General features: G+C 40.1%; 1 protein-coding gene across 1 annotated transcript; it reads left to right on the top strand.

Moving 5' to 3' along the window:
- The first annotated feature begins 28,908 nt into the window (after positions 1–28,908).
- Positions 28,909–123,187, top strand: GRXCR1 (glutaredoxin and cysteine rich domain containing 1). The gene is made up of 4 exons (XM_070396548.1): positions 28,909–29,304; positions 70,176–70,418; positions 113,502–113,567; positions 123,008–123,187. Exons 1-4 carry the CDS (start codon positions 28,921–28,923, stop codon positions 123,185–123,187), a joined length of 873 nt encoding a protein of 290 aa, XP_070252649.1. The 5' UTR covers positions 28,909–28,920.
- The last annotated feature ends 20,992 nt before the right edge of the window (positions 123,188–144,179 follow it).

The following is a 144,179-nucleotide window of genomic DNA, read 5'->3' as shown; positions in this document are numbered from 1 at the left end:
TTTCCCATGTAGTATTACGTATGTGTATATGTATGGTATGGGTTGAATTGTTTTCCCCCCAAATTCATATGACTTACCTCCAGTAGCTGAGAATGTGACTTTATTTGGAAACAGGGTTATTGCAGATGTAGTTACTTAAGATGAGTCATATTGGTGTTAACCTAATATGACTGATGTGCTTATAAAAAGGGGAAATGTGGACACAGATGTACACTCAGGGAAGCACATCACGTGACGATGAAGGCAGAGAATGGGTGGTTCTTATACAAGTCAAGGACGCTCCAAGATTACTAGTAAGTCACCAGAAGCTAGAGGGGAGGCATGGAACAGACTGTCCTTCACAGCCCCAACCTGCTGACTTCTTGATTTGGACTTCCAGCTTCCAGGATTGTGTGGTAATAAATTTCTGTGGTGTATGCCACCTAGTTTGTGGTACTTTGTTAACACAGCCTTAGCAAAAAAGACAAAGTATAAGCATTTTTTAAAAGCACATAAAGAATATGGTCAATTAAAAATTCAGAAAAATGATCCTGATATTATGTATACTATGCATACACATGGGGGCCAATCAGATATCACCTTTCCAGAAGATGAAAATGTTGGCTACACATTTACATGTGACTGAAGCAGCTGTAAGAAAACTCTACACTATTATACATCCATGAAGAATTAAAAAATAGATTTAGCCTCTTGGAAGTTATCTGAAAATTTCTGATTACAAGTGGAATGTTTGGAAGCAATCTTTACTAAAAGAATTTGAGGCAGTAAAGGAATATGAATCAGAAGTAGGTGGTTAGTGTCTTTTCAAAAATTAGGTCATTTCTGACCTATAAAATGTCCCATGTGGTGTTATCATAAAAAAGAGTCGACTTTAGGGAAGTAGCTAGAATGAAAATTACCTGGACTTTTGACAGATTTTCATGGGAAACTGGGCCTGCTTCCAAGTAGATATCAAACGCAGGCTGGTAAATAGATCAGCTGGTGGATGTCGTCCCATCCATCCGGTGGTGTCTGCCAGAGATGACAGAAAGAGGCCACACCCCTAATTCCTCCCCCAGGGAACAGTGCAGCCATGTCTCTTTCCATCCATAACCAAATCTCCCAGGCAGCACTGAGAGTATGTTGTAGCAAATCTAGGGGACTTGATCCCCAATACAGGGGAAGCATTTCTTATTAATCTAACAGTTTTACTGACAAGTTAATTTTTTTTCCTTCTGAAGTCCCCGCATTTCTGAGTACTTTCTGTGTATACTTTTTTCTACCAGTATGAATGCTTTCTAAGAAACAGCCCATTTCAGAGATGAGAAGCTATTTCAACTTTTCTTATTGCATAGGAAAATCATGATTATATTTTTACTTTACAAAAATGACCATTTCAGTGCAGTCAATAAAGATTTTGAAGTAGGCTAGTATTTACACACAGGACAATCAGGATTATTTTGCTGTAAGTCCAAGAAAGAAATCAAAACTTCTTGTTGTTAACTTGAACTAGGACGTTAAAAAAATCTTTTGAAAAGTTATTTAAGTATTTGTATAAAAATAGCACGTGGTAGCTATCATTTATGAAATGTTTACCATGGGCCAACCCTGAATTAATACCTTACTCACTTATCATTCATGCAAGATTTTTGCAAGGACCAAGTCCTGTATGTGAAAAACTTTGGGCACTTGAAAGTTACTGAGCTGGATGGAGCTCAAATGCAGGGTAGAGTCCCTTGTGCACGGAAACAGATACCACAGGCTGTGTTCACATATTTGAATGTTATTAAGAAAGCCCCAAAGGCTTTTGTCTATTACAATTAAGTAATGATAGCAAACAATGACAATTGGAATGTTCTGCTTCTTTGGGATGTCAACGAGTTTAACGTAGTTATTACTGACATTGAGGCAGGTGGGGTGCTCAGCTCCGTGATACCATAATTATGACTTAATCATTCTGCAGGCATGTTTATTTAGATGTGTTGGGGCAAAACCTCAGGAGCTTCCTGTGTGAAACCTGAAACTGGTCCCTGTACACAGAGGACAAGGAGAAACCAAAGAAAGAGGCAGACAGCTCCAGATTGGGAGGTGGCAGTTTTAATAAGCAAGGGAACTTAGTGTGAGGCTTGTCTTGGGTAGCTGCAAGACAGTAATCTTTGCACTCACACTCCATAACCTTAAAAGTTTAGACACCTTTATGAGGTTCAGTCATGTTTACCATCCAGATGGTCTTAAGTCCACATAATTATTTTGAGACTCATCCAAGTTGTTGCCTATCAGTAGTCCATTCCTTTGCTATTGTTGAGTGGTATTTCATTGTATGGGTGAACTACAATCTCTCTACCCATGGACCTGCTGATGGGTATTTGGCTTGTTTCCAGTTTGGGGCTATTACAAATAATGCTGCTGTAAACATCCACATACCCGTATTTTTATGTACATATGCTTTTATTTCTTTTGGGTAAATACCTAGGATTGGAATGGCTGGATTATACAGTAGATGTGTGTTTAAGAAACTGTCAGTTTTTCAGAGCAGCGGTACCCATTTGTTTCTATCCCTGTGAGCAGCATATGAGAGTTCCAGTTGCTCCATGTCCCCCAAATACTTGGTATGGCCCGTCCTTTTAACTTTAGGCATTCTAGTAGGTGTGTAGTAGTATCACATTATGGTTTAATTTCCCTAATTATGGGTGATGTAGAGTTACTTCCATTAGTAAATCTTTAGCAAAGTGTTTAAATCATTTACTTTTTTAATTGTTTTTTTTCTTATCATGCTCTAATAGTTCTTTACGTATTTGGATAAAAGTCCTTTATCATATATGAGATTTTCAAATATTTTCTCCCAGCCTGTGGTTTGGTCTCTATTGTCCCTTTAATAGATTTTTTTTTGGAGAGCAGAATTTCTTCATTTTGCTGTAGTTCAATTTATTTTTTATTTATGGATTGTGCATATGATATATTATTTAAGAAATCTTGGCCTAACACAAGGCACAGAGATTTTCTCATGTTTCGTTTTAGAAATTTTATAGTTTTAAATTTTACATTTATATCTATGATTCATTTCTGAACTAATATTTGTATTTGGGAAAAAGTATAGATTGAAGTTCATTTTATATATATGAATAGCTTTTTATTAAAAAGAGTATCCACTAAATTATGTTTAAAGCTTTGTGGAAAATCAATTGACTATATGTGTATTGGTCTATTTCTATTCTGTTTCATGGATTAATTTTTTAAAATCTTGGAGCTCATACTGTGTCTTGATTACAGTAGATTTATGATAAATTTTGAAGTAAGGTGGAAGAACTTTCTTCTTCTTTTGTAATGTTACTTTGGCAATTTTAGCTCCTTTGCATTTCCAAATGAATTTTAGAATCATTTTTCAACTTCTAAAAAAAATGCTGCTGGGATTTTTATCGCAACTGATTTGAATTTATACATCCATTTTGGAAAAATTCCACCTTAACAGAATTGTCTTCTAATCCATGAACATATATCTTCATTTAGTTAGACAGCCTTTAATTTCTCTTTTCAGTGTTAGGTCTTGCACATATTTTAACAGATTTATCTGAAAGTAGTTCATATTTTTATGCTACTATAAATTATATTTTTAATTTTAATTCCCAATGGTTGCTAATATATAGACATACTGTTGATTTTTAGACATTGATCTTTTATCCTGAAACTTTGAAAACCCACTTATTAGTCTTAGTAACTACATAGATTTTCTACATAAATAGATCATCAGGACATCTGTGAGTGACTAGATATGTGTATGGGTGGTAAGATAATGAGGGGTTTTTAGGATGGCCATCATGTGTCTGACTTGGATATCATTAATAAAATAAAAATATGTAATAATAATATGTTTTACAAGAATAAATATGATAAGTTTAATGTTGGATATGGTGAATACTAGGTTCTCATGAATATTCAAATGGGAATGTTTAGCAGGCAATCATATCCATGCTTAGGGGAGCTATCAGGGATGAAACTATCAGGTATGAAATACATTTGGGAGTCACATTATAGATGGTGTTCTGCTTTATAGGAATATATAATGTGAAGGAAAAAGAAGAATGTCAATGATAGAATTATGGGCAGCATCATGTGTAATTTAGGATGGAAAGACTTGGAAATTTTCATGGGCTAAAATCAGAGAGAAGAAATTAGTTTAGAGAAAGACTCTTTAATTTCCTTTTCTTTGTGCTTTGTTCAGGATCACGAATATCTGCTTAGATCTATGAGAAAGTATGTTGATTCCTACAGGGGGCATACCTCTGTCTTCAGGGTTCATTAAAATGGATTTATTTCTCAGCCTGACATTGCATTTCTGAAATTGCAAATCTGATTGTGAGTCCACATATATGTCATCATATTTTAAAAAGTTTGTATTAAAATAAGTTTTTTATAGTTATAGAAATAATACACACGCATTGTAGAAAATTATAACACATATAATATAGTAAAATTAAAAAACAAACATCACATTCCTACTCTCTCGAGGGTCACAACCATTAATACCTTAGTACATAGTAATATTGTGCATCCTGTTTTATAAGCTTCTTTTCTTAATCAATGATCCTCATCTTTCCTATTTGGTAAATTTTTATCTCACCTAATACCCAGATCATATGCAAATTTCCACAATTGCCTAAAAAATGTCCTTTACAGTTGGTTTGTCTAAGTCAAGACCACAATTTGCATTTGATTATTATGTCTCTTAGGTTATTTTATTTGGCACAATTAATTTTTTAATGATCGTAGGTATCCAAGAGACTGTTATATATCAAAATCTTAAAGACTTAGTTTCTAAAAAGTAGCTACTATTGTTCATTGACAAATACTGTCATAACAAAACACAGAAATTAATCTACTTGTCTGTTAACTAGTGCTACTTGGTACATTGTGAAATCAGATATTTTATATAATAAAAGCTTAATATGCTAAGTGTCCGGTCATCTGGTTGTTCATTCAACCAATCAAAGCATAATATGCTAATGATATGCTAAGGCCGCTCAACCATTCGCTATGACGTGCATTGACCACCAGGGGACAGACTGTTGACCAGTCGACCAGTTGCTATGATGTGCACTGATCACCAGGGGGCAAATGCTCTGACCGGCAGGTTAGCTTGCTGCTGGGGTCTGGCCAATCGGGACTGGGACTGAGCAAGACAGGCTGGACACACCCTGGAGCCCTCTCGTGATCCCTCCCCGGCTGGCCAACCTCCCATGTCCCTCCTCGGCCCTGATCATGCACCGGTGGGGTCCCTTGGCCTGGCCTGCACCCTCTTGCAAGCCGGGACCCCTCAGGGGATGTTGGAGAGCCGGTTTTGGCCAGATCCTGCAGGCCAGGCCGAGGGACCCCATTGGTGCATGAATTTGTGCACTGGGCCTCTAGTATTTATATAAGATGCAGACAACAAGAGCAATATGTGTGGTGGAAGAGTTAGTACTGTTTTTGTGGGATCACTGGTCTTGGATTGGCAAGACCTGGATTCTCATTTCACCTCTCTGAGTGATTCCAGCACAGCCTCCTCTATTCTGCCAGCAGTGGCCTTTGGGGTTCCAACTCCACAGTTCTTGGTTCTAGTAACATCACCTATTTCTATCAACCCAGACTTAAGGATGATAGTTGTTTCCTCTTTCTGGTAGGTTTTAAACATGTCTGCAAATTCTCTGACATTCCTACCACTAAGAGTTGGAGCCTATGTCCCTTTCCTTTGTATCTAGACCAAACTTCCTGACTAATCAACAGAAAGAATATGGCAGAAGTGAGACTAAGTGATGCTGGGTTGATCATAAAGGGAGGTGGGTTTTCTAACTTTTTTTCCTGGATTACTTGCATTTGAAGCCTAACTCACCAGGTAAGAATTCTGAGATTGCTGTATTGTGAGGAACGGAGGCCACATGGAGAAGTGGGTGTTTTGACCCCTACTAAGGTCCCAGCCAACAGCTAGCATCGACTATCACTCATGTGAGCACGTAGACTTTCAAGGTGACTCCAGCTTTCACCACCAACATAACTGCATGAGAAAACCCAAGTGAGAGCCACCTAACCAAGCCCACCAAGTCTCAGAATTGTGAAACATAACAATAAAAATAACATTGTTGTTGTGAGCCATAAAAGTTTGGGGTACTTTGTTATGCAAAAGTGGAGAAATGGAACACTCAGTGATTCATTTTTGAGTGACTCCATCACCCCTGCCTTTCTCTCTTAGCTCATTTAACACCTGTGTAACCAATTCCCTCAATTAAGTTTCCTTTCTGAAAAACCCAGCATTGTTTCTGATTTCCTGACTAGAACCTCATGGATAACCCTCCCAGGAAGGGCACACACAAAACAGCCAGGCAAAAGTGAAAAATTTAAAAAGGAATCCGGATCCCATGTCGATCTCTTTAGTTACATGACTTGTGATGTCTATTATGAACTGGTTTTGTAAAACCAACATTATAAAATGTTTCTGTTCTCTCAGAAGCTACTATACATGTCACCGTTCCAGAATGTGTGGGAAATGGTGCTACATGTGAATAAGCACAAGACACAAGGATCTCAGCATTTGTTATTTAAAGTTCTTATGATATAAATGTGAGTCCTTAGTGATAGTCCTTTTTTCTTCACTACCACAAACTGTCTTTTATTTTTTGCTTCCCCACTTAAAGGGGGGATGGTTTAAAACAACCCCCCTCTCCCCCGGTTGGGTAGCTCAGTTGGTTAGAGCACAGTACAGAAACATCAAGGTTACGGGTCAGATTCCCAGTTGGGCACAAAGAATCAGCCAATGAATGCATGAATAAGTGAAACAACAAATCAGTGTTTCTCTCTTTCTCTTCCTTCCTCTTCTCTAAAATCAATAAGCAAAATAAAGGTTGGTAAAAACACACCCCTAAGTTTATTTTTGTTTAATGTCTTTTCCTTAGGAAAGTTATAATCAGTGAAATATGAGGAAATACAGTGAAAACGATCCTGGAACAGAGTGATTCTTGCTACTTACAAGTTGGCTTTGCTTGTGATCTGCAACATATGTGGTAAGACGCTTGCTGCGCCCCGAAGCAGCTGTGCATTGTAGGGTACTTACGAGGTACAGATCGGCAGTTACAGAATAGCCCCGGGATGTAAAGTACAGCAGAGGGAAAATAGTAAATAATATTGTAATAACTAAGTATGGTGCCAGGTGGGTCCTGGAAATATCAGGGGGATCACTTTGTGAAGTGTATGTATTGTCTAACCCAGCGGTTCTCAACCTGTGGGTCGAGACCATCGGAAAACATATATAGCATATCAGATATTTACATTACAATTCATAACAGTAGCAAAATTACAGTTATGAAGTAGCAACAAAAATAATTTTATGGTTGGGGGTCACCACAACATGAGGAACTGTATTAAAGGGTCATGGCATTAGGAAGGTTGAGAACCACAGGAACCACTAAGCTGAACTCCTGAAACCAACACAAAATAATACTGAAAGCAAATTGTAATTGAAAAAACAAACAAAACTTGGGGCTTGGATTTGCGTAGATGGAGATGGTAATTGTAAAGTGAATGACATGGAAATATTTCTCTCAGGGTGTCAGGCTCAGGCTCTGCTGGGTTCCTCCCAGGGTGATGTTTTACAGCTTTGGAGGGCCTGGGTGGGGACAGAGCTGGTCAGATTCCAGGAAGCCAGACCTTGGGGCCTGTTCCGTGGGGAAAGGAGACTTCTCAGAGCAGGCGTTGCCTCAGTTCAAAGCCCTGTTTTTCAATGGCCATCTAGTCTGCTTCCGTCATTAGTACTGCAATATTAGTTTCCCTTTACCATCCATTTCTTTGTCCCCTCTGATTTCATCTGTAGCTACACGTGACCTGGGTCAGCCTCAGCGTCTCCAGCTCAGCTGTGGGCACTGAGGTCACACTCACTTCCTGACAAAGTAGACACTAAAGTAGGAGACTCTAGTCCATCAGGCAGTAGAAGACAAGTTTTGCTGCCAAAAGCTTTAAAACTAGTGCTGGCCCACACCAGGCCCTGAGCTGCAACCTTACCTTAATTTCTGCATTGTTGGCCTCCTCCAGACGACTGGATTTCTGCTTGTCTCTAGTTCACTGCATCAGGTCCTGTTGGTACTGGAGCTTAATCCTGAACCCTTTACATACTCTGGTGGGTCTCTGACAAGCTGCCTACTTCTGGCCTAAGTCTTTTGTTAGCTCCCTCTTTACCATCCATGAATGAAAACTGTCTGGCATTTACTTGGGCACATGATGGAGTCCGTTCCCAGAAAATGATGACTCAGAATCCTGACCCTGTCCCCTCCCCCACCTCATCTTAGCCTTGCATTGAAAATGACCCCTCCTGGCAATCTTCTGCTGCTGTGCCCCCTCCCCCACCCCTCATTGAATACAGGCGCTCAACTGAATGGCAGATGAGCTTGTCATACTCAGCTGGATACTGATTACTCTTCTGGGTCTGTTTTCTCCAAACTTAATGCTGTCTATTCCTGGTTTCTTCTCTTTTCCCTCCCCCTTCTCTCTTCTCCTTACCTGGTCCTGCTAATTGTTTGAGCCTGTTTGAATGAAGATATTCTTTGGCCTTTACCTTTCCCAGGCCTCTATCAGGCTCCACTTTATTTTTTTTAAATTTTATTTTATTGTTTAATGTATTACAAATAGTAGTACATATGTCTCCTTTTTTCCCCATTGACCTTCCCCTGGCCTCCCCTACGCTGCCCCCATTCTCCCCCCTTATGCCCCCCCCCCCCCCAGTGTCTTGTGTCCATTGGTTATGCTTATATGCACGCATACAAGTCCTTCGGTTGATCTCTTACCCCTCCACCCCAACCCTCCTCAGCCTTCCCGCTGTAGTTTGACAGTCTGTTCGATGCTTCTCTGCCTCTGTATCTATTTTTGTTCATCAGTTTATAATGTTCTTTATATTCCACAAATGAGTGAGATCATGTGGTATTTTTCTTTCACGGACTGGCCTCCACTTTCATTCTTGTTCCAAATAAAAGCACGAAAAAAAGCTTTGCATTGACATTTGAGAGGGGAGGAAGATAAATGCCGAGGTAAATTTGTAAAGACAGATGCTGTGGAACCCAACAGGTGTTGAATAGGAGAGAAAATAATGGAGAAGCAGGTGACCAGCATTTATCGGGAGAAACTAATAGGAAAGAGGATCCATACAATACGTATAGCCTCAGGTGGCTGAATGGTCAACAATGTCCAGCGCTCAGCAATGAACAATTGAACTTAAAGCTTTACCTAAGAGGGTGAATACGATCTCTTAGGCATTATGGAGACTTGGTAGCATGGAACAGAGAAATGGATCGATGTCACCATTGGAAGCCAATCTTTGGGTGATGCACCTAACTATCCAACCATGCCACCAGTGAAACTCAATTTTATCTCTCCGTTTCTTTCTAGTTCTGACATTTCATGAGTATCACCCATGGGTCATCCTCACAATTGGGCCTGTATATTATGGGTTTATGCAATCATTGTTTTCAGGTTTTTTAGTTACACATGTCCCAGCAATGGAAGAACAATTCTAGTTGTTGGGAGATGATGGTATATGAAACCAGCTACATCAGTTATGAAACATTTGTCATTGTGCAGTATTTATTTCTGGTTTCATAAAAATCACAACATTTTGACATCTACTCCATGGAAGATCTACCAATATCAAGTGAATTTGCCAGCTCCCTTCTCAATAATTTACTTTTTTCCCCACATGATGCTTCCAAACAGTGTTTGAGAGCTTTTTGGGTGAAAACTTTTAATGCACAGAGATTATGGGGAGCACACGTCATAGAATAAGGAAGCATTAAGGATAAGGAGCCTTTTGCGTTTCCTGGAGATGCAGAAATGTGAGAGAAAGGAGCGTCAATGAGATGGCCTTTCAGTTCTGATACCAGGATGTTTATAATCCAGAATGCCGGATTCAGCCAAATTTGCATTTGTATCCCCACTCTGCGTTAATGATTTTGAGTAAGGTATTTAGTGTCTCTGAACCTCAGTTTTCTCATATGTAAAATGGGAAAACATTACACATTTCATCCATTTTAAGGATGAAAAGAAGTAACATAGGAAGCATTTTTTGGCACATAGGACATAATAAATATTATTTTTTATCATTATTACAGGAGATATTGAAGGTTCAGTTCCAAACCACCACAATAAAGTGAGTATCTCAATAAAGTGAGTCATAATCTTCTTGTTGGTAGAGGGTCTTGCCTTCAATTTGTAAAACAATGTGACATCTGTGAAGTACAATAAAGTGAGGTGTGATAAAATAAGACATGCCTGTATTTACCTTTTAGGAAGCATTCAATGTAGGAAGTATACCAATATAGGCTAAAGTGAATTTGTCACCCCAAATTTCATTTTCTAACTACCTAAGTTCTTATCTAAAATTAGACTTCATAATTTAAAATTACAAATTTTGATTTCTAAAAAATTAAGAAAAATGTAATTTAGAAATAAGATGAAAATGCAAGAATATTCAAAGGAGAAATCTAAATTCTCTAAATAGGCTATGAAATTGGAATATGCTTTATATCTTTCCAGTATGAAAGGCAACCTTTCAGTTTCATGTTGCTCTTATGATAACACTAGAGGCCTAGTGCAGGATGGTGCACAGATTCATGCACCAGTGGGGTCCCTCGGCTTGGCCTGTGCCCTCTCGAAATCTAGGACTCCTCAGGGGATGTTGGATTGCCAGTTTCGGCCCAATCCCCGCAGGCCAGGCCGAGGGACCCCACTGGTGCACGAATCCATGCACTGGGCCTCTAGTATGCATATAAGATCTTTGGTTAATCTTTTCCCACCCTCCCCTTCCCCCTCCCCCCCTTCCCGCTGAGATTCATCAGTCTGTTCCATGGTTCCATGCCCCCTGGTAGTCAGTGTGCGTCATAGCTACCAGTCGAATGGTTGAACGGTCAGACAGTTGCTTAGGCTTATATATATATGGATTTGTAAAATAGCAAAAACATTTTTTACAGAATCATTTTTATTTAAAGAACTAATCCTATTTATTGGACAGTAAGTGACCACCACTGGCTTTTTATTTGCCCTCTTCTTTGTTTTATTTGTAAACTAAGTAGACAGTCAATAGAAATGGCAAAAACATGTCTTAGGACAAATCATACTTTTGGATATGCATGCTCTGAACTGTAGCTATAAAAATATTTATATTTTTTATAAAGAAAGTGATGGGAAACCATGCAGCATCTTCAGAATATTAAGAATTCTTGAGAAGGAATACTTGGGTAGATTTTCTAACCTACAGCCTACTTTGGGAAAAAGTAATGATAATAGAAACATAATTATATGATATTTTTAAGTACTTACAGGAGTTCAATAAACCTGTATTTATAGGTATTCTGAAACCATGTTTTTGAATGAATGGACAACTGTCCAGTTTTCCTTCTACTGAGGATGAAACTCAGAAAAGGAGTAAGTTGTTCTTCTTTAAATGTGCAAGCAAAATCTTGATTTCTGTTTGATTTTATTGGATAAAGTATTTTCTTCAACATTCTTAGGAATTATAATAGCAGCAGTTATTATTATTTTTTTCATGGAATCTCTTTCTTTAATTTTTATGTCTGAGTCTAAGTAGCACTTCTACTTACCTCCATATCCCTCTATACTTCATTCACCTCTATTATAGCTTGTCAAACTATACTGCGAGTAATTGAGGGCAGGAGCTTAATGAGTTTTGAATCTCTGCTGTTTAACAGGACATGTGCTCAATCAAATAGGCCGAATGAACAGTTGGAAAATGAATGAAATGTGTCTTGTGGAAGGAATAAAGATGATATGTATGCCCATAGATGGAATGTGGGTAGCAGCCACAACATCAGGCTTCCTGTTTAATGAAACTTACTGGGAATGGAGGTATCTGATAATTTTAGGGTGGCCTCAGTTAAAATTCAGTCCCTATTGAGTCTATTTTCCAAATCCCCCTAAGGCTAGTGTGGGCTGGAAAGAAAGGGAACAGAAATTAGTTCAGTGGTTCTTAGGGTGGGAAGTATGCCCCTAAGAGCATTCTGGAAACTGTGAGAGAGTGTTTTTTGGTTGTTAAACATTTGGGTAGGGGTCTCCATTGTCATCTAATGAAGCTGGACCCAGGGATTCTAGATGCCTTGCCATGTATAGGAGCCTTCTGCACAAAAAATGTAGATGTAGTCTGTGCACATTGCATATTCTCTTATCCTTGAGATGAGCGCTATCTGACATATGGATACAAGGTGCTTTTTATACAGTTTTACTTTATTTTCATTTTTTAATTGCAGTTATTTTACTGACATTGGTTCACAAAACCATACAGGTTTCAAGTGCATATGGGGTTAATTTCCAAAATATATATAGAACTTATACAACTTAACACCAGGAAAACAAACAACCCAATTAAAAAATGGACAAAGGACCTGAATGGACACTTCTCCAAAGAGGGTGTACAAATGGCCAATAGGAAAAAATGCTCAATGTCACTAAACATCAGCGAGATGCAAATTAAAACCACAATGAGATATACAATTTCAATATAGTTTTTTTTCCAGGAAATGCAACTGATGTGTAAATAGAGAGGAGTCCAGTATTTTTTTTGGAGTCCAGTATTTTTTGTTGGTTTAGAAATCTATCAAAAGTTATTTCAGACAATTATGTCACTATGTTGATCACAGTTGACATGTTCCAGCCTTGTCAGTTTGCAGGTGTGCCTGTGATACCCATTGATGGATGGTTCTATGTCTTGCTTCCAGTAGCAAACCACTACAGTACTTCTACTCTGTCAAGTTCAAGGCTTACATCATGAAATGTATAGTTTCTTATGAATTAGTATTCTTTTATTTTTTTCTTCATGCTAGGGTTAGGCTGTTACATTTAGCGTTTTTTTTTTTTTTTTTATGTGAAGGTATGTTACATAGTTCCACAAGCCCTTTTCTGAATCTCTTAGCTCGAAGGATTTTCAGTCTTGTTCAGATTTTAAGAAAGCCAATGGTGTATATATACCTGATAAAATATATATAACAATCTCAGTGGAATACAGAAGCAGCCAGTAACCAAACACATTGATCTTGCTGCAGCAAATACTCATAATAGGTGGGATAAATAGAATAAAGCACTTCCATCAGTTCAGATCAGGGGATGTAGCCATGTGAGGTTTGGTGCCAAACTCTGATAAAAGTTGTCAGATTTCAGTTTATTGGGCTTTATGTTATCTCTGCATAGATGGACTATAGTGTCTGTGCATTTCATTTCAAGGTAGTAGGAGGGGGTATTAAAATATTTGGAGATCTGAGGTGTGTTATAGTTAGAGACCATTGACATAGTTGAAGAAATTCAGACTTTTACCAGTAAGTAACTATATGCAGTGAAATCGTTGACTGAGTTATGACCCAGATTCAAAGTCTGAAATAGTTCCCTGAGGCTAGAGTCCATTCATAAAATATGAATATGTACAAGCCAGGTTATTTATCTTCATCTGCTTCACAACAAGGGATTGCACTCAAGGCCATAGGTGCTTTGTTGATCTGAGGATGTTATTTAGTCCTCTACAAAAATGAAACATACAAGCAACAGTCAAAAAAGCCAGATGAACTCTCTAGGTTGTTAAAAAGAGGTTTTGTCTCTTTCCATTTCCCATAAATTCCCAGATGTACCATGTTCTAGAACTGGGACTTATTCATGCTCTCACCAGGTACCAGGGATTAAAAATGAAAAGCGGAGAAAGCTGAAACAAGATATTTCAAAAATAGGAAGTAGGAATAGGGATAGAGGTAAATGAAAAGGTAGAATAGAAAGAAACAATAGCCATATGGAAACACTTTGGTGGGATAAAGTGCACAGAGCATTTTATTAAACAGAGTGAATTGACTGGAGAAGAAATTGCCATTAATCCACCTAATTGTTTTAGTTGGGTTGGCTGCTACTGGTTCATCCATTCACATTCTCTGGCTTACATTTTTACATTTAAAACAGAGGGGGATAAATGGTAATGGAAAAAATTAAATTAAATTTTTAAAAAACCTCACACACCACATAGGACCCAAAAGCCAGTTGAGAGGGGAGTTTGGAATAAACCCAGACTACTAATTCTGAGTGCAGTTTCCTTTCACACAGAGTAATTGGGCCTCAGTGGAGACTCTGAGAATGAGGAGAGAGGACATACCTGGGACATGTTTAGAAGGGAGTACAAATAGTACTTGTGGATTTGGTAACCACGTAGAGGGAGACAGAGGAAGGAGTTGGAGAGCCAAAGTTTTACATCTGTTCAAAAGAAGAGTGCTATTGCAAACGTGGAGATGATTAGAAAGAGGAGGAGGAGTAATGAGGTTCTAATTCAGGTATATGCTTAGGTAACAGAATCACACCTTGTTGGCAGAGGGATGTGTAGAGCCTATGAAATGCCCTGACCCTGTAGAGCACTGATCCTGTGCAGGGACATTTGAACCAGATGATAGGTGAGACCCTATTATCCTGTGAGCAGTAAGAAGGTACTGCAGGGTTGGAAATTAAAGTGGAAATGGGCAAAATAATCAACTCACAGAGAGTCCAGATAAGAGGACCTGAGAGGACATTGCTGTGGTCCAGATGTGTAACAGGCCTGCCGGAAGCAGGAAGCTGGCACCATTTCCCAATAGGGTTCCTTAAATCCCAAGTCCCCCAAGAGAGATCTGCAGCAAATAGGCTAGAAAACTGCATTCTCCTGAATCAAGACCAGAACCAGTGACAGGAAGGAACTAGGAACCAGGGAATGTCTCTCTGTTCTGCGGTGCCCCTCCCACCCCAAAACTCTGCTGTGTTTCCTTCGGGATATCTGTATCTCCTCTTTCCTCACTTTACAAACAGTTTCTTAATTTCTCTGTGAATGGAGTGAAAAATTATCACTGAGAATGCTCCTGAATGCTGGGGCTCACAAAGTCTGATGGGAATCACTACATCGGGTTATAAATTGCCCAAGACAAGCCGATTGATCAAGGTTGGGGTCGAGGTCCCATGGACCCAGGGGTGGGTTCTGTGCACACTCTTTAAGGAAGGGACAGTGTACTTGGCTGTAATTAAATTGAGCAGCTAGAGAAGTTTGTTTTCCTGTGCCCCCCCGCCCCCCACCTTGTGTGTTGGTGCTCACTCAGGAATCCCTTCATAGCCTCTCCCAACAGTGAGGTCTGCCTTCCCTCTTCTCAAGCTGTCCCCTGCCACCAGAGGCTGTGATGTCCTGTTTCCATGCCCTTCTGGGCTCCAATAAATACAATAAATGGTGGTGTTTGTTCCAGAATAAGACTTGGTCTGATCTTTGTTACCTGTCCTTACTTCTGTCCTAAAGCCCCTGATCCCAGGACCACCCCCCCCCCCCCCCACCGCCCTGGTAAACTGGGACTATTGGTCACCCTGAAAGTCCAATGAACACCTTGTTTGTCTCTCTGGACTAGTTACAGAGGGTAAAGAAGCCTATTTTTCTTCTCCTCATTGGGCTAATCCATGTTGTTTATCCCTCGAAATCTATACTAGCTTTAAAAAATGTGTATTTCTTTGAGCTGAAGTTCAATAAACATCCAAGTTTAGCAGATATGCATTTATTACATCATGCTTAGCTATAAGGAATATTCCACATAAATATTTCAAAAATTCTGTCTTACTTGTTCTAAAATAGCACTTCCCAAACCTTGATGTTCACAGGAATCCCTGGGGATCTTGTTAAAAGTCAGATTCTGCCTCACTAACTCTGGCTGGGGTCTGAGTGTCTGCATGTTTCCAAGTGGCATGTTCCCAAGTGGCATGATACTAATTGTCTGAGGACTGCATGTTGTCTAGAAAGATTCCAAATCAATTAGAATACTGTTTGGGGTATGCCTCTCTATGATCACAGTTTCCCGAAGCTGTGAGAGCCAAAGAGAGGTTGATAACTTTATAATTTCTGCAACACAAATAGATCTTTTGGACATCAAATTTCAAACTTGTTCACTTGTTTTAATATTTGAAGCTTCGATGTGCTTTGCTCTACAATACATATGCAGAACTAGCTATGCTTCAGTTACTAAATGTCTGAGTGCACAAATAATTCCTGGTCGAATATTCAACCTGTTTGGCTGCCAGCATCATCATCTGATGGAATATTAAATTTTTCTCTCACTAAGAAGCTATTTAGATGATCATTTTGCAAAATCAGCTTCTTCAGATCCCACTTTCATCACTTGATGTGAGAACCACTGGAAACTAAGGTCCTGAGGAAAATGCAGAATCCCACTATCATAACGTCATGAGTTGAGTGCCACCTGGACAGTAGCAAATACGTCTCAAGAGTCTAGTCTCAGTTGCCCTTGGCCGTCCTCCAGATTACAGAAGATCACTTGGTGATCTTTGCATATTTCTATTCGAAATAAGAACCTGAAAAAGGGATCCACTTAAAGGTGCTGGTCCATTTTCTATGTCCCCTCATTGATACCCATTTGGTGTGTGTGTACTGTGCTGGCTGAGCCTGTGCAGACTTTGATCTTTTGAACAGATGCCCATGACAAAAAGTTAGACGGGCTTTAAGGACGGCTAATGTCTCTGCAGGCTGCAGACTGTTATTAAGGCTTGATTGCAATCTCCTGACATGATAAAACTGAATGAAAGAACAGGAACAGCCTGCTTGGCAGGGCCAAGTGCAGTTGGAAAGCTCAGAGAAGGCCCAGGCATTAGGAAGAAAGAATGTTGACAGAAGCTGGGCAGGCAGACAAGGCTGTTTAATTCAGAGGGGAGGTATTAATTAATTGATTTGGGGTGAGGGAGATCTGATTTCTAAGCTAGACTACAAGCTGTTGCCAGTCTAGTTGGGGACAATGCCCTCACAGCTGTAGGAATATCATCCGTCGTCTGGGTGGCTGACCTCATATCATATCCATCTTCCTGGGGCCAGACTGGCCAAGTTGTGCCATTTGGACGCCAGCAGCTCGTTTTTCTTACCCTTCAATGTGTCTCTTAATGTACCTGCCTGTGTAGTTGCTTGTCTCTGCTCCTAATTTCTCCTCTGACTCCCCTGGAACACAGAAACAATCCAGGCAGGTGGAAGAGGAAACGGGGAGTGAGTTGGAAATTATTGCTCCTTAAATTATTGCATAATTTTAAGTGTATGAAGTCTTGGCTTCCTATATTTTTAAGATAGGTCAAATGCTAGTCACACACACAAAAAAGTCAAGTCACTTAACATTTACTAAAGCAAATGTCAGACTCATGGTGTCCTGATTTCCTGTCTAGTCTCTGCTTTTTTCACTGCCCCAAATTATTTTCACTCAATTCAATTGTTTCACAGAACAAAGGACATGCCTAATGATGTCCTCCCACATGGAGTTCTGTGGAGGCTTCTATTATAGTAATTAATGTTTCAAGGCAAACAAATGCCATGATGTATTCTGAAATACAAGGCGAAATGAATGAGTTTTGAGGTAACTTTTAAGAGTATTTTGATGAAGTGGAAAAAGCATTGGATTTTGGTACGGAAGATCTGGTTTAAGCAAGTGACTTAAAAATCTAAGGATTCCTGTACAAATTTGTCAAAGCTCATCCATCTATAGCATTAAAACAGTATTTTTTGTATTTAAATTAAACCCACATAAATATAACTGAAAAATGTGAGTAATACTATGCTTTATTTATTAAATATGAAGCTAACACAGACTCATCTGAAACTACATAAAAGCATAGAATAATTAAAAAAAAAACTAGCCACAACATTTCAACTATCAGATAATCACACATCCATTATCTGGTTACAGTGGAGTGAATTAATCATAAGCTGTTGATCGTGGTGCTCTATCACCATTGGTCCATGCAAATTGCCTCTTTCCCCCATAGTCCCCATTCCCATTCCCATTCCCCTCCTCTGTGTTATGTCTGAGCTTTATGTAGCTTTTATCTAGAGAATGAGGAAAACTTCTGAAAAAGATGAAATAACCTTCCATGAAAACACTCTCTTTTGATATCACTTGTTTTGCACTCTGCTTTGTACCAGAACAGTCAGATTGAAGTTATTTAGGAAGGGCAAATATATTCCTTAATATGGGAGCTCAAGGCAGACTATACACTAGGAAATGTCTAATGTTTTTCTTGTGTATTTACTTGAAACAAAGAGATTTTTTTTTCCCATGAATAACACTATTTTTAGAGTACTACCATTTTAAACACGAGTGATTACTTGGGAACTTTTGGAGGTTAAACTATTCATGTTCAAATTGTTCTCTGTTGGTACTGGAACTGGCTAATGACTAGAAGAGAAAGCAGAGCAGGCCACTTTCTATGTGGGTGAGGATTAGCTTTGCGCATCAATGTGTGGGCAGGGCCAAGGGCAATGCTGAATACATGAGAAGTACTAAGAAGTACTTGCTGAATAAACGAATGGGTTGGGAATTGAGCAATTGGATATCTAAGGGAAAAAGTGAAAGTCTAAAATGAGTGTTGATTTTCTGACTTTCTGAAAGATTACTGGCATTCAACTTTGATTCAAATGTTTCATTTATATAGGACATTAAATTGGGATAAACAGTGAACTTGGAATAATTTTATCTCATTGTGCCTCACTTTCTTAAATCTGCAGATTGGACATAGTAATTTTTACCTCCTTTTTAATTTTTTCTATGCCTCCCTTTTTCTAATTGCTTTAAATTTATGCTGCTATATGATATGCATTTTTGTAAACTTCTTGTATGTCCTATAAGAATTGGGTGGAGTAAACATAAATTAAAAATAATGATTGCTATTTTATTTTAAATCAAGTTACACCCTCTGTAACTAAGCCATCATAAGTTCTCCATAAATAAACATCTGTAAACATATATGAGGAGTCATTATTAACACACACTTTGCTTATTACTATTATAATTAAATAAAAGATTATTTCCTTTCAATGTAAGTCGCAGCTAATGTGCTGCTCTACCTGCTCATTCAATTGGTCCATGTTAGATTTCATCTGTGACTCACCATTTAGTCTCACTTTTCCTATTTGTCAAATGGGTGTTTCATATCCCCTAGTCTCGGGAATGTTATAAGATTAAATAAGGTAACAGGGAGTGTTCTCTGCTGGTTCCACCCTGTTCATTCCTTCTCATTCTCACCTTTCCAGAAGGTACTCCCCTCCCCACCCACGGCGGTAGCATTAACATATTGCATTTGTGCCATGAGGTGTGATCAATATTGATGAGAGAACATGGTTTCAGAGGTGCTCCATTCTGAAAGCCCTGAGCCTGTTCCCACAGTGGGGTGAGAAGAGCCCAATTCAGTGGCTGTTACCACATGGAGGGACAAATACATGGAGCACTGGGACCCTGGGAAGAGAACAGAGAGGGAGAAAAGGAAGAGGGTAGTGGGGAAGGTGTACATGGGGAGAGGAAAATCTTGGAAGACCCTCTGAGGCTGACTGTATTAGATAGAAAGGTGACCCTGTGGAGGCAGCAGATAGCGAATGGCCTGTCCCCTGGATCCCAGTGTTTTCCTGACTAGTAAAGATGCCTCTTTCCTGGGAATGAAGGTCTTGTCTTGGGATCTTGCACAGCTTTAAATAAAGGTTAAAGGTTACATGTATGTGAATATTGTGGCATATGCCCATATTTCATTGAATCTAAGATGCTATCAGCTGGAAGATACATCCTTATTTTATGAACCATTGAGAACGGACGAAGAAGCCCTGCTAATTTAATCATGGAGCAATATTTTAATGTCACGAACTTTTTATTTAAACATATCAAAAAAGCTCTTTTATTTTTCTTTATTTTTTCTTTATTGATTAAGGTATTACATATGTGTCCTTATCGCCCATTACCCCCCTCCCCACCCCTTCACCCCCTTGGTGCCTGTGTCCATTGGTTAGGCTTATATGCATGCATACAAGTCCTTTGGTTGATCTCTCTCCTTTAGCCCCACCCTCCCTCAAAAAAGCTCTTGTAGATGTATTTACACACAGCGTGCTCTTCTACATCACTCTTGAGTATACATATAAAGGCAAATAAATGTAAAATAAATTTATTAGGATATTCCTATGTTCCCAGAGTTTATTCTTGTGAATCATTTTCCACCAGCATCTTCGATGTGCGTGTTTTTTCACACAGTGCAGTCGGCCCTTCCTACAGTCAAGGCCACTGATAATGCAGTGTTATTTAAGTGTGTGCTTTGCTATTGCTCTGATTTTCCTCCAAGCCAGTGACACTGGACTGCAGGTGTTCATGTGCAGGTGATGCCAGCTACGTCATGACTGTCACCGAGTGATCTGCACACCAATTTCAGAGATGTGAACCTTTGAAAAAACATGTCCTAGAATTTATGAAATATGGTAGGGAACACCCAAAGGATCCCCATGTCTCCCTTTTAACTACCCAAATAGCATTCAGGTTGAGTCTTTCACATGTATTCATGGGCGAATACATGTTGTGGGCTTCCACAACCTGAATGAACAAATGATTCCTGAATTATTGTGGCTCTGAATCTTTAACTGATGGCTGGCTGGACTTAGGGTCCCCAATTCTAAAGCCTCCAGAATTATTTCTGGAAGAGGGGGTTCAGTGAGTCTCACGTGGAAAACTACACAGCCCTGTGTGGAGTGCTTTCTCCCCTTTGCTTGTGCTTATCAATACCCACTGCCCCTGGTGAAGCCACAATGTCCACACCACAATGACTGTTAATCTCCAGGGAGTAAGAGATGGAGGAGTTTTCCTGCAGAGGTAGGGACAATGGTATTCCCCTCAATTCTTCATCTCATTTTATTCCCCAGGTCCCAAAGCAGCAAGGTTCACCCCTGGAGTCAATTGCATTTTCCAAGAGACTCCCAGCTTTTACATACTGGTACAGAGAACATTTTGATGGTTACCAGGTGGGAGGGGGATTGGGGAAGAGGAGAAAAATGTGAAGGGATTAAGAAGTACAAATTGGTTGTTACAGAATAGTCACGGGGATGTAAAGTACAGCATAGGGAATATTTATAACAATAAAGGGTAATATGTTAATTAGACCAGACATCATTTGAGACATCATTCCAGATGTCCTTCTGGACAAAGCCACGGCTAGAGGGAAGCCTGGGTCCCAGGTGTCAGACAGAAGCTGGTGCCGGCAGCTGGGGGAAGGAAGGCCTACTCTTGCACAAATTTAGTGCATTGGGCCTCTAGTAGTCAATAATCGACACTAATAAAAAACAAAGATGCTAATTGACCATACCTCCGCTATGCCCCAAGCCATGCCCATCAGCCAATCAGAGCAACTATATGCAAATTAACCCAACCAAAATGGTGGCTGGCAGCCATGGAGCTGGAGCAAGCAGGAGGCTTGGTTGCCCGGCGATGGAAGAAGCCAAGCTTCCCACCTGCCCTGAGCTGGCTGTGGCCTCTGCTCATGGCAACAAAGTTTCAATTATAGAAGACAAATAAATCCCAGATACCTGATTCCAGCCAGCCTCCACTGAGAGCTTGGGTGGCTGGAGGCCATGGCCAGCCTGAAAACAGCCCTCAGCCCCTCACCCAGGATGGCCAGGCACCCCATTGGGGACCCCCACACTGAAGGGGTTGTGGCCAGCCTGCAAACAGCCATTAGCCCCTCACCCTGGTTGGCCAGGCACCCCAGGGGGGACCCCCATCCTGAAGGGGCTGTGGTCAGCCTGCAAACAGCCATCAGCCCTTCACCCAGGCTGGCCAGGCACTCCTATATAATAAAAGGGTAATATGTAAATTGACCCTAACAGCAGAATGACAGGGAATGACTGGTCACTATGACACACACTGACCACCAGGGGGCAGATGCTCAATGCAGGAGCTTCCCCCTGGTGGTCAGTACGCTCCCACAGGGGGAGCTCTGCTCAGCCACAAGCCAGGCTGAGGGCTGCCAGTACAGCGGTGGTGGTGGGAGCCTCTCCCGCCTCCTCAGCAACACTAAGTATGTCTGACTGTAGCTTAGGCCTGCTCCCTGCTGGCAAGTGGACATCCCCTGAGGGCTCCCGGGCTGCCCGAGGGATGTCTGACTGCCAGTTTAGGCCCAATTCCCCAGGAAGCGGGCCTAACCCAGCAGGTAGTCATCCCCTGAGGGGTCCCAGACTGCAAGAGGGCACAGGCCAGGCTGAGGGATGCTCCCCCTGAGTGCACAAATTTTTGTGCACCGGGCCTCTAGTCCTATATAATAAAAGCCTAATATATTAAGTGTCTGGTCAACTGGTCGACCATTCAACCAATCAAAGCATAATATGCTAATGATATGCTAAGGCCGCTCAACCACTCACTATGACATGCACTGACAACCAAGGGGCAGACAGTTGTCCAGTAGACCAATCACTATGATGTGCACTGGCCACCAGGGAGCAGATGCTCCAACCGGTAGGTTAGCATGCTGCTGGGGTCCATCCAATTGGGACTGAGCAAGACAGGCTGGACATACCCTGGAGCCTTCCTGCAGTCCCTCCCTGGCTGACCAACCTCCTGCATCTCTCCATGGCCCCGATCGTGCACTGATAGGGTCCTCAGCCTGGCCTAAACCCTCTCACAATCTGGGACCCCGCGGGGGATGTCAGAGAGCCGGTTTTGGCCTGATCCCGCAGGCCAGGCCGAGGGACCCCACTGGTGCATGAATTCGTGCACTGGGCCTCTAGTATTCTAATAACTATGTATGTGTGAGATGAGTATGAGATTTATCAGGATGATCACTTAGTGATATTTCTAATCACTGGGGTGTACATCTGAAACGAATATAATATTGTATGTCAACTGTAACGAATTTAATTTTAATCATAATTTGTTTCCCTAAAGATGACAAACTCCTTGAGAGCAAGGGTTATCTCAAATACCCTTTGTGCAAATCTTCTAATGGTGGACAGTCAATATAAGTGATTAAAGAATTTTTATTTAGCTTCTAATATGATTTCTATAGTCATACAGAGAAAAATATTCATTTGCAAGAAGAGCTGATCTAAGCCAAATCACTCAAATTACCAAAGAGTTCCAAATGCTTTGGAACCTGCATTAAATCACTTGGCAAAAAAATGATGCAAAAATTATATATCTACAAAAGCCCTCTCTACAATGTATAATGGACTCTGGGAGAGGTGGCTGAGCTTCTAGGATGATGTGCTTTTTCAGCCACAGAGCTCACAATTCATATTCCATCATGCCTTCTCTTTAGGGGAAATTTGGCCTCTTCTTCGTAACCCTCAAGTGCTCTTAAATAATTTTCTAGTTTATTTGTGGACTCAGGACTGCAATCCCACCAGAAAGCCAAAAACATCTCTAGATCTCTAATTTAACGCAGGGTTTTTTTCGTATCTTGCTGTCTCCCCATTTTTCCTCTCCCTGCCAGCTTTAACCTTCATCTCAGACACTAGAATCAACAGTCCTCTGTAACCTTGGCAACGATGATGATAAGATAATAGAATTAGAATTTCCCAGGGGTTCGTTCTATCATCATGCTCTTGGAAGAAAAAAAATACAACACAAATCGAATTATAATTTGTGATACTTTAAAGTGGCAGTGTCCAATCATTTTAAACGTATGGCATTTATTGATAAAATGTAATGTGTGTTAAAATTTCATTGATTTAAAAAAGTTCAACCATAAGAATAAGACAGGAAGTCTGTCTCATTTCTTTTCTTGTTCATTTTTTAAATATATATATTTTTAGCCAGACTTGTATGTTTCTCTTGACATTCTGCTTTTTCATTAATTTAAAATGAATAAGAAAAATTTATCAGCAGGTAGTGTCTGAGAGGATTGTCATTTTATTTCAATGGATTTGAAATCCTGAAGGATCTTTTTATACTTTCCACCAGAACATTCTCACTATGGAAAAATAAATTGCCACTCTAGGGATTTACACTCCCAGCTGCCACAGGAAGCACTGACATTCTATTGTGCTGTTGATTTGAAGAACTGCATTTACGTTCTAGGCTGATGTTTCTAAGACTGTGACTTAACGTCTCTGTTCTCTTATTTCTGTCCTGATTTTGGAAAAATCTCAAAGATAAACACTGGTCTTTTTTATATTTAGTAGGCTGTCTTGAGAATCCCTGGGTCTGAGTCAGTAATTTTGATGGTTTATTCATCAATCTTTATTCTTGAGTGCCATGTTCATTCAGACTTTTTTCCCACCCCACAGCAGTTGGATTTGCTTTGGGTATGGTTCCAAGCAGAAATTTAAGAAGTAAACTCCCCATGTATAGGATAAGAATAGACATAATTCCATTCATTGATTATCTCATTTCTTTAGGAATTAAAATATGTCAAATCCATATACTAATATCTTAGAGCTGTGGTTGGCAAACTGTGGCTCATGAGCCACATTCGGCTCTTTGGCCCCTTGAGTGTGGCTCTTCCTAAGCCTTAGGAGTACCCTAATTAAGTTAATAACAATGTACCTACCTATATAGTTTAAGTTTAAAAATTTGGCTCTCAAAAGAAATTTTAATCGTTGTACTGTTGATATTTGGCTCTGTTGACTAATGAGTTTGCTGACCACTGTTTAGAGTAATAATGCAGTTAGTTTAAAAATCTTTTTTACCATAAGGCATATTTCTAAGTATTCTATAGACAGTGACAATCTGATTGAAGGACATAAAAGTGATTTTTTTCTGTATTGCATTTTGAAAACTCTAAGCCACATGATACATAAGAAACTCATTATTCAAGAGGAAATAGGAAAATCCTTGTTTTGTGCTTGAGAATGAAGCGTAAGCTTATTAAGTGGGAAGTGGACTGGATGTGTGAGTCACTTGGCTTTTGTAAGTTGAAGGCAGCTAAGTCAAGTTTTTAACGCCATTTAACAGGTAAGCTTGATTCATGATTCTTTCATTTCCTCTGGGACTTGGATTCTGTAGGCAGAGTATATTTTTGTTGTCCAGCATTCAACAATTTCTTATGTAGTGTAGATGGTCCTTTTATGATACCAATAGCACTGACGGAGATATTTTGCCCGAAAAGTTAATAAGCATTATTTCTTTTTTTTTTAATCTTTTTTTTTAATTAAATCTTTATTGTTCAGATTACATTTGTTCCTCTTCCCCTCCACCCCCATAACTCCCCTCCTTCCAGTTCCCGCCCCACCCTCCGCCCTCACTCCCCACCCACTGTCCTCATCCATAGGTGCACGATTTTTGTCCAGTCTCTTCCCGCATCTCCCATTCCCCTTTCCCCCCCAAGAATAGTCTGTCCATTCCCTTTCTATGTCCCTGATTCATTATAATAATCAGTTCATTCTGTACATCAGATTATTTATTCGCTTGATTCTTAGATTCACTTGTTGATAGATTCATGTTTGTTGTTCACAATTTGTATCTTTACCTTTTTCTTCTTCCTCTTCTTAAAGGATACCTTTCAGCATTTCGTATAAAACTGGTTTAGTGGTGATGAATTCCTTTAGCTTTTCCTTATCTGTGAAGCTCTTTATCTGGTCTTCAATTCTGAATGATAGCTTTGCTGGATAAAGTAATCTTGGTTGTAGGTTCTTGGTATTCATCACTTTGAATATTTCTTGCCATTCCCTTCTGGCCTGCAAAGTTTCTGTTGAGAAATCAGCTGACAGTCGTATGGGTATTCCCTTGTAGGTAATTGAGTCTCTTTCTCTTGCTGCTTTTAGGATTCTCTCTTTGTCTTTTGCTCTTGGCATTTTAATTATGATGTGTCTTGGTGTGGTCCTCTTTGGATTCCTTTTGTTTGGGGTTTCTGAGCTTCTTGGACCTGTAAGTCCATTTCTTTCACCAGGTGGGGGAAGTTTTCTGCCATTATTTCTTCAAATAGGTTTTCAATATCTTGCTGTCTCTCATCTTCTGGCATGCCTATAATTCTGATATTAGTGCGCTTGAAGCTGTCCCAGAGGCTCCTTACACTATCTTCACACTTTCGAATTCTTTTTTCATTTTGCTTTTCCAGTTGGGTGTTTTTTGCTTCTTTGCATTTCAAATCTTTGGCTTGATTCTTGTGCTCCTCTGGTCTGCTATTGGGTATAATATTCTTTATTTCAGTCCATGTATGCTTAATTTCTAGTTTCTTTATCATAGCATTGAGGGTCTCATTAGTTTTCGTGAGGCTCTGCTCAAGTTTATTGCAAGCCCTCAAAATTGCATTTTTTAGCTCCATATCCTCCATTTCTGTCATGTTTTTTTGTCTCCGGATCTTTTATGCTTTCTTGGTGCACCCCCTTGTGGTCTTTGTGCGTAGTCTTGTTCTAGTTAAGCCTTAATTGTTGTAGTTAATACTAGAGGGATTTGACCACCAGGCCGACTGGCTGTGAGAATCAGCTGTGTGGAAAACTTCTGTCCTCTGGAGAGGTGCTAATCTAGCCTTTGCCTGAGGCGATCAGGCAAATGGCTCTGCACAGGGCTTGGGCTGGGCGGGTCCCCCGGGATCTACAGGGCGGGCGGAGGGAGCAGTTATGGCTGCTCTCAGTCCCAGCAACCGCTGCAAACCTCGGAGGGACGGTAGCCAGACAGTCCCGCTTCTCCCATTTGAGTCTGGGTCCCTAGAGACTCGCCCGGATCTGTAGCCCAGAGTGTGAGACTCCCTCCTGATTGAAAACTACAACCGCGCCCTCAGCCACCAGCCCGCTTTGCGCGCGCACCTCCGTACCTTTAAATTTTCCACACTGCGCCTCTTCTGAGCCTCGGAATGCTGTTGTCTTTGCTTCTAGTTGAAGAGTCTCTCCTCAGCCAGCCTTCCTGTGGTTCTGGTTGATGCCCGTTCCGTCTTTTAGTTGTATTTTTGAAGTGGTTGTTTGCGGCAGCAGTCTCCGGTGTTTATCTATGCTGCCATCTTCGATTCTCCAATAAGCATTATTTCTTACCTTGCATTTGGACTGGAAGCAGGACAAGAAGAGATAGAAGTAATCATATTAGTTGTTATTTACCTCTCTCCTAATGTCAGTTTGTTTTGACTTTAAAATCTAACTTACCTAATTTTAATTCAGCAAACATTTATCTAAGCATTGTTTATATGCAAAATTCTTTACAAGATCCATTGAGGAATCAAAGATGAAAATTGAACTGTAAAAATTTATTTTGGGAAGCTGTTGCACTGTGGACTCTATTTACCATCCTTGTGTTAATTTTAGAGAGTTTGGGTATAACTATAAAATGGAAATGCTAGGTATGTGTTGATTCCACAGCTGAGCAGCCCCAAGAGTCCGAGACAACTATGCCCTCTCAGGATCCATAGTGACAGGATGTATGCCAGCCCCGAGGCTCCCTGCCCCAGCACAGCTCTTAGATACACTCAACTCTCAGTCCAGAGACATACAGCATGCTGGAAACCGGAGCCCTTCTCCAGGATCTACATAGTGGCAGGCTGGTTTAATCTGGAAGCCCTAGAGTCAGACCCAAAACAGAATGGGTTGCCTTTAGTCCCTGTCAGTTACTTGTGCTTTTCCAGTTCCATTCTTCTCACTGTCCCCAAATAGTATGTATATTTAGCTAGTTTAAGTAAACAAATAAGAATTCATAGCTATCGCCCTAACTGGTTTGGCCCAGTGGATAGAGCATCGGCCTGCGGACTGAAGGGTCCCAGGTTTGATTCCGGTCAAGGGCATGTACCTTGGTTGCGGGCACATCCCCAGTGGGGAATGTGCAGGAGGCAGCTGATAGATGTTTCTCTCTCATCAATGTTTCTAACTCTCTATCCCTCTCTTCTCCTCTCTGTAAAAAAATCAATAAGATATATTTAAAAAAAAAAAGAATTCATAGCTATTGTTTGTTGAGCAGCGTGCTAACCATTTCATATACATCACTCTATTTAATCTTTGAGACCACTCTATGAAATAGAAACTCTTTGACAGGTGAGGAAACAAAATGATGAACATCTCTTGTGAGATTATTTGTGACTTTCCAGCTTTGTGCTATTATTTTCTGCATTTTCTAACATAGGTATCAGTTAAGGTCATAATCAGTTAAAACTATAAACATGAAAAAACTTGAGGGGTAGTGGGAGGGCCAGCTGCTTAATTTCTCTCTGGAGATGCAGACAGGCCAGGGCCCTCACTGCAGTGTGAGTTTCAGTATGGCTCTCTACCGCACGCCGTTCTTCAGGTGCCTGCCAACGTGACAGAAAATACACTGAGCACAGCATAAGGAGGACTCTTCTCTATGCATGGGTGATTTGGATATAATATTTATCAATGCCGATCACCTGGATTGCTTTGGCTGATCTGGCTGGCTTCAGGGATTTTCCATTCTTCCTTCATTGCTCCATATGTTTCATTTCCAAACCTTTCCCTCTGTCCAAGAGAACATTTCTCTACTAGCAGAAGTGGGAAAGTTCTCTCTTTTCACAGCCTGTTAAAAAATTATTCCTTAGAAAAGGCCCTTGTGCATAACAATGTAGGTTGCAAATTCACTGTATACAAAGCTGGTAAAGTCTGATCGATGATTTAAGAACTAGCAATGAGAGCTCTATGCAGAAACAGAGCATGCTCACTGCCCTTTTTAAAGACTGCTGGTTGAGAGTGAAATACAGAGGAAATTAGCTCTGTGAGAAGACTGTGACATCTCTGATGCTATACATTTGATTCCCTATTTTATCTCTGGCCTCCACTCTGGACCGTGAACCGTAGAGATACTTCTGTCACTAAGATCCTTTTCAACAGTCCCTATTGGCTTCGAAGTTCAAGTCTTTCATTTCCTTGCCCTTACTTATTTTCTGTTTCATTGCATGCCACTTTCTTGCACTTGTCCTGTTAAAGAGCCCACCATAGCTATTTAATATTTAATGGCTGGGATCGTTTTGCAGGTTTTAGTTTAAAGGTAACCATAGCACACACACACACACACACACACACACACACACACACATACACATTCATTATTAATAACCGAGATGCACTGTAAGTTCTTGGGAATCTTCTTTCCTTTCGATGTTAGTTTCATATGAGTGCTGCTGTCACCAGAATTACGTCCTGATATCGTTATGTGGCAGGTGGACTCATGCAGTGACGGGGGATCGAGAATGATGTGACCTGTTGTGTGGGTGGCTGTGACCATGCTCAAAAGAGAGATGAAGCCGGAGAGCGACAGGCCACGGAAAGTCCGGTTTCGGATCGCATCGTCCCACAGCGGGCGAGTTCTGAAGGAGGTGTATGAAGATGGGCAGCCGTCAGGCTCCCTGGACTCTGAATGTGCCAGTCTCTGCGGCATCGATGGACTCAGTGAGTCTGATGGACAGCAAAACGGCCACATAGGATCAGAAAGTGACGAGCACGAGAACGACCAGGATAACTTGCTGGTGTTGGCGAGGGCCGCCAGCGAGAAGAGTTTTGGTACCAGAAGGGTCAACATTTTAAGCAAAAATGGCACAGTCAGAGGCGTCAAATACAAAGTGAGTGCCGGCCAAGCTCTGTTTAACAATTTGACCAAAGTATTGCAGGTAAGTCGTTGCCCTTCGCTCCTCCTGAACTTGTTCCAGGCTCACCATCTCCACACCGCTCTGCACTCCAGTTTAAAGCCTCTCTTATTCATGGCTCCTACATACTTCATGAGCCACTTTCCCATCTAAGATATTGTCTCCGTAGCCACTGGTTAAAAACGGGGTTATTATGCTTAGCAAACTAGATTGACTTCTCAGAGCCAAGTTTCTACCAGTGAAGGGGTCTTTTCTTCCAGCGTGTAATGACTAAAACAACATACTTATTTCTTAACCAAGAAAAAAAATGACATACTATAGTGTTCAAAGCATCTGAGCGAAACTTAGAAGTTAATTTCTGGTTTATCATCCTTAAGACACCGGCTGGGTGTTTATCATTACTTGTGTAGGTATTTAAAGACTGAGTGCTGCACTCAGTGGGGAGGGATTCAGTTGGCTGTTGTAAACGAGGAAGGCTACCTCTGCCTCTCTCATTCCTGGGGAGGCTGCAGGCTCATCAGAGTTGCATTTCTCCATTAATTTGCTCTTTAGAACTCTGAGAACGGTACTTACAGAATTTATTCTTCTATAAAAGTACAGACTGAGATCCAGATTTCATAGTAAAGAATCTCCCTTAAAATGTGATAGATTCTGCACAGTGATGTAGCAATGTGGTATTCAGGTCCTGGGCCCGTGGCAATGATCTAATGTTAAGATAGTTTTTGAAATTGCCTGGAAACATTGGTAAAAATGATTTTCGGTTAAACATAGGGATCAGATTCAGGAATGAAATTCATTGTCCCTATCATTAGGGTAGCAAACCAATATTTTTCATTGTAATACCATTTTATATTATTCTCAGTATTTAAATAAAATGATATCTTGTGAATTATTTAATGCCTGACATTATATAAAGCTGCTAGAGAAAGGATTTTTAAAAAGGTACTTGACTATTTTTTTTTTAATTTCAAAGGAAGTATTTAGAAAGATTATGCCATGAGGACTTTATAAAAGAAATTAAAGGGTAAAGGCAGTTAAGATATAAGGTTATCTATAATAATAAAAGCATAATATGCTAATTAGACTGGACGTCCTTCTGGGTGACCTTCCAGATGAAGCTGGGGCTTCGAGAGAAGCCCGGGTCCCAGGTGCCAGAGGGAAGCTGGTGCCGGCAGCTGGGGGAAGGAAGGCCTATTCTTGCACAAATTTCGTGCATTGAGCCTCTGGTTTTCATATATAAAACCTGTGAAGGATTTCACAGATTAAGGGTGGGATTGGGGAACCAAAAAATCCAAAACGGATGATTAGGTTTTACTAAGTTGGAAAAAATCTTGAATATATTTCTAGATATGCTACTATTAGGTTGAAATCATACTATGTTTCACTCAGTGCAGATATTATTTTTGCCAAGGGGCAGACTAAGACTGTATAACAACTAAATTAAAAAATGATTGCATTCATTGTAATTCATTTAGCTTGTCATGATTCTAAAGGCTTTATAGTTTGGAGTATTATTTATAAATCTGCTGTACCAATTTTAGTACTTTGACTTGAATTTGTTCAAATCTCTCGAAAAACTATCTTTTTTGAATAAGTACCTTACATCTTCAAAACCTACAAGAGAACAAATTTTCCTCCTATGGCTTTATTTTGATGGTGCTATAAATTTGCAAATAGGAAATGGGAAAAAAATTCCAAGTAAATTTTAGTGCTAGATTAGCTTATAATATTTACATGTATATTTTTCTATGCATAATTCCATTGCCCTTTTGGGGGGAGAAATAAATGAAACTGTCAGTTTTTAATACTTTAACCCCATTCCAATATACTTTAAGAAGAAAATAGTGGTTACTAGCAGAGGTCTCTCAAAGTCTTTGATATTGAATCAGTCCCTCTTCCCTCCCCCCCAACCTAGTCCTTCTTTCTTTATAATGTGGGTAATCAGCATGTTTTAGGTATTCACAAATGTTGGCCATCAGCATCAGTTTCACCATCATCACTATCCTCATTGCCACAGAATATTCTCTGATCTCTCTAGGACAAAACGTAAGTTAAAGGCATTCCTACCTTGAATCAGGGCTGCCAGTTGCACTATTTCAAGGGCTCCATTCACCTAATTGTCTGGGTGAACAGCACCCCCTGGAGTTGTGCAATAGAATTTACACAGCATTAGGTAGAGAGTTGACTTGGATACTTGCTGCTTGCTAAGGGATGTGTCATAAGTGGTGATAAGTGTCTTAGGCATGTGTCTTAGAATGATTGTTTCCACATGCATTCCACAATGCAATAGCAGAAAAGTTCTAGGGGCTAAAAGCAGAGGTTACATTTCAGTTTTTCCCATACTTGGGTTATGGGATCAGATGTGACTCTTCCTTGGATCTCTTTATATTTTCCATATCCCGTGGAAAGTAAGCAGCAAACTTAGCTACATGCAATTGTAACAGCAATTCTTTAGCAAAGAAAAAGTGAGGACTTGTATCTTGGATATTTGATTAAGGTTCCAGTGCACAGGCAGTCTTACTGAAGCAAGGAACTGTGATTGGAGAAACAGTCAGCTCTTTCTTCCTGTTTTCAGTTATGAAATCTTGAAGCACTCAACTTGAAACTTGAGAGGAAACTCTAAATATAACTAAAATCTTTCAAAAACCCTATAAATCACTCTGCTTCCTCTCTATTAGTTTACCATTCTGTTATTCCTATCTCATTAAATACTGGCATGTGCTGTGTAAAAATTTTAACTGTGCAGAGACTAGTCATTGAAATCATTTGCTTAAAACATTTTTACTTCTTAGCAGCACTTATTTAAAAAGTCGTCTATGAAAGAGTTATTAGAACAAATTTCCATTTGATTTATCAATTAGTTTTCCTTATAGAATTCTGAGCAATTGAGGATGTACAATCTTAAACAAAGTTGTTACGGGTAGTGATGGATCAGAAGGCGCAGAGAAAAAAAGTCACTTGGATTCTCAGGGGAGTCTTATAGCAGGTGGATTTTTGGTTCCTTGGTGAATTGCTCAAGGACCTCCAGCCGGTCTAGATTGTAACTCTACAGACCCAGATGTTTGACTTTTCTAGCTCTCATAGAGATGCCAAAAATTTAATGCTTGGGGGAGATCAGTTTGGAAATCTGAAAACCTAGAATCTAATAGAGGCCTGGAAGTATGCATTCATTGGAAGCTCTTCAGGTTGTTCTTACATACATTAAAGCTCGAGAATCATTGACCTAGAGTGTAAGAGGGAAATTCATCCAGTTTCCTAAAGTTAAACATATTCCATAATGTTTTTTATGTCTTCAATATTTAATGAGGAGAACAAAGAAGATATAGATTGATCTATGATTTGTTAGATCATAAGGAGGATCTTTCCTGAGTCAAAGATGAATAAAGATATCCTGACAGACATGTTTCCTATGAGTACGCTAATATATCAATTAGTTGGTTCAGGAGCAGGCCCAGAAATCTTAACAGTACACTCTGATATAGGCCTAATGTTTTGATTATTTTTAAGACATTCTGCTGTAAGGATATTTTTACCTAGATAAATGATTTTATTCCTCATTAATGGAATATTTTAGAAAGAAATTATTATTTTTAATTTTTAAAAGAAGTCACTGCGTTACGCTATGCAACATAAATTACAGAACCACTGTATAGATCATAGCTCTCATCACTCAGTTTGCATGATTGGATTTGAACTATACCTTGTTCTTAGCAGCAACATATTTCCAAAATCTCTTAGGATGGGTCAGTGATTCAGATAATTAAGGTAATTAATTTTTCTAACTTATGCTTACAGGATTAAATTTCAGACAGTAATTAAATTTCAGGCAGTAAGCTTATCTTGACCTTATCCTCAAACTTGTATACTTCATTGTATACTCCATTAGAATCTTCTATTGTAATTTTCATAATATCATTTCCCTCTTTTTCTACAAATTTAAAGTTGTTGTATAGAGAAAAATAGATACAAAGAAGGCAAATCATTACACTACATATTATAATTTGGCGGCTCCTTCTAAGAACTCAACTATGTATAAACATGCACATCTGTGGTTAGTGTGCTTATATTTATGAGTACTCTAATATTTCAAGACAAATAAAATAAGAGTACTATTGAATTTGTAGAATGAGTTGCATTTTGCAGAAGGTTTCCACATACATAATTTTGCTTCAGTATACCCGAAATTTTGTGAAATAAGCAAGAAAATTATTATTATAATGCAATCTTTAGATAATTGAGTGTCAGAGAAATCAAGCATCTGGTCCAAAGCTAGTAACATAAGAACTATGCCTTTCTCTGTTTTAGCTATGTACATTTTACAAAATATAATGCCATGTGCAAAAACTCCCAACTTTACCTTTTGAAGTGTTATAATTACAAATATGAAATTTATAAGACTAAATCATGTTATGGTTTAATCTGGTCTTTTGAAAGGTCAACATTTGGTTAGAAGATTTTAAAATTTATTATTTAATTATATTCAGTCTTCAGCCAGGGAAAGTTTTTCTGTAGAATTAAATCACCTCCATTAATTTTAAAATTGTATTTTTTTTTTTTTTTTTAATATATATTTCTTTCTTTTTTTAATATATTTTATTGATTTTTTACAGAGAGGAAGAGAGAGGGATAGAGAGTTAGAAACATCGATGAGAGAGAAACATCGATCAGCTGCCTCCTGCACATCTCCTACTGGGGATGTGCCCGCAACCCAGGTACATGCCCTTCACCGGAATCGAACCTGGGACCCTTGAGTCCACAGGCCGACGCTCTATCCACTGAGCCAAACCGGTTTCGGCTAAAATTGTATTTTTAAAATGTATCAAAACTTACCATGTCTATCACATCATTTGATTAAATTACCATGAAGTTATAAGGGACACCTTTGGAACAGGATGTCTTGATTATTTCAGTAAAGACTATGCTCAGTGTTGTTCACTGACTTTAGGATGGATAATATTAACAGAGCCATACTTATTATCTGTCTCTGGCTCACTGACTCTAGCTTTGTTAATAGAATATTACTCCAGTGAAAACAAGGTGATACTCTTGATGACTCCTTGGTCTCAGTGGTTTATTTGGGCCACTTTGGAAAAGCAACAACAACAAAATTAACATTGATTAAGTGTTTACTGAATGTCAGGCACTGTTCTTATTACGTATGAGCATTGACATCTTTATTTTTCACAACTTTATGACATAGTGTTATCATTGATCTATTAATAAGTTTAGCTTCTTCTCTGTGTATGAAACATTAAATTGTAGGATTAAAAGATTATTTTTTGAAAGCAGAATATAATAAATAAGTACCCACTATCAAAATAAGCACCCACTAATGGAAATATTGCCTTTTAGCTATCAGGGAGTAGAAAGAAACTCTAGAACTTTTAATACAATTCCAAACAGTACAAGAAACTACATTAAGCAATTAGGTGACTTGTAATTCAAGAAGCAGGAAAAAAAAAGAAGCCCCCATATGCGTTGGTACTACTGATATATTTTTATGTGCAATTAAAGACTTGCAAACCAATATTCTTTAAAATCCTGTGACCACCTTCCACATACTGTCTCTTTGCTATTCTTAGTCACAACATTTGACACTGATACTGATTAGGACCTCAATAAATTCTTTCTTTGAATTATGAATTAAGTGAAATTCTTTAAGACAGTGGTTATTTTGTTCTTTTCCATCTCTTTTGGCTTTGGAAATTTCCCATCTTGGATAAGAATAGAGTTTGCATCATGAAGCATTAGTAGCTTGCTCCATTCAATCCTTTCTGCTTCAATATTTTTTTCAGTCATTCATTTAATAGCCATTTACTGCCGATCTATCACGGAGCAAGCACTATGCTACATAACTTGAGGGATGAAAACCAATTCTTGCCTTCATGGAATATTCAGTAGTGTATTGTGAGTGGGTGTGTAAAGTGATTCAGGGAAGAATTCAGGTATGAAACTCACTTTTGTTTCTTATTGCCATAGGACTCTCCTCTGTTTTCGTGTTGGCTTAACATAGCCTCTGCATTTCTCCAATGCTTGTATTTTTCTCCTTTTAGCCTTTCTCTGATTAGACTATAATTTTATTGCATCCCTTTCTTCAGCTTCTCTTGCTTTCTAATCTAGTTGTCTCCAGGCCCAATAACTGTAATTAATGACTCTTATCTTGATCCTGCAAGTCTCCAGAAGTCTGTAATGATGACTCTGACCATGAGCACTGACTTACCCATGTTCTATGAATCTTACTAAAACCTTCTCTCCTCCGTTCATTGAATATCTTGTTGGAATATCTCTTATTCTCCTGTTCACTAGAACCCTTGCATCATCATGACATTTTAATTTATGGGAGCTTGGTTTTAATTGTTTGACGCTTAATCCTATGAATCTATCTGAATTCTGTCTTTAGAATAACATGCTGAGCAAAACCACAGGTTTCCACAGATAACTTGGAACTGCTTAATGAACTCATGCTGGCAACCCATGGGTACCACATAATTAGGGAATTATCTTTAAAAGCCATATAACTACAGAACTATACAGACATCCTTTGGGTGGCCTGGTCATGCTTGCAGAGTTTCTGATATTTTCTCTAAAATTCAGTATTCTGAATGTTGTATAAGAACAATATACACATTTAATAGTCTATGAATTGACACACTATGTAAGTATATCAATCCCTCAACCATTATTGCCTGGGAGGAATTTAAAAATTATAAACAGAATAAAATATCATAAAGACATTTTTGGTTATGGAAATTATATTTATGATCTCTTTGCTCAATTTCATTTTCCTAACAATTCATTATCTCAGCTAATTGCTGGCAAATTATTTGTGTCTTAGAATATTTCATTAGAAGGGAAGAAATAAATGTACATTTGCTCATAAAACTCTCCCACACAGTTAATATATCAAATTGTGGGAGTAGTCCTTATTTTATTGATTCCTAAACAATAAAATTAGGTCATTAAAGCAGTTGCTCTTTTTCTGAATCTTTTATGTAACTAGTGGTATGGAATTAAAGATCTCTTTTATTATTTCTTGCTTGTAGATAGACAGCAGGCTGACAGCTGGAGTGGGGGCATTGGGGTGGAGGTATTGAGCAAAAAGGAAAAAAAAGAGAAAGAACTCAGGAAACAGACAGTAGCATGGTGATTGCTGGAGGGAGATGGGGTGGGTGGAGGTGGAGGAGGGTATTGGGGGATAAATGGTGATGGACGGTGAACACACAATACAGTGTGCAGATGATATGTTATGGAATTGTGCACCTGAAACCTGGTGGATCCATCGTCATTGCTGCCCCTTCAGCCCTGTGATACTGCAGGCAGTCCGTGAGGCCTGTCACATAAGTCCTTTCCCAGGATGCCCAACTTCTACTTCTTCTGACTCTTGGAATTACCCAACCTCATTGCTTTATGCCCAGCTCTTTAAAGCATAGCTATATTGATTATTCCCAGGGGCAAAAGAAGACCCATGTTTCTAGGAACCAAAGCCCACTTTCTACGTGAGAGAAAGAAGAGACAAGTGCCATAATCCTCTACTACTCTCTTAAAAGATTTTGGTGCTTATTTTCTTTCCACTAATGGGTCAAGGTACTGTTCTCTGGGGGCAGATGACCTGGTTCAGAAGCAGAGTCTTCCACATCCTAGTTGGGTATTCTGGGAAAATTTACTTCTGTAAAGGTCAGTTTTCCTCATTGGGAAAGTGGGGATAATGATAGTGACTATTTCCTATGAACTAAATGAACTGTCATGGATAAAGCATTTTGCACAGTGCATGGAACATGGTAAGGGCTCAGTGAACACTGTTACTATTTTTATTACCCATCCCTCAAACAAATTTTGAATTAATTTTTGCTAAAAACTCTGCTAGGCAATGCCTATGAAAATATGAATAAAGCATCATTCCTGTCCCCAGAGAAACTAAATTCCTTCTTTTGAGGGAAACAAACACACAGTTACTGTAAAATGTAAGTATTCAGGAGCTTCCTAGGGGACAGAGGCGGGACTCATGTCCCAATTCTGTACATCTTTGAGATTCTGCTCCCTTCATTCTCCCCTTCTCCCCCACCTTACATCTTTTAAAACCAGGGCTGCGTGGGAAGTAAGTCAGGGCCACTACTGAAAAGCCATTCTGGTGCTTCACGCTTTATTCGTGGAACTCACTTCCCTTTGGAAAATTTCAGCTGCTGCCTCTACACTTGGCTTAGCCCCTGTCACACAACCTGCTTCCCCAAGGCTAATTCCTCTGTTCAAGACCCTGTCTTAGTGGCAGCCCCTATCTAGTTTGCTTTGTCTTGGATTCTGTAGTTCTAACCTCCCGTGGCTACTTGGCCATGTCGGTCAGCCTGGCTCTGCTGCACTTGGCTCCATACCTGTGAGCTCTGCCAGCCGGGCACCCATGCGCCTTGTGTCTGAGCATTCCTCTGCAGTGCCTGTCATCCTGAAAGCCTGGCCTGCTCCTTCTGCATAGACCTGGGCTCTTTCTCTTCTTTAACAATAGCCTGGGTTGATTTCTGATGTCTTTCAACACTAATCCGGGTAATTGTTTGTACCTATATGATGTGCTGTGCTACAAGCCACATTGTGTAAGAAGCTCAGGGAAGGCCTCTGGGGTTGTTTGCTGGCTTCATAATGTGATAAACAAGCCAGTTCCTGCTCTGCTCTTCCCTCTTTAGCTTATTTGTGATGTTCCCTCACAGATTCCAGATGGCTGCTATAGCTTACAGCCAGGCCAGAATCAAAAACAGAAAGGGAGGAGTGACAAAAGAGAAGGTTTTTGTAGGTGTGCCTTTTCTATCAGAAAAGAAAAGAAAATTCCAGAAACTTCCTAGACGCTTTCTCGTACAGTTCATTGGCAGAATAGAGTGTTATGGCCACTCCTTCTTATAACAGGAGGCTGGGAATGTGAAGTCATTTATGGCAGTGCCTCTATGGCAGAAGAGAGCATGGGGCATGCGGTTGGGAACGTACTTATCCATGGAGCTTGTGGATAAGTAAGCAATGGTGCCTGCCACCTCATCATCCAAGAACTTTGATGAGACCATTCTAATTTTATGCAATTTAACTCACATTTATGCTACTTGAATTACAAAACCATTTCAATAGTGATCTTATTTCACAACCTGCCTACATTAATTTTGCCTGTCCTTGTTTTTCTGTCTTTCCAGTTTGTTTTTTTCTTAATTATTTTCAGTTTCAATTCCTTTTGATTTCTGACTGTTACCTATTTTTTTCCTCAGTCCTAGAGCTTTTTTTTTACTTGATGGCTTTAATTATTCTAATACTGAAACTTCAGAACCTCAAAGTGACCTTAGGGGTCCTAAACCATTTATTTTCAACTAACAGCAGTTAAAAGTCTTACGTATATTAGTTATTTATTATATCTGTCGTGGGGTGTTAATTGTGCAATTTTAAAGAGGTGCATGCCACATTACACCTAAGCTGAGCAATCTAAAACAGAAAGGAACTTCCCCCAGACGGTACATATTGCTTTATTTTTCCCCTCCTTATCTGACTCCTTTAAATCAAAACTAAAATACAAAACAAAAACTTAATGACTGCAGAGTCACAGCATTCCCACAGCTCCTTCATTCCCTCCTCACTTCCCAAGCCAGGCACCTGGGGGCTCCGGAGTCAATGGGCTGGAACTCTTTCACACTTGAGAACAATGATAGAAAAGCTCTCTGCAGGTGGAGTAGGGCAGACCCTTCCTCAGAAATCCATTCAGCAGTGCTGCTCCAGCTCTCCTGCTTCTGTTGGTCATAAGCAAGCTTTCACAAAATTAAAAAACAAAACACAAAACCCTGAAGCGTATTATGCTAAGCGAAATAAGCCAACCAGCCAGAGAAAGACAAGTATCACATGATCTCACTCATATGTGGAATCTAATGAATAAAACAAACTGATGAACAAAATAGATCCAGGGACATTGAAGCATGGAACAGAGTGATGAATTTCAGAGGGAAGGTGGGGTTGGGTGGGTGGATGGGGAGAAGTTAACCTGGGCAACTTGTATGCATATATACACAGCCCATGGACACAGACAATAGTGTGGTGGAGGCCTGGGAGGGGCAGGTTTGGGGTGGAGGGGGTCAGTGGGGGAAAAAACAAAGAAGATATCTGTAATACTTTCAACAATAAAGATAAAAATTTTTAAACATTATTTAAAAGAATACTACTATAGGGTGTCCCAAAATTCACGCAAGATTTGCAGTTCAATTCAAGTGCAAATCTTGCGTGAATTTTGGGACACCCTATAGCATTCATAAGGACAACTCTTTATTGAATGCCTACATGTGACAAATTATTTTAGGTCCCTTTCTTATAATAGTTTCTTTAATCCTCAGGGAAATTTTCAAAGTTGATATTAACTTGTTTTACTTGATAGGAGCTGACAAAACCCCAATATGATTTAAAGGACCATGAGAAAACATGGTCCCCAAATATTTTGTCCTTAAGTGTTGATTTGTTATCTGAAAATTGTTCTGCTGTTTTTCCTACTTCCCTACTCTAGTAATCTCCTTTGTCCTAAGTTGAGTTCCCTAGAAATAGAATCTGAAATTGGCTTCTTATGGAAAGTGATTTATTAAGACAGCATTCTCCGAAGAAAGGGGAAGAAGGGAGCCGATTAGGACAGGGGAAGCAAGCTAAGCCAGGCAGTGATCTTGGCTGGAAACCAGCTTCAGCCTGGACATTCACAATAGAAATTGCACCATGCACTTGGTCCCCCTTACAGTAAAGAGCTGGCATTTTGTATGCCTGTGTCAGTCTGTCATTGGCCATTGGCTTTGCCTGTGCATGTGTGTGTGTGTGTGTGCGCGCACGCGTGCGTGTGCGTGCGTGTGTACCTCATAAGTTCTGCTGAGACATTTTGAAACATTTATCTAGGGAAGGGGGAATTTTACCTTTTAGCAGCCAGTATTTACAGTACCCACTATAGTATGCCTTTTGCACCCATTCTAGTCTGCCTTTTGCACTATTCAGAATTAGTTGCTTCTTCCATTAAGTTTATTCCATCTGCACACAGCCTTGCTACAGTTAGTGAGAGAATTAGGGGGATAAATTATAGCCCCAACACTGTTGTTGGTCTTAAAGTAATAACTAATATTTACTTTCCTTCTTTTATTATCCATGTTAGACACCCCTCCTCTTTGCTAGCACTTCTGCTCATCCAGGCAACTTGCAAGGTTGGGTTAGTCCCTGTGGAACCTGGGCCTCTGGTCACTATGCCCTTAATAGGCAGTGGTTGCTGTACTTGCCTATTTACATTGAAAACCACGGGAGGTACCCAAGCACCAGGCATATTTTCACCTGCCTTTAATATGTAGCAGCAGTTCTTCCTCCTTGAGACAATCAAGCTCTATTACCCCTGCCGGTTATGTAACTCCTTTTCATGTCAGCTGGATTACTGTCATGATGAGTCCAAGGTTACCAGGTGTCAAGTGTAGCTTGAAGTTTAGAGGGCCCCTTTCTGCATTGCTTGGTGGAAGTACTCCCTTCTGGGACCTAGGACATAGACTAACCATGCCTGAAGTTGCAGGGATGGAAAGCATAATTGTCCAGGTGGGTGGCTGGGAGTGATGGTGAATGGGATCATTCCTACATCTACCCATTGGTTCCTGGACCCATGAATTCTAGTTATTTGGCAATATAGCTCCATATAATGACCATTGTTTTAAAGTGTTGACTTTAAACAAACAGCCAGATATTTCTTTAAAAAAATGGATTTATTCAGGAACAACAAAGGACTGCAATTTGGGACCTGCAGTCTAATGACAAACCACTTTGTGCAAGTGCAGAGAACAAAGGAGAGAATGTTCTTCTATAGAGGAAAGGGTTATTATATATTCAGAAAGTTTGAGAGATGTTATGAAACCCTTGGCAGTTGAAATTGGCCATGGTGTGAGTATTCCCAGCAAATACTACAAAGTAGTATTTGTGCTTTTTTTCTTCCCCTTGAGAGTAACTTACCAGCATACCACTGCTACTAAAAAGAGGCCAAAAAGAACATCATCAAAATAGGAAAAGGTGAAGGCTCCTTAATAATTTATCCTGGAGCCAGAGCCAGTCCCTGCACATTTCCCCCCTAAAATGCACTCAGAACATGCCATCTGGTTAGTTATTTTCTCATTAAAAAATTGATCTACCTCCTGGATTTGGTCAGTAAGTCTATGTTGTTGACATAAAGACATTCTTCCTATTTAATTTTCCAGCCTCCAGGCTTGCCTTCAGCGATCCTTTCCTCCTGCAACTGAAAAGCTAATCATATTGCTCCCCTGCTGAAAACAAACCAATGGTTCTCTGTAGCATTTGCATTTAAAATCAAAACTTTTTAGTCTGATAGATGAGCTTGAGTTCCTCTCAAAAGCAGAGTGTGAAGTAGGATGTGGGTACAGGTCGTGTATTGGGGAGGCCATCTCAGGGCAGGAGGGAGATGGAGGAATGAAGAGGGAAGGGGATAAACCAATGCAAAGATGCACTGACTACTGCCATGGGCAACTGGGTTTCTTTCCATCCTGGATCCTGCCGGGGCCTTCTGAGGAAGGTCTAGAATGCCTTTCAGAACCCACACCACCTGAGTACAACAGGAAGAAGCATGTATGGACTCTCTCCCCTTGGTGAGGGTGGTCCCAAGAGGTCTATAACCCCCACCCCACAAGGATGCTTCTGAGCGCCATATACTGAAGAGCTGAGGGAGTAGTCTTCTCCCAGCGCCCCACACTGAGGACCTGGAGGAAACGAGGGCAGGAAGCAAAAGATTACACAAGCTCACGGTGAGCTTCTAAAAAATGACTTGAAGCTCATAGAGCTTTCCTTGAAATGGGATTGTGGAGCAGAACAAGGAGCAGCTGATCCAAGGGCTTTCCATTTTCTCTTCCAGTCTCTCCCTGGGCTTGTTCTCCCTGACAGCCTACACATACCAGTGCAGTCATCCTAACCATACTTTGCCATTAGGGGGGAGGGGGTATTTGCTCACCTGCTGATCTCTTTTCTCAAAATGCTGCCACTTGCTTCTCTTAGTTAACTAACCTCAGATGTGACTCTTTCCTAGAAGCTTCCATGTTTCCCCCAGTCAGTGTTCAATGTGCAATTGCTCTTGCGACCTCCTTATTGTAGCTCTACCAAAGCCCTCATTACCACATGCTGTAACTCTAACATAAGCATCTACTTATACTCTGCACAGGGCTGTGAGGATCTGAATTCCAAATGCCCATGTTCTGAGGGCCTAGCATAGTACATAACGACATAGCTACATAATAAATGTTCTAGAAATACTGTGGACTGAATTAATGAGTACATTTTGATTTTGCAGTGGATTTATTTTACAAATTTATTTTTTTTTAAAAATTTAATCTAAGACCATTCCAAAGCAATTAAAGCATGGATCTATTTTGAAAGAAGTCTACTAGGTGTCCAAGTATGTCATTCATTATACATATAAGTAAATAGCACTATAGAACTATATGTCTAACTAACAAAGCAATAAAATGAAACTGTAAGAAAATCAAGCAATAAATCAATAGTAATGAGTGTATGACTCCTGCTTAGAAGAATTAGATGAGTAAGACACAAACATAGAACAAGATGACTAATGAATGGTAAAGGGGAAAATAACATGCTGAGCTATGAAATAGTATGCTGTGGTGTGTGTGTGTGTGGGGGGGGGATACGGGAATGAGTAGCAGGAAATATATTTGCTATGGTATCTGAGGACTCTGAGCCCTGTGGGGATAGAGGACAGGGAGGTTTCTAAGCAGCAGATTGGATTTGAAGGAGGAGGCATGTGCAGTGGTTATCAGCAGTGACTCTGGGGAACTCTGAGGTTCAAACTCCTGTGTCACATATCACCCAATTGCTGTGTAGTCTTGGGCACATTTTGGCTGCCTCATCTATAAATGGGAGTTTATAATTATGCTTAGTTCTTGTGGTTATTGTAAGGATTAAAATATTAATGTATTTATAGAGATCAAAACAATGCTTGGCATATAGCACACCTATTAAATATGATATATGGTACTTACTCTCAAACATGGGGAGGTTAGTCTCTCAGCAGACACGTAGGATATGTTTGGGAGCCAGTAAAGGGACTCGTTTACTTTTAGCAAAGAGTTTATGTGGGGAAATGGCAAGGGATGAAACTGGAAAGCTGCTTTGGATTCTTAGTGAGAACCCCAAAAATCAGCTAGAGCCAGTAAGGACAGCAAACAAAGAAGATAACTGTTGCCGAAACCGGTTTGGCTCAGTGGATAGAGCGTCAGCCTGCGGACTGAAAGGTCCCAGGTTCGATTCCGGTCAAGGGCATGTACCTGGGTTGCGGGCACATCCCCAGTGGGAGATGTGCAGAAGGCAGCTGATCGATGTTTCTCTATCATCGATGTTTCTAACTCTCTATCTCTCTCCCTTCCTCTCTGTAAAAAATCAATAAAATATATATTTAAAAAAAAAAAAAAGAAGATAACTGTATGTCTTGCTTCCCCTGGATAATTGTGGTTTAATTATTGTCTTGATATAATTATCAGGGCAATTTTCACATCCCAACATGTCTTGTTTGGATATAAGATACCTTAAAGAGTGACATTTAAACAAGGATCATAGCGATTTATGGAGATTATCTGGCATAAATATAAGGGGCGCTGGAGCAGAGCAGTGTAAAGGTAGGTTGGTAGCAAACCATTGCATGTTTCTTTAAAATCATATTTATTGCCCAGCTCATGTGGCTAAGTGGTTGAGTGTCGACCTATGAACCAGGAGGTCACTGTTCCATTCCCAGTCAGGTCACATGCCACGGTTGCAGGCTTGATTCCCGGTAGAGGACTTGCAGGAGACAGCCAATAGATGATTTTCATTCATCATTGAAATTTCTGTTTCTCTCTCCCTCTCCCTTCTTCTCTGAAATCAATAAAAATATATTTAAAAAATAAAATAAAATAATATTTATTTCCTTTAGAATCATAAAAGCTCAGTACTGGAAGGGACCTAGAGATAATCTGGTATAACTCATTCTTCATTTTTTATATCAGCACATTGTGATTTGGTGTTTCCTCATGATTAGATTCAGGCTATGTATTTTTGGCAAGGATATTATATAACTGACCTGTCTTCTCTTTCTGGGGGCATCAGATCTGAAGTCATATGATGTCCATTTGCCCTCTATTAGTGATCTTAATTTGATCACTTTATTATGTATTGCCTAATTTCTTCACTGTATAGTCATTTTCCTCATAATAATTAATAAATAATGTGATGGGAGATACTTTGAGGCTGTGTGATTATCTTGTTACTCATCAAACTTCTACATCCAAGACTAAGCACCCATTGATGTTTGTGTGGATCAATGTTTAACATCATGTTTACAAAATGATTATTTTTTTCTATAGTTATTAGGCAGCATTTTTCTGTAAGGATGATTCTTTGTTTATAGATTTATGTACCCATCTATGTACTATCAGCATGTAGACTCATAGATTTTTAAAAAAATATATGTCTTTATTTATTTCAGAGAGAGGAAGGGAGAGGGAAGGAGAGATAGAAACATGAATAATGAGAGAGAATCATTGATCAGCTGCCTCCTGCATGCCCCAATTGGGGACTGAACCCACCCTGACTGTTGAACTGTGACCTCCTGGGTCATGGGTCAATGCTCAACTACTGAGCCATCCCAGGTGGGCTAGACTCACAGATTCTTATTCACTGGGTTCTAATCCATCACTGTGCTTATTTATTTTAGTGCTCTAAATGTTCCAGTCTTGGCCAGTAGGAGCCCCTTACCTCTGGCACTGGTGTCTTCTTGACATGCTCCCATCACTTTTTTAAGCACTTCCTTTCTTTTGGCACAAGGTGGTCCAGGCTCATCTTGAACCTTTTCTGCCCATACCAGGAGTCAACCACTTCTCCAAAGAGCCTTGGCACCCTTTGGTGCAGAATGACATTAGGAAACAAAAATCAGGTTGGTAGGTTTGCTCCTTCCTGCTGGCATGCTGTTCACCCATTGGTCCTCTTGGTGGACAAGCTGCTGCTGATGGTGGAAGGAGCTCTGTTGTAATTCAGCATTTATTTCTCTCGTTAACTTGAAGCTTCTGCTATTCTCTCCCTCCTAGTGATTCTGAAAGCATGGGACATGCGCAATTTCATTTCTGTTCCCTATTGATCCTATTTTGGGGGGAGGGATGAATGGAGTGATTTGGCTTCAGGCAGCCAGTGTTATCTGAGGGCTGACCAGACCTCTGAGATCTGGTCTTTTGGTGTCTTCCTTATCTATGGCACTCTCGGTCCCCAGACTAATTAACATTTAAATGAAGATTTCTGATGAACTAATGTATGTGTTGATGAAAACTCTGAGAACAGAAATGCATGCTCTATTTCCCCACAGTCTTTCATTTTAACAGCATGTGGTTGCTTAAGTGTCAAAGCTTGAGAGGAAACAAAGCCAAGAATTACCCCCTTAAAATGAACACTAATAGGAGGGTGGTTTCTGCAATTTGTTTGTATACATTGCCTTCAGAGGCTGCTGTTGTTTACCCAATAAACACTTGGCATTTTTTCTGTAGATAGGCATCCATATAACCCAAAGTGCAATCCTTGGCATTATGAAAATCTAATGTGATTTTATTGCTGAAAGCAGAAATTTATGGAGGAGGAAAAAAGTGTCCCATTTCCTCCAGTATTGGTAGCACAAATGAGAGTTTAGTGTTTCATTCCAATGAGACTGTGGCTTTCATTAATCTCACACTCACAGCTGATGAATGAAAATTGCTTTGTCGTGCTAGGCAGATCGCTCCCGCAGAGTAATTAATCCCCAATGAAGGGCTGGAACAACTGCCAGTGAAAATGCTGCATGTTTGCAGCTCAGCTGAGCCTCACCAGTGAGGGCTTTACTGCACTGACTCATGACTTTACATTTCCTCTCTCCGACATGGGGAGAGGGACAGATGGAGCCGCCGACCCTGAAACAGGTGGCCAGTCAGTCAGGGTGAAGAAGATGCAGGGGAGCATTATGCTAAGTGAAATAAGCCAGTCAATGACAGAAAAATACCACATGATCTCACTCATTTATGGATAATAAAGACCATTATAAACTGATGAACAAAAATAGATACAGAGGCAGAGAAGCATCGAACAGACTGTCAAACTACAGCGGAAGGCCGGGGAGGGTTGGGGGTGGGGGTAAGAGATCAACCGAAGGACTTGTATGCATGCATATAAGCATAACCAATGGACACAAGACACTGGGGGTAGGGGAGGCCAGGGGAAGGTCAAGGGAGAAAAAAAAAGGAGACATATGTACTACTCTTTGTAATATTTTAAGCAATAAAACAAAATTTAAAAAAAAGAAGGTGCAGGGGGCTTCTTAGGTAAGAGCTTCTGAGGGTGAATGTATTTCCCTGGGAAAGATGCTGCCTTGGGCAGAAAGGCTCCTTCATGCTTCTGTGTGGAACTGGAACGATTTGGATTGTGAAGCACAAACCTTGAATAGGGAAACAAGATAGGAATCAGACACAGGGCTAGGAAGGAAGGACGTCCATGAAATATTCACCTTCATATATAGCTTTTCAATATTAGGAGGTCTGATATGGAACCTAACTTGTGAGTATACGTTTTAGGATTCCAGCGCCACCAGCACTTACTTATATTTGAGTGTGGAGTGGTTTGAAGTCAGTTTTATATGCCCATAATGTTTCTCCCAAACTCACCCTGGTGAGTGGCTCCCTTGCCACACCAGCCTCACCTTCATGAAGGCGTAAAACTAGGATCACAGTTAAAAAACAAAAGCAAAAGAATTAAGTCAAAGACAGGGTATGGCAAAAGGAGTACATGAAACACAGTTTATTTTTGTATTACTATTTACTAGAGGCCAGTGCATGGATTCGTGCACTGGTGGCATCCCTCAGCCTGGCCTGCACCCTCTCGCAATCTGGGACCCCCTCGGGGGATGCTAGACTGCCTGTTTTGGCCAGATCTCCGCAGGCCAGGCTGTACACATATAAGATCTTTGGTTAATCTCTTCCCGCCCTATCTCCTCCCCGCTTCCCTCTGAGATTCATCAGTCTGTTCCATGTTTCCATGCCTGTACATTGAGCGTCTGCCCCTGGTGGCCAGTGAGTGTCATAGCAAACGGTCGAATGGTTGGCTGGTTGCTTAGGCTTTTATATATATAAAGATTAATTATTGTACTTTTTTCTATATGAATAGCTGTAGACCTACTTTTGTCTCATCCTGTATGTATCTTGATCTTTGCTTTTTTGTGTATAGAAACTTTCTTTCACTTCACAGTTATATAAATAGCATAATTGTAATTTGGCTTAAAAATGTGTTCTGGGCAACATACAAATTGCCAATTTTATCACTTCTCATCTAGCCTTGCCCATGCTTCTGTGTCCCCACCAGTCTAGGAGATGCACATGCACATTATTCCCACAAATACCAATTACTTTAAAATTTCCAAAGATACTCCAACATTTTTCCCCTTAAGAAACATAAGTAATAGATATAGTTCACTAACCAGACACCATTTTGTGGGCAACAGTGAAGGTGATATACAGCTTCTTATATGATACTTTCACTCCAGTCTCTGTCTTTCAGGGGAACATTTCAGAATGTTAGTGAGTGAGCATGAAGTTATTATAGGGATAATAATAGTTTACTCTATTTTATATTAAAAGTTAGATAACTTAGAGCCTGGCTGCTGTGGCTCCATAGTTGAGCATTGAATTATGAACCAGGAGGTCATGGTTCGATTCCTGGTCAGGGTAAATGCCCGGCTTGCAGGCTCGATCTCCATAGGGGGCATGTAGGAGGCAGCTGATTAATGATTCTCTCTCATCATTGATGTTTTTCTCTCTCCCTCTCCCTTCCTTTCTCTGAAATCAATTAAAAAACTTATTAAAAAAAGGCAAATCACTTACAAACATCATTGCTATTACCAGTAATAAATTTCCTGGCACAAATTGCACAACTGATGATGACACCAAAGTGTACAAGTAATTCCCTAGATTAAGTAGAAAAAGCAATAGAGAATAAGGTGCTTGAACAAAGATAGAGGATCTGATTCCTGAGAGAAGCTCCAATTTATGGAAAGCCTTAGACAAATGGATCAGGTCCTATAATTCATTTTCAAATTCAACAAGCACTCATTAGCAACTGACATGCTCTTAACAGTACTGTACTTTTAGAAAAAAGATGTACAATAAACGTGTGTGTATGTGTAATATACTAGGAATACTGATTAATGGATTTATTATTTTAGGTATCTTATCACATTTAATATTTAAAATAATTCTGTGGGAGAGATGAAGTTGATTTCATTTCATAGGTAAGGAAACAGAGGCTTAGAGAACTTCCATAATCTGCCTAAATTCATTTGTTTAAGACAGAATTAACTAGCACAGTCACTATGGAAAGCATTATGGATATTCCTCAAGAAATTAAAAATAGAACTACCATATCATCCAGCAAACCCATTTTTGGGTATTTATTCAGGAAACTGAATCACTATCTGAAAGAGATATCTGTATTCCCTTGTTCATAGCAGTGTTATTCACAATAGCCAAAGCAGGAACCAACCTGTGTCCACTGACAGGTGAATGAATAAAGAAAATGCGGTTTATATAATGCATAGTATCACTTTTATGTGGAATCTTAAAAATAAAAAAGGCAAACTCCTGGAAAGAGAGAGTATAATGTGGCTGCCTGGGGCTGGGGCAGGGGAAGTAGGGAGAGGAGGTAAGTGGGTACAAACTTTCAGTTATAAGATGAATGAGTTCTGAGGATCTAAAGTATAACATGTGATATAGTTAACTCTGTACGGTATAATTAAGTTTGCTAAGAGACTTGAACTTAAATGTTCTCACCAAAAAGAAGAAGAAATCTCATATGTGAGGTGATGGACTGGGTTAAATAATCTGATAGGAGGAATCCTTTCACATATATGTGTACATCAAATCATCACTCTGTACATTTAAAATATCTTACAATTTTGTCAATTATACCTCAATATATCTGGAAACAACAACAGAAGCAACAATGAAAAAAGTAATGAAACTGTGCTGCAATTCAGGGCCTTCTGACTCTAAAACCAATTTTCCTTACTAGTATTTCTTTCTCATCCTTTATTTTTTCCTTTAGTTAACAGAAATCGACAGAGTGTGTGCAGGTGTTTTTTGTTTTTTTTTTTCCAGTTGTTCTTTTTAAATTTATTTTTTTACTTTTTTAGTTACAGGAGGGTATATAAAGCCTTGGACCCCCATCCAACTTGCTCTTCAGATTAGCTGATAGCCCGTCTGCATTTAAGCCAGATGTATAGGTTTGCTTGCTTTGCTTTTTCAATAAAGGTGCATGCTTTACAAATCAGCTTTTCACAATGCAGTCAAGGTCTCTCATATAAATTCATTTACATGAGAAGGCAAGGATTGAGGTTGGGGACAGCCTTCTCCCACCAGCTTAGGGGGCTGTCCAGTGACACCTCTCTGGTGTCAGTGAGAGGTGCCTCTAACATTGGGTGCTGCTGCCTCTAACAATTCTGTGTTTCTTGTTAATGTCTTCACTTTAAAGTCTATTTTGTCTGATGTAAGTATTGCTACTCCAGCTTTTTTGTTTTTTCATTTTTATTTGGATGAAATACTATTACCTTTTCCATCCCTTTACTTTTAGTCTGTGTGTCTTTTGATCTGAAGTGAGTCCCTTATAGGCAGCATATGCATGGGTCTAATCTTCTTCTCCATTTTGCCACCCTATGTCTTTAGATTGGAGCATTTAATTTATTTACATATAAATAGGTATGTAGTTATTGCCATTTATTATTATTTCAAATTTTTTCTTCTTCTTAAAGAAGTCCCTTTAACATTTCTTGTACAATACTGGTTTGGTGGTGATGAACTCCTTTAGCGTTTTCTTGTCTGGGATGGTTATGTGCCAGGTTTGTTAACGGGTGCTGTATATACAGCAGGGACAATGAAAAATTTCTGCCTTTCTGGAACTTATAATTTATTTGGAAAGGCAGATAGTCATCTAGTAAATAAATAACTAAACAAATAATGTACCTTCAGTGGGTGGTAAATGCTATGAAAGAAATCTCCAAAAGGTAAGGAGATTCAGAATGAGGGGTGGGTAATAGGTGGGGGCAAGAGTAGGATTGTCTTTCATAGAAGGAAGTCAGGCAAGCCTAAAAACGGATGTGCTTCACAAGCCACTGGCTACTTTACTGAAGCATTCAAGTCCCCCCATGGCCCTGTGAACAACAGGAATTTGTTAGTAGAAACCTTTACTTGCTTTCTGCAATTTGTTTGTAGCTCATGAGCTGTTATGAAGCAACAACCACATTTGCTCTGAACATCCCCGATGAGAGAGAGAAGTTTGTGAGATGTTTCTAAATGCATGGGACAATGTCTGAGTATATTTAAGAGGATTTTAAGTTCTTATATGGCAAGCAGGTACAGATCCTATGTTTAGGTTAGATGCCCTTTAACCAAGACCAATATTATATGTTTGGAAGGAGTAAGAAAACTACAGTGAGAGGGTCAGTGAGGAATTTGGGAGGGCATTAGTAAAGGCAGCTTGCTCATGAGAGCAGAATATGAAAACTGTAGATTTCCCTCCATGGGAGCTTCTAGTTTGTTTTACTCAGGAATGTATAAAACTAGGAACAATTCAATTCTAGGAGCAAATAAAAAGTGAGTCATTTTACAAAGTGTATCAGCCCCCTGATTAGAGGTTCTTTTTTCAAAATAAATTGCAGCAGACCAATTAACTGAATTTTTCTAATTTCAGTTGCCTATTATTTTTCCATCAACTTGATTATTGTTGTAATGTATTTAAGCATTTTCCTAATAACCTTCTCAGAATGACATTTTCAGATATAACTGTCTTCAGAAGTATGCTGAATCTATGCATGTAAAAATTTTACAGTCTATTTCCTTTTCTGCAGTTATAATTGAAATGGGATCATTTGGACTCATGCCCTTCCACCATCTTTGCAGGGGATTTAATGAGGTGGAGAGAGAATGAAAGATGGAGAGAAAGTGATTACTTTGATAGAGACAAAAGGTGGAGGAGAAGGGGGTTGAACTGAAAGGTAGTTGATTCAGTTAATCCCACCAACCAACCGTTTTCACCATCTCCAAAGATAAAACCCTGAAGCTGTTGAACACGTCTAGAAGTAAATGAGCAAGAAGTTCAATGTAGGATGCCTTTGGGTGGGAAAAGATCAGATAGCTCTGACTCATTAATTACTCCATGAAATTTAAGCTGCTGTTGGAGAAATCGCTTTGACTGTACATTTCAAATCTCCTCAAGATAAAAGGTTTCTTTCAAATGGGTTCTAATCTTAACTCTTTTTATCCAAAGATGCTCAATCGATATTTGTTTAGTTCTTCCAGCTAATGTTGCTGTTTGTGAGTGAGGAGTGACTCAGCATGTCAGAGGTCTATTCTAGGTTATAATAAACTGAAAAGAAAAATGTGCAATGAGTTCTAGTAGAGAGTTAAATTTATTTGTATGTTCTCTTCATTCTGAGTTTCTTTGAGCCCAAGTCTGGGCAAATACGGTAAAAATACTCAAAGTGTCTATTAGAATGTTAGCTCCGTATGGACTGAAATTATGTTTTTGTCTTTTTTTATTCACTACTGTATCAACAGTTCACAGAACCATGCCTGGCATATAGCAGATGCACAATAAATATTTTTAAGTAAATAAACAATTGATGTAGTATCACCCAATTTAGTGAATTTTTTCAAATTCACCATTCCTATATTTTGTGATTCTGATTTTTTAAATTATTTTTCTTTTGGGAAGCAATCCATTGAATGAAAAGTAACACTGACTTTTCTGTTAGATTCTAAGGCTTCATTGTATTGTGCTGTGGATTTTATTATTCAAAACCGATGTTACACATATTTCACATTGGGTTGTTTTGCAAAATTGTAAGTCATTCATAATGCTTTGTTAATTGAAGATCTTTTTAACACTGAAAACTTTGGCTGATTATTCTTTAATTGGGGCTGATAGCTAAGTTTGTGGTTTAAGATGTTTTTAATTGCCCAACTTTTAAATTGTGGTTGAAGATTTTTTCAGCCAGGTTTATTGAGGTATAATTGACCAATGAAATTGTTTGTATTTGAAGTGCACAACATGATGATTTTATATTTATATAAATTGTGAAATGATTACCACAATAAACCCACCCATCAGCTCAAGATCTACATTCTTAGCAAATTTTAGGTATACAATGCAAAATTAATAACTATAGTCACCATGCTATACATTAAAGCTTCAGAATTTATTTATCTTTACTAGAGGCCCAGTGCATAAAATTCATCTATTGTGGTGGGGGGGGGGCTTCCATCAGCCTGGCCTGCGCCCTTTCACAGTCCAGGAGCCCTATGATGGATCATCCCGCAGAGGGAGACCCTGCCCACCTGCCGTAGCCCTCCGGTCAATGGCCTGGGCCTCCTTCTGCAGGGCGATTGTGGGGTGATGGTGGGGGGCCCCCCCAACCAATCGCATGGCACCTGCCTTGGCTGGCCTGGCACCAGGGCGAGCCATAGTGTGGTCATCCAGATGGTCATTCTGCTGTTCAGCCGTTTGGTTGATTTGCATATTATGCTTTTATTATTATAGATAATTGAAACTTTGCACCCTTTGACCAACATCTTTGCATTTCCCTCATCCCCCATCACCTAGCAACCACCAATCTACTCTCTATTTCTATGAATTTGACTTTTTTCTAGATTCCACATATAAGTGATACTGTACAGTATTTATCTTTGTCTAATTTACTTAGCATGATGTACTTCAGTTGTACTTCATGTCACAAATGACAGAATTTCCTTTTTTTATTTGGTAATGTATCATTGTATAAATATATAGTGCATTTTCTTTACTCACTTATTCATCAATGACCCTTAGATTGTTTCCATAACTCAGCTATTATGAATAATGCTGCAATGTGCATGGGAGTGTATATATCACTTTGAGATAACATAGCTATATATGTTATGGTGATAGTTTTATAAGTTTTGTCAGTAGGATCTCTCTCACACTTACCATTTGTAAAGAACCTATTATTTGTTTGATAATCCTACATGTTGACAAGGATCTTATTGATCTTCATATAAGAGGTCACTGTGTGAAATCACAGATTTCTACCTGATCATTAACATCACATATATTAAACTCTGTATTTATCCATTATAATTTTTTTTAATAAACAATGAACCAAAAAAGAATTATAAATCATCACCAATAGAGCAAACCAGGCTTAATCAATTTCATAATCGACTAAATATTCAACTTATAAACTTTAATAAAGAGAATTAATGAATGATAAAAGCAATATTTAAAAGTTAGGAACTATTTTATATGGCAACATTAGTTAATGTTTCACTCCATTAAAAGTAATAAATCGTCAGTTATTTTTATGTCTCTATATCACTGAAACAGCATTGTGTGCTTAGAGGACAATTGGTATCAGAGGCTAGAGAGTAAGAATAGGTATACATTTTTATTAAAAGTTAATTGTGTAAAATGTTGGTAATTTTTAAAATCAAAGAAAAATTATTTTGTCAATGTCATTGAAAGGTAATATAGTCATTTAATTGAAATAATAAAACTAGAAGAGATGTCTAGAAACCCATGGGTACTGTTCCTTGACTCATTTATTGGGCTATACTAGAGTTACAATCTGATCATAGAAATTAACCATTTATCTTAGTTCAAAATACCCAATGAGATAATCATTAAAATGTAATAGTTTAGATTTCTGGTTTCAGCTTCAATATGTAAAAAGCTTAGAAGCGGTCACTTTCATCCTTACAAGAAAAGCTGAACAAAACCAAAATCACTGACTTTTCTTGGTCCCTCAAAAAACTCAGGTTGCATGTCAAACTGCCACCCTGAAACCTGGAGAGACATGCATTCCTGGGCACTGCTTACCTGACGCTAAGAAAAAAGGAAAATAAGTATTAACTTTGGAGCCTGGAGCAGGAGAGTGGTAGTTGAAGACAATCTTATAGATTCGTCTTCATGGGAGGGAATTTATACAAAAGATATTAAGATTTGAAAGACTAAGCCTTAGGAAATACTAGTAATTAACAGCAGTAATTTACGGTTGTACAAAGTATAGGCATGTCATTCATTTTATTTAATTCTTATAAGAGCTCAGTGACATGGTGCAGGTGGGTTTTACCTATGTTATGAATGTGGGAATACATTTATTATAGGTTATTTTATTACAGAGTAGCAGAGATTAAATTCACAATTTAGGTTTTATATCTCCCAATTCAGAATTCTTAATGCCAAGAAGTCAAGAGGAAGGCGATGCTGGAGATCGTCAGCCACTAATTGCATCAAGCCTAGGTGATACATGAGCATAGGAATGGGTCCCATGCTCATGAAAACGGAAAGGCTTGCTTCCCTACAAAAAAAAATTATTTCTGAAAAGGATTTTATTTCTGGAAAGCAAAAATGTCATCATAAAGTTCATTGAATCTGCTGGAATCCTGGATATTATAACAGTATCTTTAGTTGGTCATGACAGAAACAAGACCAACTCAAACAAACAAACAAATGCACAGAAAGAGAAATTTATTTATTGACTCATGTAAATAAACCATGACCATGACAGGGATGGAGATGAAAATGAAAGTGGAAATACTGTCAAGACCCTTTCTTTCGTTTCTGCTTCTTTCCTCCTTTTCCATTTTGGGGCGGTGGGGCCGCCATGTCTGACCTCTTCTACACTTACCTTCTCCGAGGCTGGGAACCAGAGAGAAGATGCTTTCTCTTCCCCAGGGCTGGCTGAGGGTGTGACTGTGGACTGTGGCATGCAGTTTAGAGGGCGGTTGTTTCCTGATGGACTTTAGATACCATATCAGTAGATGCTACCAGGAAAACAGTGGATGATGATGAAATCTATCAGGCTTTCCTCCGGCATGGCTCCCATCTGCACAAGCATTTCACCACATCTTGATGGAGAGCCGTGGAGAAGCATGATGCTCTCCATTCTGGTTTAGAGGTGGTGAGCCAGCTTTTGTCGCACCTCCCACTTCACAGAAGCATATTTTAGAGCTCCACTTCACCGTCTTAGTCTCCAGTGTTTGTGGAATGGTCCTCAGCTTGAACAAAAGTACCTTCTTTCATTTTAATTGTAACACCACTCTTCCCTTTTCATATGTTGTTTAAAATGATGCAATGAAGACAAGTGAGAGTCCTTAGGTGATTTGAGTGCATCATGTTGGTTGCTGGGCAACACTCAGCTGTAGCTTTTGGCCTGGCGAGGGGGTTTCAGCGCAAATCAGAGACAAGCATTACACATGATCCCCCTCAGAATTCTATACACCGACCGGAATGGCTGGGCAGCAGCAACAACCTGCAGTTTCACGCTGGGTATTTTGCAAAAGGTATATTAGTCATTGTTGTTATGTCAAAAATTTGTAAATGGGGTAGAAAATATATCCAGTGTACATGTTTCCCTAAGTGACAAATTCGTTTGATATATACTCGTGACATTTTGTTGGTTTGCTTATTTTGGATTAAAAACATCACTATGGAGATTTTTTCTTTTTTCTTGATTTTCTCCTAAACCACACCATATTGTGTTATTATATTATCATGGAGAAAGCACAAAAACTTTGGGTTCTCACAACCTTAAGTTTAAATTTTAGTTTATTTTTCATTCAGCAAACATCTGCTTAGTTAGTGCCTCTGGTTATGCTCTAGACATCTGTTAAGTGTGGAGGACACAAAATCAAATAACTCAAACCCTTCGTTCGATCTAGGAAGTCCATAGGAGGAGAGAGTGGTGCACAGTGAGTGTGACGTGCAGAAGATGGGCAGCACACATCCCACTGCAGAGAGGGCTGGGAGAGACGCCCTAAGACAGTGGTCGGCAAACTGTGGCTCGTGAGCCACATGCGGCTCTTTGGCCCCTTGAGTGTGGCTCTTCCACAAAATACCACGTGTGGGTGCACACGTACAGTGCAATTGAAACTTTGTGGCCCATGTGCAGAAGTTGGTATTTTGTGGAAGAGCCACACTCAAGGGGCCAAAGAGCCGTATGTGGCTTGTGAGCCTCAGTTTGCCACCACTGCCCTAAGAGGTGCTGCTTGACCTGAATAGTGTCAGTTGAGAAAGAAGAGAGGAAAGTGTGTTCCAGGCACAAGGACTACAAAAGAGAAAGGCAGAGACACTGAAAGATGTGGTGTGATTTGGAGAACATATTTTGGTGTTCTGGAGAAGTTGGCACATAGTTGGAACCTATAAATATTAAATAATCAGTACATGACAGGAGTGCTGTGGAAAACAGGCTAGGGAAGGAAGTAAGAACCACATCACAGAGGGCTTTTGGGGTATTTTTGACATTTATCCTGAAAGCTATGGGAAAAAATTATTTATTATTATTATTCTATGTCAAGAAATGACATGATCAGATTCTTACATGCACTCTGGAGAAGGGATAGAAAAGGCCTACATTAGAGGAATGAAGGCCAGTTTAGAAACTGTTGAAAAATTGTGGGGACCTGAGTTAAAGCTGTAGGAGTGAGGACAGAGACAAGGAGACAGGCTTGAAGCATATAAGAAAAAAATTGGTAGGACTACCTGATGTACAGAACATGGGGAGTGGAGAGGGAAGGCTCTGGAGGAATCTCTTCCTAGATTTGAAGCAACTGGTTGAGTAGGTCTAGTGACAAATATGAGGTTAGCTTCGGATATTCTGAATTCCAGGTCTGGAGGGTATATCCAAGAGGAGATGCTACATAGAGAGCTGGACATCCAACCTGGATTGTTGGAGCAGAGTCTGAGCTGAAGATGTATACTTGGGAGCTCACCAATCTTTCCTTAGCTATTGAAATTTCTGATGAGGTCCTCCAGAGCGATCGTGGCCCTTGGACCAAACTGAGAGTCCATGGGAACCAGCATGTTTAGGGGAAGAGTGACCATAGCTGAACATGAAAAAGGACTAGCCAGACATGTAAGAGAAAATATGAGAAGGATGTTATGTACAACAATAGGAAAATATTTTTAGTATTTTATGACCTTGAGCAAGTTTGCAATCTCCTTATTTACGTTGACAGTGAGAATGGAAAAATAGTAACTATATTGCATTATATTTTGTCAGCATTATAGTGACAATAAATCCATTCATTTGACATAATGCCTGTAACATAGAATTCATTAGTGAATATTTTTTCTATTTCCAATGTTGATAGCATTGCTAATAAAATCCTTCATGATAAAAATCTTCCACTTAATGGGACTTACTTTTTAGTTCAATAATTTACTTAGATCTCTTGCCTAATGTCCGAATCTCCAAAATCTAATAATCAGCTCCAGTAAGGAGCTCTGTTATCAAAGCAAGCAGTGTCTGATGAAGAACATTTCCAGAATTAATTTTATTTTCTTCCTTTTGATAATACTATGATCAATCTTGTTTAAAAAAGAACAACGCTGACATCTGTTTCTTATTTGAATATAAATCAATATCAAGTGTTAGACTTCCTTTACAAAATTATATCAATCATCTCGAACAACACAGTGTATACTTGAAAAACATAACTCCTAAAGGTTTTGAGCATTATTTTTTCACATCTGTTTCTGTTGGCTTCATTTCTCACAATTTACTTGCTTTTATTAAAGCAACCTAATTTGGGGGAATTTCAGAGGAGATGGGAAAGGCAACATTTTCTTACTTTTGACATGATTATTTATTCTCTTTGAAGCTGAAAAATTAGCTAGATTCCTTTGTGGAGCTCACAGACAAATTGAACCTCTGAGTTTATGCAGTCATTTCAAGCATTTTCATTTGTATTTTCCTTTTCATGTAATACAAAGTACCTTATTCATTTGGTTATACTTATTGTTTGATTTTCAAAACAATTTCTAAGGCTTGTTTGACAATGGAAGGCAAAGCATATTGAAAGGTAAGAGATAGAAAAGAGTAGAAAAGAGAGATGGGACATAGTAGATTGGTAAAAAGCAGGCAAATCTTTTTCTAATGCACTTCTTTTTATTCACCTTTATTTGTTCAGGACCAACTTAGAGAATAGGCCTGTTTGCAAGTAATTGTGTCAAAAGCCTTGGAAGAACAATGTGTTTTATACCTACTTTACTAGAATTTACTCTCGTTTTATGATTACAAAGCAAGTAGATAAACACAATGAGGAAGATCTAACCTGATAATCAGAGGTTAATGTATTCTTCACATCTCATACATTTGTTCAAGTTGGGCTAGATGATCTCCAAGTTTCCTTTCTGTTTTAAGGTTGTGTACCTTTCATTCCTGTACCTAGGATACAGTATCTTAAATATCTATCTATCTATCTATCTATCTATCTATCTATCTATCTATCTATCTATTTATCTATCTATCTATCTATTATCTATCTATCTATCTATCTATCTACCTATCTATCTAATCTAACTATCTACCTATGGTAGTCTGAATAATCTAACTATCTACCCCCACCACCAAATGTGTCCATATTCTAATTTCCAGTGAATATGTTACCTTATAGCAAAAAGGACTATGCAGATATAATTAAGTTAGGGATGTTGAGATGGAAAAATTATCCTGGATTATTTGATGGACCCAATGTAATCACAAGGGTTTTTATAAGAAGGAGGCATGACAGTCAGAGTCAGAAAGGGGTGTGGTCATGGAAGCAGAGGTTGTTACCGTACACTTTAAAAGTGGAGGAAGGGACCACCATCCAAAGAATGTAGGCAATTTCTAGAAGCTGGAAAGGCAGGGTAATGGAGTCTCCCCTTGATCCGTGGAAGGCAGTGTGGTCCTGCCAACACTTTATTTTCTGCCCAGTGAAACCCATTTGGAACTTCTGACCTCAAGAACTGCAGCATAACACAATGTTGTTTTAAGCCACTAAATGTAGTAATTCATTATAGGAGCTGTAGAAAACTTATATACTATCTATCTCAAATCCCTATATATTTATGAAAATTGAGGATTCATAAATTTGGTATATATCCCTCTAACTTCTTGTTCTGTATCAGATGAGATGGGGTATAGATGGACTCAAAGAGAGTCAGTACATGACCAAAAGGGTCATATAAAGGGGCCATTCTGTGACTTACTTGGATCAAATCCTAGCTCCATCATTTGATGGGTGTCTGACTTTAGGCTTATCACATACTTCTCTGTGCTTTACTTTTCTCATGTGAAAAGTTAAGACACTGATAGTGCCTACTTTCCTTATAGAATTGAAGGACTCAGTACTCATAAAATAATTTTTTTGGCCTGAATACAGTGTTTGGAATCTGGAGAAGAACCTATTGAGGTGAGGTCGGGACCATGACAATCGGTATAGTCAGAGGGACATTAGGTTTAAACCTGTAAACCTGAGGAGGAGGCAGGAATGAGGGATTTGCCTGAGGCTGGGTCCAGTCGTCTCAACTTCTGAGTTTCCACTGGCTCTGTTGCTCTAAGTCTTCTGTCTGTTCTGGGAATTCCACAGAGACTGAGATGATGTCTCTTCACCAGACTGGCATTTATGAAAACATCAAGTTGAGAAGAGATGCAGCTATTTCAACCCCACTAAAGAGAGAGATTGGCTCCATGAGGCTGATAAGGCATTTTTTTGGATGTAGAAATTCAAGGAAGGTTTTAATGTTTGTTTTATTTTTTTTATGATATGTATGTATTTGGGAGAGCTGAAGAAAAAGAACACCATTCCCTTTTAGAAAGAGCACCAGGATCCCTAGCCAGGTAGCTCAGTTCGTTAGAGTGTTGTTCCGATATGCCAAGGTTGCAAGTTCAGTCTCCAGTCAGGATACATACAAGAATCAACTAATGAATGTATAAATAAGTGAAACAAATTGATCTCTCTCTCTCTCTCTCTTTCTCTTTCTCTAAAATCAATTTAAAAAAAAAGAGCATCAGGATTTTTGTAAAGTAAAATGGTCAAGGAAGGACTATCTAAGCACTTATTACTTGGATGCTATCCTCTCTAATAATAGACAAACATGGTAATTGACCAAACCTTTGCTACGCCTCCCATCGGCTAATCAGCGCGATATGCAAATTAACCGCCAACAAAGATGGCGGCTAATTTGCATACTGAAAGCAGGGTGGGACAGTGCCATCCTGCCTGCCCTGCCACCATCTGGGCCTGCTATTTGGGACCCGGGGTGGTGAGGCGGGACAGCGCCATCCCGCCTGCCTTGTCGCCATCCGGGCCTGCTATCTGTAACCTGGGGAGGTGGACCTCCATGTAGGACCCGACCCGGGGTGGCCGGGCGGTGCAGCCGTGATCGGCCAGCCTGCTCAGCCTCCATCCAGGCATCCCGTGTGCGACCCGACCCAGGGCGGCCGGACGGGGTGGCAGCGATTGGCCGGACCACCCGGGTGTCCCGTGTGCGACCCGACCTGGGGCGGTGCCCCAACCCCCGGATCAGCCCTGCCGTGTGCGAGATCCGGGGAGGCAGGGCAGGCACCAAGGGATCGGGCCTGCCATCTGCCACCCGGGGAGCGGGCCTAAGCCAGCAGGTGGTTATCTCCCAAGGGGTCCCAGACTGTGAGAGGGCACAAGTGGGGCTGAGGGACACTCCCCTACCCCCCTCCCCTGCCAGTGCACAAATTTTTGTGCACCAGGCCTCTAGTTGTTTAATATTTTTAGTTTCTCTTCTTTGGTTTTGCAACTCGAATCTTTCAAAAGATGAGAGGGAAAAATAATTTTTCAGTTTCTCCATTTGCAGAATATTCCGGATTCATTTGCTACCTAGCTTTTCACTGTTGTAGTAAGCACATCACTTTGGGATTGGATGCTCCAAAATATGGTGATTTGGGCATTTGTTTTGATATCACTTTTATCTGCCAAAATGAACATAATCTCAATTGCTAATAAATAATGCTTGTGACAATTTCTATAGAAATCAAAGTATTCATATTGGGAGAGAGGTACTTTTGTTTGGTAGGAAGGTGGTTTTCATTAGATCCTAGCTCCCCTTCTCCCAGCCCTGTGACTTGGGGTGATTGATGATAGTTAGTGTGTTTGTAAAGTTTTATAATTTACAGTGTGTCTTCAGTTGCATTTTACTTGTGATCCCACAACTCCCTTAGGGGATAGATTATAGCTACTCCTATATTAGAGAAGAGAAAACATAGTCCCAGGAAAGTTAACTTATTTTCCCAGCTTATGCAGGAAAGTGCCAGAGCAATGGCTCAAGATACAACATGTTGCTCGTCCGAAAAAGTTTGAGTCAAATAATTAAACTGTGACTTTCAGTTTCTTCCCATATAAAGTGTCTGAGCAGACACATTAGACCAGATGTGATATCACAAATTCAGCTAAAAATGAGTAATATAGGCAATGTTAATGCAAGAAATTGTCCAGACATAAAAGACGAGTATTAAATATGGCATCAAGAGACAGGTGCCACTAACTGGGGTACCTGCCACCAAGCTTCAGTTATTGTTTTTGTGCAGGAATTCAATAATACTAGTGTTGTCATATTTTCTGCTTTTTCAAGAAAAGACAAAGTCTAGCTCTGGAGGAAACCTCCCTGTGTTTGATGAATGCTAAATGGCAAAACTGACCCCTTTACCAGGTCTCCATGGTGGGAGATGGTGGGCAGCCTCATTCCCATTAACTCTGATGTATTGTTAAATCAGCATTTTTTTTTGCATGGAGGATTTATTAGGTTCATTGACTTTTCAGTTAATGTCTAGACAAATTCAGTAATAGATTTGGACACATAGATAATTCCTAAGGAAATAACTGAAATTCATTTATTTATATAATTTTTGAGCATTATGAAAACAGAAAACATTTGCATATTTGCATGCATTGCTCAGGCATTTCTTGGTGCCACCAAAGAAACAAACTTTTCTGAACTTAGAAAAGGAGGGATTTTATGATGTCTGGTGTGTGTACACCACTCTACTGCTTTCACTCAGAATTGATGGCACATGCAAACGAATGTGAAGTGGTGATTTAATTCATTAAAGAGATTTTTCGATCACTGTGTAATTATGAAGTTAACCTTTGTCATTCAAACTTATGAGGTTGATGACCTGTGAATTTGGATTTGTTGGTTATAATGATAGTAGTGATAGTGCTGGGGCTGGTGTGTGTGTCAGTAATATTTTATTATAATGATGATGTTAATAATAAAGAGATATCATTTTACTGAGTGTTTATTATGCATCAGGCTTTATGCCAAAGGTTTTCCTATTCATGAAATCATTTAATCCCTACAAATCCCCATGAAGTAAGCATTAGTGTCCCTATATTTCAGCTAAGAAAACTGAGATATAAAGAGATTAAGTAAATGGTCCAAGATTATCCAGTTACTAAGAGGCAGATTCAAACCAATGTGAGGGAAAGAGGCCAGAAGATATATATTGAGCATGTACTAGGTACCAGGTTATTTCCTGGGTTCTTAGTTCTAGAGAACAAAACGAAGTTCCTGCTTTATTGGGGCTATATTTTCTGTGTGGAGATTGATAGTAAACCATTAAACATACACAATATAATGCCCAGCAATGCTAGGTACTAAGGGACAGAACTGGGTCAGAAGATACAAGGCCTGTTTCCCATGGGATGCTGAGGGCATGTCTGTCTGAGGGGTGAGCTCTAGGCAGAGATATTAAAATGAAGTTGAGAGATAAATAGTGTGCATTTCTAGGACTGTTCCGTGACAGTCCCTTCATACAACCCAGGATTCATTTCTAGAATGGTACAACCTGTTGCTTGTTTGTGTTTAAGGGGGATATGTGGTATATCCTACAATGAGAGCAAGGATTTAGGAGGCAGACCAAAGTCAAAATTCTAGTCCTGTTATTTTTTACTCTGAGCTATTTAGGCACCTTAAATTTTATTCAACTTTAGGGTCCCCATCTGTAAAATCTATCTATATATATATAAGCCTAAGCGACTGAACAACTGGTCAACCGGTTGCTATGATGCACACTGACCACCAGGTGGCAGATACTCAACGCAGTAGCTGACCTCTTATGGTCAGTGCACTCCCACAGCGGGAGCGCCGCTCAGCTGACTGATAGGTGCCAGATGTTGGGCTCACAGCTGGTGAGCGCAGCTGTGGGGGAACAAGCCTCTCCCGCCTCCGCAACAGTGGCAGGCGCAGCGGTTCCAGGATGAGCGGAAGCAGCCCAGCACCTAGCCCCACTACTACATCCCTCGGGGGAGGTGGGACTGCTGGTTTCGGCCTGATCCCTGCAGGCCAGCCTGTGGAGATTGGGCTGAAACCTGCATTTCAACATCCCCCAAGGGATCCCAGGTTGTGAGAGGGAGCAGGCCAGGCTGAGGGACCCCACTGGTGCACTAATTCATGTACCAGGCCTCTAGTTTATATAATAATCCTTCTCTCTTATCATCAGTGAAAATTGCACATCTAAAGTTCTAGGGACTTCAAATTGCACATTTGAAGTTCCTAGAACTGCATATATATATCCAGGAGTCATACAATAAATAATAGCTATTATACTTATTTTTATATTCTGTGCCTTACAGAGGGACAGAGAGAAGTTCCCAGGGTTTTCTGTGGTCAAAGTGTGGCAAGGGGATATGGCATAGATCGCTTTTCACTTTCAGGGCTGAATAGGGAATAATTGATGGAATGGAAACAGATCCAGGAAATAGGCTAAGAGAGGTACCTGGTGTGGGTCAAGTGGGTTTCGAAATCACATTAGTTAAGAGCAAGAATGAGATTTCAAGAGGTGATTTGAGAGCAAGGTGAGCAGGGGGTTACTTATTTTAATTCAGTATTAGAAGCATCCTATAATACACATATAGCTAGCTACAGGGGCTCACAGAGTCACATGGAGACAAGAGGGAGGGAGGGAGAGAGAGAGAGAGAGAGAGAGAGAGAGAGAGAGGTATTTGTAAAATTCCCTTCCCTTTGTAGGCATGTGGCTGTTATTGAAAATGACAGTTTCTGCAGCCAGGTTAGCCCATTTCCTGATAATCAAGAAATCTAGATCTAGTCCCCATTTGTCTCTGGCATGCTGACCCTGAGCTGATCACTTCGCCTCTTTGCCTTCAGCTAGAGGAGACAAGACCCCTGCACTTTGCCCATCTCAAATGAGTTTGTTTAGACAGAAAAAAGTAGTTTAAAATGTCCCCTCTGTGATGTTACTTACTGTTAAATGTGGGAGCATACGTTAGTAAACAGGCAAACCTCCTCAAATCGCGGGCAATATCTCCCAGGCAATGAGTTAGATCTATAGCTGCCTCTGGTTTGGCTACAACTTTATATCCAAGGGAGGGGGCAGCATAACAACAGTGGCTCCCTGGTTCGATGTGGCTCAGTGGGAAGCACGCAGACTTTGGAAGAATGTGCATCTGGGTCCAGGCTTCTAACTTGGATGAATTTTAACTCTGTCACCTTGTCTAGGACACTGATCTCCTCTGAGCTTAGGTTTCTAGATCTATAAATAATGACAGTGACACCACGGAAGCTATTGTGAGGATTAAATGAATGTAGAGCATTATGTCTGCCACTGACATTTTTAAAATGTTACTTTGCAGTGGGGGGGTATGTTTTTCTTTTTTAAATCTTTACTGTTGAGAGTATTACAGATGTCCCCCTCTTCCCCCCAACCCCTCCACTTGGTTCCCGCCCTGCCCCAGGCCTTCACCACCCTATTGTCTGTGTCCACAGGTAATGCATATATACATGTAAGATCTTTGGTTTATCTCTTCCCACCCTGCACCCCCCCCCCCCAGCCCCTTCCCTCTGAGATTCATCCGTCTATTCATGGCAATAAATACATATCTATCAACAACTGAATCTAAAAATCAAATCAAATGAACAAGGCATCTAATGAACAAAACAAACTGACGAGTAAAATAGAACCAGAGGCATGGAAACATGGAACAGACTGACAAAAATAATGTTGCCTTTCATTTTTGTTTAAGACCTGAATTCCTGAAGTTGTCTGGAGGCCATAGCTTCTCAGTGGTTTGGGGGCAGACAGGAGGCCTTGTCAAACAGGGCCAGGCTGGACAGGCAAGGGTCAAGCTGAAATGACCCATTGGATGGGCTGCGGCTGAGGAGCTGGGTCTGCTCCAAGTTCACCCTCTGACAGGAGGGCAGGGGTCTAATCCTTGTCCTGGGTTCCAGGGGCAGTTCCAGTGGGTGTGGGGCTCCAGAATGGTCCCAAGATGACCAGGTGACTAAAGTACCTACTGTTCCACAGTGACTAGCACTGAATGAAGAGCAGGCTGAGGACATGCGCTGGCCAGTTAGTGACCTCTGGGTCTCATTCACAGCAGTGTGTCCAACCCTTGCCCACACCCTTGTCTAAGTTTGCTGTGGATTGTTGTGAGGCTTCGGGGCACTGCTAAGATTCATATTTCTAAAATAAATTTTGTATTTAAAATTTTTAAATTACAGTTTGCATTCAATATTATTTTGCTGCCCTAACCGGTTTGGCTCGGTGGATAGAGCATCAGCCTGCGGACTCAAGGGTCCCAGGTTCGATACTGGTCAAGGGCATGTACCTTAGCTGCGGGCACATCCCCAGTAGGGGGCGTGCAGGAGGCAGCTGATCGATGTTTCTCGCTCATTGATGTTTCTAACTCTCTATCCCTCTCCCTTCCTCTCTGTAAAAACTCAATAAAATATATTTAAAAAATATTATTTTGCACGCGTTTCACTTGTACAGCAATATCGGGTAGCCAGTCACACATCTTACAAAGTGATGCCCCTGATATTTCCAGTGCCTCGCGGGCACCAAGATTCATCTTTTTAATCAATGGAAAGGAGGAAATAGCCTGCTTTTATTAGCATCTAGGTCGGCTCTCGGAACAAGCAGGCTACAAATCCTGCTGTCTTAGACGCTTCCTCCTTCGTTACGCTATTCCCATGGTAACCCTCGGCAAGGGAGAAAAGGGACAGCTAACCACGGAGACGCTATTTTTAGAATCAGGCAGATGCTTGACAAGTCTGCTGAAGGAAAGAAAATGAAACAAATGTAGGAGATGATTTTTTTTTTTTTTTTGGACCAAAGACAGTATCATTGAAAATTCATATTATAAAACTGGAAAAGACCTTGAGAAACCATTCAGCCTACCTTTACCTTTAAGAAGATCTACTTCCAAGTCATACCAAAAGTTGTGCCATAAGATGATGTCAGAACGTTTTACTTAATAGGCTATTCTAATGGGTACCCATATCTCTTACCCTGAATTTACCCTGTATTCAATCTCAGCTCCAAAACCAAGGGAATTGGGAATGAGACTATGCATTGTATAGGCTCAAGCTGTGGACTATACAGCCCTGAAGGCATAACTCATTTAGCCTCTGCTACCAACGAAGCTCCCGAGGCTTGTGCAGTGCATGTCCTGTGCAAGTCTCCGAACTGGCCTCACCTCACTTCCCTTTTTAAAATGTAAGTGCCTCCCATCCTCCTTAAAAGCCTCAGAGACTTCTCATTGCTCTTAGATTACAGGCCCTGCGTCTTTACGGTGGCTATAAAGTACAACATGATATTGATCCTGCGCACCTGTCCAGAATCATTGAGTACTGTTACAACTCTCTCTGTTTCAGCAAAAGACCTTATTTCAGAGTCTCAACATGCCATCTGCCTCCCATTCAAGGTCTCTGCACTCACATATAATACCTTCCCCCATGCTCTCTACCTAGGTAATTTCTCCGTCAAATCCTTCTTATACTTCCAATCAGTATTCAAATATCAGGAGACACTTTCTCAACCTGTCAGATAAGAGAAGGCACTCCTGCCATAGCCCCTGCTACCATTTTGTGCATTTCCTTAACAACATTTAACAGTTGTAACTTTTTATGTAACTTCTTGGCTTCCTTTTTATTACTTCAGTTCTATGTTGTTAGGGAATTATATTCTTTGGTCACCATTATGTATCTAGTGCCCAGCACCATGTTTGGCAAATGAATTGCTCTAATAACTGAAAGAATGACTAGCAGTTATTTTAAAGGGATATAATCCCTGATTCTCTGCCAAGTCAAACTGCCTAAGTGATCCCACTGGAGCTCTTCAAAATGTCACGTGGATCTAAATTTCCAGAAAACTTGTTAAAATGCAGATTCAGATTCAGTAGATCTGGGAGCGGACTATGATTCTGTATTTCCACTGTGACTGACTAGCTCTAGAATGTGGTTCCCCATTAGAATCAACACAGGTGCTTTAAAAAAATCTCGGCTCTGCAGTCCCCACCCTGGAGATTCTGATTTGATTGGCGTGTGCTTGGCGTGGGCTTTGGGGATTTGTAAAAGCTCCCAGTTTATTCCAATATCTAATATCGCTCTAGGAGAGCCACTCATTCTAGACAGAGCTCATCCTCAACAGCAGGTAAAGGGATATTTTTGTCATCCTTTGCATTAAACAGCATCCAACGTAACCACCGCATAGGGATGTATCTCATTACTAGTTTTTAAATGCACGACTCTCAGAGACACACAGAGGAGTGGTACCTATTGTTTAATGTGCGAGTAGAGAGCATCCTATGTGAGTTGGTTAATGTGGCAGCAGAGAGATCCATTCTCAAACTTCCCCACTTCTACACATGGGGCAAATGCATTTCTGATCAAATAGTTTTAAATTACATGAAGCAATTGAAAAAAAGTGGAACATTTTGGGAAGACCACATGCAGTTAAATGCAGTCTTTGCAGCCAGAAGAACAATGCATGATTACTCAGATAATAACAGGAAAAAGAGAATGTTTCTCTCCTAAAAGCTGCAGCATTGACAGCGAGTTCCCTCATTCCAGGCTTGCCCGTAATGGTGAACGTGAACAGGAGCAATAGGCTCATGAGCGTTTGTTGCTCTCTTTGAAGATCAGTGCTTGATCATCTAAAGCATAGCAGTCATCTCCTTGTCTTCTCATGTATTGCCCTGATTTTTCCACTGACTTATTTTTTGTGTGGTTTTAATCTTAAAGATTTCACAATGTATAATAACATTTTTGCACTTAGCACAGTACTATATTTCAAGCCCCATACTAATTGTTTTCCTATTCTTGCTTACTTTATCTTCTCAGCAAATCTGTTAGGTAGCTGTTGCTATTATAACATTGTGCAGATTTAAAAAAAAACACTAAGACTTATTAGTTCATTAGCTTATAAAAGACACACAGATGGCCAGTGGCAGAGTCCAGATATATCAGATGCTGTTTCTACACCACTGTTAAGATATTAGCAGTTTTTAGGCCAAATTCAGCCTTCAGATATATGGGTCTACATGGGCTCACATTTTAATGAGGTACTAAAATTTAGAAAGAACATTTACTATAAAAATCCATGTTTCAAGCATATATTTAAAATAACCATGTCTGACAACAGTGAATAACATGCCTGCAAGCCTGAAGCTTGCCTGAAGCTGAGTAACATTTTTTCTCCTTCATGTGACACTCTCCTTGCCTCTCACTACTATCTCTTTTAGTCCTGACCTGCCTGAGAATTTATGACACCTCCTTGTCCACTCCAACTTAGCCTATACACTCTTATTGAGGGAAGAAGTGATTCTTTCATCTCTAATCAACTTGATCATCAGGAAAGAAAGATGTCCTATCTTTCGGTGAGGTGAAGAACATTACGTAGCCATCTTCGTGACTTTGGACCTTTTTAGAACTATCTGTACATGTGCATCCAGCAGAGTGTTCTGATTTCTTTGAAGACAAAGTGGTGGAGCTTAGTATTGACCTTCTGATTCTGGTGCTTAGCTGTCAGGAGCAGTTTCCATTCAACGTTTGGACTTCACCTGGGTTTGCAAATTGTGTGGTTGTGTTTCAACAACTGGAGCCCTGTGAAGACTCCCATGTCCCTTGTCTCATGGTGCAGCCATATTGTGTTCAGTCTCTTGCAACTAGCACTGTGATAAGGAGGAAAAGGGTCTTTCCTGATGATGTCAGGACCGACCTGGTGTGGTCTGAGCAATGTTGGGCAGGGTTTCCCAGGAATACAGTCCCTGACTTCTGATGTAGCAGGATCTGTTGAAAAAACAATTCTCACAGAAGGAGACTTCTCCTTTGTTTTGAGAGTTGCTTGCCTCCATTGCAGTGTACCTGTTGTTGTGTTGTTGTTTTTAATATATGATTTCAGAGAGAGGATGTGAGAGAAACATTGATTGGCTGCCTCCTGAATGCCCCCCACTGGGGATCAAGCCCACAATCCAGCCATGTGCCCTGACTGAGCATTGAACCAGCGACCTCCTAGTACATGGGACAAAGCTCAACCAACTGAGCCACGCTGGCGAGGCGCAGTGTGCCTGTTTCTTTGTTTCCTTGTCACGCCTGGCTTTGACCCACTGCCCATTTGGCTGTTGATTTCTATGCTCTCCCCCTGAGTTACTCAGTCTTTCATTCCTTGTGGCAGAGCCTTCTCACTGCACACTGGGGACCTGTGACTCAACAGAGCTCATGCCCATGTGTTGTGCTGTTTAAACCTCAGAAAATTTCTATGACATAGGTCTTGTTATTCCCAGGAAATTGTGGTGCAAAAGACTATGAAATTTGGTAAATTGATTAGTAAAAGAATTTTCAAATGGTTAAATGCTAACCTATTTTGTTCCATATTTTACTTTGGGTTTAAGAGGCAGATATAGTAATTTAACAATGTCTACAAAACATGAGAAAAATAATTCAACCAGTCCTTATTTCACCACATGGTATGCCACGTGAGACATCAGCAGTTTTAAGATATGCCATCATTCGGTGTGCCACTGAGAACAGCAAAAATACTGTCAATTAAATTATGTTGATTGCTATCTCTATCTCAATTACAGATGTTTTAACTTAAAAAGTCATGTCTGAGAATACAGCGTTTATTCAACTTTTATTGCATGCCCTTATTATATAAGACACTTGCTAAAACTTAATTGTCTTAAAATTAATTGTCTTAAAATAAGACGTAATAAAGTAAATGCAAACATATTTACACTACAATGTTTTCCCTTTAGCAACCATCAACGGAGCTAGAATTTGACCGTGTGGTGATTTATACCACTTGCCTTCGGGTGGTTCGGACAACCTTTGAGAGATGTGAACTGGTTAGAAAGATCTTCCAAAACCATCGAGTAAAATTTGAAGAGAAAAACATCGCTCTGAATGGTGACTATGGAAAAGAGTTAGATGAACGCTGCCGACGGGTTTCCGAAGCTCCCTCCCTCCCTGTCGTGTTCATCGATGGCCATTACCTTGGGGTAAGGAAAATCTTATTTTTATCAAACCCAGCCAGTATTGATAGAGATCTGTAAGTCAATGGCAAGGTCACTTGCAACATAATCACCGGGACACTTGCTATTTTTCTTTCTTTTTTTAAAATATATTTTATTGATTTTTTACAGAGAGGAAGGGAGAGGGATAGAGAGTTAGAAACATCGATGAGAGAGAAACATCGATCAGCTGCCTCCTGCACACCCCCTACTGGGGATGTGTCCACAATCAAGGTACATGCCCCTGACTGGAATCGAACCTGGGACCCTTCAGTCTGCGGGCCAATGCTTTATCCACTGAGCCAAACCAGTTAGGGCAACACTTGCTATTTTTCAAGTTCAAACCAAAGGGAATCAAAACACGTATTTCTGTCTCAAACAATGTGTGTGTTCAACAGTGTTCATCCCTACAGAAGCACAGTGAGATAAAATCAGCATGGAATTGCCTTTTTTAAAAGGATACATTTTTAAAATGTTTAGTAGACTCGAACTTTGCGTTATGAAGCTCGACATGAGGTATTAAAAACTATTTTTTTGGTAGAGGCAAGAAAAATGGATTATTTGTAAGATGTATATTTGTGAATTCTCTTATACCCCATTCATTACCCAGCACTCAGTTTCCTACCTAATGAACCTGAGATTATCAGTCCTGAAATGAAATCAATAAGAAATGGGGCCTGTAGCCAGAATTTTATCTGCGTGTTTAAAATTATTCTTGATTTTGGTCATTCAGCAGCCTGAGACACAAATTCAGGCTTACAACAAGCAGAGAGAACTCCCAGAGCAACAAGAAAGCATGCCTGCTTCATTTAATAACTCCCATTGATCTATGGGCACGCTTAATCTGTGAGAAGGCCAGGAGAGGGCTCTAGAGAGCACACTTTGGAAAGACTGGGAGCAAAGGGAGGGGGAGGGGGCTGACTACAGGATCTCTCAGAGAACAAAGAGGGACTGTCAAAGGACAGACAAATACTTGGATTTAGGTTTTGTTTTGCATCTGGCCTTAACCTTCAACTTTCAGGGGAGTTTAGAGAAAAAAATAAAAAACAGGGCAGAAAATACTTATGTTTTGTTTCAGGGAATCTCATATTCTTGTCATATTCCTATAGGGAACCTGTGTTCTGATCTCCTGTCTGGAGACACAGTTATTCGAGGCAGCCTGTCATCTTATGGAAAGATAAACACAGGGAGTCATGACTCAATAGCTATGACATTATGCCGCCTGAATTTCAGAGCTGGGGATGGACTGCATTCCCAAGCAGAGGAATTTTGATTTGAAGTATTGAGCCTCATGTTTGCTATTTCAGTATAGACCCTTAGGTCTCAAAAGCTGTAACCATGGTGGTGATAATCATGATATATCACAACGATAATACTAAGAATAATGCTAAACTGCGCTGTCAGCGTTACACATGCCTTCTGATCCAGTCCTCCTCACAGCCTTGGAAATCAACGCTCTGGCATACTGGTTAGGAGGCCCCGGAATCAGCCAGCCTTGTTTCAAAGTCCTGCTCCGAGGCTTCCATGTCATTCTGGGCAATTTGTAAATCACTTTGTGCCTCGATTTCCTTAATTATCAAATGAGAATGATAATAGAACTACTCTCATTGGCTAATTGTGGAGATTTTATGATTATATATATATATATATATATATTTAGTTCCTGTGCCTGGAAAAAAGTTATATTTTCAATAAATATTAATAGTTATTATTTCTGTTTTGCAAAAGAGAACATGAAGTCCTTTGTACCAAGTCACATACATAGCTGGTACATGGCAGGGCCAGACCCAAGGTTAGGTCTGTCCAACTCCTTAGAACCCTGCTCTTTGGTCCATGACCTCAAGGAGAGGATCTTTAACTGTTTGCTGATGTCTTAGCACCAACTACAGGGCTTGGCACAAAGTCTCAAAAACAGATGTTGAATGGATGTGTCAATGATGCTCTCTCATCTCCTCAAAATCTTTCCTTCTCTCCTGAAGACATTCTTCCATAAGGAAATAATCTGATAAACTCACCCACACCAGGGAGCAACTCACTGACAAGGCCTGTGGGCGTTTGCCTTTTAACCCAGGGAAAACTCTTCTGACAATGTAAGATCTTTCTCATTGTGGAACTTAAGTTTCTGTGAAACTGCACAATGAAACTTAGTGGGCGACTGCCTGCTTACACAGGTACAAGGTCGGCCATGCCTGTCGCCCTGCTCTGGCCCATGCTTCTCCTCTTCCTGCCTCTGAGACAATCTAACAGCCTGGGGTGCCTTTTCTGCTTTTGTCTTGTAGTTTGGGGAATAGAAAGAGGGTGCCACAAAGGAGGTGGGGTGCTTTTGCTTGGCCATCACTTTGTTTTCACACTTAGAAGCCTAGAGGAGGAAGGATCTCACAGGTGCTACCTGGTCGCCTCTGAAATTTGAAGCTTAAGGCTCCAAACTTGGAGAGAGGCCAGAGACAGCGATTTTTTCCCCTCACAAAAGGAGAATTATTTCTAAATCCATAATTCAACATGGAGGTAGACACTCGAGAATAACTTATATAACAAACCCCCCTCCTCCCACAAGAGCCTCTTTACTTGAGTCAGAGTGCACAGTTGTCAACAGAAGACACTGCTGGCATTTCGGAGCCTTTTTGCTGCATCTGAGATGGAAGGATGCCCTCTGCTGGGTGTTGGCACGTGGAGAAGCATAATTTTTTAGGGAGAAAAAGAAGCCGTTGTTGGTAATTTCCTTATAACTGTGATGTTTTAAACAGTCACACGAAACCATTTGGTTTCGTTTAAATTTAGATGAGTGATAAAAATTAAGATGTGTGAATCATCTGCATTATACAACTTCCTGTATGGAGGGAGAGAGAGAAATAGAGTGACAGAGGGAGCCAGGGAACTGAGACAGAGGCACCTGGAGGCAGACTGTGTGACAATGAGATGGGTTGTGGAGTGAATGAGAACATTTTGCAGCTCCCTTTTTTCCTGTCATCATAGCCAGTCAACCCAAGTGGGTGGCGCCAAAGGAAGTCAGTTACCTTCATTGAAGAGAAGACAACAGAGTTCAATGGGCAGGAACAGGAGAATTGATAAGGATGCCAAGTTCTTTTCTCCTGAGGACTCTCTTTCCCAGCCAAACTAAAAACTAAAGGTAAAAGCAATGCAATCATCAAGGGAAAGAAATTACTTTAGAAAACAAATTTATATTGCCCTAGGATGCTCCATTGCTTGGGAGTGTGGTCTGGGAGCTAGGACATAGGGGGTGGGAGCAAGTTCAACTTGGAACTTACTTAGGGCAGTTGTCCTCTCCTTTTGGCACCAGAAAATCTTTTTTGCACAAGATTATGTTCCAATAGTTTAGAAAGAAATTATCTTAGAAATTGCAGTAAGAAATAAGTTAGTTTTTGATTCTGGACCAGCCATAAAACTCTACAGTGGAAATCACAAAACACACACTGGAACTGAGCTATAAAACAAATAGAATGAACCTATGTGGGGACTTTGGTAAGAGAGAGAAGAATAGAAGGCCTGGTCATTTAAGTAGGTCTCTTAAACTAGCTGATATTGAGGTGTGACTGTTCGATAATTCTATGCCTGGAATTGAAGTACTGTTTATTCCATTAAGAATGCAGGAATCCTTACTAAGTATAGCTAGTTTACAGACTTACAGACACTTAATATGTTTCTAGGGACCATTTGCAAACCTTCTCTCAGGCCTGTTTACTCAACTCAGGGAGTCCACCAGGCTCTGCTTGGGTTCCCCTTTTTACAGAACTTGGTAAAGCTGTCATGATAATAAGTTTAAGAAACTATAGATCTTACCTCATGTATTTCCTGCCACTCAGACATCATAGTTCATTGCTACCTAAAGTCCAAATTCATGAAAACAATCCTCTGAAAATCATTATTTATTGAAATGAATCATCAGTTAGTCTACCTCCAGGCAGTATCTATAATAATAAAAGCATAATATGCTAATTAGACTGGACAGCTGAACGACCTTCTGGACATTATTCCAGATGTCCTTCCAGACTAAGCCACGGCTACAGGAGCCGAGGCAGAGGTGGTTAAAGGCAATCAGGCAGGTAGGCGAGCAGTTAGGGGCGATCAGGCAGGCAGGCAGAGGTAGTTAGGGGTGATCAGGCAGGCAGAATTGTTAGGGGCGATCAGGCAGGCAGGCAGGCAGAGTAGTTAGGGATGATCAGGCAGGCAGGCAGGCGAGCAGTTAGGAGCCAGCGGTCCCAGATTGCAAGAGGGATGTCTGACTGCCAGTGGGGTCCTGGATTGTGAGAGGATGCACTACAGGCTGTCCCTTCCTCCCTCCCCACCTCCCCTCTGTGAAAGAATTATTTTGTGTACCGGGCCTCTAGTAACAAAATAAAGTGAAATTGGCTGGATGTCTGTAGGAGTTATGAATTCCATTATTTTTTGAATAACAGTGATCCTTTCCCACAAAAAATTCCTAAACAAACAACAGCAAATCCCAAAGCATGAAAAACCAGGAGTTTACCTCCCCTCCACCCCCCACACACACATTAAAAATACAGTACAGGAAGATGCTCCAGAGGTTTAAAGTTGCATGGCATCGCCCAGGACCACTTTCTCTTTGACAGCTCTGCCATTCTTAGCACATGCCTTCCATCTCCAAGGCCTCCTGAGTTCAGGATAGTGGCTGAGACGCTTGACCTCATGCCTGCATTCCTGGCAGGAAGGGAATGATAAGAAAAAGTGCTAAAGGAACTCCCTTTTAAAGAACTCTTTCAGAAATCCCACTCAACTGCCATGTGCATCGTATTGTTCACTTCTAGTTGCAAAGGAGGCTGGGAATTGTGGTCTTGATAAGTTGAAAAATGTCAGGTTTTTCTTAGATGAGAAGAGGGATCATGGCTATTGGGAAGGCAGTCAGTCAGTTTTGATATTTTAGCATTTAATTATGGAATCAATGAATTTAGATTTGTATCTTCCTTTTTCTTTGGAAGCCATCTTCATCCCATTTTGGTCATTTCCTGATCATTAGCAATTTCATCAGAGGTCTGGATGGGAGAAGGATCCAATGAACATTAAAATCTACCCCTATTGTCTTGCATTTTGTTTGTACAATGGGGCCTTGACTTACGAGTTTAATTCGTTCCATGATGGAGCTCGTAACTCAAATTGCTCGTATGTCAAATCAAAAAGTGAATGAGTGAGTCACGTGATGCTGGGCTGATGTTGTGGTGTTCACTGTGACGTTCGCTGCGCCAACTAGCGGTGGGGTATCTGAAGCTGGCTCCTAATCCGAATTTTAGCTCGCAACTCAAAGCAAAAAATCGGCCGAGAGACGGCTCGTACGTATCTCAAAAAACTCATTAGTCGGGACACTCGTAAGTCAAGGACCCACTGTAATAGACAAGGTAAGTGATTAATCTTCAAGCCTTCTTGTTCAAAGTCATGAAGTATTTTTCCCTGGTCTGTTCACTCCACTTCAGACAGTGCAGGGATAGAGAAGTTTGTAACTTAAGCCTTAAATCAGGCTTTTGGAATTGAAAGTAAGCAATGGCTTTCTTGTATGATTGCTTTTTTGTCACTTTTTCCTGAGTAACTGAGGAGAGTTTTTAATAACAACCACAACAACAATGACAGTAAAAGCTAACTTAAATGATAATACTATTACCATCTCTCCCACTGCAAATTTTGTACCTGAAGAAAAGCAAGGCTTGCCAAAACCGGTTTGGCTCAGTGGATAGAGCGTCGGCCTGTGGACTGAAAGGTCCCAGGTTCGATTCCGGTCAAGGGCATGTGCCTGGGTTGCGGGCACATCCCCCGTGGGAGATGTGCAGGAGGCAGCTGGTCGATGTTTCTCTCCCATCGATGTTTCTAACTATCTATCTCTCTCCCTTCCTCTCTGTAAAAAATCAATAAAATATATTTTAAAAAAAGAAAAGAAAAGCAAGGCTTAGTGATGTTAAGAAGTGTTTACATACCTTCAGATCACAAGTGATCATTAAAATTTAGGTGTGTCTGCTTTTAGAGTTTAACCATTTAAAATCGAGGCCACACAGTTCCTTAACCCTCATCTCCAATATCTTTCCATTTCATTTTTTTAGCAGCATTTACACATCTTGAGTTACTTCATCATTTGAAACCACTCCACATTCAAAATCTTGAACTTAGAAATGTCCCGCTCTGGCCACAATTTTCTGTCCTCTAATCTCTCTCCTTTGTCTCTCTATTAAAGGTACTATATTATCATCAGTATTGTTTATCCCAACCCCCTTTCCATTTCTCCCAGCTGATAGTCACAATTTTGGCTTCATTTGCTTCCCTACCATCTTGTACTCAGGAATATAATAACACCTAGTCTGTCGTCACTTGCTGGATAAGCTCTCTTGACTTTCCAAGGTTATTAGTTCTCAGTCCTTTGCAACCCTCTCCATCTGTTTCCTCCTCTTTTACTCCTAGGGCATTATTGGAGAAAATCACAAAATCATAGCAAAGATGTCTACACCAGAGTTGTAATATCAAGGCCCATTATCTACTATTCCAAGTAATGTTGTCTTGGTTTTCGATTGTGAGCCACATGACCAGTGCTCTCAATGTTTTCCAACTTCCCCAAACATGAATCCCATTGTCATCTCCTGCTCCCTCTTTTTCGCATTCATAATTATCTTTATCTTTTCCAACCTTCAAATCGATTTACAGCTCCCATCTTGTAGGGTATTTTAAATTTTTGCAGATATTTTAACTCAACATTAAAAAATACCACAGGATGATTCTTCATGATTAGTTTCTTATTCCAAATCTCTGGTTTTGATTAATGACCCCCAATTCTCCTTGTCACTCAGACTCAAAATCTCACTTTTCTTGGACTCCATTTTCTTCCTCATATGTAGTCAATTGCCAAGATTTACATTGTATCCTGTGGAGTCCCCCATCTTAGGGGCTCCTCCTGGAAGGTGAAGTAGCAGAACAAAGTGGAAGCAGGTGTCTGGAAGCAAGAGTAAGTTCTTTGTCTAACTGGTATGTATGTTGGACAAGTTATTTAATCTCTTCAAGGTGAACATAATAAAATACCTATGCCTGGGTATTTTAGGAATTAAATGAGATCAAGCATAAACACTCACAGTTCCTGGAACATGGTACGCACTAAATACACCTTTGCTAATATTATTAAGGCAAGAGCTTTAGAGAAAGCTTACATATAAGGTCTATAGGTGGAAAGAGATGGAGAGAAAAAATCAGCATTAGGATAGTGCTGGATCAATGAGTCATTCATGAGAGGAGAAAGGTGTAGACTATTATGAGACTACGCTCAGACATCAATGTCCAAGTGGTCTAATCCATGGGGACAGGATGCTTCACAGCATCTGAGCTTCTGGATAGAGGTCTTGTTCTCAATAGAAAACAGATATCAAGGTCAATAGCTTTAAGTTTCATGTGAGCTGATATGTGGGATGTTAGAGATACTCCATCTCCATTCATGACACTTTTCCATGAGTAGTAAATATAATTATTTAAATAGTGGTATATTTGTTTGTTTTAATACCAGATAAGTTATTATTTTAATTAAAAAATGCTATTTAAAACGTATTAATGAAAGTCTATAACATAAGAGACTTTAAAATTAACAATATATCTCTTAAAATGAAACAGAAGTTATGCACAAGAAATTCTATATCTTGTCCACTTTTTCCTTATAATATAAACTTTGATTTCTTTCTCCCTTTAATAGTAAATTCACTTTTACTTTATTCAACTCAGGAAGCATTGCATTATACCAGTAGTTGACATCTGATTTGCTATTTATTACTAGAACAAAGCTAATAAATTTAACATGTGTGCCCAAGTCAGGGAATTAGGATGGAGTTAATTTCTCACGTTCTTTAGTTAACATCTCCCCTTAGTCTCAGATCAAGACTAAGTTGAGAGACAGGTGGGACAACCCTGGAGATGAGATTGCAGAAGACTTCCTTTATTAGGTTTTGTAAAGACAAATGTAGATAGATGCACATAGAAGTTTCACACAGAAGCATAGACTATTGGATTTGAAAGGAAACTTCGTGGACATCTTATCTAATGTTCCTCTCAGCACAAGAATCCTTTCTACCACATTTCTGGGCAAAGATGAGCAATCTTTGAACATAGCCAGTGACAGTATCCTCACTACTGTTCAAGCCAATCTATTTTATGGTTCTACCCCTTTAAACACTAGAAAGTTCTTTTTCATGTTGAGCACAAGCCTGCCTCTCACTTCCTTTACCTGTTGGTCTTAGTACTTCTACCCAGAGCAATGCAAATTAAAACCGGTTCCTCATCCTCATAACTAAGACTTTATATACAAAAATGATGGCACGTTTTCTCTATGGTCCCCTTGATTCGTACTCCGATCACAAGGTTTTCTGAACTTCCACATCCTAATTACACTCCTTAGGACACACTCCAGTCTTTAAGTGCAGCACCCAAAGCTAGAGCCACCCTTCTAGATGATTATCTCCATGAGCAGGGTCTCTATCCCTCTAATAATGGAGCCTAGATTTCCTCTAAGCATCATTACCATACAATTGGTCATACTGAGTCTGAGGCCATGTACACCTTGGTCTGCTGGTGGGTTGGCTGGAGCTGGGTGGTCTGGGATGGCTTTACATAGCTGGAAAGGGATTTCCTCCACCTAGCTTCTCGGGGAGAGTATCTGGGATGTGTTAAATGGCGGCAAAAGAGTTTCTAGCAGTGAAAGAGGGTGAGCCCAACGCTCAAGCACTTCTCAAGTTTCTGCTTGTGTCATGTTTGTTTTTGTCCCGTGGACTAGAGCAGGTCACATGGTCAGATCCAAATACAAGGTGGAGAGAACAGACTCCAGTCTTGATGGGAGGACCACCAACGTCATGTGGTAGAGAGTGTCCATAAATGAGACATGGACAAGTCAGGGGCAATTACCATATAGTCTTCCAAACTGCAGAACTTTGACATCATCTAATCATGGCTTTTTGCCTGAGACAGGTGTGCTCGCTGACATTTTCATATTTTCATGGAGGACTGGATACTTTTACTAAAGTCAGTCCAGATAATTATGTTTTAACATCCCACATGCCCATGAAATTTGTTTGTGAAACAGTTTGGCATTCAAGGAACAGCTGTCTGGAACTAATCAAAGTACCAAATCTCCCTGAAATTTCCAGTCACACACCATTACCTTGTTCCTTCAGTAATACTGTAGCATCACTAGTCACACCTTGTGACATTTTTGGTCCATTGACCAAACCATTGCCTTCAGCTTTACAGATATGTTTGGCTATCACCTTAATCTCACAGAAGAAATGAAACAGCAATAGTTTCTTCATCTCATATTTCAGGTGCTGGAGTTAATTCCATGACATGAAAAACCCTAGAGCAGTGGTTCTCAACCTGTGGGTTGCGACCCCTTTGGCGGTCGAATGACCCTTTCACAGGGGTCGCCTAAGACCATCCTGCATATCAGATATTTACAATGCGATACATAACAGTAGCAACATTACAGTTATGAAGTAGCAACAAAAATAATTTTATGGTTGGGTCACAACATGAGGAACTGTATTTAAAGGGCCAGAAGGTTGAGAACCACTGCCCTTGAGTATTAAGTACCTCAAAACCTGTTTATGCACAATTCAACTTTCACTCCAAAAACTCAGAGTCTGTTAAAGAGAGGGAACTTTTGAGGCATGCAGACATTACATTTTTTTTAATGATAGGCCCAAGGAACAACTTCACCCACATAGGCTTTTCTCAATATGTATCCAGAACCTGGCTTCATCCTTTCACAAATGTAAATCTGCTGTCTCATTTTCCCAAGGCTTTGGTACCACTGGTTTGTCTGCTGTATTTCTCTGCACGGCAGGATACCTTACAGTGTCTGGGAGGTCCATTGTTTACTGACTTGCATACTATGTCAAAAACCGAGTCTTAAATTTGGTGCTTTGGACCTGGGCATGTAAAGTATAAATCAGTTGTGTCTATTTGTAACTTGGCCACAGTTAAAAGAAGCTATAGAGCCCTAACTGGTTTGGCTCAGTGGATAGAGCATCGGCCTGCGGACTGAAGGGTCCCAGGTTCGATTCCGGTCAAAGGCATGTACCTTGGTTGTGGGCACATTCCCTCTCCCTTCCTCTCTGTAAAAAACCAATAATAAAAAAAAGAGGCTATAGAACGTGCCACTTAAAAAAGGGCTCCGGGAGCCAATTTGCTTATATTTCAATTCAGGTGTAAATTGCTAACTATTCTCAATCTGATTGAGAAAAAAATGTACTTGCACATAATCAGTGTTTTCTTATTAGGATTTAAAGACATAATATAAGTAAGCATTTAAGATCTTTTTTTTTTAAAACCTAGAAAATGCATAAAAATAAAGGAATTACAATGCTATGAATAGTGAAAATTAATAGAAATTTTAATAATCATACCCATTTCTAATTGAACTTGAAGTCAGTAAACCAGTTAAAGAAACCAGGGAAGCGAGGGCATGGGTGGGGGCGGCAATGGGGGAATAAGGACACATATGTAATACCTTATCAATAAAGAAAAGAAAGAAAATAGAATATGGGCAGTGAACCACTTTTATACCAAACTGTTAAGATGAATACATTTAAAAGAAAAAACTGGGAAACAGTTGCTGACTGCATAGAAGAGGAAATTTTACTACTGATTCTTACAGTTTTTTTTTTGTTACGAAAACAATGATTTTGCCAAGTTTCATAGTTCAGGCATCAGAACTTCCTACTGTTCCGAAAAATAAAAATAAATAATAACTAGTTAAAAAAAAAAAAAAGCTTTGGTTTGTAATGAACTCTATTTCTGTTCTTGTGAGTATACAGGTTTGGTATCCTTTCCACCACCAGAGGGCGCTCACAATATAAGAAAATACATTAAATAAGAGAATAAAGGAAAATGGATGAACTCATTTATGATACACTTTAGCGCTCAATTTAAGTTAAATGTCTTAAATAAATAGATTATAAACAAAATTTCCAATATATATTTCCTTTTAGGAAAATAAAAAAGATCAGGGGAATGATTTTAAATGGACTATTCAAGAACCTTAAACAAATATAATAAATATTTTATTATGTGGAGGCTTAATTCTGAATAAAATGCATATACCATTTATATTTTGACTGGGGGGGAATAAAAGGAAAGTGCACATATATTCTCTGAGAGTTTCTGGCCCATAAGACCTATTTTTCTATAAACATCTAGTTTGTTACCATGATATTATATATAATTACAACTGAGCAAACATCTCACAGGGGGATTTGACAAAGTAAATAACTCTGGAGCCAAGTGGCAGGCTGCCTTCTGCCAGGTGGAATTATGATACATTATGTTGTGGTTTTGTTTTGTTTTTAATCACTCCTTGGACTCCCAGTTTGGTTAAGCTCATCCCAAGATGCCCGTCTCTCCAAAAACAAAAAATTAAGCTAAAGACCTGACCATATGTTTTTGTCCTGATGGTGTTTATTCTCTGGATTAGATTCAGAGAATGAATAGAATGAATACAGTGAAACAAACCACCTGTCTAGCAACAAGCTCTAAAACGCTGATGCGGGAAGGGGGGGGCGGGGAGGAGGGGGGCTCCTCTTTTTTGGGTGTAACAGAGGTCAGTCTTCCAGGAAATCAATAACATTCAGTCCCCAGGAGCCAGTGCTCAGCTTTTTTGTGTGAATTTCAGAGCCTCTCTAAGACTCATGTGGTTCATTTGAGGGACTGAGGAGGCTGAATCAGAACTAGTGCTTTTCAAATAGTTCTCTGTGGTCCCCTAGAGTTTCCTTCGACCTTTCCTTAGGGGGCACCTGGTGGGTAGTGTGAACAGGAGGGCTGTCAGTCAATCTATTCTCCAAATGCCAAACAACACTGCCGATCCACACACTTTCTTGTATTCCACATATGGTTTCCCTTGAATGACCTGAATTAAACCAAAAAGTTCAGTTAAAAGACTTGGGAAACACAGAAATAAATAAAAGTTCTTTTCAAGTCACTAATCATCCGAGAGATGCAAATCAAAACAACAATGAGGTACCATCTCACACCTGTCAGAATGGCTATCATCAACAAATCAACAAATGACAAGTGCTGGAGAGGATGTGGAGAAAAAGGAACACTTGTGTACTGCTGGTGGGAATGCAGACTGGTGCAGCCACTATGGAAGACAGTATGGAGTTTCCTCAAAAAACTAAAAATGGAACTTCCATTTGACCCTGTGATCCCGCTTCTAGGAATATATCCCAAGAAACCAGAAACACCAATCAGAAAGGATATGTGCACCCATATGTTCATAGCAGCACAATTCACCATAGCTAAGATCTGGAAACAGCCTAAGTGCCCATCAGTAGATGAATGGATTAGAAAACTGTGGCACATCTACACGATGGAATACTATGCTGCTGTAAAAAAAGAAGGAACTCTTACCATTTGCAACGGCATGGATGGAACTGGAGAGCATTATGCTAAGTGAAATAAGCCAGTCAATGAAGGAAAAATACCACATGATCTCACTCATTCATGGATAATAGAGACCATTATAAACTTTTGAACAATAATAGATACAGAGGCAGAGCTGCCTCAAACAGATTGTCAAACTGCAGTGGGAAGGCCAGGGAGGGTTGGGGGGCAGAAGGGAGGGGGGTAAGAGATCAACCGAAGGACTTGTATGCATGCATATAAGCATAATCAATGGACATAAGACACTGGGGGGTAAGGGAGGCCAGGGGATTGTCAAGAGTGGGGGAAAAAAAAGACACATATGTAATACCCTTTGTAATACTTTAAAAAAAGGACATATATGTAATACCCTTTTGTAATACTTTAAGCAATAAAGAAATTTTTAAAAAAAGTTCTTTTCAGCTATTTTATGTCATTTGAATGTCTTTGGAACTTGGGCCATATTGATGAAATACAGTGTGGATGGTGATCTACAATCAGAAGGCACAGGACTGTACATGTGTCTTTGCATAGCCTCCAGACCTTCGTAAAAATAGTCACCTTGGAGGGCCCAGGAGGAACCAACATTGAGCACCCTCTGTGCTCAAAGCATCAGAAAATAGTCTAGGAACATAAAGATTTTAAATCTCTAGAATCCGAATCTAGGCTCAAAATTTAAAAGGTGTGTGGGGTGAGGAGGTGGAGTAAGTATGGATACGAATTATATCACTCTGAACTACTTGTGCTATGTACTAAGTTGATGGTAAACCAAAATTTATTTAGAAGGAAGAGTCATTTCAATCAGGGCAACGGCAGAAGGTCCTACAAAGAAGACAGCATTTGAGCTGTGCTGTGTGAAATGAGTTAGACTCCATTCCGAAGTGGAGGGAATGAGCCCGTAATTCCATGCCACATGTGTCCCCAGCATAAGAGGTTTCTAGAGAGAAATCTGGCGCTTGCTCCGAACTTGTGGACATCTCTGAGTCTTTTTCATGAGGTGGGGTTCAGTTCAGTTCTGAGAAAGAGTTAGCTGATGAAATGCAGGGTAAAGAACTCTAGGGAATAACTGAGTTCCTTTCTGAAAGAAGAACGGGCCAACTTAGATCTCTTTGAAATGTTAGTACCAAAGGAAAAGGTTATGAGCCTGGTCTGACATTCAGCTTAGCTCCTTGCCGATTGTTTCCAGGTCCCTGCTGCCTGTCTTTCATCGTGGCTGCCAAATGAAAGCCCAGGGGCCTTTGGGTCCACCGAGGGTCCCAGGGCCCGAGAGTTCCTCCTTGTTCTTCCCATTGAGGTCCTCGGATGTCACATTTTTGGAGTATGCTGTGCTTTGGAGCTTGAAATGACTTGAGCTTGAGCTTGAGTCCTTTGTTTTCCCCTTGAGTGAGTCAAGAGAGTTCAAACATGTGGCAGAGGGTGTGGAAAGGGGGTGTCAAGGACGTGGATGTTGGAAAGTGCTATCGTAGCCATGGGAATGCTTGCTGAGAATCCTGGCTCCACTCTGCCTACTGTGTTTTGTCTCTGAAGTAAAAAGGGCAAGATCTACATTTTCAGATTTTTTTTTTCATTTTCAGATTTTTATAAGTCAAAATGAGAAATCAATTTCAGGCTGTCACTGGCTGAGAGCACTGATGCAGAATGACACCAAATCTCAGTTCTTTCTCAAGCAGAGGATACAATAAAAATAACAGTATGATTTTTCCAGTCCACTCATTCACTTCGATAGTGCAGAACTCAGCGTAAAGGGAGACTATTCACAATAAATATTCTTTCAAGGTCACTTGTGTCCTACATTCAAAATCATATATTGTAAAATGTCTTATAACTCATAGTATAATAAATTATTAGGAAATTAGATTTGAAAATAAAATTGAATAATCAGCTATATTTTTATTTTTTAGGAAAAGGTACATTTTCCTGAATGTCTCCTCATCATTCACTAGTTTAATATTTTTTAAAAGATTTTTAAAAATTGATTTTAGAGTGAGGCAGAGAGAGAAGGGAGAGAGGAAGAGAGGAAGAGAGAGAGAGAGAGAGAGAGAGAGAGAGAGAGAAACTGATGCAGAGAAAGAAACATCTATCAGTTAGTTGCCTCCCATTTTACCATCCCTCTTACCAGGTCAAACACACAACCTGGGCATGTGCCCTGACCTGAAATCAAACCCGTCATGGGCCAATGCTCTAATCAATTAAGCCAAACCAGCCAGACACTAGTTTAATATTTTTGAAATGACCAATTAATAAATGAATGGGAATCTGTTATGCACTGTGTCAGGCCTTTTGGAAGATTTAACAGCAATATAAGCTATGAGGTTTGCATGCCAGGAACTTGCAGTAAGACTGAAAAGACAAGAGTATATATGGAGTCCTGTGTGCCATATAGTCTTTTCCCAGATTGTTAGTGCTATAGAATGTCAGCTGAGAAAAAGATCACTGAAAACTGGAGATATCCTAAAAGACTTCTTGAACTCATAGAGTTTCATTATTTCATACTTTCTACCACCAGAGAGCTCTCACAATATAACAAAGTATATTAAATAAGAGAAGGGCCACTCATGAGTTCTAGAATATAATTTCTCACACTGCCTATTGATCAAGACAAGTCAGAAGCGCAGATACAAAGTAAGGGGGTAGACCCCACCTCTTGATCAGTGACGTGACATATGTCTACAGGGAGAGGAGGAAGTGATGGTGGCCATTATTGGAGATCATCTATCAAATGTACATAGAAACTGTGGGAAATGAAATTGGAAAGGTTGCTGGAGCCAGTGAATGGGATAATTCATGGGCTGTGCTCTGATATATGGAGCTGATTGGTTTTATTTATGGGCTTCTAGAGCCAGACTAAACTGATTTTAGAGTGTCCATAATGATAAAATTGTTTTTAATGGTTTTATAAATTTTTTAACATATACCACACTTTTTTCCTTCTTTTCCCTACTCTTGACTATTTAGGCCCACTGTTTTAGAAAGTACAATAAGCATCTTTGTGAATATAATTTTTATATTGTTAGACTATCTTCTTTTTTTTTTCTTTCTTTTTTTTTTTTTTTTGTTAGACTATCTTCTTAGAGAAGTTTCCAAATATGAGATAATTGAGGCCAAGGTCACAAACATTTTCACTTTTTTGGAGACATTATTGTCCTTATTGAGAATATGTGCTTGACAGAGGGGTCTTCTGACCACCACTCACCTCTGAATGAGCAAGCATAGGTCATGTATTTGCAAATATTTTCTTCAGGAAGGCAACTCCCTTGATGGTGGAGTTCATGGAACATTCAGTCCCGTCTGCCCTTCTTTTTGCAACATATCCATTAAGTACCTGACATGTGGATATTATCTTGTTCAAGTTTTTATCATTAAGTCAAATTTTCCTCAACTCTTACATTTCTTTTTCTTTTCAGAGGAAATCTAGTTGTGGAGGATAGAAGAGTTAGACTCAAAGGCTTATGTCACCATCATACTCAGAAAACCATATGGCTACTTCCTAAGAAAATTCTAGTATTTATAGGCATGGCATTAAAACTGAGCAAATGCCCTTCTTCAGAGAGCTAAATAATTTAACACAGTTGATAATTAATAGTCAGGAAAAAGAGGAGTACTAGAAATCAAGCCTGGAGTAATCATTTTATTGGAGTGTCAATACCTTTTGCACACCAAAAGTTACTCTTCAAATTACTTAGAACACAGATGACTAACTTATTGTGATTTTGTAGTTTATATATTATAATGTAAGATGTATTATGCTGCCTACTATTTTTTTCTTTGAAGATCGAAAACATTTGAAGGTCACAAACATCTTATTATTCAGATACATAATTTTCATTCTTTCCTCTTGTCATAATTTCCTTACTTATAACCCTAATATTAGTGTTGAAAAAAGTTGAAAATCAGATTTGTTCACATTAAATTCCATACATTCACTGTGGATCATGCTATAGTCTTAGTAATCTCAAAATCTTTGCCCTTATTTTCATATTGGGATCCAGAAGCCCATAATGTGTAGTAGCTTGATTCAGGCTAATAACATGCTGAGAAAATGACTTTGCATCGTTCATGTCAGTACATTCAGAATAGTAAAGTGAGGTGATTGTCGGTGAAGTAAAGTTCACTCATTTTAGTATAATTACTTACATATCCTATATAATAAAGATGTAATATGCAAATTAACCCTCACACCCTCACAAGGATGGCTTCCTATGACCAGGCGGGCAGAGGGGTTAGTGAGGGATGACCAAATGACTGAATAAGCAGGCTGCATGGGGCGACCAGGCTGGTAGGGAGGGCAGTTAGGGGCGACCAGGTTGGCGGGGGGTGTGCATTTGGGGGTGACCAGGCTGGCAGCAGGGGCAGTTGGGAGCAATTAGGCTGGCGGGGGGGCAGTGAGGGGCTACTAGGCCGGTGGGGGGGAGTAGTTGGGGGTGACCAGGCCAGCAGCAGGGGGCAGTTAGGGGCAACCAGGCCAGGAAAGGGGGGCAGTTGGGGGAGACCAGGATAGCAGGGGGGCAGTAAGGGTGACCAGGCAGGCAGGCAGGTGAGCGATTAGGAGCCAGCAGTCCAGGATTGTGAGAGGGATTGTGAGAGGGATGTCCCTGGGATCGGGCCTAAACCAGACTTCCCCCAAGGGTTCCCGGATTGGAGAGGGTGCAGGCTGGGCTGAGGGGACCCACCGCCCCTCCCCCGTGCACAAATTTTGTACAACAGGCATCTAGTAAAATATAATTGAAATGGGTTTCTTAAAAAGAATTTTAAAGTCTTTTCTTTAATTTCTTTATTATTTCCCAATTTGGGGAGAAAATAGTAAACATGTAGTTTTTTAAAAAATATATTTTTATTGTTGATAGTATTACTTATATTTCCCATGTAAAAATTTAGTGTTTAAAAAAGGTCTTTTCCTTCCCCCTCTTTCCCCATCTTAGCAAACATCACACACACTACATTTCAGCATAGAAAATACAAATGTGATTCTAATCAATGGTGGGATTTCCTCCCTTCCTCCCTTCCTCCCTCCCTCCCTTCTTCTTTCCCTTCCTCTCTTGTCTTTCCTTTCTTTCTTCCAACTAGAGTATGTTTTATCTTTCACAGGCAAAACATGTGGGAAATTAAAAGAACAGCTGAAAATGTGCTCCAGCCAGATTGGAGCAATTCACTTCAGTGACATCTCAGAAACACTCCCTTAATCTTCTTTGTTATCTGTCTCCTTCTTGCTTTTCCTGAACTCTGGGTTATTTATTTCTTGGTGCATCTCTGAGCTAAAAAGCCTATTGTATTAACTTCTCAGCAATAAGCTCTGGTTTTCAATTACTTACTTTCAACTGGGAAACATCATTAGGTTCCTAGTAAGTATCAGCAAGTTTGCTGGAGGCTGTGTGTATTTTGAAGAGTGGAGCAGACACATTGTCTCTTTGTTTCTTTCATAAATAATCAAGCGTGGAAGAAATCAAGTAGAGCTCTGTGAGCATAAGGCTCCATTTGCTAATGCTGACCGTGAATGGGCCTGGAAAGAGCTTTCTGATTTGGGAAAGGAGGGTGAAATGCTTGATAGGGCTATAGCCGTGGTCGGCAAACTGCGGCTCGCGAGCCACATGCGGCTCTTTGGCCCCTTGAGTGTGGCTCTTCCTAAGCCTTAGGAGTACCCTAATTACGTTAATAACAATGTACCTACCTATATAGTTTAAGTTTAAAAAATTTGGCTCTCAAAAGAAATTTCAATCGTTGTACTGTTGATATTTGGCTCTGTTGACTAATGAGTTTGCCGACCACTGGATAGCAATAGTAGGTCAGTAGAAGTTCACCAGATCCAGGGAATAATTGGCCAAAGATGATTCTTGAAATTGGCAGTATTATTCTTAGAGATTAGCAACAACTGTTGATCGATTTGGATAATGTCAAGAAGGATGAGAGGGCAAGTTAAGAGCTGAAGTCATGCGCAGGCAACTATGGGGAGAATCAGCTTAGGTCACAAAGACGGAGCGCAAAAGTGAAAAGTCCCTAGTGCTCCAATGTCTCTTCTGAAGGTAACGTGAGTGGTTGATAAGCAGCAAGAAATGAAGAGATAGATCCCTATGAACACTACCAAGGGCACCAGACAATTTTAGTATCATCGAAGTTCTTATGGGGATCGGTAGAAATGGCCAAAAAGAATGAAGAACCACCCCTACACCTTGCTCTGCTCCAGATCCTATGATAGTGGGGACACGTTGTGCAAGTTAAAATCTCATTGAGTATGTGCTGATATTCAATTTATTCCACCATTTTTTAGTATTTCCTATGTGCACAGTCTTCTCTCGTAAACTAGTAGAAAAAACAAACTTTAATAATCACCATAATGAGGGTATAATCACAAAGTGAGAGAGACATTCTGAAGGAACAGAATAAGGTCTTTGAGAACACTTAGTAGGGTAGTTTCACTCAAAGGGGTAGGGTTAGAGAAGACTTTCCTGAGGAAGCAAGAGGAGATGAACTATTGAGGTGAATAGAAGTTGAAGAGAAAGCTGATTAAATCTGAGTTTTGATAAGTTTATTATTAGCTTATCCTTATATATTACTCTGAAATAATTTGCAATCTAGATGTTTTATTCTTTAACTTTTGGGGGAAAGATTAAGGATTTTTAAAATATGAGTATACAATACACAGTATCTCTAGGGAAAGTACTTTATATGATAGCATAATGATGAATACATGCCATACATTTGTCCAAACTCATAGAATGTGCAAACACCCTCATGTAAACTATAGACTTTGGGTGGTAATGAAGTGTCAGTGTAGGTTCAAATTGTAACAAACATCACTCTGGTGGGGGCTGTTGGTAATGGCGGAGGCTATACATGTGTAGGGGTCGAGGTATATTGGAATTCTCTGTGCCTACCTCAAGTTTGCTGTGAACCTAAAAATTCTCTAGAAAAATAGTACTTGATAAAAACATATATAATACCACTACAATCATGTTAATTTTTCATATTGTCTTCCAGTATGTGAATATATATATATTTATGGTGACATTCACAATAAATGGACCATTTTTTTACTCTATTTGTTAAGCCTAATATATTAGCAAAAACATTTCTTATTTTTTCCATATATTTAAAATTAAACTTTGAGAATGATTTTATTAAACACCATCATGATGACACAGTGGAATTGTTAAAACATTTCCCTCATGTTGGAAATTAATATTTCTAGTTTTGTGGTTTGTTTTATGATAATGTTGGATAGAGATTTTTGTTCATGTTGAGTTATGTTTTAGGACAAAATCCCAGAGATGGGAGTATGGAGCTCTGGTCATATTGTAGCAATATACATCAATAAATTTTAGTTTTCTTGCTGTGGATACTTTACAATACGCTTTTTATTATAAAGACGTTTTAAAAAGTTTATTTATACAGTGTATTTTGTTTTCATATGTAGAAATGATCCATTTAAAAATATTTCTGGTAGCAGTAATTTTTTTGGAGAGGATGAAGCAGTATATGTTATTTTTCTAATGCTTTTTAACTCTCCTGGAAATAGTTGCACAATTATATAACCACCACCAGGAGTCACTACTTTACCACATCTTGGCTGTAAGGAGCTCATACTTGGCAAGCCTACGCACACAGCTGAATTGAGTGGTGTTGAGGAAAGCTACATATGGTGCAAATCTTACTAAAATGCCAATACATTTGCTGCCTTAAAACAACAACAACAAAACACAAAGTATATGTGTGCCACACTTTAGGCCAATATAATGAATTGGTAAATTGCAGAATGATATTTTAATTTTTCCATGATTCTTTCCTTCTAAGGTGATGTACAGAGTAAGCAGTTTTATTTTTATAGAATTGGAGGGCCCACTCAGCCAGCTCAGGACAAAGTCTCACGGAGTCTGAAGGCTTAGAAGTTGTTTAAAGCAAAACTATGGTTTATTTACTCAGGAATGATGTCAGGCAAAACCAGGCATTACCTACTACTGTTTAATCTTACTGGGGAATACCTCAAATACAAATAACTGAAGCATTCAGATTTCTTCATTATGCCACTACTATATCACAAGCTGCATTTAATCAATAAAGAGTAGATCGTTTTTAAGAATGCTGTTGTTTCTCTAGAAACATGGAGATAAATTTATATATTTTTTCAAGTATGTTTTTAAAGATGAAATTTAGGATCAAACTGTATTCATCAGAGGCAAATTTATTATGGAAGTGAAGTGGATTTGATTTATAAATCCTGCTTTATATGCAATGTCACAGAAACCGATCTCTAACATAAATAGAGTTACTGTCATCTGTCCTCATGACTTGTGGTTTGCTCTGCTGTGGCTAATACTGTCTGATTAAAAATACACATGATGGCCGGGTAGAAATAGCTTTGGTTACAAAATGACCGGGAACAAAGAAAAGACATAAATTTCCTATACCCAGTGCTATTTTATGATGCTGATAAGTCATCTTTCACTTGGACTTGAAGTGACCTGGAGACTAAATCATTTTAGTTTTTATAACTTGCACTGATATGTGGGCCCTTTCGTTCACACAAGGAAGACATCTTGATTAATAATCTATGTATTTGGAAGATATATTTGTAATTCTAGTAAAATAACAGATTTGCCCGTAACTAATTTTATTTTTGCTTTAAAATTGTCAAATATCACCGAAACCGGTTTGGCTCAGTGGATAGAGCATCGGCCTGAGGACTGAAAAGGTCCCAGGTTCAATTCCGGTCAAGGGCATGTACCTGGGCTGCGGGCACATCCCCAGTGGGAGATGTGCAGGAGGTGGCTGATCGATGTTTCTTTCTCATTGATGTTTCTGGCTCTCTCTCTCTCCCTTCCTCTCTGTAAAAAATCAATAAAATATATTTTTTTAAAAATAAAATTGTCAAATATCAATTTTGTTGTGAATTTATACAGCACAAACATAAGTCCTACAAGTTTGGATTTATTGTGGAGAGCTGTCATCCTCAATTACAGTGTTTTGAAGATAACTCTGTAATTTCCCCCCAAAAAATTGCAATTATAAAAGATGGTAAAATAACATACTGACTTATAAAGATATAAATTCTAGTAAGTACTTTACATTTTATAAGTTAATATTTTATATTAATAAAATAGACATAAAATATGAATGTCTTATCATATGGATGTATGCTCCTCTATTTATCTTTTTTCTCACAGTGATCACCCTTTGTTACAATCCCTTGGCCACCACCAAGTATTCTGGGTTCTACTTTCTGAATATTGTTTACTTCTGTTCTTTTCCCTCAATTTTCATTACATTAGTTCCCTATCTTATCATGTTTAGTCTTTAGCCATTTTGATATTTTGTTGATCAATTAAATGGCACATAAACTCCTTTTTATTTTGTTTGTAGGTATTTTCATTGATAAATATATAAAATATTCTATATTATTAGGAAATTGTTACTCACAGGTGTGGTACATTTGGGTAGGTGATGTCTTAAAGCAGACCACTGAAAGTTGCAATTTGGATTGCCTATAGGCTGTTTTTTCCTTGCTGTCTGTGGAAAAATTCAAATATTTGGTACTTATCACTTTAAAATTGTTTAAAAATTATATTTGACACAGAACATTGTGTAAATTTAAAATATACAACATGTTGTTATGATATATTTATGGTGAAGGTTATTATTGATCACAGAGTAGTCAGCAAATTGCAATTTTTGTGAGCAGAAACATTATATGTCGGTTTACATAGGCAGTTTTCTGGCTAATGTGCAAACTCCAGGTAAAATTTATGGCAGAGGAGAATCATAAAATATCTTTTATTGTCCATATTCTCAGATGCCGTGACATCTGGGGCCTTGCGGACATTGGAGGGCCTCCCCTCCCGGAGTCAGCTAATTCCTACAGACAACTGGCTGTGAAGTGTGCCTTTGACACGCAGACCAGTCAACCCAGAGCCCAATCCTCAACCATCCTCTCTACCACTCAGGGCCACTCCGCTGCCCCAGGGTCTGGTACTGGGCCACTAGAGACAATCCCTACCCCCTCAGGCCCACTGAAACCATTCAAGCCAGCCATTATTAGTCTGTTCAGCCTGTCTTCCCTTTTCCTGCCTGTGGAAACCACAATGTGGCTCATGCCCATATTCCCCCCCCCCCCGCCACCCCTGCCTCCTGACCCAAACTGGTACTTCTCTGTGTGGTCCCTCCATGGCCTGGCATCCTCATCTTGGGGATGAACAGCTAAATTTTCAATCACAATCGTCTTCTGATTTGTTGGCTTCACCATATTTGATCAATAATTAAACCTACATTTTAAAATAGAAGATAATGTAATATTTTTTCAAAAGCTTACATGTATTGAGTAGTCTGTGACTGGCACAGTGGTAAATGCTTTACAAGTGGGATCTCACTAAATCCTCTCAGCTTTATGAGGTAGATGCTGTTATATTTGACAAACAAAAGGACAGAGGCTGTGAGAGATTAAGAATTCTACCCAAAGTTCCACAGCCAGGAAGTGGTGGGAGAAAGTCTGGAATTGGGCTTTCTGATGCTAGAATCTACGCTCTCAGCTCGGATACACTTCCTATCACTTGGTGCACTCTGCTTGGTATCATTTGGTATCACTTGCTAAAAAATTTGCAAGTTCATTTCCTTCATTTCCATTTCTCCATTTCCTCAATTAGCTGATTCTTTTCTTTTCTTAACATAGAAATGATCTTGAAAATACTGAAAATTCTATTCCAGATAGTTCTATATTTTTATGTATATTTCAATATGCCCCATGTATATGTAATTAAACAGAGCACAGACTACTTCAACATATCAAACTATGTAGCACAGGGACATCACAATTTCTGAAGATAACATCACAGAAATACGTTAGTAATATGTTTAAAAAATGTAAATAAGTGAATGAAAGGTAACCTAAGTGGTCAGATTTTACAAGGAAAAAAACACACACACAAAGTCTGTTCATGGCCTTTCTAAAGCAAACAAACAAACACGGCGGGGGGTGGGGGGAGAGAGAAAATACAGCAGGCTTCCCATTGGGGCAAGCATACTTGAACTTCACATTTTTAGCATGTCCCGACAGGGACTCACCCATTATAAACATTTCATGTGTGTCCTGACTTCATAAGGAAGAAGGTCTTGTTTCAAGGAATAATCACCTCTGATAAGAATTTAAGCAGAAGCAATGTTTTGCACTTTTTGATCATTCTTCTTGCCTACAGTCATTGGTTCAATTTTTTCACAGGTGAATTTTGAAAACTAGCGTCAGAAATAATTAGCGAATTAGTCGATTTGGCTTCCCTGGCATTGAAATACAACTGATGTTGTTAACTTGATATCTGGTACCTATGATAGACCTACTGGGCTACCAAAAAGTATTTTAAAATCAATAGTCAACTTAGGAACAAAACGGCATTTTTGGTGCCTATCCAAAATCCTCACCAAGATTTTCATGAATTCTTGAGGATGAAAGGGAAAGGAGGGGAGAGAAGCTTCAATCTAGGGTTGCTTCTGCCTCCGGCATGTTCTTCTTTGTGCAGTTTCTCTCTTGCACCATGTTAAGCCTTCGTGTGAGATTCAGACCTTTTGTGTGTGTGCCTACAGGATACTTGAGAAGCATGCGGGGCAGAATTTACTCAGGACGCAGAGGGATGAGCGAGGAGAGGTAGCTGTGCACTAAACAAACTTGCTTTGCAGACAGCTTCTAATGAAGCAGGAGTTTCTTCAGCGTCCTTAGGCTGCATGGCTCCCGCAGGCATCTTCACCACACAGCCTTAGATTGCCCAGTGTATCACCTCACAGCCTCTCCCCTTGCCCCTCCACCACCTCCAATCTGCCCGCTCCCCTTCCTTTGAAAGTGAAAACCAAGAATCCTTGTCTCCTACAGAGCAGCCAGGCCATTTCTCCTTTGCTGCCCCTGGGCTCCTATTCCTCTCTTCCTCAGGCCTACTTTTTCTCTCTCCAAATACCCTCAAATTAGGGCATTTGCCCCAAATAGCCTTTTCCCTTAAAGGTATCTTGCCTGGGCAATTATCAGGACTTTCTAAAAACTCACATAAAGTTCACCATATACTGAATTAAGAAAATAGCTTTAGTTCACTAACAACTCCCTAAAAGTATACAAACCATTCAACCAACTCAAAGCATACAGTTGGCTCAAAAGTTTGTAAGCCCCAGTAAGTGAACTCCAAGCCCACTAAAGTCCTAAGATGGTTTGATATTAGATGGTTGTCAGAGTTTAATATCTGCTTAATGTACTGTTTTTGTTACCTGCTGTGGTATCTGAGCCTACGGTGATAGTGTTATTACCAAAACATAGGGTGTAGGTGGTGAGGACTATGTTACCAATTCATGTATAGCTCCAAGTATTTCCCTCTTTCTTTAATTCCCTCTTTCTCAGAGATTATTGGATGGCACTGTGCTACAGTCAAACTTTTCTTCCTTAGTCACAATGTACTGTTTGCAGAGTCTCTGCTTTGTTCTTTTGCTTGTCCTAAATATAGTTGTCTTAGTTAGTTAGTTAATTAGTTTTGGATTCACCTTGAGCTGGGGAAGAGGTTCAATGGACGATGGCTTGGCATGGGGCTTAATGCTGCTAGACTTTGCAAAGGGCCAAGCTCACTCTCTTAATTGAGGTTTTGACTCTTGGAAAGTACCCATTTTTAAACACCGAATTCAGGAATCAGTGGCAGGTATTTGTTCTGCACTGTGAGGTAAAGCACCTGGATTTATGTGGAGTTTCCTGGAGGAAAATCTGTGCAAGTTCTCTTCAAAATTTAAGTCCTCAGCAGTGCATATATGTCACTGAAAGCTTCCGAATGGCTTGTTAGTGATTGTTTGGGCATTGTGTGACAGCCTTCTATATTTCAGCTTATTTGTTCCCTAATGCCAGCTTAAATCAACCATTGCTGTATTTCTCCTGCTTCTTGTCCTCTTTTGCTCTGCTTGAAAATCCCAGGAGAAAGAGATTATGGGTTATTTTGGTCTCCTAGAAAAATGGGGTACTGATACTTAAGGGCTGGTATAGACAAGACCTGTATGAACCAGGGTTTAGTTTCTGAGGTGTTTTCTCACATCTTTCATTTAAGAATATACCTGTGTGCTGCAGTTGTCTTTGAGAGACTGCTCGAATGCATTTTATTATTTGTAGCACACCCTTTAGTTAATTTTTTTTTTGGTATAAGGATGTGTATTTATTAAGTTGAACTGTAACAAATTTCCATTATTGCATCATTTTTGACAATGATGGTAATGTCACATTGTTCAACCTTATATTATTCAAGAACAAAGAGCCACCACAGGAAGGGAGACTGTGACCAGGTTGCAAACTATCGGCATCAAGGAGCCAAGCCACAGAACTCCATCTGACTGTACTGAGTTATCCTAACACTAATATCTAAGGTAGACAGTACACCTGGAGTGAGATGCCAGACATGGGGATGGGCTTGGAAACCAAGCATCCTGCTTCCTGTTCCTTGGTTTTGAATCTTGAGGATTCTTGTCCATTAGGAAAGCCAAGGCTTTGGAAAGATGCCATTAGTGTGGTTTTTCATTCAGCAAGTATCTATTGGAATTATGAGTCTGATTCCATGCTAGGTGACAGTTTTGAATTAAATAATGTTGAATTAAATAGCTGTTGTCTCTACTCTCATAGGAGCCTACACTCTATGAGCAGGTGGGGGTGAGCAGGTAAATAAATATGCCCTAAATTACATATTGAAACTGTTATGAAGTGAACAGGATCTAGGATTGAGAGTAATTAGGCAAAGAGGTTAATTAACTGGGGTGATGGGAGAAAGCCTGCTTAAGAATTCAAACATGAGCTGATGTTCTAAGGCAGGAGGAACTAGAATGTTCTAGGAGCTAAAAGAAATGGAGAGAAAGCTCCAGGAGAAGTCCATGAGCTCAGACAGAGGTGAGGCTGTGAGGTAGGAGTGTTAGGCAGGGCCATGTTTCACAGAATCCTATAAATCATGGGAAGGGGTCTGGCTCTTGTTATAAATGGAAGGCAAAGGTGTTCAATGTTTTCCGAAGGGTAATGGCAAGTGACATGACCATTTTGACTATGTAAAAGATATAGTATCACTGGTATCTTTTTCCTGGTTTTTATTTGCTTAACCTGGTTTTTATTAATTATAATAAGCCTCTTTTTATTCTCAGGTTCTACTTTTTTAGTTTACTTTTTACTGCTTCCAGCATGTTTTCCTTTCTCATAGTTTATTTCATCTTTTAAAATGTTTAGTATGTTATCTTTTATCTATGACCATGCTTTGCCTTATTAAATGGTTGGTAAGATAAATGGTCATTTCATGGATAACTTTTGTATTAGCCCATCCTCTGAACAAAAAGACTACGTATTACTCTTTGGATGCCCTGAAACAGATGTGCCTCTGTCCTTTAACTAATGACCTATATTTCTATCCATTCATTTCTGTGCTTCACAGGAAGGAACATAGGAGACGCACAGATCATAAGCTTGCCTATATTGATGGCATAAATGAAATGTTGAAATGGTCTATGAGTGATAAGAAATGACAAGATCTAAAATCTATGTTTTGTCATCTACCATCACTGAATATTAAATGGAAAAAGTTTGCCTAATCTGATGGCATAAATGAAATGTTGAAACAGTATATAAATGATAATAAATGCCAAAATCTAAAATCTATCCTCTTTGTCATCTACCATCACTGAACATTAGACAGAATCCTATATAATAAAAGCCCAGCAACTGAATGGCGGAACAAGAACAACTGGTCTACCAGTCGCTATGACACACACTGACCACCAGGGGACAGACACTCAACGCAGGAGCCGCCCCCTGGAGATCAGTGCACTATCATAGTGGGAGTGCCACTAGGCTGACTGGGATGAGTGTCTGCTCCCACTGCAAACCCCGGGTTGACAGGTAGGAACTAGGCTGCAATCATCGCCTCCTCATTCAAGGCTCCTCCTCCTTGCTCCCTGCTACCTCCTCCAGATGCCTGCAGGCCACACAGCGCTGCTGGGCTCACAGAGCTGACCCCAGAGGCTGGGAGGTGGGTTCGTGGCCATTGAAGGACTGAGGCCTACTCTGCTGCCTCTCAGTGCTATTGTCCCTGGGCCCAGCCCCGACTGAGTCCACTGGAGAGGTGAGTGCTCCGCTCGACCAAAGATGCCAGACCAGGGAGCAGCTGCTCAGAGGGCAGGTCCACAACTGCTTGGCTGACCCAGATGAGCAGCGCTCCTACAGTAGGCTGATCCCCACAGGTCATGCCCCCACCAGTGCATGAATCCTGTGCACCAGGTCTCTAGTTTATAATATATTACTATCATGGTGTTTGAGTATAATAATAAAAGTAATTTTAATAGTAGTAACAGATATCATTTATTACTATGTTCTATATTAAACCATAGCTTAACATGCTTCATTCTCCTAATATCTCTTAGAGGTAAATGCTGTTTCAAATTATGTATTTATTTATTTATAAATGGGAAAAGTGAAGTTCGGTGAAGAAAAGCATAGACTTTGGAGATAGGTAGATCTCAATTTGGACCTTGACCCTGCCAAATGTTAGCTGTGTGAGATGATCTTGAACAAGCACTCTTATAACACTTGTGCTTTTATAATCTCTTTGAGTCTCAGTTTCCATATTTTAAAACTGATGGTTTTAAAAGACAGGTTTCAGGGATGCCATGAAGGTTAGTTAAATGAGTGATACTTATAGAGTACATGGTTAATGGTAGCTGCTCACTAAACTTCTTATAGTTTGCTACTTTCTCATTGCACAAACTCTGTCCTCTTTACATCAGAAATTGTACAGCATTCCATTTTCAGCTTGAACTTTATATTATCCCTTCCCCTCTCCAAGAATTATCTCCTATTTTCTTACAATTTTGCATCTGAAAATCTTTTGTTGATCACTCTAGCATACTTTTCTGAAACAATAAAAAATGTGTACACATAATTTTTAAAAAATAGGACGTTCCTCCTGGCACTGTCCTACTCACTGAAAAGCCAATGTCCGCAGGAGATGAATCACGGAAGCCCTGTAACTTTGAGAAAATTCCAAGCTCCCTTTCTTTGGAGGCTGAAAAGGCCAGGACAAAGGAAGATGACACATGAGTACCGGGCTTTGTTCTCATTCCATTTTTAGAGACTCAAGTTTATTCATCCTCCCTGAACTTGCCTACACAATTATTCCTTAATTTGCTTCTTCAAATTGGAGACAGTTCTAATAGGGGGAGTCCTTGGAGGAATGGAGGAAAGAGTCCTGAAATTTCTACAATAAATTTCACTGGACAGGGTTTTGTTGCCACGTTGTTTTTCTTCTTTTCCTAAATACTGTAGCAAAAATAAAGAAAGAAAGAAATAAACCAACCCCAAAAATGGAAGAACCTTTCATTTGGGCAGTACATAAGAGTTTGTGCTGACTTCCAACTCATTCTAGCTAATGTCGTCTTCTCTCTCTCTCTCTCTCTCTCTCTCTCTCTCTTTATATCTCTATCTCTACCTCTATCTCTGTCTCTAGCATCTTTATCCATCTCCATCTCTATCTTCCTCTCTATCTCTATCTCTATCACTATCTCTATCTCTATCTCTACCTATCTATCTCCATATCTATATACATTTATCTATCTAACTAGAAGCCCATTGCACAAAGATTCATGCAATAGGCCTTCCTTCCCCTGGCTGCTGGCACCGATTTTCCTCTGGCACCCGGGACCCAAGCCTTTGGTCCGGCCGCAGTGGAGAAGCCAAGCCTCTTCAGTCTTCAGTCTTCAGTCTTCAGTCTTCACTACGTGCCTGCATATGCAAATTAACTGCCATCTTTGTTGGATTAATTTTCATAGTCACTCTGATTGGCTGGTGGGCATAGCAGAGTGACACCAATTTGCACGTTTCTCTTTTATTAGTGTAGAATATCCGTCCATCCATACATATGAACATGTCTATTTATCTGTATCTGTCACTGTATCTATATATATATATATATATATATATATATATATATATATATATACCTTCTCTGGACCGTAGCCTATGATTTATATATCGATAGATAGATAGATAGATAGATAGATAGATAGATAGATAGATAGATCATAGGCTACTGGTCCAGAGAAGGTAGTTATTTGTCTCTTAAATAAGTTGGTGTGGTGCAGAGGTATAGATATCTCTGTTTCATGAACGATCCTTTCATCTTGTTGTGCCTCCCTTTCATGGTGAGTCCTTACTTCATGGTTAAAAATGGCTCAATTCCATCATATTTTTTCCAGCTTGTTAAAAGGTAAAAAGAGTAAATATGAAATTATCAGTTTGCTTTTAAGAGGATGGCCTGGAAGCTATATGCATTATTCTGTTCATAGTTCACTGGCAAGGACTTGGTCATGTGGCTACATCTAACCATAAAGAGGTTGGGAAAACAGTCTTTCACTATATGCTCTGCCCAAATCAACTGCAGAGGATCTTCTAACTAAAATGGAGAATGGAGAGTGTGCAGCGACCATAGCGCAGGGGTAATTAGAATTCTCTATACACTATTAACAGAAGTAGGATAGTCCTAATAAGAGGTCACTGTAGCTAATTTTAAAAAAAACAACCACAACATTTGACAATAAATCCTTCAAAAAGGATCTTTGAAATTGGAGTCAATGGAAAATCCATTACTTCTACTAGTCTGCTGAAAAGAAAAAGAATAAACAAATGTTATTCTTGTTACTAAAGCTCTATGTGTGCCTGGCACAATGTATTATCTCATTTAGTTCTTACAACACTACATGCAAGAGTTATTTTCTTCACATTTTATAGCTGAAAAAACAGGCCTTGAGATGTTCAGTCACTAGCTCAAGTTCATACACTAAATAAGCAGCAGAGAAAGGATTTAATGCATGGCTGAGCCCACCAATTTTAACTCCAATGCTACAGCCTTCCCAACATATCTTGTTATCCACACAATTCACTTTCCTTCATCCTAGGATAATGGGAAGACTCTCATCCTTATTCTCTTGTTCTGAAGACACATAATGAATGGATTCAAACAGGGATATACCCGACAGAATGAAAGCAGTCCTCTGAGTCATTGCTGGCTGGGCAGGTTACTTCCTGTTTTTCCTTCCAGATCCACTCTCTCCCAGGCTGTGGCCCGTCCTGAGCCTCGAGAAGGCAAACTTACAATTGAAGCACTAGTGGTTACTAGTTCCTTCTCCCGACTTCCAGTCACAGGGAGGCTGGCGTGGGAAATCTGAGTAAGGCGGGACAGAAAGGCTGAGGTAATCATTTTCCCTGCCCCCATCATACAAAGGTGCTGTCTTGTCAGGCCCCATGTTCCTCTCAGCCCATTCCATGGCTACATTTTTTTTATTTTTTATTTTACAATACCTTCCCTATGAACATGATACCTTTGGATAGTAACAGCTTCCTATTGTTTAAAAAGAACCACTGTTAGACAGTCACAATTCTTTAGCATTATAATACTTTTATAAACATGGGATCTCTGCTTCATTTCACAGTCATGAACTTTAGAACACTGCAGAACAGTCTTTCCAGGTGGCAATGGGGGTGGCATCTTCAATCTTTTGGTAGTTTTACTAAGATGGCCATATGAGCCCTGGCCGGTTTGGCTCAGTGGATAGAGCGTCGGCCTGCGGACTGAAGGGTCCCAGGTTCGATTCCAGTCAAGGGCATGTACCTTGGTTGCGGGCACATCACCAGTTGGGGGTGTGCAGGAGGCAGCTGATCGATGTTTCTAACTCTCTATTCCTCTTCCTTCCTCTCTGTAAAAAATCAATAAAATATATTTTTTTAAAAAGATGGCCATATGAAAGGTAAAGTAATTGTTGTTGAATCTATAACCTGCAGTGATGAATCTTTAGTAAACTATCCATGTCTACACATCCTTGGACACCATCTGGGATGAAGGCCCATTCAAATTGTGGCTCCCTCCTAGAAATGAAATTTTAATTGACATTTTGATCAACTAATTATATTTCTCAATGACTCTGGTCATTTTATTCTTACTCAAATATTTTTCCTGCTCAGTGATTAAATACTAATATTCTCCCAGAAAAACAAATCAACTCGATTTTCTTCAGCAATATTGGTCACTAACTATCCTCAGTTTTTTTTACTCTTCACAGAGCCCTAGCTGAAGGCTAGTTAAATATTCTATAATAAAAAATACTTTAGCCACTCCACAACTTAGCTGAGAAGTTTTATGGTCTACAAAGTCCTCACATTTTATACCAATTATTCTTTTTAAAAAGTCACAAAATTGAGTATTCCATTCCAATATATTGCTTTAGCCTCCTCTCCTTTTTACTTTATGGTGATATCATCCAACAACAATGTAAACTCTTGTAGATAACCTTTTATTTTTTATAAATTATTGACTACATAGAAAATGTTTGTGGACTAAATTGTGTGTACTCAACATTGATTCTAAGTTATAAGTGCTCTCAGGGAGTTTGATAATAGTAATAATAATACAATGGCTATTTATTGAATTCCTATTATGTATATTGCCATGATCTTTGAAACACTATAAACATTATTATGCCAAATTTAAAAATGAGGAAAGTGAATGTCAGAGTTTACATTGTTTGTCCAAGATAAATTAATTTGTAAGTGGAGGTGTTAGAATTTAATCCAGAGTCTTATTCAAAAAGCCTTTGCTAAGCTTAGTCACTGCCTTCCAAAATTCGGATAATGCAAAGAGAATTTTATGAGATAGGAGACAGCAATCTTAAATCTATTAAATAGAATAGTCTTCTGGCTTCTTCTAGCTCAATCCCCAATACTATATTATTGTTCTAACCTGATGACTTGATATCACTTTTATGTGATTTTTATATTAACTTTAAAGAAACAAACGAGATGGCCTTCTGCCATAGAGAAGGGAATAATGCATCCCCATGATCATCAATTTTGATGATACAGTATTTATTTTTATTATTAACAAATCAAGTTTGGCCTCTATTGGACATTGTTCTTTATGGCTACACTGAAAAACGTGGCTCAGCACTAACTGTATACAACTAAAATCACCTTCTTCAGCAGGCATTTCCTAACTCCCGAAGGTCTGCATTACATAATCACACACAACAAGTCAACCAGTTTGCAGTTAATTCTTCCTGCCAGGGAAGCAAGAAAGCTATACTCTTTAGAATGGGATTATCCACGAAGCTTGTACTGTGTGTTTGAAGACACTGGTGGGATACTGCTACACCTGCTTTGAGCATTTTTCCAGACTCGTGTTTGATGTAGAACTTCAGGGTTTTCACGGAGTTGCTTTACATCCTAGAAAAGACCCAGAGCTGATTCCCGAAGCAAATTCTGACTTTGTCAACAGGGCTCAGGTGGCCGGTCTCCAGGGTTGATGTAACCCCCTTTCTGGTGGGCATGGCAGCCAGAGTGACACACATTTATGGAGCACATCCTTTGGCAGGCGCCATGCTGAGTGCTGGTTGAGCTCCTTGAACGCCAGCCCTGCCATCTGCTCTCTGATTACACAGCAGAAGGCTTCCCCAGCAGCCAGCACCAGACAGTCCTCGCTGCCTGGTTGCACCAGAGAGTGCAGCCTCCAGTGGTTTGCTCTGCACTTCCCATCGGGTGCCTGGCTGAGAGAAGGGATGGTGAGGGGAGATCCTTTAACACAGTGCTCATCCCTTTCACTCTTCCACTGTGTGGCATTCTATCATCAGATCACATCAGCTTGGACCTTTTGCAAATTTACCTCCACCAAGGTGCGCTTGATTCACACCTTTGCTTGTTTTTCCTTTTTAAATCATCCATCTTTATAAGAAACGGCTATTTGGAATTTAATGCTGCATTTATTACAAAATGGCTGAAGATACAAATATAGCAGATACGTATTGAGTGTCTACGGTGCACCACAACAAAGTGCTGGATCCTTGAAAGTGTAGCCCCTGTCATCACCGCTGTGTTCACTGTGCAGAGGGGCAAAGTGTGATCAGAGGGAACATCTGATTTTTGTCCTGGGAAAATCAAAGAAGCTCCATTGAGAAGGAACATCTCCATTGGGGTTGAAAGCGATTATAGGAGTTTTCCGGGAGAAGGTGGTGGAGAGGATAGAGGAAACTTTGGGCAAAGGATGGAGCATGTATGTGCAAAGGCATATTATCTCATGGAAGGACCAGGAGAAGGGGAGGAATTCAGAGGGTCAGGAGCATATGGTATTAAAGGACAGGGCTGGAAGGATTGATGTAGCCAGAAAGTGGAGGCCTTTGTAGACCATGCTAAGAACTTTGGGTTTTATCCCAGTTACTAGAAGACATTCCAATGAGCAGTGTACTGTAGGGTATACAATAAAATAGGAAGAAATAAACGGCAGGAAGGTAATTAAATGAGAGAGAAAAGGAGCCTTGTTTAACCCAGCAGGGGGGATGAAAGCTTACTGTTTGATTCAAGAGCCAGTTCTATGATGGCATTTATCTGGAGACTATGTTTTTATGCTTAATTAAAAAGCAAGACTGTTATTTATCGTATCAGCCAGTTCCTCTAAAGCCTTATGTAAGGCGTTGCTTTGTTGGACTACTGTGCTAAGAAAAACTTTGTTTTCACTGAGGAACTGGCTCGGAATTAAATGTAAGCCTCAGTTAGCTGTCATTTTGAGATTCATTTAGGACATTTCCTATGTCCTGCATTCCTATTCAAATTTTATTTTGTTATATAATTATATGGGTCTTTTGTTGCAAGCTGCTTTCTGAGTAACATGAAGTGTGTATGAATAGATGCAAGTAAAAAATAAAATAGATAATCTATATATGCACAAAGTTTATGTTTGGTTTTGGTTACTGAGAACATTTTTCTACTTCTTATGGACCTCTCAGAAATGTCAGTTGAATAGCTTTCAAATATTGGTGTTCCATGTAGAAGCCAGAGCCTGGGTATCAGCATGGAGATGCATCAGCATGGAGAAGTATCAGCCTGATGACAACTAACGTCTGTGTTTGTGGTTTTAAACAGTGTTTGAAAAAAATATCCTTAAGTGTTTATATTGTTTATCTTATTTTGTTTTCAAAATATGCTTTTATAAATTGATTTTAGAGAAAGAGAAAGAGAGAGAGAGAGAGAGAGAGAGAGAGAGAGAGAAACACTGATGTGAGAGAGAAACATTGATTGGCTGCCTCCCGCATGCATGCACCCCAACTGGGGATCAAGTCAACTACCTGGACTTGTGCCCTGACCAGGAATCGAACCAGCAACTTCTCAGTGCTTGGGGCAATGCTCAACCAACTGAGTCACACAGGCCAGGGCTATTATATGTTTTTGATAATGGTGTCCGGAAACTCTTGAATTAGTAACTCTTCCCGGAAATCTAGAATAGTGCTAGATATAAGCTGGTTTATACCAATCTGTTATTTTCTTCAGCTTATTGTTGAAGTAGATTGCTTACACTGGCCTGCTATCTTACCTCTGTTCCCTCCAGGGCACCGAAAAATAATATGCAGAATATTGTCGAGTGTGTTTCCTTCCATGTCCTGCATGGATTAGGGTTTGTCTGAAAAGAGGAGCCACACACAAATGAGAGAGAAATGACACGAGATAATTTTGAAATATTGGGGGACCAGGCAGGCAAGTCCAGAAGGACTTCCACTGATGCTCAGGCCTCTCCAACCTTTTATTGATCTGGAGTAGCCCTTAGGTAAGGAGATTTCAATGACACACAGATTAGCTCATCAGCAGACAATTTCCAGAAATAGGCAGAATATCTAATCAACAATAATCAACAAGGATTTACATAAGTATCTAAGGAATTAAGTGAACTAAGGTGGGGATGATGCTCCAGCTACCATTACCTAAATTAACAGGGTGTTTCCTAGATTAACTGGGTGGTGCACAACCCTGACCTTTGCTAGGACTTCAAAGGTTACTAGCTTTGGGGAGTCTGTCTATACTCAGCTAGTGAAGACAATAAATGGACTCTGGCAGAATATCACAGAAAGTTTCATGAAACATAGATTTTCTCATTTTGAGTGAAAGGATATGGTGACTACAAAGGGTGATGTAAATATAATATTTGGTAACCCTATTGCCATAATTAATTTCTTTCCCTTTTTCTTTGTGCTCAGTGAACTATTATTCCTCCTAAAGATATGTAACCATTACATCATTTTTTAAAAATTTTTATTTTTATTGATTTCAGAGAGGAAGGGAGAGGGAGACAGATAGAAACATCAATGATGAGAGAGAATCATTGATCAGCTGCCTCCTGCATGCCCGTCTTCCCCCCAACCCCCATTGGGATCAAGCTCACAATCCGGGCATGTGCCCTTGACCGGAATAGAAGCCCGGACCCTTCAGTCCACAGGCCGTCGCTCTATCCACTGAGCCAAACTGGCTAGGGCATCATTACCTTATGAAGAAGACGTTTACTGATCTTTTTAATTAGGTTAAATTCAACTTGTTATATGCTTTTGTAGCATCTTGTACCAATGGCTCTTTTATAGCATTGATGATAGTGGTAAGTTAATACTTATTTATGTGATCTTTGGCTTAACATCTGTCTCCTCCAAAAGACTACATTTCCTCAGCAACAGGGAGCCATTTGTTTTCTTATTGTGGTATCTCTTACGCTTAGCATAGCGCCTAACCCATAATAGGGGCTCAAAATAGTTTGACTGTGGAAATGAGTGAATGGATGTACATATAATTGAGCACACATTGCCCATTCGTGCATCAGAAATGGTGGGCATGTCCCCTGGCAGTCCTAGTCAGCAGGGGGCTGATTTCTTCTCGCAGCCTTTTCTTATTCCCTGAAGGTGTGGGTCTCTTCGTGAGGGCCCACACATTAGGAAAGGTTATGTAAACTGTCTTATCTTCCTCTGAGACATTTGTTACACGTAAAACAAAATGGCTTGTTCACAAGTCACAGCTCACCACTCAGGATTTTAAGGTGGGAACTAATTGAGAATAAAGCTAATTTTGTGTTTAGAAGGGTAATGAAACAGATCCTTTCCTGGCATATGCAATGTATTAAAAATAACTAGGGGGATTGATAGTCTGATCGCTGTTTCTCTGTCTTTGGATCTGTCCCTGTTCATCAGTCTATGTTGTTCTCTATATTCCACAAATGGTGAGATCATGTGGTATTTATCTTTCTCTGACTGGATAATTTCACTTAGCATAATGCTCTCCAGTTCCATCCACGCTGTTGCAAATGGCAAGAATTCTTTCTTTTTTACCGCAGCATAGTATTCTATTGTGTAGATGTACCACAGTTGTGTGTTTTCTTTACTGCATTTCTGTGACATGTCCCCCCCACACCCCACTTTGGCATATCCCTGGAGGCATCTCCCCACAGAAAGCAGATTAGTGACTGCCTGGGGCTAGGGCAGGAGGACAGGGAGGGGGCACTGGGAAAGGGAGGCGACTGTTAATGGATATGGGTTTAAAGTCCTACAATTGGCTCCTATCTGAGGAGGCGTGGCTGGACTCTAGGGCGCACCCAGCCAGCTTAAAACCCTGTGGAGGGGTGGTGGCCCACTCTGTGGTGGCTGTTAAGCCTGGAGGCATGGAGGAGTGCGCTTGCGTCTGCCGCGTGGGCTCTTCACGGGGATGTCGGTGTCGTCAGGAGTGCCAGGGCCTAGCTGAGAGGTCAGCGGCTGAGGGCAAGCCGGCCGCGGCAGAAAAGCACCTGGAGGTGGACGCGGCAGCGTGGTGCTGTGCGGGGAGTGGAGGAATCTCGAGCCCCATGCGGCCCCCGCACTGCTCGCTACAGGACCTGCCTCCCGAGCTGCTAGTGGAGATCTTCGCCTCGCTCCCCGGCACCGATCTGCCCAGCCTGGCCCAGGCCTGCACCAAATTCCACCACATCCTGCACACCGACAGCATCTGGAGACGGCGCTGCCGGGAGGAGTTTGGCGTTCCTGAAGACTTGCCGGACCAGGAGAGGAGGGGTATGTCTTATCGAGAAGTCTATGCGAAGCTGTTCCACCCATACAGACACATTTTGGGATTGTGGCAGGTAGATCATCGCTATCGAACACTGCTGAATGTCGTGGTGGACGGCTTATGCATTACTGGTTCGAAGTGCTGGCCTCCCCTTATCACTGATATGGAAGGCCCACTGCAATTCCCGCCCTCGTTCAGAATCCGCCTGACGGAGAGGAAATCAGCCACGGTGGAGTACATGGACAGCCTCTACAGCTTGTCCCACCGCCGCCACATGCAGATTCAGAAGGACAGGTTCAGCACCCAGTGGATCAAGAGAGACCAGCAAAAGGACTCACCAACGCGGCTTAGGGAAGAAGGGGGGCTGGTGCTGTTGGAGGAGGACAGACTGCCCTATTACTGCGTGACCTCCCGCCGCGTCTACCTCCCGCCCAGCCACCCTGACGACCTCATCAGGCCAGGCCTCTTCCAAGGCGGATTCTATGACGTCCGCCTAACGGTTGCCATGCTCAGCTTCCATGGGAAGTATGCCAGGGTCACGAGCCTCACGGGAGGCTTCATCTGGACGTTAGAGATCCACCTCATGCGCCGCATCCAGCCGCCAGATGGCGAGATCTTCAGCAACTTCAACGAGCTTTCCCACGTGGTCCAGGAGATTGAGGAGCAGGTGATCCGGGAGCAGCAGCAGCAAGAAGACGGGACTGAGGAAAGCGAGCGCCATGGCTGGCAGAGCCCTGCCCAGCCCAGCGCCGGGGAGTCTGGGGCTGCAGCTTCGGAGGAGCAGCCTGTCCCGTTTGTTCTGCCTGTGGGTGTGCGTTCAAGAGACGAGAACTTCCCCCGAACCTGCAGGATGTGTTTCTATGGCGTGAACATTGTTACCTCAGATGGCTTGGCCTCCCCCACTCGCTGCCCTGGCGTCTTCATCCTGTTCGATGAGAACCACTTCGGGTTCATCTGGCTGAAGCTGAAATACTTATTCCTGTTCTGCAGAGTCCAGAACACCTTCCAGAATGTGGAGGCACCATCCCCGCAGGCCTTCCTGGAGATGCTCTCGAACATTCAGTCTGGACCCTCTGAGAGGAGCAGCTTCTATTCACTTTGAAGATTTGACCTTCTGACCAGGTTACCCACCTTTGTTTGTTTTTTTAATCCTCACCCGAGGATATTTTCCCATTGATGTTTAGAGAGAGTGGGGGAGCGAGGGAAAGACAGAAATAATCCATGTGAGAGAAACACATCAGTTGTTTGCCTCCTGCCCAAGCCTGGACCGGGGCCAGCAATTGAGATAGAAATAAACCTTAGACCAGTGGTCTCAACCTTCCTAATGCTGAGACCCTTTAATACAGTTCCTCATGTTGTGGTGACCCCCAATTTCCTTGTTACAAATTGAACATAATTAAAGCATAGTGATTAATTGCACAAAAAAATAAAGACACCTTAGTTTATATATATTGTTTATTTATTGCATTGAATTCATGGACAATAGCAATAGAGCTCATTCCTTAAGAAAGCTTATCTAACATACATTATCTCCATAAAGCATAGCTAGTGCTCTGGCACTAAGGCTGTGGGCTATTTTAAACAGCCTGGGCCACAGGCTCGTAGGATGGCATCTTCAGAGACAAATGGGGACTGTTCTCATTCCTCACGGGGATCTGAAGAAATGAAGGAACATGGGGGAAAGGCAGAAAGCAGCAGCTCCTCAGACTCCAGCAGTAGCGATGAAGATGCCAGCAGCTCCAGCTCATCTTCCTCGGGGGACACCTCTGACTCAGACTCCAACTGAGCTGTGTTCATTCCTAGGTGGCGGGACAGAGAACTTCCCAACAGAAGTCTTTGGCATCTATGTACACTGCAGGGCTCTTCTCCCTGTCCCTGTTTATTGCTTTACTTCCTTCCTTTGCCCTCCTCCTCAATACAGAGTAGGATGGATTGGGAAGCGGGGAATTGGGACAGAACTCTCGATATCAGGTCCACACACCTGGGAAGAGAGGTTCCTGCTGGGAGAAGAAATATATCTGAGTCTGTTTTGGGTCCCCCTACACCAGTGATGGCGAACCTTTTGAACTCGGCGTGCCAGCATTTTGAAAAACCCTAACTTAACTCTGGTGCCGTGTCGCATATAGAAATGTTTTGATATTTGCAACCATAGTAAAACAAAGACTTATATTTTGATATTTATTTTATATATTTGAATGCCATTTAACAAAAAAAATCAACCAAAAAATGAGTTCGCATGTCACCTCTGACACGCGTGTCATAGGTTCGCCATCACTGCCCTACACCATCAGTACCACTCCCTCTAGGAGCCCCAAGCAATGAAGGATCTTGAAACAAACAGATGATTGGGTAGCTGTGAGGAGCACACTGCACTGGACTGCGTATTTGTGAAGAAATAAGTTTTGCTTTCCTTATTTTCTGTCTGCCAGAGGTGGTTGAGGGCCACCATGAGCCTGCGACTCCTACATTCTCTGCAACTCTGGACTCTTATACTACATCTGGTGTGAGAAAGGAGTTGCTGTTCTTTATGTGAGAGTGGTCATGTAGCAGGCAATATTTATACCTGTATATTTAACTCTGACATCTCTATGAGACTTTATTACTAATTTCAAATAAAATTATATTTTCTAAAAAAAAATATCTAAAAAAGGCATGATAATGAGATATAAAAGGGCAAGAGCTAGGATGTTCTGTGGCTTCTCTGGCACATTCGCTCTGCTTGGAGTCGTTGTGAAAGCTTCCATTCACTTCACAACCTTGGGCTCCTACCCAGCAGTGATTCAAAGTACAGACTGAAATGTCCCTGTGATCTGTACCACTTTTTTGGAGGGCACTAATGCAGTCATATCAGTAAGCAGTTAGCATGCATGGCACAATGAAAAGAGTGTAGGTTATGGAGTCAGCAAGACCTGAATTCGAGATCTGATCAGGCCTTGTGTTGATTATTAACTAAACTCCTTGGGCATGTCCTTCATTCTCTCTAAGTTTCAGTTTCTTCATTTAAAAAATTGAGATAATAATGCTTACTTTGCACTGATGATAAAAAGAGCCACTGTCTATAATGCTCTGAATACATTGCTTTTATCACTATTTTCAGGATTGAATTAATTTTTTAGGGGAAAAAAAAGATTCTGAATCAACTGAACAATACACTAGTAATATTTATATAGGTCTATTGGAAGTCTTGGTAAACTTTGCCAGGTAGTAGAATGATTAATTGAATGTGGAGTTATATTTACAAACTATCAAACTCACCTGTGACATTCTTAGCCAAATGCCACCCAGGAAAAGATTATTTCCTAAGAATATCAGTCTGAAAGGAAATATACTCGTTTGTGGACACAAGGGTTTCTCTTTTTAGGCCAAGTAATAATCAAAATACTTGTGATGGAGAACTGTGGGGAAGGAGACCTTTGGAATATATAGATGCGGTGCCGAGCAGGAGAGCTTGAGAGCCACCCTAGTATAAGCCCCAAGGGTGAGGATGGCAGGGGTCTCAACTTGCCCTGGAACTTGCCAATGCGGCTGAGATCCCCTCCTGCCGCTGCTCAGAAGCAGAGAAGGCACCGTCTGATCTCCTTGTCGGCCTGTGGGATATTGTACTTCAGTTCTGCAAGGATGTGGGACCCCGTGGAGATACAGGGGGGTTTTAGCTACTGTTTCTGCTCAGCGTGTACACAAGGACCAGAAGGCTCCTTCTAAGGAAACAATTTGAAGCCTGGCCAGATGGAGTTGGGGGTGGAGGCCATGTTGAGTAGCAACCTTTGAGAGAGAGAAACCATCAGGTCTCTGTTCCAGGGCAAAGTTTTTCCCACCTTAAGCACTTGGTGCATCACCTGCCCACTAGACACCGGAGTCTCTTGAAGAGCAAGGATTAGCGTGCCTTTAGTTAGGTACATTGCTCGGAGTGCGCAAAACCCTCATTTCATCTGAAACGGGGAATCTACTTCTATAATAGTGATGGTGCTGGCATTATTTGCCTGAGGCTGAGCATATCCCAGGTATTTAGTGGTAAGGAGCTGGTCCTTTCCTGGCCTATGCACTCTGTGCTAAACAGCTGACTGAAGCACACTGACCGCTGAGCTCAGCGCTGGGAAGCAGGCGTGTGATAGCTTCTCTGGCCCATTCATTTTGCTTGGAGTGATTGCGATGCGTTTTCTTTTGTTGATGGAAAATGACTCACATATTGTTTCCTTACTGCTTTCGTTCCTGTGCCCAACTCCCCAGAGGCGTTTCCCATCATAGCTTAGCTAACTCCTAAAGGAAATAGAATGTAGCAGTGGTAAAATATTACCGGATATTACTACGTTTTAGACTTTAATGTTTTATTTTGGTGCTTTTGTTACCTTTGTTCTCACGTTAGGGGGTGTCACATCTATATTCCTAGCAGAACTACCCACAAATAAAAGAATATAACCTGCCCGTACAGCTACATATATTCTCTGTAGCTCTGTGTATGTTTTCATAGTGCTTTTTAATATATCAAGCTGACATCTCCGATGGTGATGAAGATGTCATGAATTATGTAAGATAAACTGAAGTGAAGTGAAACGCAGAACCAAAGGCTCCTTTACATCACTGTGGGCATGGCCGAGCCTGCCCTAGGAACCTCACCTATAACCTTCAAGGCCACATCAGTTGCCACCAACTTCAGACATCCTTCTCTGCCCTCGCCAAGCAGATCCTTTGTTCCTCCTGCTGAGATTTCCTAGCTCGCCCCTTGTCTGCAGCATTCATTTGGCTCTAATTTTCCATTCTACCCTGTGCATTCCTCTGCCTTGTGTTTACATAAAAGTGTATTGTATCCTCCTTCAGAACTAGGGCCTTTCTTTTTTGAAGTGAGCCTGTGTTTTCTACCCTGCCCTGCAAAAAGGAATCCAAAAAGTATGTATCGTGTGATGATATTTTTCCCTGTCTTGTTGATGAATAGACAGTGAATCCAACATTCTGTGCCGGGGATATGGTGTGAACAAGGCAGATGGGGACTCTGCCTTTGATTAGAAATAATTACCCCAAGTTTTCCTTCTTCCCGCTCTATGTGTACATGCTGGGGAGTTGAGTGGGAGAATGTAAGAAGAGACTGGAAAGGAAAGGAAAGTGGGTAGTTAGAAGAAACACGGTGAGTTTTTGGAAAGTGTGGAAAGGGCAGACATTGCCCCAACTCTCGTTTTCACAGTGCGTTTGAGAAGTTGAAAACATGGGTTCTGGAGTCAATCCCCTGCTTGTGTTCAAATTCCCGCTTCCTTTTTGGGTGACCTTGGATTTATTTAATCTCACGAAGGCTAGATTTCTGCTATGAATAGAGTCAGACGCATCAGATTAGATGATGTTGGGTGCCTCCCTCACAGTATGTGCTCAGTGGCAGTGGTTATTAACTCCTTTATTATTTTAGCTACTGTTATTTTTACATGCACGACTGTAAGAAGACTGTGCCCAGGATGCCTGGAATAGGGTAGAGACAGCCCAGGCTGGGCATGTGCTCAGAGGTGCCCTTTCCCAGATGGTAATTCCCCTCCTCTGAAGGGAGTGCTGGAGCCTTTCACATCTGGGCTTATTCTGACAGCGGTGGGCTCTCTAGCGCTCCCCTCCTGCTGGCCGCCCCCCTCTTGCCCGCAGTAAGCCTTACTAGATGGGACCATGTGAAAGAAAAGATACATTTCTTCTCCTCTTTGGCCTCCTGGTTGTAAATTTACTGAGATCTGATGGGAAGAATCATGTTCAGTATTTTGTAGCTTAAACTTTCCTGGCTAGAACTTTATTTTCTCCAATACTAACAAAATGGATTTTCTTTCCCCCCCCCTACCTTCTCTTGTTAATAGGGTGCTGAGAAAATTTTGTCAATGAATGAATCAGGAGAACTGCAAGACCTCTTAACCAAAATTGAGGTAATTGTGCTTTTAGCAACTTATTTTTAGTAATCCAAATGTTAAACACATTCTGATTGTAACTGAGTTTTCCTACTTGAGTTTTCCCATGTTCTTACACATATGTAACAGGATACATGTGGCAGTTTTAATTTGATGTCACCTGTCATTAAATTTGCTCTAGATAGAGTGGCTTTAGTGTTCGTTTCTAACAACCTCATAGTATTAGGTGAAAATTCCAGCCTGCTTTAGTATAGCCTAATTCTCTAATAGAGGTGATGTTGATGAGGTGTTTCAAATCAAACACTTGCCTTAAAGCACATTTAACATTTTTTATGTAAATTATTTTATTTTTCTCAAGGATCATTTTTAAATATTACAAAAATTTATTTCTATAGAGTGCACATTTAAATTTTGTTCCTATACTGATTATTACAGCATCAGAGAAATACTTATTCAAATATGCAATGTATCAAATTAGTATGCAACCAAAAAGTCCCTAATCCTTCTCTGCTAAGCTTATTTTTCTCTATATGTAGGAAGACCATGTATTTTATCATGGAAACTGGGAGACTTTGAGAGTGCAAAGGGATTTATAATTTTTCTGGGATAGCAAACATGAGCCTAGATGTTTCCAGGTGAACTAGGCGGTCTGCTTACCTGGAATCTAGTGTGTATGCCCCTACCAGCTCGTCCAGCTCTGGTCTCCTTTGCTGACCTTGTTTTTCATTGTCTACCATTCCTTCCACTTCAGTTAAAACAAAGAACTCTTTGTGCGTTATTACTACCATTCCTTTGTGCAAGCTGTTCTGTCTGCCTGGAATGCTCTTGTTCCAATCCCTCCTTTCCCTCCACGGTCCTCGAGGCCCATCTGCAACATCACTTCTTCCCCAAATCATTCCCGATCTCTCCCACCTCTGAATTCCTCTGACCCTCTTTTTGTTGGGTGCTTTTCAAAGTATTTTGATTTTTGTATGACTTTTCTTTGGGTATTTGATTCATGTCCCAAATGAACTCTGTGCCCCTTGGTTTTATTCATATCATGTTTCATATTGTGACCTTCTCAGAAGGACAAACAATGAGGGTATGCATTTGGTAGTTTAAAACTCCTTTTGAAAACCTCTATGGGAGGAGCTAATTTCTTTCCCTTTGTACCTATATCCTACTCCATCTGCATGGAACCATTAATTTGGGTGAATATGTATTTTTTTTATTTATGTGAATTAAGTTAGTTAATGTGTATTATTTTCTGTGCACTTTTTAAACTTATGTAAATTTAATGAAATATATGTTATGAAATATATGTAGTTTTGTGCCATATTATTTTCTCTAGGCACTACTTTTTCGGTATCATCTATATTGCTGTGTGAACATTTAACCTGTTTCTTCTAAGTGCTGTGTAGTTCTGCAGGACAGCAGTGCTCCATAGAACTTTCTTTGGTGATGGAAATGTTTATATCCATACCATCTGAAATAGTGGCCATTGCTGCATGTGGTTATCTAACACTCAAAGTGTGGCTAGTGCGACTGAGGACTTAAATTTTTAATTTTATTTAATTATTCTTGATTTAAATTTAAGTTTAAATGCCACATGTGGCTCATAGCTCCTGTTTTGGATTGTGTAACTCTATGAAGCCCACCTACTATTTTCTTATCTACCCTCTTGTCCACTGATGGGCACCCTGATGTCCCCCAACTCCTTCCATCAAACAAACAGTGCTTCAAGGAACAGTCCTGAGCATGTTCCCTATGGATTTCCCTGGAGTAGAAATTGCTGCTTCCGAGCTGATGCATAGACTTAGTTTTCCAGGAAGTGCCAGATGGCTTTCTGGAATGGTTGTACCCTTCAACACCTCCTCCCGTAGAGAAAGAGGTTTTGTATGTTCCTGCTTCATGACAATTAAGTTACACTGCTCTCTAACTTACAGTTGTCTAATTTTTTCCAGGGTAATAGGCAGATTGCTTTATTGAGCTATATTGATTTATTTTTTTAATTTATGTTTTTCTGATTATCACTGAGTTTGGACATTTCATTGTATACTTATTAGATTTCTTTTGATTTTTTTTTTATCATTTCTTCTGTAAATTGTGCATTCTTATACCTTGCCTATTAAACGTCTTGGACTTGCTTTTTGGGGTTGATTTTTGGAAGGTCCTTCTATATTCTAGATGTTAAGTTTTTGTTGGTTTTAGTCATTGCAATGTTTCCTTCCTTTTGTTCAGCTTCTTCCGTGGTATTGTTCATGCAACAGAAATTCTCTAATATAATCAAAACCATCATTTTTCCTTATGTTTTGTGCTTTTAAATTTTTACTTATGAAACACCCTTCCACCTTAAGGTCAGAAAAATATTGTCTCATGTTTTCTTATATTAACTTTATTATTCACATATAGGTCTTTAATTTATATAAAATCCAATTCCGTTTTCTTAACATATGATGATCCACCTTCCAAATTCATCTACTAAATTATTGCTCTGTTGTGTTGATTTTATATTATAATAAACCCCATTTATACTTGGGTCTTTGAGCTCTATAGTAAGTTCCACTGATATGTTGTTTCTTATACCAAATCATACTGTCTTTCTTTTTGTGGTCTAATAAAAACTTTCAGGTTCTTACAAGGTGAATCTCTCTCTTTACTCTTCTTAAAGATTGATGATTGACTTGGCTATTTATGGGCTTTTATTTCTTTGAGTCTGTAATTCTTTAATTCTACAACTTTATTAATAGCACCAAGCTATATTAACGTAACTTATCTCTCTCAGCTCAAAATATTTTGGAAAGAAGATTTTGTTATCTTCATTAGGTGTGTCTCCATTCTACTGATGACATAAACAAGGCACAGATATTTAAGACTGTTTTTGATGTTAAAAAGAATGGGATGGTACTGGCTTCTAATGTTATGGGAGTTTTAAGGTGCTATAGCTCTGTTGGGCTGCTTTGCCCATATAACCAAACTGGTAGAGAATTTGAAGCCATTCGAGAAAGCCCTGGGCTCTGTCTGTGAAAGGGGCTGAGGTTTAAGACAAACTAACCCAAATAAGAGACTGGCTCTGGAGAACAGTAGGAGAAGCCAAACAAAGTGAATAAGAGTTGCAAGATTCAGTTCCAAACCCATTGCATTCTTCTGGTTGGCTTTTGGCAATGGAGCAAGAGTTAAACGTTCATGAGGTAGGCAGCGTTGGAGTCTTTACTCTGTAGCAAGTAATATTCTTGGTATTTTATGTCTTAAGTCTCTGAAACCTCACAACAATTCTGCAAGGTGGGTTCTAATATTATCCCTATTTTGCCAGCAAAGTAATGGAATCACCGAAGGTTGAATCGCTTGCACAAGACCTTAGACGGGGTTCAATTTATGATTCCACTCAGCCTGACTCCAAAGCCCATGATATTAACCATGAATCTATGCTCTCATCACTCTTGAATTAAGTGTCATGTAGGTTTCTGGGAGATATGACCTTAGTGGCAGGACCCAAGGCCCAGGTGGGAAGTTTACTGGGAGGTAGATACAGTATTAAGTCCTGGGAACAGATGGTTTTAACACTGGGTTCTGAGACTTGTGGTGCATCATGGAAGATATGCAAATTGGTGGTAACTTTAGAGAGAAATCAGACAGATTATGTTCAGTTTTAATTTGCTGATGACTGTCCTGGTCCTGGTAATTCAGGCCCCAGTAATCCCAGGTGATGATGAGGAAGGAGGCTAACAGTTGCAGCTGGGCCATCAGAAATAGTGTCAGCAAATAATTTCAAGTTTTCTGGTCCCCAAATCTTAGTATCCATCTCTCCTGAGTGAAAATTGCTCTGGAAAGATGAGTGGGTCTGATTCATTAATGAAAATTGTCAGTGGCCTCTAACATGAAGAGCTGGCCAAAGGCAACAGAAGCAAGTGAAATATGGTGGTGACAGCTGGTATGAGACTTGGGTTCAATCAGGCTAGCTGTACCAATGCAAGCTCTGCTCCTGAGAAGAGGTCCTCCCCACAGAATAGGAGCCCCATGTGGACACAGATTCTTGTTTACTTTGTTCTGTTCTTCTGTTCTTCACCGCTAGTGCCTAAAACAGGGATTGCAAATAATAGGCACCCAGTAAATATTTTTTAGTTGAATCCTTTTTTATCTAAGGTATTCTTTATTTTTTATTTTTGAGAAGGCAAAGCAGTTCATTGATGAAAGAGATGAGAAAAATCCTTATTTTAATGTAGGAGAATGCTTGGGCAAAAAAGATGAATAAAAACACAATTTTTAGGTAAAATTGATTTATTGCTATATTTATGTATTTATTTATATCAATAAACAGGCTACAGATTAGAAGCAAAGAGGTAAGACTTTCCCTGATCCTGCTGGTGTCCATACAGAGAACGCAAGGGAGCCTGAGGTGTCTCAGCAAACACTTTGTACTGGCAGATACTGGGTTAAAGTTCTCAGTTGGTAGAAAAGATCTAAGTAAGTTTTTGCCTTGCTATTTTTTTTTGAAGATGTGAGCAAACATTTTGTTGTCATTTCTAGTAAGATTGCCAACATAGTGTCCCTTTTCTGCCTGATTCTTCCCTGAATTAGTAGTAGGCTGGGGACTACTAATTTGCTGTTCACATAGAACAGAGGTAAGATGCCCAGCAACACACTGAGGATGCTGGAAAGGCCCAGGCTGTCTGTAGAAGACATCTGAACTGTCAAAGCTTGTCCTCACCCTCCCAGGAGAAGCACCGTTCTATATGATGGCCCCTCCCAGTGGGGAGATGGCCACAGCCTGTTCAGAGACTATATAGTCTCAGAGCACTACCTACTCACTGGGGAAATCAGGCCATGTGTTCAGTCTGCTGCTCTCTGAAGTCTGAACATATTTTTAAGTAGGTTTATGGAAGTATATCCCATTGGGTTCAAGAATCAGACTCATACATTCAGGCTTATCCATTGAGTATCATAAGCTACAAATTTCCTGTGTCTGCATTTTGTTCAGTGGCTTCTTTCACAACTCTGCTAATTGATGATGCTACCATCTCTATTCTGCTAACTATTCATTAGCAGCGTGGTCAGACAGAGAGGTGTTTATTAGCTACTTAATAAGCATTTGCTGAGTTGAAATGTTGAATATAGTTTAAAGCAAAATACAGGGACGAAGCTGAATCATGCAGAGATGATTACACGCCAAGTGTGCACTCTTTGACAATTTGTTGCATGGATTAAGTCTGCTTCATAGACAATCTGAATGATGAGGTTTGTTGTCACAGAGACTCAGATAAGTTGCTTCCTCTTTGGTTGAATGCTTAAGGGACTTTCAGGCTCTTCTGGAATAAGATTAGATGATCTGAAGTTAAGAATAAGAAGTGTACTTATTTCCTGATATTGAAGATTACTGATCTTAGCACCTAATTTCTACAGTAGATAGCAGCAAAGCCTTTTTATTTTTGAAATTTGAGTTTTGCTACCAAAAAAATCCATTTGATTATCATTTATGAACTCCACACTTTTATCTTTGTCTATTGGACCTTTATGAGAGATTTGGGAGTTCCTGTTGCTTCAACTCAGATGACTGCAGTATGGAGTGGACCTCTTCAAAGATCTAAGGTTGGGGCTAAGAGCTATCTTTTATAGAACAGGGAAGTGTCTGTTTCAGGACTGTATCCCTAATGCATTGCACAGTGCCTGGCAGTAGACCAGTGGTTCTCAACCTGTGGGTTTCGACCCCTTTGGCCTAAGACCATCCTGCATATCAGATAATTACATTATGATTCATAACAATACCAACATTACAGTTATGAAATAGCTACAAAAATAATTTTATGGTTGGGTCACAACATGAGGAACTGTATTTAAAGGGCCAGAAGTTTGAGAACCACTGCAGTAGACACTCAACATATTTGTGGGATGAATAAGTATTTTTTAAAAGTCCTTAAGCAAGAATATGTGAACAGAAAGAGATGAAAAAAAATACTTTTTCACTTTTTAAAAAATTGAATTGTACTCCAAAGGGGCATGCTTCTACCCGAACCACTATTCAGAGGATTGACATTCTATAGATTCTGTGCTCTGAGTGCTATTTTCAACTAAGTCTGCATTGATTCTCACTCTGCTGAGCACCAGGACACTGAAAAGTTACCCTAGATTCTTTAGTTGCTTGAAGGTCAAAGTCCTGAAGTAGACCTCTTCATTGAAATGGAAGTCTGTATTGTTGCTAATATTGACTAATGTTAACTTCAGTTATTTCTCCTTCCTCCAAGCTGGAATATTGTCTAAGTTTTGGGAAATTTCTTAGCTCATTTTACATTTTCCCCTGAGGCCAAAACTGTGGAGGTGCTGGATTTAGGACACAGGAGCATCCTATATATTAAAAGCCTAATATGCTAAGTGTCTGGTCGTCCAGTCATTCATTCAACCAATCAAAGCGTAATATGCTAATGATATGGTAAGGCCACTCAACCGCTCACTATGACGTGCACTGACAACCAGAGGGCAGACACTCTGGCTAGTAGGTTAGCTTGCTGCTGGGGTCCTGACGATCAGGACTGAGCGAGATGGGCCGAACATGCCCTGGAGCCCTCCCGTGGTCCCTTCCCAGCTGGCCAACCTCCCACGTCCCTCCCCAGCCCCAATCTTGCACCGGTGGGGTCCCTGGGTCTGGCCTGCACCTTCTCGCAATCCAGGACACCTTGGGGGATATCAGAGAGCCGGTTTCTACCTGATCCTGCAGGCCAGACCGAGAGACCCCACTGGTACACTGGGTCTTTAGTCTAATATAAGCCAGCTTATTTTCTTTATAAGAAACTCTTTGAAATGGAGCCAAAGTTCCAGTGCAACAAAAGTGCTCTTTGAAGGAGATGGCTGGGCATGACTGGATTGTTTATCTTTACTAGAAGACCAAATGGAGGAGAATATACAGGAATGGGATTCCTGGAGGCTAATGGAGTACTGGGGAAGCTTAGTGAATAGTCTCAAGACCCACCTCCACCCCTCACCCTATTCTGCTTTAGTCATAACATTTATCCTCTTAACTGTTTTACATTTGGGAATCATATGTGATATAGTATTTGGGAAAAATGGATGTAAATAAGGTTGAAACTACTATTAAATAGAAAGAACAATGGCTTTTGCTCTTGAAGAGAGTGCTTCTAGTTTTCTGATCCCCTGTACCCTGAACATTTTTTTACTCATTCAGAGGCTTTATTTCCTCATTTATAAAATGAGGTTGGTGTGAGCACTGGGTATAAACTCTGCAGGCTATATAAGCCATCCTTTCCAAGTTTATGGCTGAAACAACTAATTTTTCTAAGGAATGGAAGTGGCCTTATAATTTTTCCAACACTGTGCTCCGAGACATCAAAATTCACACATGTATAGAAATACATTTATTCTCCCTTAAGACCTGAAACCAAAAGACTAAGTATAGAAGTGTGTAAATAAAGTGACTTTAAAAACGTTAGACAATGGTTGTATCATGTGACTACAAACAATTTAGATAAGTAGTTCTCAACCGTCCTAATGCCTCGACCCTTTAATACAGTTACTCATGTTGTGGTGACCCCCAATTTCATTGTTACAAATTGAACATAATTAAAGCATAGTGATTAATCACAAAAACAATATGTAATTATATATGTGTTTTCCGATGGTCTTAGGCGACCCCTGTGAAAAGGTCGTTCGACCCCCAAAGAGGTCACAACCCACAGGTTGAGAACCACTGATTTAGATCAAGGCAGCAGTTAATACAAATCCTTCAAATAAGGATTTATTAATTAAATATCAATAACTAACTTTATTGAGTGGTTACTATGTGCCAGGCAATATTCTATTTATTTTTCATGAATTAACTCATTGAATCCTCTCAACAACCCTTTGAGTAAAAGACAGATCTCAGAATAGCACGGCATGGATTCTGATGACATTATTTTAGGGTGGCCTTTGTCCATCTGTGATTCCCTTTAAAATGACAATTTAGCTTTTAATATTTATAAAATATTTATTTTAGGAAATTTATTTGACCTGACTTGTGGAAGAGCTTTGAATCTCTACAAACTTGACAAAGTTCCTTGTTTGTGTCATTCGGGTTGACAGCCATTACTTTCCATCAAAGTAATTCTGTGCCACTAAAAATGAGCTATTACATGGATTTTCCATCTTGATATAATAGCTGAGTCAAACAGTAATTGCACATGAATCTTGCAGAAAATGCATATCTGAAAAGTGGTCTGGGAATATATACATTTTAAGGCAACAATGTTCTTAATGGTTGTTTCCCAAAGTACCTTCCACAAGGCATTACATATGAGCAAATTACAGTTGTTTCTTGGGAAAAGGGTTCATATAGTAGTTTGTGCTGGGGAAATGGTGGGTTAAACACACTTAGTCAGGCGTGTTTTTTCAGTTAGATTTTTTGGAGACTTTTATATGTGCAATTGTGATGCTCTAGAGAAAAGCTGTATGTATGTGTAAGTATGTCCAGTATGTTTGTCTGAGAGTGTGTGTGTGTGTATGTGTGTGTGACTATCCACATTTCTCAGCATTAGCCGTTATTCTTGTTTCAAAGCTTCACTTTCAAACATTGCTGCAGATTCCTATTTTGCAAGTCAGAAGCTTGGTTTTCACTCACTTTTTTCTTTGTCTTCATTTTATAATGGCTCCTAACCTGTCCCCAGCTGATGGAGGCCACCAGTGAACTCCAGCAAAGGTTACACATGCAAAACAGCAAATAGAAATGAGTATGGATCATTTTCAAAATGTTATCCTCCACTCACTGGCTAGTTATCTTCATCCTACTGCCAGGGTTCTTTATCTTTCCTTGAGGTGGAAAGGCTGATAACAACCATGAGAAATTATACAGACTTGGGGAAACATCCTAAAATTTTTATGACTGTTTCTTCAAATATAAAATGAGGAAAAAGTTGCTTGAATTATCTGCTTTACGGAGATGTCTATAGTATATGTGTGAAGGGAGAGGCCAGGGAAGTTTCTATATAATAATGCATTGAAAGTGCTTTTTAAAAAAACAAACATATTCAAATGGGAAATATAACCTGGGGCCTCCAGGTGGTAGTGGCTCCTCTGCACTTCAGCTTTTAGTTTTCGGAGTTTCCAGACTCAACTGTTATTGATAGTAGTCTAAAAACACAACCACAAAACTGTTCAGAGACACTAGAGAGAAAAGTGCCGTATTTCCCTTTAATACAAATCACCATCTTCTGCATTGTTTGGTTTGTAAATATGTGGTTTTATATGATGGGTTTCTCTAAGTGTACGCCCTTTGACCAAAAATGCACCAAGTTTTATAAATTAAGCTCCTGCTATTGATGGCCATCAATGGGGCAATGAAGGAAACTTCATCTAGCTTTCCCAATACATAGCTATATTATGCCAATAGTATTTTTATGAGCATCAACAGTACAGAGGGACAGGGAGGCTGACTGAGTTGTCCATGCTAACACATTTTCTGTTCTCTGTTGTCCTCCTGCTGCCCCCCTATACAGAGAGTGCAGCATCCACACGAGTGTCCTTCCTGTGGAGGCTTTGGCTTTCATCCGTGCTCCGTGTGCCATGGGAGCAAGATGTCAGTGTTTCGAAACTGCTTCACAGACTCTTTCAAAGCCCTGAAGTGCACAGCGTGCAACGAGAACGGTCTTCAGCGCTGTAAGAGCTGTGCTGCTTAGGCAGCCCTTCCACCAGGGAGAGCCTCGTTTTATCAACCGAGGCAATCATTTGCTTTCTACTTTTTTTTTTAATGGTCATGTTTATGGATTAATCAATAAACTTTGTTTATTATAAGTGCCTTTGTTTTGAATTTTTACTGTGACCATTTGATTTGATATCAAATGAATGTTGATTTAACAACATGCCAAGCCCTATGCTAGTAGATCCCGGTTTCTATTTGGAAATACCCAGCACCATTCCAACATGTCCATAGTTTGACTCCTTAAATGGGTGTGATTTTCTGAAGAAAAGACACAATGTATCTATCTGATGATGCCTATTGCAATGTCACCCTATGGATGGATGAATTCAACTTTCTAGGTGTATAGAACATATTTCTATGGGAGAAGAGAGCTCTGGGATAGTGGGAAAGAATATGGCCATATTTATTCTTAGACAGCAACATTTTTACTACATCTTGGAGCAGATGATTTTAATAATAAATCAATGTTATCAGATGGATTTCATGGTGATGATAAAAAATAAGCTGCCAGAAGACTTATCCAGACTTATTTTTTTTCAAGCATCTGCTTTGTGTGTCATGGAAAGCAAACAAAGGCTGCCATTATAGTCCTCTTGAGCTGGACGCAGAGAACTATATAGTTTGAACACATGGTAGGCAATGATAGAAAAGGGGACAGAAGAAATTTTGCTGCAATTATTGGCTGATGCCTAACTGTGCACACATCTGTACTCTGATGAAATCCTTTATCAATGATTTTAATAAATCACATTCACAATATTTGAAGTGTCATCAAAATATTTTATACCTTGGTTTTAGACCAAGTTATGTTTACCAAATACTTCCTAATCATCTAGGCACAGTATTTGGTATAATTTCTGCTTTCATGGCACTTACTCTGTAAGAAGGAAAGAAGTATTAACTAACTATAAGCAGAATAAGTCTTATAAATACTAAATGAAACAGTGTGCTCTGGGAATGTATAGCAGAAGAAGCAACCTGGATGAGTTAGGAAATGGTAAGAAGAGACTGTTGAGCAACTGATAGTGAAACAGACATGCAGGGTAATAGGAAACTAGTTAGTCAAAGAGCCTGAGAGATAGTGCTTCAAGGTCAAGGATAGCATATGTGGAGACTCTGAGGTTAGAGAAAGGTGTATGCTTCCCTGTTGAGGAACTGTTAGAATCCAATACGGGAAATTTCAGTCTAGTAATAGTGAAACAGTTATGGCGGACTAATAATATGTTTATGTGAACAAGATAGGAAAACATAAACTGCTCAAGCCCTTGGAAAGCAACTAAAATGGAAAGATACAGGGAGGGATTCAATCACTAGACAAAGGGAAACAAAATGAGCCCCACATTTATCCAGCTTATCCTCTGAGAGCACTTCCCAGTTGGCACTGAATAGAGCTCATGAAGAAAGAGCATTGAAACTAGAGACATCTTTAAAATGTTGTCATGCAATCCATAAACATGATAGATTTCTTCATATATTTGGATTTTCTATAATTTCTTGGCAGAATCTGCACTGTAGTTTTCGATGTAAAATCTTACACATCTTTTGTAAAATGTATTCCATGGACTTGATGTTTTCTGATAGTGTTATAAATTGTATTATTTTAGTTTTGTAGTCTAAGTGTCTGTTGCTTGTGTATTATATTCTAATTTTTGTCTAATGACCTTGAATTCAGCAGTTTTGTTAAGGTCACTCTGAGGTTCAACAGTTTGTGGATTCCTTTGGATATTCTACATATCAACTGTGTTATTTACAAACTAGTGGCCTGGTGCATGAAATTCATGCACAGAGGTGGGGGGGGGGGGTATCCCTCAGCCTCACCTGCACCCTCTCCAACCTGGGACATCCCTCTCACAATCCGGGACCGCTGGCTCCTAACTGCTCACCTGCCTGCCTGCCTGATTGCCCCTAACCACTCTGCCTGCCAGCCTGCTCACACCCAACTGACCCCTCCCGCAGGCCTTCTAGCCCCCAAATGCCCCCTCCCCCCCTTGCTGGCCTGATTGCCCCCAACGTTCCCCCTTTCCAAACTGCTTGCCCCCAACTGCCTCCCTGCTGGCCTGATCACCCCCAACTGCCCTCCCTCCTGGTCAGATCCCCCCTAACTGCCTCTGCCTTGGCCCCACCACCATGGCTTTGTCCGGAAGGTCTCCCAGTCTAATTAGCATATTACCCTTTTATTAGTATAGATGATAAGCTTCATTTTTTTTCAATCTTTGTGCCTTTTTTTTTTTTGGCCTTATTTAGGACCTTCATCACAATATGAAATAGAAGTGATGAAAGTAAACATTCATGCACTCTTCCTGAAAAAAATAAATGTTGGAATTTGGGGCTGCAGCATGCCTTGAATTGAATGGATACTTCTAAGAAATGAGAAGACCAAAGACAAGTCCCCAAATCTGCTCATCAATTCCATTCAAACCCTTGGCTGATTCCTGACTTACATATACAGACTCATATCCTGAGACCAAGCAATTCTCGGACACCACCTGGGTATCCTACAATTCAACTCAGTTCTGACACTATATACCTGAAGATAAAGAACACAGTCCTATAAAACTGCCCTCCCTCCCCCAACACTTGTTACCGTGCTTTCAACCAAGTGGCTATAGATCACAACTCCCTGCTTAGTTTCCATTAATTTGCTAGAGGAGGTCACAGAACTCAGAGAAACATTTTACTTGCTAAGTTGCAAGTTTATTGTTAAAGGACAGGACTCAGGAACAGCCAGAGGGAAGAGATGCATAGGGCAAGGGATTGGGGAGAGGGCACAGAGCTTCCATCCTCTCTCCAGGTGCACCACTCTCCTGAATTTCCATGTGTTCACCAACCCAGAAGCTCAGACCCTGTCCTTTTGGGGCTTTGTGGAGGCCTCTTTACATATATGTTATTTATTGAATCATTGCCCATTGGCAATTGATTTGACCTCCAGATCAGAGTGGGACTGAAAGTTCCAACCCTCTAATCACACGGTTGCTTCTCCTGGCTCTGGGCCCTAATCCTTAGGTGAGGCCCAAAAGCCACCTAATTGACATAACAAAAGACAATGTTATGCCTTTATAACGTAGGAAGCTCTAAGCATTTTGAGGAGTTTTGTGCTAGAAAAGGGGATGAAGACCAAATATGTGTTTATTTTTATAAATCTCAATTATGCAGAGGAAAGAAGTCACTAAGAGGCCAAAGAGTTGAGCAGAGAGTTCAGGAGCTGTTTGTGTTGCAAAGTCAGTTTGGACTTCACAAGGAAATGCATGAATGTTCCCTTGAAATCTTAGAAGGGGCCCATCTTCAGAGTAAGGCCCGAAATTAAGGGCTGTGTTGTAAAGCTAAAAACAAAATGAAACACAAAACATACTTGCCCTTAGAAGGCATAAAACCAAACTTCCATGATATCATCATTATCTTTTAATATGTGACTACCTGTTAGAACAAAACTCAACACGCAAACAAGCAAAAGAAAGGAACTTGGTGAATAGGAAAATCTACAGCTAACATAATTCTTAATGTATATACAATGTTAAATACTTCCCCCTCAGATCAGGAAGAGTGCATAAATGTTCATTTTCATGACTTTTATTTAACCTTGTGATGGAGATCCTAGCTAGTGAAATAAAACAAGAAAAAAAATTTCATAAACATGGGAAAAAAATAAACCTCATTATTTGTAACTAACATAATTGAAATGTAGAAAATCCAAAGGAATCTATAAACTGTTGAACCTCAAAGTAAACTTAGCAAAATTTTTGGATTCAAGGTCATTATACAAAAATTAGAAATACAATACACAAGCAACAAAAACTTAGAATATAAAACTAAAATGATACCATTTATAAAACTATCAGAAAACATCAAATATACGGGATACATTTTATAAAAGACTAGAGGCCCAGTGCACAAAAATTTGTGCACTCCAGTGGGTCCCTCAGCCCGGCCTGTGCCCTCTCACAGTCTGGGGCCCTTTGGGGTCCTCTTCCCCTGGCTGCTGGCACCAGTTTTCCTCCAGTGCCCGGAACCCAGGCCTTCGCTCTTTGCCGGGAGGGGCGAGGCCGGCACGGCCAGCAAGGGGCTTAGCCCTTCGCTAGCCGCTCGGGCCCTGGGGGTGGGGCTGGTGTGGTGGGCCCCCCTCTTTGCTCTTTGCTCGCCACACCGGCCTTCGCTCGCTGCTCCTGCCCAGGGCCAGCTGGCTTCGCTCCGTCGCTTGGTGACTGCATATGCAAATTAGTCGCCATCTTTGTTGGCGGTTAATTTGCATATCGCCCTGATTAGCCAATGGGAAGCATAGCAAAGGTATGGTCAATTACCCTTTTTGTCTTTTATTAGATAGGATGTGTCATACTTCCACATTTAAAACTACAGTGCAGATTTTGCCAAGAAATTGTAGAAGATCTAAATACATGGAACAAGCTACCATGTTTAAGGACTGGGCGACAAAATTATAAAGATGTCTATAGTTTCAATGCAATCTTAAAACCCTACCAGATGTTTTATATAATTGACCAATAATTCTAAATTTATATGAAAATGCAAACCATCTAGAGCAGTGGCTCTCAACCTGTGGGTCGCGACCCCTTTGGGGGTCAAACAACCCTTTCACAGGGGTCACCTAAGACCATTGGAAAACACATACATAATTACATATTGTTTTTGTGATTAATCACTATGCTTTAATTATGTTAAATTTGTAACAATGAAATTGGGGGTCACCACAAAATGAGGAACTGTATTAAAGGGTCACGGCATTAGGAAGGTTGAGAACCACTGATCTAGAGTATCCAAGAACATTTTGAACAAGTAAATTAAGTATAGACAAATAGATTAATGGAATCTAATAGAATGTACAGAAGTTGATGCACACAATAAGGTCAATTGTTTTTCAATAAGGATAACAATTCAAAGCAATGGGCAGTGGAAAGTCTTTGTGACAAATAATGCTGAAAACCACCAGATTCCCACATAATCAGAAAAATGACTTTGAAAATGACTAGTACTACCATTGCTACCACTACCGCTACTAACATCTAATGGCTAGAGAGGCAAGCAATACTGAAAAACATCCTACAAAACACAGGGAGACTGCTCCCCTCCACAAAGTATTATCCAGTCCAAACTGTTATTAGTGTCAAAATTGAGAACATCTGATGTAAATGTGAAAAGCTAGACCAGGAGAATAACTTCACCATACTGTGGTAGGCAAGATGTTTGAACAAGGCATAAGATGCCTAAATATGTGACTTGTTCAGGTAGAAAATAATAAATTGGATTTAATTAAAGTTAAAATCTCCTCATTAAAAGAAATTATTTATACAAATCAAGAGGGAAGCCAGAACTGGGATGATATATACACAATACAAATATCTGCCAAAGGACTCATATCTAGGTAATTTATAGAATTCTGAAAAAATCAGTAATTAAGACAATATAAGTGGGGGTTGAGGGGCAATGGGTAGATAAGAACACATGTGTAATACCTTAATCAATAAAGGAAAAAAATGTTTTAAAAAAATAAAAATAAAAACAGAGAAAAAAAAGAATCGTAGAGATTATAAAATGTGAATCTTATTTTATAGGTAAAAAAGCAGAGGCACTCAGAAGTAAATTGTGTTTCAGAACTGGTTTCAAACTGAGGCTCCTGACTTCCAATTCTGTGCTCTTTAGGCACATCACGTGGTCAATAATAAACCTCTGTTGAAAAATTATTAACCAAAAAAAGACAATATAATAAAAAAATAGGCAACAGACACCTCACAAAAAAGACATATGGATGGCTAACAACATAGGGAAAAATACACATCACTAGTCATCGCGGAATGCAAATTAAAATCACAATGTGGTATTACTACATCATATTTAGAATGGCCAAAATCTGAAAAGACTTAAAATGTAAAGTGTTGGTGTGGATGGGGAGCAACTGGAACTCTCCTACATTGCTAATGAGACTGTTAATTGGTACAACCACTTAGGAAAACCATTTGATGGATTCAATGGAGCTAAGCATACACAAGTGGTATACTCAACAATTTTGCTCCTAGTTGTTTAGTCAAGAGAAATAAAAACATATGTCCACATGCTACAAAAGTTTCATGGAAGCTATATCATTAACAGCCAAAATGTGGAAAGATTTCAAATGCCCACTGACAGGAGAACTGATAAGCAAATTGTGATGTATTGACACAAGGGCACACCACCAAGCCATAAAAAGGAACAAGCTATGGCTACTTGACAGAAGATTGCTCCTCTGTCAAGAAAAGGGGGAAGAGTTTCTTGCATCAATAAAGTTTCTTATCCAACGTGGTTTTAAGATTCTATGAATTAGTAGGGTCTATCTAGAAATGTCCTGACTACCCAGACCCTGGCTATGTTTCTTAAAATCTGGCCATAGTCCCAATGTTTTTGTCTGGAGCAGAATGAGGATGGAGAATTAGAACAGTACAAGGGTTTCTAATTTTCAGGCCCCATCTTGAACTACAAGCTCAGAGGACAAAAGGTCTCTGACTTGTGTTTGTGTTCACAAGAAATTTGTTTCTGTTTCTACAATTTATTCTTTTTTTAAAAAGTCCATTGGCATTGAATTAAAGTGTTAATGTTTTCTGCTGACTATTTGTGAGCTTCTAAAGAAGAACATCATGGAAGAGTAATGAAAAAAAAAATCTCAGAGATCTCATGGAATTACAGAAGTTAATGAGAGTAATAAGCTCTGAAAATAAGCTTACAATAGGCTTATTTAAGCATAAATTTAAGTTAACTTTCTCGAGAACTGGGTTTAGATACTTCACCTCTGTTTCAGTTCTATAAAATATAAATGAGAGATAATTATCCCTGCTATATTTATCCCATATTGTTCTATGGGATTAATTAGAATCTATAGGGAAGTACTTTAAAAATGCAGAGTAATAAACAGAGGCAGAGGGTAATTTCATAATTACCATGAAAATCATGCATCAGCAATATACCTTTTTACTGACCACATAAAGGAAATGAACTAACATTTATTGGACGCCTTCTGCATGTTTGTTTTTAAGAAGGTATACCATTTATTCTTTATAATATCATGAAGAAACTGTGATTTTTTTGTATTATAAATTGTTAATTTTCCTCATCTTGAAGTTTGTTAGTTTATTGTATCTTAAGTGTCCACATGAGCTGCCTTTATTTCTGATATAAAGTGGGAAATCAGTCAAGCAAACAACACACCTGCTCAGAGATGAACACCTACATAAACCATAGAGTTGGAAGGAAAAGAAAGGCCTGCCCTGTGCTCTTACAACTTCATACAGTCCTCTTGGCAACTCTTCATTTCTTTCAAAAGCCAGGCCATGCTGGTTGCTGGCCAAGGATATGTAGAAATATAATCAGGTAGACCATGAATAAATTTTTTAAAAGATTAAAGGAGGGCTTTAAAAAAATGGCACATACTTCATAAATACAAATGCATATTTACTTTTTAATCTTTTTGTCAGATCAAGGTCTTTTTAAAAAGATAAATTGTGAGTATACTGATTAGAATTTTGTCTGGTCTTTCAGGTACAAACCTCACAGGAGCCATTCTGGAATTCTTTGAAGTGGCATGAAAATTTAAAGACTATTTTGGCAAGCAACTTGAATGCAGTATCCCTTTTAATTTAGGGGATTGTTTCTCCTGATCTTCTGTAGTTTCCTCACCCATAATAACTTGACAGTAATTTTTTTTCTTAATACTGACTTTATGAAGTTATTTCTAAAGTGTTAAACTTACTTTCAATAGAATCAACATTTACCTCTCTGTGCTCATATTTAACAAGCCTATAATATTTAGTTATAAAAATTATCTCAATTAATATGCCATTTTGTTACACACACATACACATATACTTATAAACACAATTATTAGGCTGATTTGTCAAGAAACAAAACTGACTTTATACTTGTCTGCTGGTAGCAGAAGTATGCAAGCAGATAAGACTTTTTTTCCAAGTTACAAGCATACAGCAGGCACAGGGCATCAGAAGGCATGTGTTACAGAGGGCATGGGGCGGGGGTGAAGGTGTGTGTGGAAGTTGGCTAAGAAAGCTTTAGCTAACTGACAGGACCATTCCAGTAGCCAGGGGCATGGTTGATAATATGCTCAAGATTATTCATCCTCACCTTCCTCACTGCCCTTTGGGTTATCAGCAGCTGGTGTTGTTTAGCAGGCGGTTGGACCTATAGTGAGTGACTGAGGACCAGGAGGAGACAGTCTTAGAAGGAGACAGTCTCTCTTTGTTTGATTCACTTCACTTAGCCTAATGTCCCCTGCATGATCTCCCTTGTATGTGGAATCTACAAAAGTTGTATACATTGAAGCAGAGAGTAGAATGGTGGTGACCAGGTAGGGAGGTAGGGAAAATGGATGTTAATCAAAGGGTACATACAAAGTTGCAGTTGTGCAGAATGACTTTAGTCTTAAAGATCAAATGTACAGCATGGTGACTACAGTGGAAATTAATACTGCATTGAACCCTGGAAATTTGCTCGAAGAGTAGATTTCAGGGGCTCTTACCACATATGCAAAAAATGTAGCTATGTGAGGAGATGACATGTTAATGAGCTTGGCTGTAATAATCATTTCGCTGTGTATATGTATACAAAGGTTGTACACCTTAAATATATACACTCTACACTAAAAATGAAATAATGTGCATTTTTTAAAATATATTTTATTGGTTTTTTAAAGAGAGGAAGAGAGAGGGATAGAGAGTTAGAAACATTGATGAGAGAGAAACATCCATCAGCTGCCTCCTGCACACCCCCTACTGGGGATGTGCCCGCAACCAAGGTACATGCCCTTGACCTGAATCAAACCCCGGACCCTTCAGTCCACAGGCCGACACTCTATCCACTGAGCCAAACCAGCCAGGGCATAATGTGCATTTTTTAAGAAGATTGAGAGTCTCAATGAGCACACAGCCGCTGCAGACAGGCTTTTCTGGACGTGATGGCGGTGGATTCCTATCGAGAAGCACCCTCCTCCAGAGAAACCCCGCTTCCTTGGAAATTCTTTGAAGAGAGATGCGTTTTGTCCCACTATGGAGAAGTACTCAGGCCTCAAACAATTCCTCTAGGAAGAGAAAGTGTACCCATTCTGATGAAAATGTTTTGTCCCAGCTCTAGTCTGACCTTTAGGGACTCCTTTATGAAAACTTGCCTAGCAGAGCACACATTGGAAAACTCAAAATGCATGAGTTGGTAGCGAGGTGACTATGAACAGTAGTTTGCTGGTATTAAGTACCAGTAATACAGCTCTTATAGAAGAACCTAAGATGCCCTAAAATCATTGCTTATATGTAGCAAAACGGAAGCCTACTCTTAATATTAATCAATACCTAGAAAATCCATATTAATTTCTTCTGAACTGCACCTGCCTCTGTTAGCAACCTGTGCTCTTACATTGTTACTTTTGTTTTCTATGTGTTTCTGTGATCATAACCCTTTTCTCCCTGCCACCTCATTAGAGGAATATCTATAAACATGTTATCTGTGCACCCCAAAATTGAGGTACACAGATCAGTTAAAAAGCAAAATGTTTGCACAGTCTGGAAAATGGTGTTAGGTGTATGCTCATTTATAACAATAAAAGGACAAGATTAAGAGTGATGGGAAATGGGGATCTTTCCAGTGTTTTTCTTATAAATCGCTGGCTGTTTTGTGTGTGGGACTGTTCTGCGCTTGACGGATGAAGACGTTGTGAGGCTGAAAAGCCCCCAGGAGAAGCCGTGGTACAAAATCAAAGCTGCTTTTTCCTGGAAGACCAGCTGCCACGTCATGGCTCTGAAGTTTCCATATTTGCTTTGACCTTTCGAGGTCTGTTTTGAGTGCTTTTCTGTCTGCTGTAGATTTTACCTGGAGACAAAATTGTCAATATACTTTCCGTCACATTTTTGGTTTCTGGCTGGGAAATATTATAGCATGCTTTATTCTTAGGAAAGCGATATATATCTGCTTTCCAGAACATTGTTCCCCAAGGTAAACGTGTCTGTACTCTTTGTACTTTTTCAGCAGTTGCTATGAATCCTTTGCTGTTATAACTGGGTGAACATCTGTCAAGAGCTGTTACCTCTTCCTAACGGGTTCTCTCCCCATTTTCTTCTCCTTTGATGTTTGTGGAAACAGGGGTAGGGGAAGATTTTTGGGCCTATTTATGAAGTAGGAGCACTTTCATCTCTGAATAAAATATTTAAATTTGTTAATAATGTTACTGTGATAAGTAAGTATAGAAAATTCCTTGAGTTTCTGGAATCAAGACTAATCATGAGGTACTCAGTCAAGAAATGCACCAGGCATTGTGAGGGATACAAAGATGAGTGTAAGGTGGCTTTGTCGGTCGCTACCATGATTGGGAGGTAAGACATGTTCTAGTTAGATAGAGCACAGACTCTGCCCTGCAGGTGATTGGTTGGCAGAGAGTAAAGCACTAAGTGTTAGCGTGCTCAAAGGAGCAGAATATTTGAACACAGGAGACTCCCGGGGAGACATAGCTGGAAGTAGTTCCTGTGATACCAGCTAGGATGCCTATAGGCAAAAATATGGGTGGAAAGTTATGCCTGGCTATGGAATCAGGCAGGTGGAAAGCAAAGTGCTTAGCACAGTGCCTGGCAGATGGCAAGCAGTCATTACACATTCCAGACGATCCCAACGATGATGATGACAGGCTATGTGTCACTGAGGTCTGGAGCACAGGCTGTGGGTTCTGACGATTTGGTTCTGAATCCCAGTTCTGCCATTTGCCAGCTGTGTGACTTCAGGCAAGTTTGTTACATTTTCTGTGGCTCAATATTATTATTTGTAAAGGGAAGTAATACTAATGCTTACATTATAGGGTTGTGGGGAGGATTAAATTAATACTCATAAAGCATTTAAGTACCAGTCATATAGGATTACAGATAGTGTGGGTATAGATTGAGAAAAGCTTTGAAAGCCCAGAATTTTTGCATTCATTCTGTAAATGAATGCTTTTTCAGTCAGGTTATTTGTCCAATTAAACATTGGTTTGAAAAAAGAAAGTTATATACATACATATATATATGGGCCTAAGTGACATTATGACCAAACAACTAGAACGACTGGAATGACCGGTGGACCAGTCGCTATGCCACACACTGACCACCAGGGGGCAGACGCTCAACGCATGAACTGCCCCCTCATGGTTAGTGTGCTCCCACAGCCAACCTCCCCCAGTCCCTCCCCCCATCCAACAGGCCCTTGTCCAGCAGCTGGCAGGCCCCCAGGCCCCGGCTGGCCTGGCCCTGATTGGGACTGGGCGAGACAGCCCTGATAGGCCTTGATCACTGGCCGGGCCTAGGGACTTCACCCATGCATGAATTTTATGCACCAGGTCTCTAGTTATATAATAAAAGAAGTGAGGAATTTGACAAGTAATAAATTAAGAGTTTAGGGTGCAATATATACTCTTAACCAAGACAGTACGTAATAATGGTGTTTTTTGTTTGTTTGTTTGTTCTTTTTGCATTATCAGAATATTTTGGCTCAAAATATTTTTTGTTTTTTTCCTATTCCCATGATATTGGGTTATTAGCATCTTAGTATTCAAAGGAACACTGCTTCCATCAGAAGCCAAAACAATGGTCTGTTGAACTGGAAGTTGAGATTTCCATAGGCCATTTTTAAGCTTTTGATGACACCAGACCCACAGAGAAAAGATTACTGCTTGGCAAGTGATTGATCCTGTTTATCAATGGAAAATAGTATTATTGCTACACAATGTGTACAGGAAGGAGTATAGTGATAATAATACTTCTGGACCCATTACCAAGTGAGTGCAAAGTTTTAGAGGAATCTTTGACACCCAAGCCATACCCATGGAATCACTGGACACAAGCAAGAGCCTGAGTCAAGTGGTAATCTTCTAATCTCTACAAAGCTCTTGGCTAAATTCCATTTTCTTTTTGCTCCATAATAGAGAATATGAAATCCTTGCCAATAATATTTGGTATATATTATCTTCCTTGAAATATTACAAATATTTTGTAGACTTGTGAGCAGTTCCAATAACATGAATTTAAAAATGTGTATGTGGAAATGGTGATTTGTTCCTAAATTTTCCATCACAATTGGCAAAAATTATTATTTCTCTACATAAAGGTAGTGTTGCCCTAGCTGGTTTGGCTCACTGGATAGAGCATCAGCCTGTGGACTGAAGGATCCCAGGTTCAATTCCAATTAAGGGCACTTACCTGGGTTGCGGGCTTGATCCCCAATAGGGAGCGTGCAGAAGGCAGCCAATCAATGATTCTCTCTCATCATTGATGTTCTATCTCTCTCTCCCTCTCCCTTCCTCTCTGAAGTCAATACAAATATATTTAAAAATAAATAAATACATAAATAAACAAAGGTAGTGTTAATGGATGGGAGAGGGGCTCATCTGGAGGTGGTTGCTGCTGGAGGTGTGATTTTTGCGAAATCCTGAGAAGAGGAATATTCTGAGACTCCCACCGGAGAATCATTTTTATTTGCATGAAATTCAATCCCTGAGGTTTCAGAGTTCCATTTCCCTTAGTGCAGGCAGAGAAGGAGTGTTGCTGGGGTTTCAGTAGAGCTAAAATCAGAGCCAGTGTCCAGGGTTTCCTTTCCATGTTGGAGCTGGGTCCAGGCCAGCACCCGGGAGCTTAGCTTGTTTCCCTGCTGCAGTCCATCAGTCCTTTGTGTGTGTGGGTCTGCAGAGCCGTATGGCTCTGGAGGAAACGCAGGTAAATGTCAGGAAACCAGGAGCACAGGAGCAACCACAGAAGCAAGACAGATTGTTCCTTTGTGGAGATGATATAGTCCCAAATTTCGGCATGCTTGCAATGGCTATGCCTGTTCTGGCCAACCACCTCTGTCCTCAGGTGTGATTTACAGACAAGTACCTCCCCCAGGCTCCCTGGTTTACTGGGCATGCGCCTATCTTCCCCTTGTTGGATTCCTTTCCCAAATGTTTTGAAGGGAATAGATTGGTGTCCCCTGGGGAGTGTGAAATTGTGCTTCCTTATGAAGCTTCCCAAATGATATGCCTGTAATATCTGGCCTTCTCCCTTTGCTCCTTTCCTATCCTATATAATAAAAGCATAGTATGCAAATTGTCCCCTCACCTGGGAGTTCTTCCGGGAGTTCGACCAGGGGGAGGGGCTGGCCAGGGGAAGGGAGGGAGGCCCCAGTGGCAGCAGGTGGCTGGGGGAAGGGAGGGAGTACCCGGCCGGCCGCTGCCAGCCGCTAGGGACCCTACCAGTGCATGAATTTCATGCACTGGGCCTCTAGTTATTAAAAACTAGCCAATCACAACAGTATCAGTAGGACAACCACAATTCAGATTACAAATGAAAGTTTTCTGACATTACTTAGAATTTTCACACATGGACATCAGTCTACATCTAAACATTTTTTGTACTCATCTGCTTTGCCAAATTGTCCTTGATGTCTCGTATGGGAAAAAAAGGCAATATGCGTTCTAAATGTCACAAAGATGCTAAAAAGGAGCAAATGGATGAAACGCATTTCAATACGTCTCTTGGAAGATTATTGAAAAAGTTTGGGCAGAATTAGAGATGGTTAGATTACAAACTGAAAGAAACAAACTAGCTCCAAGCTTTTGCATATGTTTTAAGTAGCATACGAAGTACAATTGCAACATTGTATTTTGCAGTTTCTGAAGCTCTGTTACCATCTTCATACTAAAGCATAATCACCAATATCCCAGCAGCTCCTCCATTTTTCTCTTCAGGTGCTGGAAAGTTTAGCACTGCTCAGCGAAGTCGTACCTTCTGGCCCGCTCAGAATTGGCATGCTGTCAACCTATAATACATGCAAAGTTGTATCAGGGATATATGACTTATCCTTGGAGTTTATTGTTGCATCAGTGTGTGAATACTTTTCTCACTGGTTGAAAGTACACTTTGCTGCTTGTGTTATACCAATCGTCATTTAATCTGAAGTGCAGGGAGATACCATGAAAGATATTCATCATCATTCAATTAAAATAGGCAACTCAAAAATAAAGAACTGGAATACCATTTCCTTGTCCTTCTAATACCTAGTTGTGCTTGTTAAAGAAAAGTGACATGGGGTATAGCTATCACTCGGTAGATTGTTCTGTTGTGATTAGGTAGTTATTAATCATAGGAAAGAGGAAAAGGAAGGCCAGACATTATGTCATCTGGGCAGCTTCACCAGGAAACTGCAGGTTTACACTCCTCAGGAAACTACCACCCATTCCCTACAAAACACCATCCCCTGGGAAGAGTGGGGGTCTAACAAGGGAGAGATAAATGCGTGTTCAGTGAAGTTGGGATGACACAGGGAAGGTGTCTGTCAGTCAGGTGTCTGGGAACAGAAATCGGCTTTAGCTCTGATGGGGACATAAAAATACATTTTTGGGGGGAGGGGAGGCTAGCAATCTGAATCTGTGCCAGTAACCTGCCTTCTAACCCACACTCTTGCTAGCCAATAATTAACTCCATTTGTGAAAGAATGTAGGAGGCTTCCAGCCTGACTCTGTCCCTAGTTAATCAGTATCTCTAATGCACGTTCTTGTTAGCCAATAATCAAGTCACTGCCCCTTCCTTAATTATCTGGTCTTGCAAGAACTATTTACCTAAATACTCCCATTTTGCAGAGGCCATAAACCATGAATCATACACAACCCCTGGAGGGGTTATCAGCGCTGGCACCAGGCCAGGCCTGTAGGTGTGCTCTCAGCTCCCCCATCCCAACACACAGGGCTTTTTGCAAAGCCTGCAAAAGGTCCGGAAGTCTGATTCATATTTGGGGGACAAAGAAACCAAAGGGCATAAAGGCAAAGCTTCCTCCATATTGGGGGATTCAGGATTTGGAGAACTGATCCCCTGAGTCACTGTACTAGTACATGTGAAACATTTGAAAATAAATGGGTTTATCCTGAATCTCCGAGTACTCCTGTGTATGTTTTGGTCGCCTGGTAAATTCTGTAACAACTCCACTGGAGAACCTTCCCTGAGTCACTTGGGGCTCTCCCTGCATCCTGCACCCACCAGGTCACAGCCATTTTCTGGATGATGCTCTCATGGGGCGGTGAGGTCTTGGGGATGCTAGCTTTGCCTTTGTACCCCAGTCCCTGGCACAGACAGGTGCTCAGTAAATCTGGAAGGAAGGGAAGGAGGGAGAAACACCTCTCATAGGATTGGAGAGGATCTGAACCGTGAGCACCTGGCACCTCCACAGGAGCCTGGGCTCCAGCACCTTCTGCCTCATCCGATTGGCAGCCGGCTCAGGGGCAGCCTCCATACCCGCAGGCCTGTATGTGTCATCCATTTAGATGCAAGGTAATTACACCAGGATGCAGATGTGCACTTAACCTCATAAGGAGTGAGTGTGTTCTAGAGAAAGGCCTCCATTCTTGGAAATCCCCAGGACTGTGCAAACTTGCAAGGGCCTGAGGGCTGACCTTGAGCAGGGGCTTTCAAATGGTATTCACAATGAATACTTTCTGCAAACAAAGCCTTACCTGAGGCCATTCTAGAAAACAGATGGAAACTAAGCCGCTTGGGGCGAAGTGGTGGGTGTTGAACTCAACTGGGAGACGGGACCAGAGTCCCCTTTCCCCTGTAGCTCTGGGTCCTGGGGAGATGGGGGTTGGGGTTGGTCCTGGCAGTGGGATGGGGCAGCCAGGAGAGAGGGAGAGCCCTGGGGAGAGCCCAGTGGCTGACATTTACTAACTGGCACAGAAGGGCTTCAATATTTTCAGAACTGCGTGTTCTTGCCCGTGTGGCTGGGCCAACAAACTTATCTTTCACAGCAAGAAGTCAGTCTATGGCCAGTGGTCGGCAAACTCATTAGTCAACAGAGCCAAATATCAATAGTACTTCTTCAAAATAGACTCGACCAGGCTGAAAACCGACTTCTGCGCATGGGCCACGAAGTTTCAATTGCACTGTACACACGCCCGCACGTGGTATTTTGTGGAAGAGCCACACTCAAGGGGCCAAAGAGCCACATGTGGCTCGCGAGCCGCAGTTTGCCGACCACGGGTCAATACAAACAAAAATGAAAAAAAATGTTCTTGGAAAAAATCATAATGACTTAAACCTTTAATATTCTCACAGTTGGTTTTTTTTTTTTCAATCTTGAAGGGATGTTTTAGGGATAATTAGACAAGTATCTCTTGTCTACAGGAAATATTTATATGAATTCAGCAATTCCATCAACTTCTCTCTCTTTATTTGTGAAATTCAAGTAAAATTAAATTGTATCCAAAATATGATTGTTATGGTTTTATAAAAGTATCTCTACCCATCTGTTTATCACCCATGCTTCTCTTTTTGTATTTGCATATTAAGTTGTCCGCAGTGATGTTCACCTGATGTGATAGGTTATTCTGGTTGGTGGGATTGGGGTTGTTTTTTTCACTTCCATCCTTGGGATTTCAGCATTTTTTACTGAATTCTTTATAATGAACAGATACCAGTTTTTATTTTAGTGTGATTTTTTTTTTCTTAAAAAGAAATACGGGGACAGGCTATGCATGGCTACTGCTCCTCGGGCGGGTGGGGGCGGGCGGGGGCAGCCTGCTCATGTGACTGCTGCTTCTTGGAAGAAATACAGGAAGAAAACATAGCAATGACCTGTTTATTCAACAAATATTAATTGAACAACTCAATGCCAGGTTGCCATGTTTACTGGTAACTTTAGATTTTTGGTTACTACATCCACCATGTAAATCTTTTCTCCTAGGTGTCCCTGCAATTATTGTATGCTGCCAGTAGGTGATAGTAGACACAGCAGTATTTTGGAGGTTGGTTATTTATTTATTTATTTATTTATTCATTCATTTTATTTATTTGTTTGTTTGTTTGTTTGTTTATTTTTGCCCAGGTCTCAGATAAGACTTTGGATTCCAGATTTGTAAGTTCTCATTGACAACTATTTTTGTTTTGTTAATTATGTCTATTGTATATATGTTTTAAATCCCACAAGGTATTATTGAAGCCCGTCAATATTGATTTAGCTTTATCCACCCTTTACTTTGGCATTCTTTAATCTTACTTTATTTACTCCTTTCATCTGGGATAGTTTTTCCTCTGCCTGATGAACTTTCAATGTTTATTTTGAGGATGGCGAAATTGGTGAGAAATCCTGATACCTCTTCGTGACCCCAAATCATCTTTATTTGTGTTCCCTTCTGAAGGGTCTTCTAGCCTAGTGCTTCTTGCTGCACTTCACATAATTGGGTCTTTTCCGCTGGCTACTTTAAAAATGTTCTCTTTAACTTCATTTTTCACCAGTTTGGCAGTGAGCACTCAGGAGTTCTTAGAGCTCCTTGAGTCTGTGGCTTGATGTCTTTTGGAAATATTCAGCCATTATTTCTTCAAGTATCACTTCTGCTTTTTCCTCTCCTTTCCTCCTAGGACCGGAATCTCACACGTGTTACACTTTTACACAGGGCCTCACATTTCTCCAATGTTCTTTCTCTGTATTTTCCACCCCATGTCCTTTCCATGCTCCAGTCTGTGTATTCCCTACAAAGCTAAATTCTAGCTCCTGAATCCTCTTTTCTGCTCGCACAAGTACCCTCTTACTTCTGAGCGGAGTGCCTGGCAGCATGTCCCTGCAGCATGTGGAGGGAAGAGCAGAGGCTCCGATCCTAGAGGCTGCCTACCAGTCCTGGCCAAGGCAATAAACTGACATTGAGCTCTCCCGCACAGTTTTCAATAGCAATTCAGGGAAGAACAGGAAATTGTGTTCAGTTATAAAAACCTGAAAAATACTGACAAAATACTGACACTGGAGGGAAGAAAATTAAACACTTAATTTACAAAGTACCTTATATAGGCAAAGTATAGTTCTGGGAGCCTACCTTCTTAGTGTTTTGAAACTGAAATCTATCAGTTATTAAAGAATATGACCTAAAATGACAATTTGCTCTCAAATGGTTTAGCTATAGCTTTCTGTGGTGGGCATATATTGACTAACTGCCCAGCTCCTGAACCAATAAATTCTCCCTTTGCTATGGAAACTTATGACAACCCTAGTCCCCAAAGCCACATAATGAAATCCTTGTTCAGTTGATTTGACAGTAAGAAGGCATTTGGCTCAAGTGTGACTGATAAGATTCTTCCTCCAGGCAATTGTAGGTGAGTCTGAGCTTCTTTTGAGCATACTAGTAGTTGATCTAACCTTGGGAACTCTGGGTTAGCCAAGTTCTGGCTGCCACATGGACTGGGACGCCATCTATGGAGAGCGGACGATAAAGAGAAAGTCCAGAGAGAAGCAGGCTACTGGGTGTAGTGAGAGCTTTCTAATTCCTGTAAAATATCCCTGTGTCCATATAATAAATCCTATGCCCTAAGTCTGGCTCAGCTATTTTTTTTTCCTTTTTCCTTAAGGTATCTTGAGTTGGCTTCTGTTGCTTGCAACGATAAGCCACTAAGAAAGGATATTCATGACATTTAAAATACTATTCTATTCAGAGAATATCTCAATTTAATTAAAGAGACTATATAATGAACAAAATAGTGCCATTAATTGCTTATTCCCTTTCTGATTCATTTAGTCACTTCCATATTCTTATTTTCCCTTCCATTCTCTGAGTTTGGCACTTTTGACTGACCTTCTTCCTCCTATCTCTCACCTCCCTGACTAGTAAGATCAGAAGAATTTTAAAATCTGAAACTCAAACCATGTGGCTTTGGACTAGCCAAACATGGAAGTCAATGAGAGACAATTACATTTCATGACATAAGTGAGGTTCTAGTAAGGCTTCAAGGTAGTCTGTTCCTAAGCCTGGGCACGGGGGGGGGGGGGGGCGGGGGGGGGTTGTTATGTCTTAACAGCACAATCAAAGCTATGCTACAGGGAGAATGCCTGGCTTCCATGTCAATGACAGGCTGCCAACGTCTCTTCCACAAAGTAATTGGTCACACTGATAAGTATATTATTGTTAATATAAACTACTGTAATAGGCAGCCATGTTAGAGAATAGTAAGACGCTAGGAAAATTCCAGGACAAGTGGAATAGGGAAACTAAGACAGATAGTTAAACAGCAGTTTGCAGCCACCTAGTATTAGTAAATCTTATCTTCTCTAAATTAATGACACTTTAAGAGTAATGGTTTGCACTCCTCCTCCCCAACCAGAGGGTAAATAGCTTAAATCACCCTACTCAGGGGGACAGATAATGGAAATTTAATTAAGTGCCATTGTCCAACCACACCCAAGGGTAGACAAATTAAGAGAGTAAATCTCATTTTGATACAACTGCATAAAGCTGATGAATGTCTTACTGATCTGCCCCTCAGAACTCCCCTAAACTCCCAGCCTTTAAAACCTCCTTGAAAATTAAGGTCCCAGCATGCTCTCCCTCCAGGGAGCACCCCTGTGCCATTCCCTTCCCCCTTTTCCTCCCCACCTCCCTGGCATGCATCCCCTAACCTCTAAGGGACCCCAAGAGGCTTACAACCAGGAGAGCAATGGGCCGTGGCCGCTCGTCCAGAGCTAACTCCCTGATCCTGTCTCCAAGGCCCCCTTTTCTCTGACTTCCCAGTGAGCTAAGGCAGCCCGGCCTAGGCTCTCCGGTTGCTTCTTCCACGCCCTTCCTTGTTTCCCTGCCCTAAGTGTGCTTTTGCTGCTGTCAATAACTTCTTGCTTGCTTTTCTACACTTTGTCTCTTGATTGAAATCTTTCCCTCAAGAAGACAAGAACCGAGGTCTCATTGTTTCCTGGTAACAACCAGAAACCTGAAGTAGCAACGGCAGATTTAGAAGTCAGTTAGAGAATCGGCACAGGAATATTTATTGCAATTGACTTTTATATAAGGAGAGAGGAGAGATAGGAGCAATTTCTTGTTGGCACAAACTTTATTTAAAACGATAACTGATGTATATTATTGCCAATATCTACTTCATCATTTTCATAAGAAAAAAACAGTTACCATCACTTCATGTATTATTTCTAACCATTCCTTTTGTATTATTGCATTAAAGCTACTTTTATTCATTTAGGCCAAGACACAAATTGTGACCACAAAAGCTTTCAACAGGAAATGTTTATACCCTAAATAATTCAGGCAGCAGTAGAATTTAGTTTCCTTTCAATAATTTAGAGGTGGCACTTAAAGGCACCAAATAATCCACCCATGAATTGAGGAGCAAAATTTTGGTGCATGATTTTTGATATTTATTTATCATTATTATTTCTTTATTGATTAAGCTATTACATATGTGTCCTTATTCCCCCATTGCCTCTCCCCCACCTCCCCGCTGCTCTTACCCTCACCCCCCTGGTGTCTGTGTCCATTGGTTATGCTTATATGCATGCATAATTTTTGATATTTAAATCTTAGATGTCTTTCCTCTTTTATTCCAGCATAAAGAATCTGAAAAGAATTCTTTGAGAAGAAATGGATTATGATTAGATCCTTAAAATATCAGCTCTTAGCTGAGTTCTCAGCAAGGAGACAGGTAAACAATTATAGGCCCATATAAGGCCCAGCAAACCTAAGTCCTGTTATACCTTTCCTGCAAGACTCACTTCTCATAAATCATTTCTATTTTTTTTTTGACACCATGTATTTCTTTTATAAAAAAGAAACACTGTCCCCTAGAATGTTTGGTATAAAAGAAATTACTGATGTCGCAATTAAAAATGCTTTTGGTTTTAGGATAATAAAATAAACTTGTTCAAATAAACTAGGGTCATGATAAAGCTTTTGGTCCAAGCATTTTAAATACTATATTTACTAGGAGATGTGGATAAGGAAGTCACAGAGTTCCTCCCCTTGACCAAGCCAATCAAGGCATTTGCTTGAATCTTTATGCAAATTGAGTTGTGTGGCATTAAAACAACAACATTGTTTTAACAAAGCAAAATTAAAATAAAGTTCAGCTACTAGGATAAGGAATACTTTAAATTAACAAATTTACATAATAAAGTGGTTTGGTTTAGAAAGTTTGTTTTTGTAATATAGTTTTATTAAATACATAACATTAAAATGAAAA

This window comes from Myotis yumanensis, unplaced genomic scaffold, assembly GCF_028538775.1.
Source record: "Myotis yumanensis isolate MYYU_CA2020_CCGP unplaced genomic scaffold, mMyoYum1.0.hap1 SCAF_1, whole genome shotgun sequence".
Classification (NCBI taxonomy): domain Eukaryota; kingdom Metazoa; phylum Chordata; class Mammalia; order Chiroptera; family Vespertilionidae; genus Myotis; species Myotis yumanensis.
The sequence above is the reverse complement of the archived record's forward strand: the minus strand, read 5'-3'. Positions and strand labels throughout refer to the sequence as shown.

Coding starts and splice junctions, on each gene's coding strand:
- GRXCR1 (XM_070396548.1), top strand. CDS start 28,921: ATGCTCAAAAGAGAGATGAAGCCGGAGAGCGACAGGCCACGGAAAGTC. Junction 29,305..70,175: donor ATTTGACCAAAGTATTGCAG/GTAAGTCGTTGC, acceptor TTTTCCCTTTAG/CAACCATCAACGGAGCTAGA. Junction 113,568..123,007: donor ACCTCTTAACCAAAATTGAG/GTAATTGTGCTT, acceptor CCCCCTATACAG/AGAGTGCAGCATCCACACGA.